Below are 136394 nucleotides of genomic sequence, written 5' to 3'. Positions count from 1 at the left end.
AGGCTGTTCATCTACAATGATCTCCAATGCTTTAAAATGGACACAAAAAAAAAAAAAAAAAACGCGTGGAAGAAAACAGAAAACAACCATCAAAATGGATAGAAGAATAACCAGAATGGCAAAGGCTCACCCATTGATCAGCTCCAGGATGATCAAAGACAGTCTGGAGTTACCTGTAAGTGCTGTGACAGAAGACGCCTGTGTGAAGCTAATTTATTTGCAAGAATCCCCAGCAAAGTCCCTCTGTTAAATAAAAGACGTGCAGAAGAGGTTACAATTTGCCAAAGAACACATCAACTGGCCTAAAGGGAAATGGAGGAATATTTTGTGGACTAATGAGAGTAAAATTGTTCTTTTTGAGTCCAAGGGCCGCAGACAGTTTGTGAGATGACCCCCAAACTCTGAACACCCCCTTTTCTACTTTTTTTTTTTTTTTACTAATAGCCCAATTTCATAGCCTTAAGAGTGTGCATATCATGAATGCTCAGTCTTGTTGGATTTGTGAGAATCTACTGAATCTACTGGTACCTTGTTTCCCATGTAACAATAAGAAATCTACTCAAAACCTGGATTAATCTTTTAAGTCACATAGCACTATTATTATTCTGAACACTACTGTACAAATGCGGACCGGGCTGTATCTGCTGTGGCGACCTCAAACGCAACGGGAGCAGCCAAATGGACAACTTGTCTTGTGATCAACCAAAAATATGGTGGCCACTTAGTTTTTTGTTGCACGAGGGAATTTTCTGAAAACAATGTGAAAATCCAAAGGAGCCTTCAAGTATGATGACTTATGCCCTTGACTGCATTTTGACCTAAAATCTTGTCATAACTTTAACCTTATTGATATCAATGTAAACTGGACTTCTAGGGGTTTAAAATGGAGTTAATTACTTTTATACGTTACATAGATCAAAAGATATGTTTTCCCTACCTTGCTATATAGTGACTAAAGATCATTGACATGGTTGTACTTGACTGCAAATTTGTACTTCTTCAATCAAATATATTGATCTATATTTTTAGTATGTTATTTTTACATGTATTAGGAACAAAACAGGAATGAAAACATTTGGAATTTGTGCTACCTCAAGACAATTTTTTTTTTTTACCATAGAATGCCTGGACTGATACAACCCCTGGCAAAAATTATGGAATCACCGGCCTTCGAGGATGTTCATTCAGTTGTTTAATTTTGTAGAAAAAAGCAGATCACAGACATGACACAAAACTAAAGTAATTTCAAATGGCAACTTTCTGGCTTTAAGAAACACTATAAGAAATCAAGAAAAAAAGATTGTGGCAGTCAGTAACGGTTACTTTTTTATACCAAGCAGAGGGAAAAAATATGGAATCACTCAATTCTGAGGAAAAAATTATGGACTCACCCTGTAAATTTTCATCCCCAAAACTAACACCTGCATCATATCAGATCTGCTCGTTAGTCTGCATCTAAAAAGGAGTGAACACACCTTGGAGAGCTGTTGCACCAAGTGGACTGACATGAATCATAGCTCCAACACGAGAGATGTCAATTGAAACAAAGGAGAGGATTATCAAACTCTTAAAAGAGAGCGCAATGTTGCAAAAGATGTTGGTTGTTCACAGTCAGCTGTGTCTAAACTCTGGACCAAATACAAACAACATGGGAAGGTTGTTAAAGGCAAACATACTGGTAGACCAAGGAAGACATCAAAGCGTCAAGACAGAAAATTTAAAGCAATATGTCTCAAAAATCGAAAAATGTACAGCCATCTCCCCAGTGCCTTTACCTGACATGCAGCCCCATATCATCAATGACTGGAAATTTACATGTTCTCTTCAGGCAGTCATCTTTATAAATCTCATTGGAAAGGCACCAAACAAAAGTTCCAGCGTCATCACCTTGCTCAATGCAGATTCGGTCACAGACGTTGACTCCAGTTTCCGCCCATTCATTCCTCATTTGTTTTGTTGTCATTACATCATCAATAAATGCACAAGTTTATGTTGATATTTTGGACAACTGAAAGGATGTTTGGGGATGATGAAATCATTTTTCAAGATGATAATGCATCTTGCCATAGAGCAAAAACTGCAAAAACATTCCTTGCAAAAAGAGACACAGGGTCAATGTCATGGCATAGCGTCAATGAGCAGATCTGATTTGATGCAGGTGTTAATTTGGGGGATGAAAATTTACAGGGTGATTCCATAATTTTTTCCTCAGAATTGAGTGATTCCATATTTTTTTCCTCTGCTTGGTCTAAAGAAGCAACCGTTACTGACTGCCACAATCTTTTTTTCTTGATTTCTTAGTGTTTCTTAAAGCCAGAAAGTTGCCATTTGAAATGACTTTAGTTTTGTGTCATGTCTGTGATCTGCTTTTTTTTCTACAAAATTAAACAACTGAATGAACATCCTCCGAGGCTGGTGATTCCATAATTTTTGCCAGGGGTTGTACTATCACCCCTTCAGTTTCCAACATCACACTCATCACACTTTTTAAAATGACCACACCATGGTACCATATGAGGCCACCTCTGATGCTCCTGTCTTACTTCACTTACACTTGTTCTCTTGCACACAGTAGGTCTGTCTGCCTTTCTCCTCTCCATCACGATATCCTGTATAAATGAGAAGTACGCCACCAAGTGGTTATGAAGTGTAATTACAACTGCTGGCAGCCATAAGCTATTTGAGGTTAAATTTACAATAGTCTGTCGTGGAAGCTGTTAGTGTCATATCGTTCTGCTGCTGCAAAAATAAATTTGCTGATTAAAAAAAGTTAAAGTTCAGAGTATAATTAGTTGTCCTGCTCTATTAATCTTATTTTGGCATTTCAGGGGAATACACTATAGTGGCTCTGAGGGGCTCTTGGAGGCAGAATATTCGACTAATGAGGTTCATCTGAGAGTGGCTCTAATTTCAAGAAGTTCAAAATTTAGTAACAACAGCATGAGGCAGTTTGTGTACGAGGTACTACGAGGATTTTAGAGGCGTGTGGTGAGGGTGAGGCCCATTATCCAAGTGCCTGGCAGCTATAAAAACTGGACAGTATTTTACCTCCGCCCTCTCGCGCACTTCGTTGTGACAAACCTACCTGCTTTGCGTGCTGGACACTATATATAAGAATTATTTTGTAGCAGATTAATCATTTTCTGTCAGTTTGGATGATGAAAACACTTCTTTATAAGCAGCTGTATGTTTGATCGATTTAACATCTTGTTATAATGGATCAAATCAGGCATGCTGTGCGCGCTGACGCAATGACTTGCACTCAAGACGAGCATTTACACAAAACGCGAGTGCAGACAGGAATGGAAGAACGCAAAATTAAAAGTTGGCTCAGTGTAAAAATGACCACAAGCCACAGAAGAAATAAAGTCAGTGAGAAGTGCAGAGATGACTGTCCAGGAACCCATGGTTCAGCTCTAGCTGGTCTATGGATGTGTTTTTTGTTGGGTTCTTTTTTTTGGCGCGGGGATCCGTTCGGTGTCCGTAAACAGCGTTCCTGCGGTCGAACCGTTTCCAGCCCTTAGGGTCTGACCTACTCCGGTCGTTGTGGTCCTGTAATCACTTTAAAACTTTTTCAGCTGTTCTCTGCGTTGCTGTAATGTCGGGTACCCGTGAGCGGCCAAAGACTGGGAGATTTTCTCATTTCGCATCACATCATCCACCTCTGTATTCTCTCCTCCGCCACCACACACAGAAACATCCGCAGCTCATCCACGGACCACGGTGTGGTTTTGTGCGAGTAAAAAAAAAACAAAAAAAAAAAAAACTTGCAGTGAAACGAAAGAAAAGGACGGTCGAGGAAAAGCAAAAAAAAAAAAAAAAAATGAGTAGTGCTACTTTCGTAAAGTAGAAAAGCACCATAAGTGATAGATTAAAACATAGATCAATCTTTGAATAGTCGCTGACACACATGCGTGGCTCAAACTTGTGACAAATACCAAAGCGAATCTGGCTGCATCTGCCGTGTCGACCCCGAACAAAAACGGGAGCAGCCGAAAGGACAACAACTAACAGAGGCCGTTTGGCCGTTAACATTGGGCCATATACCGGCCCAATTTCATGGTGTTTGGTGATTCCATTAATGAGAAAATGCATCATGAAATAAAGAGCATCATACATCGTCAACCTCGAAGCCATGAAAACTGCAAACAGAGCAACAAATTTTAATGTTACCAGTTCAATAATTGAGGTTTGGGAACCAGAAAACATTACACGCTTTTCTACGTCAGAAAAGCCAATGAGTTTATTTGGGTCAATTTCGCAATATTGGGGTAGAGGGGGACATCTAGTTGCAAATGACCTACACAGAACAGGCTCACTCCAATCACAGAGGTATATGGGTTTCCTATATTTGACTACAGGGATCAAAAGTTATTAGAAGTTGTTTTTGAAAAACATTTCTAGCGCCATCTACCATTTTTTACACTGGCCATTTTTTTGTATACAGTGAGATTTTCCTGAGCTCTACCAACCCTGTAAATTTCACATTTCAGCTCTGCCTGGTTTTTGCTGCCCATTGACATGTGCCTAGAAAATACAAAACACCCCCCCCCCCCACACACACACACACACTATTAATCTTCCCCCAGTGGACTAATTTAATTAGGCAGGTAATCATGTTTTAAAACCACATGAACTGTCTGAAAACACTTATTTGTATGAGACTCCGCCTCTGCCCCGCTTGAAATCAGTCATCAGAAATGTCAGTTGTTTGTTTGAGGATTCGGACGTTCTCAGTTAATCTCAGATTAAAGGACTCGTGATTGTTGGCTGAAAAAGCCCAAAAAAACAGACCACTTTTTATTTAAAAAGGACTGAAATATTCAGTGTTAACATGCTACACAACAGAACATCAGAATCTTCACAGCAACTCAGTAACACTGTTTAGACTCCGCCCCCACTCAGTGCCCTACGAGACTCTCCGCCCTAACCTTTAGAGTCCTTCAGTGCTCGCCGCGCTCTCAGAGCTCGTCTCGTCGCTGTGACAGCTTGGTGGCGTGTTCTTCTACAAACTTGCTGAGTCTCTCCAACGTTCTGTCTCCATCCTCCAGTTTGATGGGCTTCTGCTTGTTGTTGCTCGGGGCGAAGTATATCGTGGGGAAACCTTCCACTTTGTAGCTGTCATTGGGAATGTCATTGGCAGTGGAGTCCATCTTGGCAATCACCAGGTTCTTCTCTGCCTTGTACTTCTTGCCCAGAGCCAGATAGTCTGGCTCCAGTTTCTTACAGTGACCGCACCACGGCGCATAAAACTCAATCAGGACATCCTTCTGAGGATCCATGACGATCTCCTCAAATGTTTTCCCTACCACCACCTTCACCGGACCTTTGTTGTTCTTTGGTGTTGGCTGAGACTTTATGATGGGGCTGAGCTTCCCTGCAAACACACCACAAAGTCAGAGCCTGCCTTCACAGTGAAACAATGCACAAATGAAGATGAGTGAAAGTGGGCGGGGTCACGCTGAATTAACTGGGTGGCTGAGCAGCAATAACTACCGGAATCCTGGTATAACTTTTTCCAACATTTCATGAACAAATCAAAGCATTTGTTCACCAAGAAGCAGCTCAAGTCTGTTTGAGCTGACAGTTAGCCAAGTTAGCTGGTGTAGCTAGCAAGCTCACAAACTGAAGAATCCAGTTAGGGCTAAATATTGTCTAATAAACCTGTGTCCAACTAAATTAAAGTTTAGTAAAGTAAGTATTATTCCAAAAGTAACCAACTGTTCGAGATCTCCTGGAGAGATAGATGATAGAAGACAGATACTGTCCGAAAAAAAAAAAAAAAAAAAAAAAAAAAAAAAAAAAAGCACCACTAAACAAACCCCCACCTCAAATACAGCTTAAAGAATTCACCTCTGTACCATTAATCTGTTCAAGATTCACTTTTCCAGAAAGACTTGGGCAATGCTGTGTTTACACATACAACGGCACATCACGAATGCCATGAAGTATACATTCTTAGCCGCTGATCACAAATGTGATGATTCGGGGCAGAGGCGTCAGGTGTCCTCAGGAACTGCTGCAACCTCTTACCATGCATTATGATTAATGGCACGTGTTGCTGGAGAATTATCAGGAACCATTACGCACTGTCAAGAATAATGTTCCGCGTTGTTGTGCGCCATCACGCGTAACAGCGCATCGTTAACTTCTGAGGCAAACTGTCTCCACATACACACATTCATCCAACCATCAGCTGCTGAACAATTCAGATCACTCCAGCTTTTCCCCTCAGCCACAGCAGAAGAACTTAGTGACTGCATGCTTAGTTGGGCTCTGTGCCGTGGAGTGTTGCAGAGAGGAGGAGGAGACAGCCAGATGTGTGGCTTCACGCGGCTCTCCTCTCGCATTTTCCCAAACATCAGGCACATGCAGCAGGTGAAACACCTGCAGGAGCGCGTGGAGGAGCATTGGAATGAGACTTTTAGTCGACTTGGCGTCACTGTCCTCCTTCAGCATACTGCAGCAGGGTTTAATTGTGCGCACGTCAGAGAAGAACACTGTCACGCTCTATTAAGGATCGCCACTAATCAAGACAGAACACCACGTTCAGTTGCGACCTCCATGACACGAGGCGAAATGAGGGTGGTGCATGACATTCATGGAAGATTTGACAGCCAAAAACATGCGCCACGAAAATCACGAATATCACACACCAACACGCACTATTAAGAAACCTATTCAGATGCGTTAAGTCACGTTAAGGAATGTGCCAAGAATGCTGCAAATATGACAGTCGTAACACGTCTTGCTTATGAGTAAACGCAGCTTAAAACTACAGCAAGACACTGACACTGGGGAAACTCAAGTTTCCCAGCATGCTGTTCAAGCAACAGAGGACAGTGCTAATTGGTGTTTGGGGGGGGTGCACTGCTGTTCTTTTATTATTGCCACTTATTCTTTTGAGTTTATTTTGTTTAGCGTTTTGATTCCTGGAAAAGCCCAAAATAAATACCTATACAAAAAAGCAATCTAGATTTAAACAGTAACTTTGGGTGTAATTTAAAGGCACTACACACAAAAAAAAAACCCTCACCTTTCTTAAAGGCAAGAACAAAGTCTCGCAGAACCTCGGCATCAAAGTCGTCGGGCTCCATGGCAAACTTTTTCCCGCCATCTGACAGAATACCCACGTTGACTTCCTCTCCGCTCTCGCTCAGTCCAAGGCTCTTCAACTCGTCAGAGTAATCCTCCTCATCAGCGATGGCGAAGGTGTACTCTGGGAAATCTTTGGCCACTTCGAGCACTTTGGACCTCCAGAACTGCGTAGCTGCAAAGTAAAGTGAAAATGGGACTTTAGAAGTCGATTGTAGCTCCCATTGTCGTCTGGAGACGTAAAGCTCTTTCGGGCTCCACCTGTCTTGTAGTCAAAGCTGAAGTCGACTCCGTAGTAGACGACCACCAGCGGTCTTTGGGCGTAGCGTTTGGCGTCGTTGCTTGGCTTCCTGTGACCCACTAGAGGAAGCGTGTGCTTTCTGAAGAACTCCTGAACCTCTGACACCGATGTCGAGTCCTGTGTGTCCAATTAATGTGAACCAAGTGTCAGAGTTCAAAGCGCAAACATTTTACATTTTAATACTAAGTTTTTCTTTTATGACTCTTAAAACACAAAACAGTCAAACAGCTTCAGTTAAAGAAATGAGACACTGAACCTTCGCGCACCTTCACTGAGAGCACATGTGACACTGGTTCATAATTTGAGCGGAACTTTTCTGGTTGGACGATGACAATCTGACCGGGAGACACTTTGAGCAGTTTGGACACTTCGGCACTGAAGGAGTGGCGGAACGTGAAGTCTTCCCTCAGCACGTTACCTGCACGACAGACAGACATTCCCATACAAACGTCTGCTTGTAGGTTTGAACATAAACTCGGGCGGGTCTGCGGGTCTACTTACAGGCCTCGATGTAGAGGTCAAAGGCTGCATCCTGCTCGTCAGAGAACACGCCCACTATAACAGCATCATCGCCGTCCTTGATGAGCTCCTGCACCTGTTTGACTGTCTGGACCTGTTTGGAGGGAGGACCAGCCTGCTCACCCATGTAGTCCACAATACCTGCGGAGAAGAACCGCAGCTACAATGAACTGAAACCTTCTGGAAACGGATGAAAACCTTCTGTGTTTGATAACGTACCATACTTCTCTCTGGGTCCGTTGTAGTCAAAAACTTTGCCCTTCCTGAAGATTTTAAGTGTTGGATATCCTGTCACCCCGAACCGTGAGGCGATATCACTCTCAACGGTGGCATCCACTTTGGCCAGGGGGATGGGCGGAGAACGCTGGCTCAACTCTTTAGCCGCCTTCTCGTACTCTGGAGCCAAACGCTTACAGTGTCCACACCTGAAGGTAATTTATTTTAAATTAAAGTTGTGAAGATTTAATTAGCTTTACTTAATGTTCATCATCCAACCTGCGGTAATACCAACCATGGTGCGTAGAACTCCACCAGGATGATGTCAGCATTATCAACAGTCTCATCAAAGTTGTCTTTGGTCAGAACCAGTGTGGCCTCTGGAGGCGGCGTCCAATCGGGCTGAGAGACTTCCTTCACCCGAGCAACAATGTCTGCAACAAATCACATGACCAGCATCACCACTGCTGTAGCTACACACGCGTGCACACACACACACCACTGCAGCATATGTGCACAGAGATTTTATTACTTTATAAATCCATTTTTGCAAAATACTGTCAACAGTCTGAGTGACCACTTCATTTCCAAGAAATGTTTTAGGAAAAATTAGTTCAGGAAGTAATGTGCTCTGTGACAGACTGGCATCCTGTCCAGGGTGAACCCTCACACCCTATGACTACTGTGCCTTCCAGCACCCCATAACTGGAGTAAGCGGGTATAGAGAACGGATGGATGGAAGTAATTAATGCAAGTCAGCAGGCCAGTGGTCTCGTCCCAGTAGTTAACTAGAGATCAGAGGTCATGTTCTCAAAATAAAATTGTAAAACAAGTACGATGACCAAACTGTTCTGTTGTGTGAATCTCTAACTGCAGCAGGACACCAGTCAGGCATAAAGCCAGATATGCAACAATTAACTGGGGGGAATTGATCAAATCCCCCGCCCCCCTCCCCCAAAACTATTCACTTGATTAAAATAAATAAATTTAAGCATGATGAAAGTTGTCAAACATTTAAAATACTGCAAAATCGTTCCTACCCTTCTCTGTCCGTTTTCCGTCATAATCCAGAGGCTCTCCCTTCTTCAAGATCTTGATGGTGGGATATCCCGACACGTCAAACCTGCTTGCCAGCTCGCTGGCCACCGTTATGTCCACTTTGGCCACAGGGATCGGAGGGTCATTCTCCTTAAGAGTCTTTGCGATTTTTTCATACTCTGGAGCAAACTGTTTGCAATGACCGCACCTGTTCAGAAACAGAGACACGAGAGCATGAAAACCGGCTTTTCCTCTTACTCCTCACTCAGGAGGAGGAGGAGTAACAAGGAGAGGGGTCAGGAATGAGGGGAACAGTAGTAGCCAGTAAACCAGTAATAATCAAAATGTCTGATATTTATATTGTGTATTTATAGCTGCAAACTGTTTTTCTTTTTCACTTTTGATACTGTGCTGCTGTACAATGCTGCAGGAACCTCAATTTCCCTGAGGGAGTCTTCCCAAGGGATCAATAAAGTTCTAATCTATTGTGAGGATGAACAAACGCACCAAGGAGCATAAAACTCCACCAGAACTGTGTCCTTCCCCTCCATAAAGGTCTCGAAGTTGTTGTCTGTGAGAACGACCACGTCATTCTCCTCCTTCACCTCTGTGTCATCTTCATCTTCCTCATCGTCACTGTCCTCATCCAGCTCCTCCACCTCCTTGTCCTCAGAGTCATCTTTTAAAGAAGACGATGACAATCACATGTTTATCGGACGAGACACGTTTAACATGACATAAGAAAACTGAATTGGAAACAGATGATATACAAGATAACGCCTTTTGACTAAATCAGACAAATCCCAGGAGCTATTTATTTTCTTATTATCAGTATGCAATTTTTCAAGACTACCTAGTACAGATGGTTGCCCAGTTCCGGATCACTTTTTTTAAATTCCCGGATCACCTTTTTTAAAGTCCCGCTATACGGAGCCATAATGCCACTGAATGTCCTTTAATTGTGCATTGTTATATTGGGTATTTGGATGTTATTTAGCTGAAAAGGTCTGGGTGGAGTAGTGCTTCTACTTACAGTGTGAAGCCACATTATGTGTGGTTCAAACATTTGGCAGAAAATCACTTTTGCTGGTTCTGGATGACGACACTGTCACTTTAGGTTCATTCCTGGCATCTGGCTGGAGCCCTTCTATCAATCAATCAATCAATTTTATTTATATAGCGCCAAATCACAACAAACACTTGCCCCAAGGCGCTTTATACTGTAAGGCAAGGCCATACAATAATTACGTAAAAACCCCAACGGTCAAAACGACCCCCTGTGAGCAAGCACTTGGCGACAGTGGGAAGGAAAAACTCCCTTTTAACAGGAAGAAACCTCCAGCAGAACCAGGCTCAGGGAGGGGCAGTCTTCTGCTGGGACTGGTTGGGGCTGAGGGAGAGAACCAGGAAAAAGACATGCTGTGGAGGGGAGCAGAGATCAATCACTAATGATTAAATGCAGAGTGGTGCATACAGAGTAAAAAGAAAAAAAAATTCTAATGCAGAATGATACACACTGTGCCCGAGAATGTGTTTTGGACACAAAATGATAGAAATTATACTTATTAAATGAAAATTTACTTAGTTTCAAAGGCGCCGTTATACGTTTTTATGAGCAAAAAATGAAGTGGAGGTGAGATTTCTCCTGAATTAAAAAGTAAAAGCCCCCACATTCATGCCCATTCGTGATGTTGAAATGACCCCCAAAGTACACATGACTCACTAGCACTGACACGAGGCTGCTGCTTCAGTGATCCCCAACCGGCAAAGTTTTGCGTCGGAGATAAATGCGCGCAGCAATTAAACAGCAAGACATAACACACTGACATTTTCTACCCAAGTAACTATTTTCCCACTCTGGAACCAAAAACACTGAATGGCTAACTCACCTTTGCTACATCTTAGAGATCATTACTTTCAAACTTGCAGGAATGAGTGAGTGAGAAAACGTGCACACACCGCAGACACCGGGATGTTTTGATTCCTCTGCTGATCACAAGGATAAATAAATAAATGGACTGCATTTTTATAGCGCTTTTTCATCTGCATCAGATGCTCAAAGGGTTTTACAATAATGCCTCACATTCACTCAAATGTCAGGGTGCTGTCATAGAAGGCGCTCACTACATATCGGGAGCAACTTCCAAAATAAAATGTTTTAACACAGGAATGAGAAAACTTAGAGTTATGTCATTTTAAAGTGCGACTACAGATCTGGATGAGATGTTGAATATGTAAAGTGCCACCACAGTAACACTGTGGGTTTTTTTCTTTTCTTTGATGAACATGGAGAGAAAACCAGGTAACACAAAAAAAGTTCAAAAGTGGATAACCTGATTCAAAATTAAATACTCAGTTTTGTCAAGTTTTTCTTTGAATCAGATTCATTCAGAAACAAAGCCTAAAGGTTCAACAGGTACACATTAGAGAAAGTGCAGAGAAAATATTTTACCAAAGTCAATTCTAACTAGTAAAGCTTCGAGATATGTTTCGGTGTGGATGCAGATTTCTTTCTAAACCGAAATGTGAAAAAAAGTCATCCTAAAAGGAAATGTGAAAAAAATTCATCTTAAAAAGAACGCACCATTAATGTTTTTAAGTTAGGGGGTGGGTGGGGGGATGTCAAAGCAAAATGAAAATGCTAATATTGACTGGGTTTCTGTTTAGATGATGAGTCTTAAAGCTGTATACAGACCAGGAAAAACAAAAGTTCTCATGCTGCATTCACATGTTGGAAGTAGTGAGGTTATGTCTCACACTGTAACCGAGAGATATTTTCCCTATTTTTAGTCACACAAGAGTATTAGTCACCTCTGGTAAAAAAAACAAACAAAAAAATTAATATGGGGGGGATTGTTATGTCACACTGGTCTGTAAATTGCATTGATATGAGAAACATGGTACTACTGTTTTTTTGCAATAAGAATCAAAATTAATTTGATCATCACATTATTTGTAACCTAAACAGTGTCAGCCAGCAGAAGCTAACGGGTCAGTTATTATAAGAGGTACAAAACTCTGCTTCTTGTTACACTAAACAGATCATCAGTGATGTAAAGGTGCAATCTAAGCAATTGAAAATTTTGCAACAGAACCATAGTGTCAGTGAGCTGAAGCTAATGGGCTAATTGTTGTCACTGTAAGAGCCACAAAGAATGAGTGAACTGCTGCTTTCATCACTGAACAGACTTCTGGTCGAGCTTGTGGTCATTTGTAGACAAAACATCAGTCTTTCCATTGGTACAGAGTATTAGCTTATTCAAGCTGATTACGAGAAACAGTGGCTCAAATACTACAGCAGTGATCGGCAACTGGGCAAGTGACTGTATTAGATGAAAGCAAGAGTTAGATAGATTAATCATTGCAGCTCTTAAATTATTTGGGAATTATTTTAATAATGACTGAAGCTTTGAGCCTCTTTAAATCCAGACTATCTAATTTCAGCTTCTTAAATATGAATTTTTTTGGTTGATTATTTCCCCCCCATTAATCGATCATGAAAATAATCACTTTGCAGTGACAGTTACGGCTGCAAGTAGCATTTTCTTTCCATAACTGAATATTCGGAAAACTAATCAACTGATGAGTTAATTAGTTGTTCAGCCCATAAAATGACAAAATTGTGAAAAAAAAGTCTTCAAATGTCTTTTGTCCACAACTGAAAAATATTCAGTGTTAAACCAGAATATATTCACATTTAAGAAACTGAATTGACATAATATAAAAAAAACAAACCTTAGAAACAATTAATCGATTATCAAAATAGCTGTTAATAGTAATTGATTCATCATTAATACAGGAAAACGTTCATTTTAGACAAGGTTGACAAAGTATTAAACTTGCATACAGCAACATATAAACAATATAGCTTCGCCTGTATCGACAATGTTTCGATTATATCATGATTATCGCCTTAATTTAAAATTTGTTGTGAACAAAACTATTAGCATATGACATGCTAACTGCACTGGGGCATACCTTTGCTAATTAGCATAGCAGTTAGCTGCAGACTACAGAAAAAAAGAGAACGGAGGAAAAAAAACCCGTTCTGGTTGATTACTACAAACTTTATTGAACCGCTCAAACTCACCTTTATCATCACATTTGATGAAGGTTGTAAAATGTGCAGCCGCGAACAGGACTACGAGCAGCAGAGCGACTTTCTTCATCTTCCACGGAATGACGCAAGTCTGCGTTAATGACGCCAATTTAGTTATGTGATAAATATCATCAAGCGTCCTGCAATCTGGACTAAAAATCCCAGAAAATCCTTCAAAGTGTCGGTTTCGTTTAAACTAATGGTTGAAATCACAGGCAGCGCCGCCTCCTCCGACTGCAACTTGTCTGACTTGCCACGTTCTCATTGGACGTCGTCACCGGGAGTCCACCAATCACACCTCGACACTCAATTCCTGAACCGGAGACGTTGGACGATCCTATTGGATGCTTGTTGTCATTGTTGCTTTTGCGCTCGATATTTACCTTATAATTAACTCACATCTCCAGACTTAATGGTTACCGGCCAGTTGGACTCACCTCAGTGGTGATGAAATGTTTTGAGAAACTGGTCAGGGGTCACATGATCACATCACTGCTGCCCCACCAGTTTTAACCCCCACCAGTTTGCGTACAGAGTAAACAGATCAACAGAGGGCGCTGTAGCCACAGTCCTCCATGCTGCACTGTTCCACCTGGAGCAGCAGGGAAGGTATGACTACAGCTCTGCATTCAACACCTTCCTCCCTCACAGACTGGGGGTCCGTCCTGGGTCTCCCATACTCCACCTGCATGTGGATAAACAGCTTCCTGTTTGGACGCAGCCAGAGAGTCAGAGTAGGCCATCACACATCTACAGCCCTCAGCCTCAGCACCGGTGTCAAGCTTCAGATATCTGTCGCTGAGATAGATGATGACTGGAGTGCAGCTTTAAGCAGAAACGAGGTGTTAATCCGTGAACCGTGTCATCGGGGGGAACCGATTTTTAGCGGGACGTTCGATCTGCAACACCGGCGCCCCACAGGGCTGTGTGTTGAGCCCCCTGCTCTACGCTAGAGGTGGGCGGATCGATCCTAATATCGATACCAACCCTGGTGTTGATATTGAACGATCCTCATGTAAAAAGATCGATACTCAAGCTTTTTTTCTCTCCCGCACGCACTGACTGCTGCGCATGCAGATTCATCACAGTCTACTCTCTGTCTGTAAGAGCAGCGCTGCGCTGTGTCACACAACACGGAGCAGCGCAGCAATGTTGAATGTTTGCTGGTTTGTATTACAATTATTTATTTAAGATATGCTTATATTTATTTATTTATTTATTTATTTATTTATGCTTTTATAGTTTTAGAGTCTTGTAGTTGTATATGACCTGAATGTTGTTATATGTTGCACTGACTGGTCGAGCATTTTAATTTTGTTGTACATGACAATAAAGATTCTATTTTATTGAAATCCCTTTATTAAGGAGCTTTCATCTTTTTTATCATCTGATGTCACGTGGATTTTATAAATATTAAAATAATCACATGTGGCTGTTTTGGGACTTATTTCAGAAATTACTTGTAAAAATATAATTAGAAATTTGTGGGAATTTAAAAAGTAATATGATACACTGGTACAAATTTATTTCCTGCAACCACAAAATTGCTGGAAGCTGATGAAGTCGCATGTTTTTCTTAATATTACTGTATTTTCCAGACTATAAATCGCACTTTCTTCCTGTATCATCAGCTCTTTAATTTGGAATTTAGTGCATTGTTGTATACTTTTATTGCTGGAAATGATTCTTTATTCATTATTTGAGTCTTGTTTAGTGCTTTGATTCCTGGGAATGTCCGATGTAAATCCTATTATTAATAACAAATGTGTGATTCAATATAAATGTGGCAGAACCTCCCAAGCTATTAAAAAAAATATATAACTAAATAAAAAATAAATAAAAAGAATTGAGCTATACTCCAGAAAATACAGTAGAAACACTTTAGGTATGTGTAAAAACATTAATGCTGTAGCAATACTGTATACAGCATGTATAAGTAATTAAATTTTGTAATTTTATGCTATGAGCATTTTCGTTAGAGTTGCGTCTTTGTGGGTTATTTTTACAGCTACGGTTGCTTGGTCCTGTTATTTAATCTGGCAACAAAGGTACATAGGCCAGTGGTTTAAAGAAAAGGGGGTAAAAAATGTTACTGTGAAGAATCACACATCTTTAAATTCCCTTTTCATTGCTTCCAGCCCAAAATCCACAGTGTTAAATATTTGTGAAGTAAACTAAACCTAAGGCCTGTATGTTTAAGAATCACATCAGATTCTTGAAGGCTCAGAATCTGAGTTTTGAGGCTGGAATCATGCACTGCTGCCAAAATCAAAATCATACTTTGATTTTGACTCCTGTGATCAGATTTTTGTCTTGGCCACAGACACACGGGTTCCACATCGAGTGGAACCTGTTTCTGCACCTCGCTTTTCTTTAGCTGTGTAATTGATTATGTGAATCACTTTGAATTGTATTACTCTGATACTATCATGCAAATAAAGTTATTATTAGATCTAATTTGACCTCAGTATTTTAAACTATCACAATTTTCCATTTAAAAATCTAAAATTTGCCTGCTAACTATTGTCTTTGCATCTCATATTGTTGATATAATAAAGAAAAATGTACTTTGCAAGTAAAATTTTGATTTAATCATAATTCTTTAGAGTATCTCACAATTTTGATTTACTGTGTTTTTCAGAGTATAAGTCACGTTTGCCAAAAAAAAAAAATTTGTCTTGAAGAGAAAAACATACAAGCCACTCTGGAGTATTAATATTATCAGCTCTTTCATTTGGGATTTTTGGGCATTGTTGCAGAGTAGTGTTTTTAATGTCTTTTTTTTTTTCTTTTATTGTTGGCACTTATTTTGCTAAGTGCTGTAATTCCTGGGAAAGTCCGGCATAAACAGTTATAATTATTAACAAACACACAATCTTTTGAGGTATATGACACAGGGCCTCCAAAATGACAAAAAAAACAAAAACAAAACACAACAACAACAACAAACTCAATTTATACTCTGGAAAACGTGGTACTCACTGACATTTGTCATAATTCTGACTTTGTAGTTCACATTTTTGACCAAAAGTTAGAATGATCTAATAAAAATTCATGAAGTCAACATGGATCTCTGTAGTGGCTACAATTTTGTACTTTACATTATTGGTTGGTGAATTCTTTGTTGTAAAACAGACATAGTAAACAGAGATTTCATCAGGTTAATAACATTGCCTCAAACTGAAGATTTCACTCAATAAAAACAAACTGATTTATTTTCTTTCTATATGATTTTGGTTTTTTAGTGTTATTTAACCCTCAAGCGATTGAGTGGGGTCATTTATGACCCCGAGCATATATTTTTCTGCACAATTTTTTGAATTTTAATCGGAAAAAACTTTCCTACCATGAATTTGTCAATCTATTTGTGTTGCATTTGTTCATAGAATTTTGAAAGAATTGGCTGATCCGTCTAGCAAGTATAATCCAAAGATCTATGAGATTTTTGACATTATAGCTTCAGATGATATTGTAATTTCTCAATTCTAATCACTTTATTTTACTGTTTTGCAAGCAATGATGATGGACAAATATACTAGAGAGTGAAATACATATGAAAACCCTAAAACAATCATTTATATAGAAGTATTCCAAAATATAAAGTCAATGGGGTCATTTTAAAAAACCCACTCTGTCATATTAGTTGTTAAAATAGCTTGGTCACTTGAGTGTTAAACATTATTTATTAACATTGTTCAATTCACGAGTACTTTTAACCGTAACATTATTCTGCAAATATTCACCACAAGTTCTTGTCACTTATTTCACACAGTGATTCAAAACTACATCAAAACTAGTAAATGGTGAAAACACAAGATGCTCAGCAGATAACCTAGAACAGGGGTGGGCAACTTGTTCCAGAAAGGGCCAAGAGGGTGCAGGTTTTCTTTGCAGCCACTGCTCGTCCATCTGCTCAAAGTGATATTAATCAGTGAAATCACCTGGTGGAATCAGTGGCTGCAAAGAAAACCTGCAACCTCTTGGTCCTTTCTGGAACAAGTTGTCCACCCCTGACCTAGAACATCGTCAGAGTAACATAATGGACCCATTCTGCTTTTAATCTGCGTGCGACCTCACTACATATCTGGATCTACACGCTGAGGCTCCTCATGGACCAGAACCTCCACCACCACCTCTGTACAGGCCAGCCGGGTGGGTGCTGGAGCCTTGGTTTCATTCTTTTTTCTTTTGCTTAACCACCCATCTGTTGTTGTCGACCAACAGCTCACTGGCATCTCTAGAACCTTATTCTTGACTGAAAGAGCCGCAAGTGTCCTGACTGACAGATGTTCTTCTGTCCCAGCACCATCTTGTCCTTCAAAGTAAACTTGACCTTCTCCAGTTTTGGGAATTTCTATGGATCTTGTTCCAGTTTGTTGAGGAAGATCAGACACATTTATCCTGGATTTCCTTTGGCCTCTGTGCGAGTCCCGCTTGGACCTGGAAGTGGTAGATGAAAGTGTATTGCAGACATTTGGTGACAGTAAATCCCGAGCATTTGTACATGTTCAGGAGTTATCACATCAACATATACTATGGCTTTAACCACTGCTCGAAAAGAGACCATTGGTCACCAGCCTTGTTCCTGGAGATCAGCAATCCCATACATGTTCCATATCTCCTTGTTCAGCCCACAGCCAATTGGTCAAGTCTTGATTAGCAGCTCACACTGACTTAGTTACTTGTGACTAAAGCAAATAAAGACCAAAATTTGTAAGTTCACTGAAGGATGAGCTAAAAAGCGAGATTAACAGGTTTGTGAGGTATATTAATCCTAAAGTCAAGATTTTCAGGGACATGACGGTGGTTCTAGTTACACCCCCAAAGTGGGGGAATCATCCTGTCCAGCCATTAGAGGAGAAAACTTATAAAAAGAAGTGCAGAAAATGATCTCAAATGGCAACAAAAACCAGAAAGACATGGAAAAACAAAACAAAACAGAAAACCATAATACAAATGGATCGAAGAATATGGTAAAGACTCGGTCAATGATCGTCTCCAGGGGGATCAAAGAAGGTCTAAAGTTACTTGTGAGTACTGTAACAATTAGTAGATGACTATGTGAAGACAAACTATGGATAAGAAGCCCCAAAAAAGTCCCACAGTTGAAAAATGAGGTGAGCCAAAGAGGTTACACTTTGCCCAAGAACACATCGACTGACCTCAAGAGAAATGGAGCAACATTTTGTGGACTGATGAAAGAAAGAATGTTCTTTTCGGGGCCACAGACACTTTGTCAGATGACCCCCAAAAACTGAATTCAAGCCACAGTTCATTGTGAAGACAGTGACTCCTGGTGGAGCATCATGATACAGGGATGTGTCTCATACTGTGGTGTCGGGTCTATTTATCACATACCAGGGAACCTGGATCAGTTTGAATACATCAAAACACTTGAAGAGGTCATGTTGCCTCATGCCAAAGAGGAAACACCCTTGAAATGGGTGCTTCAGTAAGACAATGACCCCAAACACACCAGCAAGTGAGCAGCATCTTGGTTCCAGACCAATGACATTAAAGTTATGGAGTGGCCAGCCCAATCCCACGACCTTAATCCAACAGAAAACCTGTGGGGTGATATCAAAAATACTGTTTCTGAGGTAAAACCAAGAAATGCAGAGGATCTGTGAAATGTAGTCCAATCATCCTGGGCTGGAAAACCTGTTGACAGGTGCCTGAAGTTGGTCGACTCCATGAAACCCAGATGTGAAGCAGTTCTCAGAAACAGTGTTTATACAACTAAATACTAGTTCAGTCATTCACAGGAAAGATCAATCTTCAAGCATTTTTCAGTTTATACAGTAAATGTTTGAGTTTGTAAAGAAAAATGGAGACACTGCCATTTTTGGAAGAGTCTCCTTTTTCTTCACTTTCTGAAAAGTAATAACAAATTTGATAAAAAAAATTTTCATGTTTTGATTTGGAATAGAATGTGCAGTGTTCCCAGTGCATTTGCATGTACCAGAATAAAAGCTATTATAAGGATTTTGAGCTTTACTCACTTTTTTAAACACACTGGTATTTGAACACAACTGTATATCGGTGGATATACGAGGTCTGTCAATAAAGTATAGGTCCTTTTTATTTTTTTCAAAAACTATATGGATTTCATTCATATGTTTTTACGTCAGACATGCTTGAACCCTCGTGCGCATGCGTGAGTTTTTCCACGCCTGTCGGTGACGTCATTTGCCTTTGAGCACTCCTTGTGGGAGGAGTCGTCCAGCCCCTCGTCGGAATTCCTTTGTCTGAGAAGTTGCTGAGAGACTGGCGCTTTGTTTGATCCAAATTTTTTCTAAACCTGTGAGACACATCGAAGTGGACACGGTTCGAAAAATTAAGCTGGTTTTCGGTGAAAATTTTAACAGCTGATGAGAGATTTTGAGGTGATACTGTCGCTTTAAGGACTTCCCACGGTGCGAGACGTCGTGCAGCGCTCTCAGGCGCCGTCGTCAGCCTGTTTCAAGATGAAAACCTCCACATTTCAGGCTCTATTGATCCAGGACGTTGTGAGAGAACAGAGAAGTTTCAGAAGAAGTCGGTTTCAGCATTTTATCCGGATATTCCACTGTTAAAGGAGATTTTTTTAATGAAAGACGTGCGGACGGGTCCGCGCGTCGGGACACAGCCGGCGCGCTGCGGCGGCACAGGAAAAACACCTCTGTGTTGATAACCATTTGTAAAATCCAGGTGGCTTTTGATGGCTTTCAGTGGAGTGAGTATATGAGAAATTGTTTAACAGCTGGACATGTTCCAACTTGTCCTTAAGGCTTCCAACAGAGGTGTTTTTCCTGTGGCAGAGCGTCGCGGCTGCGAGCCGACGCTGCAATCCGCCCGCACATCTTTCATTAAAAAAATCTCCTTTAACAGTGGAATATCCGGATAAAATGCTGAAACCGACTTCTAAAACTTCTCTGTTCTCTCACGACGTTCTGGATCAATAGAGCCTGAAATGTGGAGGTTTTCAGCTTGAAACAGGCTGACGACGGAGCCTGAGAGCGCTGCACGACGTCTCGCACCGTGGGAAGTCCTTAAAGCGACAGTATCACCTCAAAATCTCTCATCAGCTGTTAAAATTTTCACCGAAAACCAGCTTAATTTTTCGAACCGTGTCCACTTCGATGTGTCTCACAGGTTTAGAAAAAATTTTGATCAAACAAAGCGCCAGTCTCTCAGCAACTTCTTAGACAAAGGAATTCCAACGAGGGGCTGGACGACTCCTCCCACAAGGAGTGCTCAAAGGCAAATGACGTCACCGACAGGCGTGGAAAAACTCACGCATGCGCACGAGGGTTCAAGCATGTCTGACGTAAAAACATATGAATGAAATCCATATAGTTTTTGAAAAAAATAAAAAGGACCTATACTTTGACAGCCCTCGTAACTGCTCCGGCAGTACCAAATTTAGCAGAGGTTAATCACTGGACCATTGGGGTCGAAAGTCAAAATTGAAGTTTGTACAATCTGATTTACACCGCAGTTGGTGCACATATGTAAATGGTGTCTGGAATTGCCCCAGCAATGTAAAACTGGCCAAACACTTTGATTTTCATCAACCTTGGCACACATTTGGTTGTGGGTTCCGAAATTGCCCAGCATAGTTAAATTTGCCAAAGGTCAATCATTGGAGCCAAGGTCATATCTGCCTGTCTGTCTGTTGGCCAACGCAACCGGGTCTATTTTGCTGATTTCTACCAAACTAATGTGTTGGTGAAGGTATGCCCAGACATTGCTCTTAAAAAATACATTTTTGCAAATGTCAGGGTCAAGCAATTTGATTTTCAATCTGGTTTTGACCAATTGGAACACACACCTGTGTGGAGTCCAGAACTGCATTGGCAAAGTCCGCCAGAGGTCAATCATTTGGGTGAATTTCAAGGTCACTGGGATTAAATGTCAGATTCCTGTTGCAGTAACTGTCTTCATGCCTATGGGTACTACTACTACCTAGTTTAGCTTAATTTTGGATGATGCACTGGCTCCATAGATTAACTCAAACAAAATATAAAAAACAAAAGTAAAGCTCAGCCTCACTCTATCATTCTAGGCTTCGTCTTTCACACGACCTTGGACATTGGCATTGACAGAACCATTCTAGTCTGTCTGAAAATTCTAATAAGCAGCTGTATATTTGAGTTCTCCTTCAAAAAAGTACTTGATGTTGGTTGTTTCTTTGGCACCAGAAGCAGTGGCTGCTGAGGTAGGTCATGACAATAATGTCATGACTTATGAACCTATACCTGAGCGGGTGAGGCTGAGGGAGGTGTGGCAAACTGACATCTGTGTCGATGTGCACTGCTGTCTCTTCTGTCTCTGAGGACTTTTCAAATGTCTGGAACAGAATCACAGCAGCAGATTTCTAGAAGCCACCTTCTATCAAATCTTTATATCGATGTTCAGACAGAGTCTCACCTCTGAGTCTACATTGGATGACTCCAGTCTTGGTGCGATATGAGGACTGTTGTTCCTGTAGCAATAGGCTCTGGGGGGCAGCGGGTGGCAGGAGCTGAGAACGCAGAGTCTGAACAATAGTTCATCGACTAAACTTTCAAACTCTTCCAGGTAATATGTCTAAAAAATGACAAACACAAGATGTACGAGGTCTGTTAGAAAAGTATTGGACCTTTTTATTTTTTGAAAAAAACTGATGGATTTGAATCACATGTGCTTGCATGAGCAAACCTTGAACCTTCGTGTGCATGCGTGAACTTTCCTTATAACATTGTTAGAAGGAAAGGTGATGTAACACAGTGGTAAACATACCACTGTCCCAGCTTCTTTGAAATGTGTTGCAGGCATCCATTTCAAAATGAGCAAATATTTGCACAAAAACAATAAAGTTTATCAGTTTGAACATTAAATATCTTGTCTTTGTGGTGTATTCAGATGAATATAGGTTGAAGAGGATTTGCAAATCATTGTATTCTGTTTTTTACATTTTACACAACGTCCAAACTTCATTGGAATTGGGGTTGTATAATGAGACAGCAAAATCACCTGCAGCAGATTCGGGTCTAAAATTGATTTCAAGATCATATCAAGACTTTCAAGAGATTAAAAAAGTAAACACAAATTACATTAATCAAAAATGGGAAAGGGAATCAAATAATGTAATAATGGACAGTATCTGGTTAAACATTGAGCTATCAGTGGAAAATCATTCGTTCAAATGCATGGAGAAGTTTTGGCTGGAAGAGCCTTGGTAGATACTTTATCACTCCAGCACAAAATTCACACTACTCTGGTTCCTTTAATTGCTGGAGAAATTGTGGTGCAAATGGAGTAAAACTGTACCATTTGTTGTGGTCATTACATTTTTGGGGGGAATTTGGTTCAAGCTGAATTGAAAGCAATGTTAAATTTTCAGACCACCTTAGGCTGGGAGGAATTATTTGGTTTTCTATATTCTGTAGACACAGATGAAGACACAAAACGTTTGTTTGCAATGTTGAGTTTAGCGGTGTGGAAATGTATTACCAGGAAATGGATGAAGTCTTCATCTCCAAATCTGGAAGATTGGTACAATCTTGTGTATACAATATTTGTTATGGAACGCATTACATTTCATAAGAGACTTCAAAAGGACAAGTCTGACAGAATCTGGGAGAAATGGAGAACATATACGAGGTCTGTCCATAAAGTATAGGTCCTTTTTATTTTTTCAAAAACTATATGGATTTCATTCATATGTTTTTACGTCAGACATGCTTGAACCCTCGTGCGCATGCGTGAGTTTTTCCATGCCTGTCGGTGACGTCATTCGCCTGTGAGCACTCCTTGTGGGAGGAGTCGTCCAGCCCCTCGTCGGAATTCCTTTGTCTGAGAAGTTGCTGAGAGACTGGCGCTTTGTTTGATCAAAATTTTTTCTAAACCTGTGAGACACATCAAAGTGGACACGGTTCGAAAAATTAAGCTGGTTTTCAGTGAAAATTTTAATGGCTGATGAGAGATTTTGAGGTGACACTGTCGCTTTAAGGACTTCCCACGGTGCGAGACGTCGTGCAGCGCTCTCAGGCGGCGTCATCAGCCTGTTTCAAGCTGAAAACCTCCACATTTCAGGCTCTATTGATCCAGGACGTCGTGAGAGAACAGAGAAGTTTCAGAAGAAGACGGTTTCAGCATTTTATCCGGATATTCCACTGTTAAAGGAGATTTTTTTAATGAAAGACGTGCGGACGGATTGCAGCGTCGGCTCGCAGCCGCCGCGACGCTCCGCCACAGGAAAAACACCACTGTTGAAAGCCTTAAGGACAAGTTGGAACATGTCCAGCTGTTAAACAATTTCTCATATACTCACTCCACTGAAAGCCATCAAAAGCCGCCTGGATTTTACAAATGGTTATCAACACGGAGGTGTTTTTCCTGTGCCGCCGCTCCGCGCCGGCTGCGTCCCGACGCACGGACCCGTCCGCACGTTTTTCATTAAAAAAATCTCCTTTAACAGTGGAATATCCGGATAAAATGCTGAAACCGACTTCTTCTGAACGTCCCTGTTCTCTCACGACGTCCTGGATTAATAGAGCCTGAAATGTGGAGGTTTTCAGCTTGAAACAGGCTGATGACGCCGCCTGAGAGCGCAGCGCGACGTCTCGCACCGTGGGAAGTCCTTAAAGCGACAGTGTCACCTCAAAATCTCTCATCAGCCGTTAAAATTTTCACTGAAAACCAGCTTAATTTTTCGAACCGTGTCCACTTCGATGTGTCTCACAGGTTTAGAAAAAATTTTGATCAAACAAGCGCCAGTCTCTCAGCAACTTCTCAGACAAAGGAATTCCGACGAGGGGCTGGACGACTCCTCCCACAAGGAGTGCTCACAGGCGAATGACGTCACCGACAGGCGTGGAAAAACTCACGCATGCGCACGAGGGTTCATGCATGTCTGACGTAAAAACATATGAATGAAATCCATATAGTTTTTGAAAAAAATAAAAAGGACCTATACTTTATGGACAGCCCTCGTATTTTGTCTCGACGGCTGGAATTTGTATAACCCTCTGTATTACTGGTTAAAGCAACACTGAATGGTAATTGAATTACAGTAGTTTTCAGAATAATAGTAGTGCTATGTGACTAAAAAGATTAATCCAGGTTTTGAGTATATTTCTTATTTTTACATGGGAAACAAGGTACCAGTAGATTCAATAGATACTCACAAATCCAACAAGACCAAGCATTCATGATATACACACTCTTAAGGCTATGAAATTGGGCTATTAGTAAAAAAAAAAAAAGTAGAAAAGGGGGTGTTCACAATAAAAGCAGCATCTGCTGTTGACGCTACAAACTCAAAACTATTATGTTCAAACTGCTTTTTTAGCAATCCTGTGAATAACTAAACTAGTATTTAGTTGTATAACCACAGGTTTTCATGATTTCTTCACATCTGCATTAATTTTGTTGGTTTGGAACCAAGATTTTGGTGGTTTACTAGTGTGCTTGGGGTCATTGTCTTGTTGAAACACCCATTTCAAGGGCATGCCCTCTTCAGCATACGGCAACATGACCTCTTCAAGTATTCTGACATATCCAAACTGATCCATGATACCTGGTATGCGATATATAGGCCCAATACCATAGTAGGAGAAACATGCCCATATCATGATGCTTGCACCACCATGAACTTCACTGTGAACTGTGGCTTGAATTCAGAGTTTGGGGGTCATCTCACAAACTGTCTGTGGCCCTTGGACCCCAAAAGAACAATTTTACTCTCATCAGTCCACAAAATATTCCTCCATTTCTCTTTAGGCCAGTTGATGTGTTCTTTGGCAAATTGTAACCTCTTCTGCACATATCTTTTATTTAACAGAGGGACTTTGCGGGGAATTCTTGCAAATAAATTAGCTTCACACAGGCGTCTTCTGTCACAGCACTTACAGGTAACTCCAGACTGTCTTTGATCATCCTGGAGCTGATCAATGGGTGAGCCTTTGCCATTCTGGTTATTCTTCTATCCATTTTGATGGTTGTTTTCCATTTTCTTCCACGTGTCTCTGTTTTTTGTCCATTTTAAAGCATCAGAGATCATTGTAGATGAACAGACTATAATTTTTTGCACCTGCGTATAAGTTTTCCCCTCTCCAATCAACTTTTTAATCAAACTAAGCTGTTCTTCTGAACAATGTCTTGAACATCCCATTTTCCTCAGGCTTTCAAAGAGAAAAGCATGTTCAACAGGTGCTGGCTTCATCCTTAAATAGGGGACACCTGATTCACACCTGTTTGTTCCACAAAATTGACGAACTCACTGACTGAATGCCACACTACTATTATTGTGAACACCTCTTGTGTGTTGGGGGGTTTGGCTGGACATTTGGGTGCTGTTTTCTTTTCTTTGCTCTCCAGGTGGTATGCAAACTGTTTTTTTCTGTGGAGAAGGTGCTGGCGGAAGAGTCCTTCACCCTCATCAGAACTATTGGCTGCACCTGTGGAGGATGTTCACGTGCAGACATAAAGACTTTCAGCTGAAGCAGATAATGAGATGGCGTTCTGCATTTAAGCCATGAGTGATTTGAGCAGAATTGCCGGGAACCCGACCTTGTGACGTTTGGTTGTGAGACGCTGAGGACCGCGCCAGGGTTTGACACATCGTGCCTGTGAAGGAGGACGGGTGAGGGACACATGCTGTCAGCACACATCAGAGGTGATTATCGTCTGAATAATTGTTAATAGTAATTTGGCATTTTGTTACGCAGTATATTTGAACATTGATGAGAATTGTGCAGTTTGCTTCTCACTGCCGTGGCGTACGGAATGATGATCCTCCACCTGTTGTGAGAAGCTGCTCATTTACATAAGGCTTAAATTCAGACCTGAATGTGTTGCTGATAGTGTGTGCCTCTGAAGGATATTTGTTGTAGCTGTTGACTTACCTCACCTTTTCCGTCCTTCACAGAGTCAGTTTGTCGTATTCACCTGGGGGGTGTTCGGCGGTGAATCTGAGTCCAGAAGTGTCGGGCTTTGATCCATTTGGGCGCTGGAGAGCGCGCCGCCCTTCACCTTGCCAAGACAGCTGACTATTTATGTTGTACACAGATTATTGCACATGAGGGGGAATAAATTTGTTTCTTGGAACCGCTTTCTGGTTATTTAGCCCTGGGCCATTGTCAGATGCTGGTTCGGTTCTCTGACCCGCGTCAGCACATAACAAACACCCCCTTTTCTACTTTTTTACTAATAGCCCAATTTCATAGCCTTAAGAGTGTGCATATCATGAATGCTCGGTCTTGTTGGATTTGTGAGAATCTACTGAATCTACTGGTACCTTTTTTCCCATGTAACAATAAGAAATATACTCAAAACATGGATTAATCTTTTTAGTCACATAGCACTACTATTATTCTGAACACTACTGTATGTACACCTCTTGTTCTTTAATTTCTTCTGTTTGTTTTGTGTTTTTATGTTTTTTTTCTTTTTGTATGCATAATGGAAAATTTCTGTGAAAAAAATTCAATATAAAAAAAAAAAAACTGGCTGAAATTCAACAGTGCCTGGCACACAGATGGGATTTCAATCATTTGGCAGTTTATGTCTGACTTTTAGACTCTCCGTTTGTGTCTGAGGCTTCAGCCTAGGTCACTCCACTGCATGGAAAGAAATTCCAATTCTGTTAAAAGTCTGGGGAATGTTTTAAGCTTGATATACTAACCTCATTCAGGAACCCTTTTAAAGTTTTCAGTTAATATTTCCAAACTATCCCTGATTCTTGTATTTTAATCTGCAACAGGACACATTCCCTATAAGCTGTCCATTACAATGGTGACGCCAAGTGTTTGGGAAATTAATCACAATTTGGCCCCGATAAGTGAAGTCCACTCATGCTGTCGTGGAATTTCACCGGGAGGACAAACCAATTAATTACTGGAAACGGTTTTATGTGGCATCAGTTTCTCACTTGAAAACAATCTTTGTTGATTGGAGACAAAGAGACAAAAATATAAAGATTGTTCAGACATATGTAAAGGATTGATGTGGGTTATATCCAGAGAAGGATGCTGAGGATGGAGCTGACAGACAGGAGGAGAAGAGGGGGGACAAAGAAGAGGTTTGTGGATGTGGAGAGGGAATATATAGTACAGGTATGTGGTGAGACAGAGGAAGATGCAGAGGACAGGATGAGATGGAGGATCAGCTGTGATGAGACCTAACGGAAGCAACAAGAAGAAGAAGAAAGACAACTTTACTAGTCTAAAAATTTAATTTGTACAAAATAAAAAATATCTGAACTGTTATAAATTTACATTAATATGTACTTAAAAAAAAGCAGTGGGGTTGGTTTGCCTGTACTCAAGGTTCTTGAAATGGAGCACTATCTCCACCTGGTGGACATTTACTATTAATGCACGTGCAATAGATTTTGCCAAGACATTTAAAGATTGCGCAGCAGTTTTTTAATTTATTTTTTTATTTTAACCTTTGTTTCCATGTGGTTTTCAGACCATGTTGGTGTCTTCAGGCCTGTGAACACAGAAAGCCTCCATCTGATGTAACCAGTTAAGTCTGCTAAAGTGAAGACATCCCTTCTGCTGTGAGATCTTTGAGTGATTTGGACCCATGACATCACCACACCCATCACCTGAAAGGAAATGTAAGGGGTTGTTGAAGCTCATCATTCTAGCTTCTGTTACTAAACATACAGCAGAAGCTTCTTTCACACAAACGTATCTTCAGATACCATCTGAATCTATTAAAAAAACAAAGACGGTACCATAGACGTCCACACCGTAGTGGAGGACAGATGAGTGGCTCCCTTGTAGATTAAATCCTTCCCTGAAATGAGGAGGATCTTGAGAGACTTGAAACCCCAGAGGTGACAGAGCACAGTCTGCAGGGAGTGAGGCAGGGAGCTGAAAACCCAGGAGGTCTGGCAGAAGATCAGGTTTCCCACACTGGACAATGCCATCAGCAGGATTAATCCTGAAATCTTGGACAGCAGAGGGAACAGATCATTTTTCACACACGTTTGGTTGAGTGGTTTGTTGGCAGGATGATGTTATGGTCACACTTTGGCAGCACTGTCTAATGGAACGCTATTGAACACTTGATGATGTTGAGCTCGGTCACAGGTGTAATCATCATACACAAATTTTTAACATCACGATTGCACGGTTCAATGATTAAGACACAGCAGCCTGGAAACGTACCATCACAATCCATTATGTGTTTGCAAATATGTTCAGTAATGCACACTCTGCAAGCTCTACCATCAGTTACACATATACTGCTGACCAATATATGCTTTAGATCATCCATCTAGGGCTTGTGGTATTGAGATCACACACACACAAAAATGTTTCTGGACGATGTTTACCTTGACCTTTGGCCAAACTACTCCAAAATCTAATACCTCTCGATATCTATCCAAGTATAGTCCTCTCAAGTCTGAAGGAAACCCATCCTGCTGGTTTTGAGTCATCTGTCCACAGAAACACAGGACAGTGAAAAGAGCACCCCTGCTTCAGCGCACAGGGTAACAAGCTATAAGTCAGCTATAAGGTACAGAAGCAAATAGCGTCTAAAACCAAGGTCCCTTCAGCTTCTGGTGTAACGTGTTAGCAGCTGACATAGCGAGTTAGGTTAGTCCCTAAAACATCTTGTCTAGATTAGTGGGATTCTGAAGGCAGATGCAGATGAACCGGTGCAGAAAATAAGCTGGGTCAGGAGGGAGTTAATGCTGGTTTGTGATGTTACCATTGGCCAAAAGAGGCTGCAGAGTGAACGAGTGAAGACTGCAGCAGGAGCAGCCAAAGTCCTGCTCGCCTTCATCACTGTCAAAGTCTTCATGCGAGGAGGAAGAGGAGAACGCCAGTCAGCGTGCGGACATACTGAAAACATAAAACAGCAGTTTACCATCATGTTCTCTCTCAGGGGACAATCTCAAAAGGTTTCTCAAGATCAAAGTTGGGTCATGTCGATTTGCATGGAATCTTTTAACAATATTTCTATCTTCTTTAAAAGTAGATGACTCCAAGAACTCCAAAACATAGTGATCAGCACACAAGGCTCCAGCCTTATGCCAAGAATGTGACAGGTAACATCAAAATACAAAATCCAGTATGGCTGACGTTTGGGGCAAAGAAAAAACATATGATTTAAATCACAGGGAGAGGAGTTACATCTGTCACACAGATCAGAAACATTGGGATAAATTGTGGATAATTTCGACTTTGATAAATGTAGCATGTGTACTACTTTAAATTGAAAAGAACAAGATTATGTATCTGCGAAATCTAAGACCTTTCTTATGGGGCATACGTTCAAAGAGGTCCTCTCAAGGATGTTTCGGGCCTGATTGGGGAACTCTGGGAAAAACAGTAGAGCACCATGTCTAATTGAAAATAAATAAATAAATGAGATGAGGACAGGCATATATGTGAGACATACTCAGTAAAATTAAGTAATGTATTATCCCTAAGAAAAGATTATTGATAAATTTAATGCCCTTCTTAACCCATAGATTGAAATGCAGCATCAAGAAGGAAGGAGGAAGAGGAGATATTACATAAAGGGCCAGAGCTGACGCAGAAACACTTTTGAAGTGAAGTCACATCATGTTTTAAGTGAGTTAAGTCAAACAGGATATCTGTGTACCAAGACGGGACAACTGGGAGAGATGAAAGCATAGGCTGGGAGGAGAGAGGTACACAAACACGACTGAGCTTCTAACTGACACCAAGTTGTCTGAGGATCTTTAAGCCAGTAAATTTATTTTGAAGTGTAGCTTGCTCAGTAATAAAACATCAATTTAGGGTAAAGACAGACCCCCCACTGAGCCAACATTTGTGTAATAATTTTGCATATTCTTGGAGTTTTACCTCCCCATAAATGAGGAAATCATTTGATCGATGGATTCAAAAAAAGGTTTTGGGTAAGAACTAAGGAATACACTTGAAATAGGTAAAAAAATATTCTTTTTCACTATTATAATCCTACCTAAAGAGATAATATCAGAGCTGTAACATCTGCGGATAAAGACGTCCCTCAGAAAGAATCATCTCCAGCTGATCCCAGAGGCCTCCTTTGTTTGAAAAGTAACATGAGCACGCACACACACACACACACACACACACACCTGTTCCCAGGACACCGTTCCTGCCCTCAGGGCAGCGGAAAGTTAAAAGTGACACATTATTGTCTGAGTACTGAGGATGAGCTGCTGTAATAACTCAAACAGGACATGTCAACATTAAGTGTCTGTCTTCCACCCTGTCAGATCTCTGACTTTCTCCTGCCTTCACTCGTCTCTTCCTGTGTGTGTCTCTCACTTGTTCCTGAGTAGCCAGTAACCTGACGTCCACGTGTGCATGGTAGCTCTGATTCTGCAGAAGCTCTGCAGCCTCCATCACAGCGCTGCAGTGACGGACGCGCAGGACGGAGTGCAGCACGATCACCGTCTGCAGGACGACCTGCACAAAAACACACAGCAGGTACGTCTTCTGCGTGGCTTATTCTCAACAGTTCAGGTTAGTTCACCCTTTCAGAGAGGTCGCCGTAATCTTTGTGTTTGCACATGAGGGTGAGTACAGGCGTGTGTGTATGTATGTGTGCAGGCTGTATTCTCACAACACAAACGTTTGGCCCGGAGGCCTGATAAGGACCGTGAAACAGCAGTTTATGGCCCAAGTCCTATTGTGGATAATTAAATACAGCCAATGTGCTAATTTTATGATATGAAAACAATATACAGAACATTACAGTAAATCATCATCTTCCCCGTTGAACTCTGATACTCATTTTCCAGACCAGTGATTCCCAAAGTGTGGGCCATGATGGTACAGCAGGTCAGAAGCAAGAGGTCCTTAAAATAAATTTTAAATGTATTTTTAATTTTCAATTTTGTACAAAGTTTCATTTTGCCCAAATTTTATTATTTTTATTATTTTTAAAATGTAATCAGATTTTGTGTAGGATTGGAATAACTGTTTCTAGTTAATTAAAAACAATAAATCATCAGAATCCGGTGTCTAATATTTAGCGTAGCTTTCAGTTAGAAAGCACGTGCTGGGCAGCCAGCCAATCAGAAAGCAGCCAGAGGTGTGGTTTTGTAGTTTTTCGTGGTTTTTGATACTCTTCCGAAGGGCAGGTTTCAGCGTCCAACAATATGGAAACTTTTTTCAAACTTTCTGAAGTTGATACATCCATAGCCAAACATCTGGCTCCATACAAATGCCAGTTTTACTCTTTATTTTACTTTGTCTTTTATTTTTATTTATTTTATTTTTTTGTGTGTGTTTTTTTTTTTTTTTTTTGCCTGTTGCAATTTATGCAAAGTTATTTTTTAATTTATTTATTTACGATTGGGGGCAACTTTGTGCCCATTTTTTAAAATTATGTACAGAACTTTGGTCGGACTGCTGTCGCTTTAACGTGCTTTAGAAATAAAGGTTGACTTCAGATCATTTAACCAGTTGTGAATATCTTAACTTATTTAATTCTTTTACAGTTTAAGTGCTCCGTCCCCTGAAGCCAGTGGACCTTGAGTTTGTGACCGGTCTTGTAGATGTTTTCTGGTGCACCTGTTTTTCAGTATTGGTTCACAGGCTGAAGATGCTGACTGAAACAGAATCTAAATCGGACAGTTACTGATGACTTATTTCTCCTCGTCGCCTAATTTTCCACAATAAACAACAACAACTCTCTTTGTATTGCCTCATTTGAATGAATTTCCCCCACCTTAGTCTCTGGCACAAAATATCAACAGACAAGGCAGATTTAAATGTCCTCGAGTTCACGCTGCTCGTTGTTCACATCAAGCATTTTTGTGAATTCAAATCGCTGCTGCATGTGTATTGTGAGAACCAGATGGATCAACATGGAGGGTTGTTTTTTGTATTTACCTCCAGCCAGTTGGAAGGTCTCCGGCAGTATCCCATCAGCCCTTGCTCCCCGACAGAGTACATCTGGAGGAAGAGGTGGAGCACAGACAAGAGGAGGAAGAGGAGCTGCAGAGGAGGAAGAGCAAACAAGAAGTCTTAAAGGGTGAAGTAAGATAAGTGAATATCTTATTACACTTACTGATAAAATGTCAACTTTGTGTTTTTTCCTCATTACTACAAAACTATAATGCAGAACAGCAGTAATATTACCACAAGTACTTGTATTGAGTTTTTTATTTTAATAACGAGGCAACAGTGGAACAAACTATTGCGAGAATTAGCTCATTAATTAGTGTCACTTTAATTCTTTTTTACGGTGGCTGATAGAGACCAAAATGAGCAAACGCAGGAAACACGTAAAAACGTGGTAAATGGACTGTACATCCCCTGGCAAAATTATGGAATCACCGGCCTCGGAGGATGTTCATTCAGTTGTTTAATTTTGTAGAAAAAAAGCAGATCACAGACATGACACAAAACTAAAGTCATTTCAAATGGCAACTTTCTGGCTTTAAGAAACACTATAAGAAATTAGGAAAAAAAATTGTGGCAGTCAGTAACGGTTACTTTTTTGAACCAAACAGAGGGGAAAAAAAATGGAATCATCAATTCTGAGGGCAAAATTATGGAATCATGAAAAACAAAAAAACGCTCCAACACATCACTAGTATTTTGTTGCACCACCTCTGGCTTTTATAACAGCTTTGCAGTCTCTGAGGCATGGACTTAATGAGTGACAAACAGTACTCTTCATCAATCTGGCTCAACTTTCTCTGATTGCTGTTGTCAGATCAGCTTTGCAGGTTGGAGCCTTGTCATGGACCATTTTCTTCAACTTCCACCAAAGATTTTTCAATTGGATTAAGATCCGGACTATTTGCAGGCCATGACATTGGACCCTATGTGTCTTTTTGCAAGGAATGTTTTCACAGTTTCTGCTCTATGGCAAGATGCATTATCATCTTGAAAATGATTTCATCATCCCCAAACATCCTTTCAATTGATGGGATAAGTGTCCAAAATATCAACGTAAACTTGTGCATTTATGATGATGTAATGACAGCCATCTCCTCAGTGCCTTTACCTGACATGCAGCCCCATATCATCAATGACTGTGGAAATTTACATGTTCTCTTCAGGCAGTCATCTTTATAAATCTCATTGGAACGGCCCCAAACAAAGTTCCAGCATCATCACCTTGCCCAATGCAGATTCGAGATTCATCACTGATATGACTTTCATCCAGTCATCCACAGTCCACGATTGCTTTTCCTTAGCCCATGTAACCTTGTTTTTTTTCTGTTTAGGTGTTATGATGGCTTTCGTTTAGCTTTTCTGTATGTAAATCCTATTTCCTTTAGGCAGTTTCTTACAGTTCGGTCACAGACGTTGACTCAGTTTCCTCCCATTCGTTCCTCATTTGTTTTTGTTGTGCATTTTCGATTTTTGAGACATATTGCTTTAAGTTTTCTGTCTTGATGCTTTGATGTCTTCCTTGGTCTACCAGTATGTTTGCCTTTAACAACCTTCCCATGTTGTTTGTATTTGGTCCAGAGTTTAGACACAGCTGGACTGTGAACAACCAACATCTTTTGCAACATTGCATGATGATTTACCCTCTTTTAAGAGTTTGATAATCCTCTCCTTTGTTTCAATTGACATCTCTCGTGTTGGAGCCATGATTCATGTCAGTCCACTTGGTGCAACAGCTCTCCAAAGTGTGATCACTCCTTTTTAGAGGCAGACTAATGAGCAGATCTGATTTGATGCAGGTGTTAGTTTTGGGGATGAAAATTTACAGAGTGATTCCATAATTTTTTCCTCAGAATTGAGTGATTCCATATTTTTTTTCCTTCTGCTTGGTCTGCCACAATTTTTTTTTCTTGATTTCTTATAGTGTTTCTTAAAGCCAGAAAGTTGCCATTTGAAATGACTTTAGTTTTGTGTCATGTCTGTGATCTGCTTTTTTTCTACAAAATTAAACAACTGAATGACCATCCTCCGAGGCCGGTGATTCCATAATTTTTGCCAGGGGTTGTATTTCTACATGTGACGCAGACGGAGCACTTTACAACCCAGGCCTCACATCCAACCACGCTAATGTCAGCATGCTGCCATGTAGTACGCTCATTTTAAAGGTTTAAGGACCTAAATGAATCAGTTTAAGCAGCGGTATAGGTACATGGTTTTTTCTAGGTATAAGGAGGAGGAAGGGTGTTGAGGGTTAGGGTGTTTTGTTGATCATTGTTTAGTTGTGTGCACTTTGTTTTTTCTATCTTGTAAATATGTAGTATAAAATCACACGCATTGCATATGTATGTAGGTATGTGTATATATGTATATACACTCAACAAAAATATAAACGCACCACTTTTGGTTTTGCTCCCATTTTGTATGAGATGAACTCAAAGATCTAAAACTTTTTCCACATACACATATCACCATTTCCCTCAAATATTGTTCACAAACCAGTCGAAATCTGTGATAGTGAGCAACTTCTCCTTTGCTGAGATAATCCATCCCACCTCACAGGTGTGCCATACCAAGATGCTGATTAGACACCATGATTAGTGCACAGGTGTGCCTTAGACTGCCCACAATAAAAGGCCACTCTGAAAGGTGCAGTTTTATCGCACAATGCCACAGATGTCGCAAGATTTGAAGGAGCGTGCAATTGGCATGCTGACAGCAGGAATGTCAACAGAGCTGTTGCTCGTGTATTGAATGTTCATTTCTCTACCATAAGCTGTCTCCAAAGGCGTTTCAGAGAATTTGGCAGTACATCCAACCAGCCTCACAACCGCAGACCACGTGTAACCACACCAGCCCAGGACCTCCACATCCAGCATGTTCACCTCCAAGATCGTCTGAGACCAGCCACTCGGACAACTGCTGAAACAATCGGTTTGCATAACCAAAGAATTTCTGCACAAACTGTCAGAAATCGTCTCAGGGAAGCTCATCTGCATGCTCGTCGTCCTCATTGGGGTCTCGACCTGACTCCAGTTCGTCGTCGTAACTGACTTGAGTGGGCAAATGCTCACATTCGCTGGCGTTTGGCACGTTGGAGAGGTGTTCTCTTCACGGATGAATCCCGGTTCACACTGTCCAGGGCAGATGGCAGACAGCGTTGTGGCGTTGTGTGGGTGAGCGGTTTCTGATGTCAATGTTGTGGATCGAGTGGCCCATGGTGGCGGTGGGGTATGGTATGGGCAGGCGTCTGTTATGGACGAAGAACACAGGTGCATTTTATTGATGGCATTTGAATGCACAGAGATACCGTGACGAGATCCTGAGGCCCATTGTTGTGCCATACATCCAAGAACATCACCTCATGTTGCAGCAGGATAATGCACGGCCCCATGTTGCAAGGATCTGTACACAATTCTTGGAAGCTGAAAATGTCCCAGTTCTTGCAAAGCCGGCATACTCACCGGACATGTCACCCATTGAGCATGTTTGGGATGCTCTGGACCAGCATATACGACAGCGTGTACCAGTTCCTGCCAATATACAGCAACTTCGCACAGCCATTGAAGAGGAGTGGACCAACATTCCACAGGCCACAATTAACAACCTGATCAACTCTATGCGAAGGAGATGTGTTGCACTGCATGAGGCAAATGGTGGTCACACCAGATACTGACTGGTATCCCCCCCAATAAAACAAAACTGCACCTTTCAGAGTGGCCTTTTATTGTGGACAGTCTAAGGCACACCTGTGCACTAATCATGGTGTCTAATCAGCATCTTGATATGGCACACCTGTGAGGTGGGCTGGATTATCTCAGCAAAGGAGAAGTGCTCACTATCACAGATTTAGACTGGTTTGTGAACAATATTTGAGGGAAATGGTGATATTGTGTATGTGGAAAAGTTTTAGATCTTGAGTTCATCTCATACAAAATGGGAGCAAACCAAAAGTGTTGCATTTATATTTTTGCTGAGTGTATGTATGTATCTACACTAGAGATGTTTATGATGACGGGACTTGAGTTTGTGTTGTGTAAATGTGTTTGTAGCATGGCCCAAGCAGAGGGTCACCCCTTAGAGTCTGGTCTGTGAGGTTTCTTCCTCAATACATCGGAGGGAGTTTTTCCTTACCACTGTCGCCTGTGTGCTTGCTCTGGGGGTTGGTAATGAGTATATATGTTTGTATGTATATAAGGGGTGGGCGTTATAAGCTTTGCTTCTGCTCACCCTCTTTTGGTCACACTGCCATTGTGGAATTGTCTTGTGTATCAGTTTTTTGTTACTGTTTTTGTTTGTGTGCCAAATAAATTCATTCATTCATAAATCCCAATCTCAAGGGCCCAGTGGCCTTTAGTGATTATCCAGCCTGAGGGGGACTTGAACAGAGGATCCTCTAGTCTCAAGCCCACCACTTTAACCACTAGACCTCTGATTATCAACCTGGGGTCTGAGCCCCCCTTTGGGGGCCACCAAAGATCACAGTGGGTGCACAAGTTTTTTTTTAGAATAGAATAAAATCAACTTTATTGTCTGTCCCACAAAGTTCACAGAAATTCTTCTTCAAATGCCTCATAAAACACATTAAATACTCACACAAAAGCTGTTAAACAAAAAAAGCACAATTGACAGCACAAACATCTATCTGGTCTTATTGAGGGTTGCTACGCAGAGGGGATGAAAGATTTATTGTACATATTTTGGGGGGCCAGAGGGACTTTATATCGCTTGCCTGATGGCAGTAACTGGAAGGAGTGGTGCAGGAGGCGTGAGGGATCCTCAGTGATCAGGGTGGCACTGAGGACCCCACCCTGAAAGAGCTATCAATCTGTCAGCCCTTTCCGTGTCCAGGCCGTGTGAGGTTTCCCGTGTTGAGTCAAATTAAGCTGCTCTGAGAGATATATACTTTATTGATCTCACAGTGGAGAAATTATGTGTACACTCCAGTTACCTCAGACAGAAATTAGTCCACAGTTATTACTTGTTTACCGTAATAATGGCACACATCAGAATTAAAGACAGCACATACACATTTGACATTGTTTATGTGCACTAAGTTTAAAGAAGTCCGTTAGCCGAATTGGGGCAAGTGGGTGAAGTCCAGGCAGCAACACTGAGATGCGCCACCATCAGCTTGGGGAGGGAAGTGGGCTTGCAGCTAAAACTGCTCCGCCCCGCCAAAGGAGAGGAGTGACGTTAGCGGTGCCGGAAAGGGTGGGTGTTGATGGGGGAAGGGGGGGGGGGGGTTGGGGGGGAATGGAACATGCTTCAGTCCTGTGAAAAGCAGTTTATTGTCTTTCTGAGATGAGATAAAAAACAGCCAATGTTCCCCAGGCCGAAGCAAATCCCTGGGGAAAAACAGGTCGGGCATTTGACCTTCAGGCCTTGATAAACCTGTAATGTTATGGTTTGAGCAGTGAAAAACACTTTTTAACAGTTCCACTTGCACAACCAAATCCCAATTATGAATTAAGAATATCACTGGCCTCTGAAATCTTCAACTTCAACTGCAAGGCATGCATCTGCTCCAAGATGTCATCAATTTGCGTCGTTCAAGAGTCATCGCAGTCTGAGGAATGCACTGCCTTGCCAACCTCGTTATCTGCTTTTTTTTCTACAAAATTAAACAACTGAATGAACATCCTCCGAGGCTGGTGATTCCATTTTTGCCAGGGGTTGTACTATCACCCCTTCAGTTTCCAACATCACACTCATCACACTTTTTAAAATGACCACACCATGGTACCATATGAGGCCACCTCTGATGCTCCTGTCTTACTTCACTTACACTTGTTCTCTTGCACACAGTAGGTCTGTCTGCCTTTCTCCTCTCCATCACGATATCCTGTATAAATGAGAAGTACGCCACCAAGTGGTTATGAAGTGTAATTACAACTGCTGGCAGCCATAAGCTATTTGAGGTTAAATTTACAATAGTCTGTCGTGGAAGCTGTTAGTGTCATATCGTTCTGCTGCTGCAAAATAAATTTGCTGATTAAAAAAAGTTAAAGTTCAGAGTATAATTAGTTGTCCTGCTCTATTAATCTTATTTTGGCATTTCAGGGGAATACACTATAGTGGCTCTGAGGGGCTCTTGGAGGCAGAATATTCGACTAATGAGGTTCATCTGAGAGTGGCTCTAATTTCAAAATTTAGTAACAACAGCATGAGGCAGTTTGTGTACGAGGTACTACGAGGATTTTAGAGGCGTGTGGTGAGGGTGAGGCCCATTATCCAAGTGCCTGGCAGCTATAAAAACTGGACAGTATTTTACCTCCGCCCTCTCGCGCACTTCGTTGTGACAAACCTACCTGCTTTGCGTGCTGGACACTATATATAAGAATTATTTTGTAGCAGATTAATCATTTTCTGTCAGTTTGGATGATGAAAACACTTCTTTATAAGCAGCTGTATGTTTGATCGATTTAACATCTTGTTATAATGGATCAAATCAGGCATGCTGTGCGCGCTGACGCAATGACTTGCACTCAAGACGAGCATTTACACAAAACGCGAGTGCAGACAGGAATGGAAGAACGCAAAATTAAAAGTTGGCTCAGTGTAAAAATGACCACAAGCCACAGAAGAAATAAAGTCAGTGAGAAGTGCAGAGATGACTGTCCAGGAACCCATGGTTCAGCTCTAGCTGGTCTATGGATGTGTTTTTTGTTGGGTTCTTTTTTTTGGCGGGGGGATCCGTTCGGTGTCCGTAAACAGCGTTCCTGCGGTCGAACCGTTTCCAGCCCTTAGGGTCTGACCTACTCCGGTCGTTGTGGTCCTGTAATCACTAAAACTTTTTCAGCTGTTCTCTGCGTTGCTGTAATGTCGGGTACCCGTGAGCGGCCAAAGACTGGGAGATTTTCTCATTTCGCATCACATCATCCACCTCTGTATTCTCTCCTCCGCCACCACACACAGAAACATCCGCAGCTCATCCACGGACCACGGTGTGGTTTTGTGCGAGTAAAAAAAAAAAAAAAAAAAAAAACTTGCAGTGAAACGAAAGAAAAGGCCGGTCGAGGAAAAGCAAAAAAAAAAAAAAAAATGAGTAGTGCTACTTTCGTAAAGTAGAAAAGCACCATAAGTGAGATTAAAACATAGATCAATCTTTGAATAGTCGCTGACACACATGCGTGGCTCAAACTTGTGACAAATACCAAAGCGAATCTGGCTGCATCTGCCGTGTCGACCCCGAACAAAAACGGGAGCAGCCGAAAGGACAACAACTAACAGAGGCCGTTTGGCCGTTAACATTGGGCCATATACCGGCCCAATTTCATGGTGTTTGGTGATTCCATTAATGAGAAAATGCATCATGAAATAAAGAGCATCATACATCGTCAACCTCGAAGCCATGAAAACTGCAAACAGAGCAACAAATTTTAATGTTACCAGTTCAATAATTGAGGTTTGGGAACCAGAAAACATTACACGCTTTTCTACGTCAGAAAAGCCAATGAGTTTATTTGGGTCAATTTCGCAATATTGGGGTAGAGGGGGACATCTAGTTGCAAATGACCTACACAGAACAGGCTCACTCCAATCACAGAGGTATATGGGTTTCCTATATTTGACTACAGGGATCAAAAGTTATTAGAAGTTGTTTTTGAAAAACATTTCTAGCGCCATCTACCATTTTTTACACTGGCCATTTTTTGTATACAGTGAGATTTTCCTGAGCTCTACCAACCCTGTAAATTTCACATTTCAGCTCTGCCTGGTTTTTGCTGCCCATTGACATGTGCTGAAAATACAAAACACCCCCCCCCCCCCACACACACACACACTATTAATCTTCCCCCAGTGGACTAATTTAATTAGGCAGGTAATCATGTTTTAAAACCACATGAACTGTCTGAAAACACTTATTTGTATGAGACTCCGCCTCTGCCCCGCTTGAAATCAGTCATCAGAAATGTCAGTTGTTTGTTTGAGGATTCGGACGTTCTCAGTTAATCTCAGATTAAAGGACTCGTGATTGTTGGCTGAAAAAGCCCAAAAAAACAGACCACTTTTTATTTAAAAAGGACTGAAATATTCAGTGTTACACTGCTACACAACAGAACATCAGAATCTTCACAGCAACTCAGTAACACTGTTTAGACTCCGCCCCCACTCAGTGCCTACGAGACTCTCCGCCCTAACCTTTAGAGTCCTTCAGTGCTCGCCGCGCTCTCAGAGCTCGTCTCGTCGCTGTGACAGCTTGGTGGCGTGTTCTTCTACAAACTGCTGAGTCTCTCCAACGTTCTGTCTCCATCCTCCAGTTTGATGGGCTTCTGCTTGTTGTTGCTCGGGGCGAAGTATATCGTGGGGAAACCTTCCACTTTGTAGCTGTCATTGGGAATGTCATTGGCAGTGGAGTCCATCTGGCAATCACCAGGTTCTTCTCTGCCTTGTACTTCTTGCCCAGAGCCAGATAGTCTGGCTCCAGTTTCTTACAGTGACCGCACCACGGCGCATAAAACTCATCAGGACATCCTTCTGAGGATCCATGACGATCTCCTCAAATGTTTTCCCTACCACCACCTTCACCGGACCTTTGTTGTTTCTTTGGTGTTGGCTGAGACTTATGATGGGGCTGAGCGTCCCTGCAAACACACCACAAAGTCAGAGCCTGCCTTCACAGTGAACAATGCACAAATGAAGATGAGTGAAAGTGGGCGGGGTCACGCTGAATTAACTGGGTGGCTGAGCAGCAATAACTACCGGAATCCTGGTATAACTTTTTCCAACATTTCATGAACAATCAAAGCATTGTTCACCAAGAAGCAGCTCAAGTCTGTTTGAGCTGACAGTTAGCCAAGTTAGCTGGTGTAGCTAGCAAGCTCACAAACTGAAGAATCCAGTTCAGGGCTAAATATTGTCTAATAAACCTGTCGTCCAACTAAATTAAAGGTTAGTAAAGTAAGTATTATTCCAAAAGTAACCAACTGTTCGAGATCTCCTGGAGAGATAGATGATAGAAGACAGATACTGTTCCGAAAAAAAAAAAAAAAAAAAAAAAAAAAAAAAAAGCACCACTAAACAAACCCCACCTCAAATACAGCTTAAAGAATTCACCTCTGTACCATTAATCTGTTCAAGATTCACTTTTCCAGAAAGACTTGGGCAATGCTGTGTTTACACATACAACGGCACATCACGAATGCCATGAAGTATACATTCTTAGCCGCTGATCACAAATGTGATGATTCGGGGCAGAGGCGTCAGGTGTCCTCAGGAACTGCTGCAACCTCTTACCATGCATTATGATTAATGGCACGTGTTGCTGGAGAATTATCAGGAACCATTACGCACTGTCAAGAAAATGTTCCGCGTTGTTGTGCGCCATCACGCGTAACAGCGCATCGTTAACTTCTGAGGCAAACTGTCTCCACATACACACATTCATCCAACCATCAGCTGCTGAACAATTCAGATCACTCCAGCTTTTCCCCTCAGCCACAGCAGAAGAACTTAGTGACTGCATGCTTAGTTGGGCTCTGTGCCGTGGAGTGTTGCAGAGAGGAGGAGGAGACAGCCAGATGTGTGGCTTCACGCGGCTCTCCTCCTCGCATTTTCCCAACATCAGGCACATGCAGCAGGTGAAAACACCTGCAGGAGCGCGTGGAGGAGCATTGGAATGAGACTTTTAGTCGACTTGGCGTCACTGTCCTCCTTCAGCATACTGCAGCAGGGTTTTAATTGTGCGCACGTCAGAGAAGAACACTGTCACGCTCTATTAAGGATCGCCACTAATCAAGACAGAACACCACGTTCAGTTGCGACCATTCCATGACACGAGGCGAAATGAGGGTGGTGCATGACATTCATGGAAGATTGACAGCCAAAAACATGCGCCACGAAAATCACGAATATCACACACCAACACGCACTATAAGAAACCTATTCAGATGCGTTAAGTCACGTTAAGGAATGTGCCAAGAATGCCGCAAATATGACAGTCGTAACACGTCTTGCTTATGAGTAACGCAGCTTAAAACTACAGCAAGACACTGACACTGGGGAAACTCAAGTTTCCCAGCATGCTGTTCAAGCAACAGAGGACCAGTGCTAATTGGTGTTTGGGGGGGGTGCACTGCTGTTCTTTTATTATTGCCACTATTCTTTTGAGTTTATTTTGTTTAGCGTTTGATTCCTGAAAAGCCCAAAATAACTACCCTATACAAAAAAGCAATCAGATTTAAACAGTAACTTTGGGTGTACTTTAAAGGCACTACACACACAAAAAAACCCTCACCTTCTTAAAGGCAAGAACAAAGTCTCGCAGAACCTCGGCATCAAGTCGTCGGGCTCCATGGCAAACTTTTTCCGCCATCTGACAGAATACCCACGTTGACTTCCTCTCCGCTCTCGCTCAGTCCAAGCTCTTCAACCTCGTCAGAGTAATCCTCCTCATCCGCGATGGCGAAGGTGTACTCTGGGAAATCTTTGGCCACTTCGAGCACTTTGGACCTCCAGAACTGCGTAGCTGCAAAGTAAAGTGAAAATGGGACTTAGAAGTCGATTGTAGCTCCATTGTCGTCTGGAGACGTAAAGCTCTTTCGGCTCCACCTGTCTTGTAGTCAAAGCTGAAGTCGACTCCGTAGTAGACCGACCACCAGCGTCTTTGGGCGTAGCGTTTGGCGTCGTTGCTTGGCTTCCTGTGACCCACTAGAGGAAGCGTGTGCTTTCTGAAGAACTCCTGAACCTCTGACACCGATGTCGAGTCCTGTGTGTCCAATTAATGTGAACCAAGTGTCAGAGTTCAAAGCGCAAACATTTTACATTTTAATACTAAGTTTTTCTTTATGACTCTTAAAACACAAAACAGTCAAACAGCTTCAGTTAAAGAAATGAGACACTGTAACCTTCGCGCACCTTCACTGAGAGCACATGTGACACTGGTTCATAATTTGAGCGGAACTTTTCTGGTTGGAACGATGACAATCTGACCGGGAGAACACTTTGAGCAGTTTGGACACTTCGGCACTGAAGGAGTGGCGGAACGTGAAGTCTTCCCTCAGCACGTTACCTGCACGACAGACAGACATTCCCATACAAACGTCTGCTTGAGGTTTGAACATAAACTCGGGCGGGTCTGCGGGTCTACTTACAGGCCTCGATGTAGAGGTCAAAGGCTGCATCCTGCTCGGTCAGAGAACACCGCCCACTATAACAGCATCATCGCCGTCCTTGATGAGCTCCTGCACCTGTTTGACTGTCTGGACCTGTTTGGAGGGAGGACCAGCCTGCTCACCCATGTAGTCCACAATACCTGCGGAGAAGAACCGCAGCTACAATGAACTGAAACACTTCTGGAAACGGATGAAAACCTTCTGTGTTTGATAACGTACCATACTTCTCTCTGGGGTCCGTTGTAGTCAAAAACTTTGCCCTTCCTGAAGATTTTAAGTGTGGATATCCTGTCACCCCCGAACCGTGAGGCGATATCACTCTCAACGGTGGCATCCACTTGGCCAGGGGGATGGGCGGAGAACGCTGGCTCAACCTCTTTAGCCGCCTTCCTCGTACTCTGGAGCCAAACGCTTACAGTGTCCACACCTGAAGGTAATTTATTTTAAATTAAAGTTGTGAAGATTTAATTAGCTTTACTTAATGTTCATCATCCAACCTGCGGTAATACCAACCATGGTGCGTAGAACTCCACCAGGATGATGTCAGCATTATCAACAGTCTCATCAAAGTTGTCTTTGGTCAGAACCAGTGTGGCCTCTGGAGGCGGCGTCCAATCGGGCTGAGAGACTTCCTTCACCCGAGCAACAATGTCTGCAACAAATCACATGACCAGCATCACCCACTGCTGTAGCTACACACGCGTGCCACACACACACACCACTGCAGCATATGTGCACAGAGATTTTATTACTTTATAAATCCATTTTTGCAAAATACTGTCAACAGTCTGAGTGACCACTTCATTTCCAAGAAATGTTTTAGGAAAAATTAGTTCAGGAAGTAATGTGCTCTGTGACAGACTGGCATCCTGTCCAGGGTGAACCCTCACACCCTATGACTACTGTGCCTTCCAGCACCCCATAACTGGAGTAAGCGGGTATAGAGAACGGATGGATGGAAGTAATTAATGCAAGTCAGCAGGCCAGTGGTCTCGTCCCAGTAGTTAACTAGAGATCAGAGGTCATGTTCTCAAAATAAAATTGTAAAACAGTACGATGACCAAACTGTTCTGTTGTGTGAATCTCTAACTGCAGCAGGACACCAGTCAGGCATAAAGCCAGATATGCAACAATTAACTGGGGGGAATTGATCAAATCCCCCGCCCCCCTCCCCCCAAAACTATTCACTTGATTAAAATAAATAATTTAAGCATGATGAAAGTTGTCAAACATTTAAAATACTGCAAATCGTTCCTACCCTTCTCTGTCCGTTTTCCGTCATAATCCAGAGGCTCTCCCTTCTTCAAGATCTTGATGGTGGGATATCCCGACACGTCAAACCTGCTTGCCAGCTCGCTGGCCACCGTTATGTCCACTTTGGCCACAGGGATCGGAGGGTCATTCTCCTTAAGAGTCTTTGCGATTTTTTCATACTCTGGAGCAAACTGTTTGCAATGACCGCACCTGTCAGAAACAGAGACACGAGAGCATGAAAACCGGCTTTTCCTCTTACTCCTCACTCAGGAGGAGGAGGAGTAACAAGGAGAGGGGTCAGGAATGAGGGGACAGTAGTAGCCAGTAAACCAGTATAATCAAAATGTCTGATATTTATATTGTGTATTTATAGCTGCAAACTGTTTTTCTTTTTCACTTTTGATACTGTGCTGCTGTACAATGCTGCAGGAACCTCAATTTCCCGAGGGAGTCTTCCCAAGGGATCAATAAGTTCTAATCTATTGTGAGGATGAACAACGCACCAAGGAGCATAAAACTCCACCAGAACTGTGTCCTTCCCCTCCATAAAGGTCTCGAAGTTGTTGTCTGTGAGACACGACCACGTCATTCTCCTCCTCTACCTCTGTGTCATCTTCATCTTCCTCATCGTCACTGTCCTCATCAAGCTCCTCCACCTCCTTGTCCTCAGAGTCATCTTTTAAAGAAGACGATGACAATCACATGTTTATCGGACGAGACACGTTTAACATGACATAAGAAACTGAATTGGAAACAGATGATATACAAGATAACGCCTTTTGACTAAATCAGACAAATCCCAGGAGCTATTTATTTTCTTATTATCAGTATGCAATTTTTCAAGACTACCCTAGTACAGATGGTTGCCCAGTTCCGGATCACTTTTTTAAATTCCCGGATCACCTTTTTTAAAGTCCCGCTATACGGAGCCATAATGCCACTGAATGTCCTTAATTGTGCATTGTTATATTGGGTATTTGGATGTTATTTAGCTGAAAAGGTCTGGGTGGAGTAGTGCTTCTACCTTACAGTGTGAAGCCACATTATGTGTGGTTCAACATTTGCAGAAAATCACTTTTGCTGGTTCTGGATGACGACACTGTCACTTTAGGTTCATTCCTGGCATCTGGCTGGAGCCCCTTCTATCAATCAATCAATCAATTTTATTTATATAGCGCCAAATCACAACAAACACTTGCCCCAAGGCGCTTTATACTGTAAGGCAAGGCCATACAATAATTACGTAAAAACCCCAACGGTCAAAACGACCCCCTGTGAGCAAGCACTTGGCGACAGTGGGAAGGAAAAACTCCCTTTTAACAGGAAGAAACCTCCAGCAGAACCAGGCTCAGGGAGGGGCAGTCTTCTGCTGGGACTGGTTGGGGCTGAGGGAGAGAACCAGGAAAAAGACATGCTGTGGAGGGGAGCAGAGATCAATCACTAATGATTAAATGCAGAGTGGTGCATACAGAGTAAAAAGAAAAAAAAATTCTAATGCAGAATGATACACACTGTGCCCGAGAATGTGTTTTGGACACAAAATGATAGAAATTATACTTATTAAATGAAAATTTTACTTAGTTTCAAAGGCGCCGTTATACGTTTTTATGAGCAAAAAATGAAGTGGAGGTGAGATTTCTCCTGAATTAAAAAGTTAAAAGCCCCCACATTCATGCCCATTCGTGATGTTGAAATGACCCCCCAAAGTACACATGACCACTAGCCTGACACGAGGCTGCTGCTTCAGTGATCCCCAACCGGCAAAGTTTTGCGTCGGAGATAAATGCGCGCAGCAATTAAACAGCAAGACATAACACACTGACATTTTCTACCCAAGTAACTATTTTCCCACTCTGGAACCAAAAACACTGAATGGCTAACTCACCTTTGCTACATCTTAGAGATCATTACTTTCAAACTTGCAGGAATGAGTGAGTGAGAAACGTGCACACCACCGCAGACACCGGGATGTTTTGATTCCTCTGCTGATCACAAGGATAAATAAATAAATGGGACTGCATTTTTATAGCGCTTTTTTCATCTGCATCAGATGCTCAAAGGGTTTTACAATAATGCCTCACATTCACTCAAATGTCAGGGTGCTGTCATAGAAGGCGCTCACTACATATCGGGAGCAACTTCCAAAATAAAATGTTTTAACACAGGAATGAGAAAACTTAGAGTTATGTCATTTTAAAGTGCGACTACAGATCTGGATGAGATGTTGAATATGTAAAGTGCCACCACAGTAACACTGTGGGTTTTTTTCTTTCTTTGATGAACATGGAGAGAAAACCAGGTAACACAAAAAAGTTCAAAAGTGGATAACCTGATTCAAAATTAAATACTCAGTTTTTGTCAAGTTTTTCTTTGAATCAGATTCATTCAGAAACAAAGCCTAAAGGTTCAACAGGTACACATTAGAGAAAGTGCAGAGAAAATATTTTTACCAAAGTCAATTCTAACTAGTAAAGCTTCGAGATATGTTTCGGTGTGGATGCAGATTTCTTTCTAAACCGAAATGTGAAAAAAAGTCTCCTAAAAGGAAATGTGAAAAAAATTCATCTTAAAAAGAACGCACCATTAATGTTTTTAAGTTAGGGGGTGGGTGGGGGGATGTCAAAGCAAAATGAAAATGCTAATATTGACTGGGTTTCTGTTTAGATGATGAGTCTTAAAGCTGTATACAGACCAGGAAAAACAAAGTTCTCATGCTGCATTCACATGTGGAAGTAGTGAGGTTATGTCTCACACTGTAACCGAGAGATATTTTCCCTATTTTTAGTCACACAAGAGTATTAGTCACCTCTGGTAAAAAAAACAAACAAAAAATTAATATGGGGGGGATTGTTATGTCACACTGGTCTGTAAATTGCATTGATATGAGAAACATGGTACTACTGTTTTTTTGCAATAAGAATCAAAATTAATTTGATCATCACATTATTTGTAACCTAAACAGTGTCAGCCAGCAGAAGCTAACGGGTCATTATTATAAGAGGTACAAAACTCTGCTTCTTGTTACACTAAACAGATCATCAGTGATGTAAAGGTGCAATTCTAAGCAATTGAAAATTTGCAACAGAACCATAGTGTCAGTGAGCTGAAGCTAATGGGCTAATTGTTGTCACTGTAAGAGCCACAAAGAATGAGTGAACTGCTGCTTCATCACTGAACAGACTTCTGGTCGAGCTTGTGGTCATTTGTAGACAAAACATCAGTCTTTCCATTGGTACAGAGTATTAGCTTATTCAAGCTGATTACGAGAAACAGTGGCTCAAATACTACAGCAGTGATCGGCAACTGGGCAAGTGACTGTATTAGATGAAAGCAAGAGTTAGATAGATTAATCATTGCAGCTCTTAAATTATTTGGGAATTATTTTAATAATGACTGAAGCTTTGAGCCTCTTTAAATCCAGACTATCTAATTTCAGCTTCTTAAATATGAATTTTTTTGGTTGATTATTTCCCCCCCATTAATCGATCATGAAAATATCACTTTGCAGTGACAGTTACGGCTGCAAGTAGCATTTTCTTTCCATAACTGAATATTCGGAAAACTAATCAACTGATGAGTTAATTAGTTGTTCAGCCCATAAATGACAAAATTGTGAAAAAAAAGTCTTCAAATGTCTTTGTCCACAACTGAAAAATATTCAGTGTTAAACCAGAATATATTCACATTTAAGAAACTGAATTGACATAATATAAAAAAAACAAACCTTAGAAACAATTAATCGATTATCAAAATAGCTGTTAATAGTAATTGATTCATCATTAATACAGGAAAACGTTCATTTTAGACAAGGTTGACAAAGTATTAAACTTGCATACAGCAACATATAAACAATATAGCTTCGCCTGTATCGACAATGTTTCGATTATATCATGATTATCGCCTTAATTTAAAATTTGTTGTGAACAAAACTATTAGCATATGACATGCTAACTGCACTGGGGCATACCTTTGCTAATTAGCATAGCAGTTAGCTGCAGACTACAGAAAAAAAGAGAACGGAGGAAAAAAACCCGCTCTGGTTGATTACTACAAACTTTATTGAACCGCTCAAACTCACCTTTATCATCACATTTGATGAAGGTTGTAAAATGTGCAGCCGCGAACAGGACTACGAGCAGCAGAGCGACTTTCTTCATCTTCCACGGAATGACGCAAGTCTGCGTTAATGACGCCAATTTAGTTATGTGATAAATATCATCAAGCGTCCTGCAATCTGGACTAAAAATCCCAGAAAATCCTTCAAAGTGTCGGTTTCGTTTTAAACTAATGGTTGAAATCACAGGCAGCGCCGCCTCCTCCGACTGCAACTTGTCTGACTTGCCACGTTCTCATTGGACGTCGTCACCGGGAAGTCCACCAATCACACCTCGACACTCAATTCCTGAACCGGAGACGTTGGACGATCCTATTGGATGCTTGTTGTCATTGTTGCTTTTGCGCTCGATATTTACCTTATAATTAACTCACATCTCCAGACTTAATGGTTACCGGCCAGTTGGACTCACCTCAGTGGTGATGAAATGTTTTGAGAAACTGGTCAGGGGTCACATGATCACATCACTGCTGCCCCACCAGTTTTAACCCCCACCAGTTTGCGTACAGAGTAAACAGATCAACAGAGGGCGCTGTAGCCACAGTCCTCCATGCTGCACTGTTCCACCTGGAGCAGCAGGGAAGGTATGACTACAGCTCTGCATTCAACACCTTCCTCCCTCACAGACTGGGGGTCCGTCCTGGGTCTCCCATACTCCACCTGCATGTGGATAAACAGCTTCCTGTTTGGACGCAGCCAGAGAGTCAGAGTAGGCCATCACACATCTACAGCCCTCAGCCTCAGCACCGGTGTCAAGCTTCAGATATCTGTCGCTGAGATAGATGATGACTGGAGTGCAGCTTTAAGCAGAAACGAGGTGTTAATCCGTGAACCGTGTCATCGGGGGGAACCGATTTTTAGCGGGACGTTAGATCTGCAACACCGGCACCCCACAGGGCTGTGTGTTGAGCCCCCTGCTCTACGCTAGAGGTGGGCGGATCGATCCTAATATCGATACCAACCCTGGTGTTGATATTGAACGATCCTCATGTAAAAGATCGATACTCAAGCTTTTTTTTCTCTCCCGCACGCACTGACTGCTGCGCATGCAGATTCATCACAGTCTACTCTCTGTCTGTAAGAGCAGCGCTGCGCTGTGTCACACAACACGGAGCAGCGCAGCAATGTTGAATGTTTGCTGGTTTGTATTACAATTATTTATTTAAGATATGCTTATATTTATTTATTTATTTATTTATTTATTTATGCTTTTATAGTTTTAGAGTCTTGTAGTTGTATATGACCTGAATGTTGTTATATGTTGCACTGACTGGTCGAGCATTTTTAATTTTGTTGTACATGACAATAAAGATTCTATTTTATTGAAATCCCTTTATTAAGGAGCTTTCATCTTTTTTATCATCTGATGTCACGTGGATTTTATAAATATTAAAATAATCACATGTGGCTGTTTTGGGACTTATTTCAGAAATTACTTGTAAAAATATAATTAGAAATTTGTGGGAATTTAAAAAGTAATATGATACACTGGTACAAATTTATTTCCTGCAACCACAAAATTGCTGGAAGCTGATGAAGTCGCATGTTTTTCTTAATATTACTGTATTTTCCAGACTATAAATCGCACTTTCTTCCTGTATCATCAGCTCTTTAATTTGGAATTTAGTGCATTGTTGTATACTTTTATTGCTGGAAATGATTCTTTATTCATTATTTGAGTCTTGTTTAGTGCTTTGATTCCTGGGAATGTCCGATGTAAATCCTATTATTAATAACAAATGTGTGATTCAATATAAATGTGGCAGAACCTCCCAAGCTATTAAAAAAATATATAACTAAATAAAAAATAAATAAAAAGAATTGAGCTATACTCCAGAAAATACAGTAGAAACACTTTAGGTATGTGTAAAAACATTAATGCTGTAGCAATACTGTATACAGCATGTATAAGTAATTAAATTTTGTAATTTTATGCTATGAGCATTTTCGTTAGAGTTGCGTCTTTGTGGGTTATTTTTACAGCTACGGTTGCTTGGTCCTGTTATTTAATCTGGCAACAAAGGTACATAGGCCAGTGGTTTAAAGAAAAGGGGGTAAAAAATGTTACTGTGAAGAATCACACATCTTTAAATTCCCTTTTCATTGCTTCCAGCCCAAAATCCACAGTGTTAAATATTTGTGAAGTAAACTAAACCTAAGGCCTGTATGTTTAAGAATCACATCAGATTCTTGAAGGCTCAGAATCTGAGTTTTGAGGCTGGAATCATGCACTGCTGCCAAAATCAAAATCATACTTGATTTTGACTCCTGTGATCAGATTTTTGTCTTGGCCACAGACACACGGGTTCCACATCGAGTGGAACCTGTTTCTGCACCTCGCTTTTCTTTAGCTGTGTAATTGATTATGTGAATCACTTTGAATTGTATTACTCTGATACTATCATGCAAATAAAGTTATTATTAGATCTAATTTGACCTCAGTATTTTAAACTATCACAATTTTCCATTTAAAAATCTAAAATTTGCCTGCTAACTATTGTCTTTGCATCTCATATTGTTGATATAATAAAGAAAAATGTACTTTGCAAGTAAAATTTTGATTTAATCATAATTCTTTAGAGTATCTCACAATTTTGATTTACTGTGTTTTTCAGAGTATAAGTCACGTTTGCCAAAAAAAAAAAAAATTTGTCTTGAAGAGAAAAACATACAAGCCACTCTGGAGTATTAATATTATCAGCTCTTTCATTTGGGATTTTTGGGCATTGTTGCAGAGTAGTGTTTTTAATGTCTTTTTTTTTTTTCTTTTATTGTTGGCACTTATTTTGCTAAGTGCTGTAATTCCTGGGAAAGTCCGGCATAAACAGTTATAATTATTAACAAACACACAATCTTTTGAGGTATATGACACAGGGCCTCCAAAATGACAAAAAAACAAAAACAAAACACAACAACAACAACAAACTCAATTTATACTCTGGAAAACGTGGTACTCACTGACATTTGTCATAATTCTGACTTTGTAGTTCACATTTTGACCAAAAGTTAGAATGATCTAATAAAAATTCATGAAGTCAACATGGATCTCTGTAGTGGCTACAATTTTGTACTTTACATTATTGGTTGGTGAATTCTTTGTTGTAAAACAGACATAGTAAACAGAGATTTCATCAGGTTAATAACATTGCCTCAAACTGAAGATTTCACTCAATAAAAACAAACTGATTTATTTTCTTTCTATATGATTTTGGTTTTTTTAGTGTTATTTAACCCTCAAGCGATTGAGTGGGGTCATTTATGACCCGAGCATATATTTTTCTGCACAATTTTTGAATTTAATCGGAAAAAACTTTCCTACCATGAATTTGTCAATCTATTTGTGTTGCATTTGTTCATAGAATTTTGAAAGAATTGGCTGATCCGTCTAGCAAGTATAATCCAAAGATCTATGAGATTTTTGACATTATAGCTTCAGATGATATTGTAATTTCTCAATTCTAATCACTTTATTTACTGTTTTGCAAGCAATGATGATGGACAAATATACTAGAGAGTGAAATACATATGAAAACCCTAAAACAATCATTTATATAGAAGTATTCCAAAATATAAAGTCAATGGGGTCATTTTAAAAAACCCACTCTGTCATATTAGTTGTTAAAATAGCTTGGTCACTTGAGTGTTAAACATTATTTATTAACATTGTTCAATTCACGAGTACTTTTAACCGTAACAATATTCTGCAAATATTCACCACAAGTTCTTGTCACTTATTTCACACAGTGATTCAAAACTACATCAAAACTAGTAAATGGTGAAAACACAAGATGCTCAGCAGATAACCTAGAACAGGGGTGGGCAACTTGTTCCAGAAAGGGCCAAGAGGGTGCAGGTTTTCTTTGCAGCCACTGCTCATCCATCTGCTCAAAGTGATATTAATCAGTGAAATCACCTGGTGGAATCAGTGGCTGCAAAGAAAACCTGCAACCTCTTGGTCCTTTCTGGAACAAGTTGTCCACCCCTGACCTAGAACATCGTCAGAGTAACATAATGGACCCATTCTGCTTTTAATCTGCGTGCGACCTCACTACATATCTGGATCTACACGCTGAGGCTCCTCATGGACCAGAACCTCCACCACCACCTCTGTACAGGCCAGCCGGGTGGGTGCTGGAGCCTTGGTTTCATTCTTTTTTCTTTGCTTAACCACCCATCTGTTGTTGTCGACCAACAGCTCACTGGCATCTCTAGAACCTTATTCTTGACTGAAAGAGCCGCAAGTGTCCTGACTGACAGATGTTCTTCTGTCCCAGCACCATCTTGTCCTTCAAAGTAAACTTGACCTTCTCCAGTTTTGGGAATTTCTATGGATCTTGTTCCAGTTTGTTGAGGAAGATCAGACACATTTATCCTGGATTTTCCTTTGGCCTCTGTGCGAGTCCCGCTTGGACCTGGAAGTGGTAGATGAAAGTGTATTGCAGACATTTGGTGACAGTAAATCCCGAGCATTTGTACATGTTCAGGAGTTATCACATCAACATATACTATGGCTTTAACCACTGCTCGAAAAGAGACCATTGGTCACCAGCCTTGTTCCTGGAGATCAGCAATCCCATACATGTTCCATATCTCCTTGTTCAGCCCACAGCCAATTGGTCAAGTCTTGATTAGCAGCTCACACTGATTTAGTTACTTGTGACTAAAGCAAATAAAGACCAAAATTTGTAAGTTCACTGAAGGATGAGCTAAAAAGCGAGATTAACAGGTTTGTGAGGTATATTAATCCTAAAGTCAAGATTTTCAGGGACATGACGGTGGTTCTAGTTACACCCCCAAAGTGGGGGAATCATCCTGTCCAGCCATTAGAGGAGAAAACTTATAAAAAGAAGTGCAGAAAATGATCTCAAATGGCAACAAAAACCAGAAAGACATGGAAAAACAAAACAAAACAGAAAACCATAATACAAATGGATCGAAGAATATGGTAAAGACTCGGTCAATGATCGTCTCCAGGGGGATCAAAGAAGGTCTAAAGTTACTTGTGAGTACTGTAACAATTAGTAGATGACTATGTGAAGACAAACTATGGATAAGAAGCCCCAAAAAGTCCCACAGTTGAAAAATGAGGTGAGCCAAAGAGGTTACACTTTGCCCAAGAACACATCGACTGACCTCAAGAGAAATGGAGCAACATTTTGTGGACTGATGAAAGAAAGAATGTTCTTTTCGGGGCCACAGACACTTTGTCAGATGACCCCCAAAAACTGAATTCAAGCCACAGTTCATTGTGAAGACAGTGACTCCTGGTGGAGCATCATGATACAGGGATGTGTCTCATACTGTGGTGTCGGGTCTATTTATCACATACCAGGGAACCTGGATCAGTTTGAATACATCAAAACACTTGAAGAGGTCATGTTGCCTCATGCCAAAGAGGAAACACCCTTGAAATGGGTGCTTCAGTAAGACAATGACCCCAAACACACCAGCAAGTGAGCAGCATCTTGGTTCCAGACCAATGACATTAAAGTTATGGAGTGGCCAGCCCAATCCCACGACCTTAATCCAACAGAAAACCTGTGGGGTGATATCAAAAATACTGTTTCTGAGGTAAAACCAAGAAATGCAGAGGATCTGTGAAATGTAGTCCAATCATCCTGGGCTGGAAAACCTGTTGACAGGTGCCTGAAGTTGGTCGACTCCATGAAACCCAGATGTGAAGCAGTTCTCAGAAACAGTGTTTATACAACTAAATACTAGTTCAGTCATTCACAGGAAAGATCAATCTTCAAGCATTTTTCAGTTTATACAGTAAATGTTTGAGTTTGTAAAGAAAAATGGAGACACTGCCATTTTTGGAAGAGTCTCCTTTTTCTTCACTTTCTGAAAAGTAATAACAAATTTGATAAAAAAATTTTCATGTTTTGATTTGGAATAGAATGTGCAGTGTTCCCAGTGCATTTGCATGTACCAGAATAAAAGCTATTATAAGGATTTTGAGCTTTACTCACTTTTTTAAACACACTGGTATTTGAACACAACTGTATATCGGTGGATATACGAGGTCTGTCAATAAAGTATAGGTCCTTTTTATTTTTTTCAAAAACTATATGGATTTCATTCATATGTTTTTACGTCAGACATGCTTGAACCCTCGTGCGCATGCGTGAGTTTTTCCACGCCTGTCGGTGACGTCATTTGCCTTTGAGCACTCCTTGTGGGAGGAGTCGTCCAGCCCCTCGTCGGAATTCCTTTGTCTGAGAAGTTGCTGAGAGACTGGCGCTTTGTTTGATCAAAATTTTTTCTAAACCTGTGAGACACATCGAAGTGGACACGGTTCGAAAAATTAAGCTGGTTTTCGGTGAAAATTTTAACAGCTGATGAGAGATTTTGAGGTGATACTGTCGCTTTAAGGACTTCCCACGGTGCGAGACGTCGTGCAGCGCTCTCAGGCGCCGTCGTCAGCCTGTTTTAAGATGAAAACCTCCACATTTCAGGCTCTATTGATCCAGGACGTTGTGAGAGAACAGAGAAGTTTCAGAAGAAGTCGGTTTCAGCATTTTATCCGGATATTCCACTGTTAAAGGAGATTTTTTTAATGAAAAACGTGCGGACGGGTCCGCGCGTCGGGACACAGCCGGCGCGCTGCGGCGGCACAGGAAAAACACCTCTGTGTTGATAACCATTTGTAAAATCCAGGTGGCTTTTGATGGCTTTCAGTGGAGTGAGTATATGAGAAATTGTTTAACAGCTGGACATGTTCCAACTTGTCCTTAAGGCTTCCAACAGAGGTGTTTTTCCTGTGGCAGAGCGTCGCGGCTGCGAGCCGACGCTGCAATCCGCCCGCACATCTTTCATTAAAAAAATCTCCTTTAACAGTGGAATATCCGGATAAAATGCTGAAACCGACTTCTAAAACTTCTCTGTTCTCTCACGACGTTCTGGATCAATAGAGCCTGAAATGTGGAGGTTTTCAGCTTGAAACAGGCTGACGACGGAGCCTGAGAGCGCTGCACGACGTCTCACACCGTGGGAAGTCCTTAAAGCGACAGTATCACCTCAAAATCTCTCATCAGCTGTTAAAATTTTCACCGAAAACCAGCTTAATTTTTCGAACCGTGTCCACTTCGATGTGTCTCACAGGTTTAGAAAAAATTTTGATCAAACAAAGCGCCAGTCTCTCAGCAACTTCTCAGACAAAGGAATTCCGACGAGGGGCTGGACGACTCCTCCCACAAGGAGTGCTCAAAGGCAAATGACGTCACCGACAGGCGTGGAAAAACTCACGCATGCGCGCGAGGGTTCAAGCATGTCTGACGTAAAAACATATGAATGAAATCCATATAGTTTTGGAAAAAAATAAAAAGGACCTATACTTTGACAGCCCTCGTAACTGCTCCGGCAGTACCAAATTTAGCAGAGGTTAATCACTGGACCATTGGGGTCGAAAGTCAAAATTGAAGTTTGTACAATCTGATTTACACCGCAGTTGGTGCACATATGTAAATGGTGTCTGGAATTGCCCCAGCAATGTAAAACTGGCCAAACACTTTGATTTTCATCAACCTTGGCACACATTTGGTTGTGGGTTCCGAAATTGCCCAGCATAGTTAAATTTGCCAAAGGTCAATCATTGGAGCCAAGGTCATATCTGCCTGTCTGTCTGTTGGCCAACGCAACCGGGTCTATTTTGCTGATTTCTACCAAACTAATGTGTTGGTGAAGGTATGCCCAGACATTGCTCTTAAAAAATACATTTTTGCAAACGTCAGGGTCAAGCAATTTGATTTTCAATCTGGTTTTGACCAATTGGAACACACACCTGTGTGGAGTCCAGAACTGCATTGGCAAAGTCCGCCAGAGGTCAATCATTTGGGTGAATTTCAAGGTCACTGGGATTAAATGTCAGATTCCTGTTGCAGTAACTGTCTTCATGCCTATGGGTACTACTACTACCTAGTTTAGCTTAATTTTGGATGATCCACTGGCTCCATAGATTAACTCAAACAAAATATAAAAAACAAAAGTAAAGCTCAGCCTCACTCTATCATTCTAGGCTTCGTCTTTCACACGACCTTGGACATTGGCATTGACAGAACCATTCTAGTCTGTCTGAAAATTCTAATAAGCAGCTGTATATTTGAGTTCTCCTTCAAAAAAGTACTTGATGTTGGTTGTTTCTTTGGCACCAGAAGCAGTGGCTGCTGAGGTAGGTCATGACAATAATGTCATGACTTATGAACCTATACCTGAGCGGGTGAGGCTGAGGGAGGTGTGGCAAACTGACATCTGTGTCGATGTGCACTGCTGTCTCTTCTGTCTCTGAGGACTTTTCAAATGTCTGGAACAGAATCACAGCAGCAGATTTCTAGAAGCCACCTTCTATCAAATCTTTATATCGATGTTCAGACAGAGTCTCACCTCTGAGTCTACATTGGATGACTCCAGTCTTGGAGCGATATGAGGACTGTTGTTCCTGTAGCAATAGGCTCTGGGGGGCAGCGGGTGGCAGGAGCTGAGAACGCAGAGTCTGAACAATAGTTCATCGACTAAACTTTCAAACTCTTCCAGGTAATATGTCTAAAAAATGACAAACACAAGATGTACGAGGTCTGTTAGAAAAGTATTGGACCTTTTTATTTTTTGAAAAAAACTGATGGATTTGAATCACATGTGCTTGCATGAGCAAACCTTGAACCTTCGTGTGCATGCGTGAACTTTCCTTATGACATTGTTAGAAGGAAAGGTGATGTAACACAGTGGTAAACATACCACTGTCCCAGCTTCTTTGAAATGTGTTGCAGGCATCCATTTCAAAATGAGCAAATATTTGCACAAAAACAATAAAGTTTATCAGTTTGAACATTAAATATCTTGTCTTTGTGGTGTATTCAGATGAATATAGGTTGAAGAGGATTTGCAAATCATTGTATTCTGTTTTTTACATTTTACACAACGTCCAAACTTCATTGGAATTGGGGTTGTATAATGAGACAGCAAAATCACCTGCAGCAGATTCGGGTCTAAAATTGATTTCAAGATCATATCAAGACTTTCAAGAGATTAAAAAAGTAAACACAAATTACATTAATCAAAAATGGGAAAGGGAATCAAATAATGTAATAATGGACAGTATCTGGTTAAAACATTGAGCTATCAGTGGAAAATCATTCGTTCAAATGCATGGAGAAGTTTTGGCTGGAAGAGCCTTGGTAGATACTTTATCACTCCAGCACAAAATTCACACTACTCTGGTTCCTTTAATTGCTGGAGAAATTGTGGTGCAAATGGAGTAAAACTGTACCATTTGTTGTGGTCATGCCCATCATTACATTTTTGGGGGGAATTTGGTTCAAGCTGAATTGAAAGCAATGTTAAATTTTCAGACCACCTTAGGCTGGGAGGAATTATTTGGTTTTCTATATTCTGTAGACACAGATGAAGACACAAAACGTTTGTTTGCAATGTTGAGTTTAGCGGTGTGGAAATGTATTACCAGGAAATGGATGAAGTCTTCATCTCCAAATCTGGAAGATTGGTACAATCTTGTGTATACAATATTTGTTATGGAACGCATTACATTTCATAAGAGACTTCAAAAGGACAAGTCTGACAGAATCTGGGAGAAATGGAGAACATATACGAGGTCTGTCCATAAAGTATAGGTCCTTTTTATTTTTTCAAAAACTATATGGATTTCATTCATATGTTTTTACGTCAGACATGCTTGAACCCTCGTGCGCATGCGTGAGTTTTTCCATGCCTGTCGGTGATGTCATTCGCCTGTGAGCACTCCTTGTGGGAGGAGTCGTCCAGCCCCTCGTCGGAATTCCTTTGTCTGAGAAGTTGCTGAGAGACTGGCGCTTTGTTTGATCAAAATTTTTTCTAAACCTGTGAGACACATCAAAGTGGACACGGTTCGAAAAATTAAGCTGGTTTTCAGTGAAAATTTTAATGGCTGATGAGAGATTTTGAGGTGACACTGTCGCTTTAAGGACTTCCCACGGTGCGAGACGTCGTGCAGCGCTCTCAGGCGGCGTCATCAGCCTGTTTCAAGCTGAAAACCTCCACATTTCAGGCTCTATTGATCCAGGACGTCGTGAGAGAACAGAGAAGTTTCAGAAGAAGACGGTTTCAGCATTTTATCCGGATAATCCACTGTTAAAGGAGATTTTTTTAATGAAAGACGTGCGGACGGATTGCAGCGTCGGCTCGCAGCCGCCGTGACGCTCCGCCACAGGAAAAACACCACTGTTGAAAGCCTTAAGGACAAGTTGGAACATGTCCAGCTGTTAAACAATTTCTCATATACTCACTCCACTGAAAGCCATCAAAAGCCGCCTGGATTTTACAAATGGCTATCAACACGGAGGTGTTTTTCCTGTGCCGCCGCTCCGCGCCGGCTGCGTCCCGACGCGCGGACCCGTCCGCACGTTTTTCATTAAAAAAATCTCCTTTAACAGTGGAATATCCGGATAAAATGCTGAAACCGACTTCTTCTGAAACGTCCCTGTTCTCTCACGACGTCCTGGATTAATAGAGCCTGAAATGTGGAGGTTTTCAGCTTGAAACAGGCTGATGACGCCGCCTGAGAGCGCAGCGCGACGTCTCGCACCGTGGGAAGTCCTTAAAGCGACAGTGTCACCTCAAAATCTCTCATCAGCCGTTAAAATTTTCACTGAAAACCAGCTTAATTTTTCGAACCGTGTCCACTTCGATGTGTCTCACAGGTTTAGAAAAAATTTTGATCAAACAAAGCGCCAGTCTCTCAGCAACTTCTCAGACAAAGGAATTCCGACGAGGGGCTGGACGACTCCTCCCACAAGGAGTGCTCACAGGCGAATGACGTCACCGACAGGCGTGGAAAAACTCACGCATGCGCACGAGGGTTCATGCATGTCTGACGTAAAAACATATGAATGAAATCCATATAGTTTTTGAAAAAATAAAAGGACCTATACTTTATGGACAGCCCTCGTATTTTGTCTCGACGGCTGGAATTTGTATAACCCTCTGTATTACTGGTTAAAGCAACACTGAATGGTAATTGAATTACAGTAGTTTTCAGAATAATAGTAGTGCTATGTGACTAAAAAGATTAATCCAGGTTTTGAGTATATTTCTTATTTTTACATGGGAAACAAGGTACCAGTAGATTCAATAGATACTCACAAATCCAACAAGACCAAGCATTCATGATATACACACTCTTAAGGCTATGAAATTGGGCTATTAGTAAAAAAAAAAAAGTAGAAAAGGGGGTGTTCACAATAAAAGCAGCATCTGCTGTTGACGCTACAAACTCAAAACTATTATGTTCAAACTGCTTTTTTAGCAATCCTGTGAATAACTAAACTAGTATTTAGTTGTATAACCACAGGTTTTCATGATTTCTTCACATCTGCATTAATTTTGTTGGTTTGGAACCAAGATTTTGGTGGTTTACTAGTGTGCTTGGGGTCATTGTCTTGTTGAAACACCCATTTCAAGGGCATGCCCTCTTCAGCATAAGGCAACATGACCTCTTCAAGTATTCTGACATATCCAAACTGATCCATGATACCTGGTATGCGATATATAGGCCCAATACCATAGTAGGAGAAACATGCCCATATCATGATGCTTGCACCACCATGAACTTCACTGTGAACTGTGGCTTGAATTCAGAGTTTGGGGGTCATCTCACAAACTGTCTGTGGCCCTTGGACCCCAAAAGAACAATTTTACTCTCATCAGTCCACAAAATATTCCTCCATTTCTCTTTAGGCCAGTTGATGTGTTCTTTGGCAAATTGTAACCTCTTCTGCACATATCTTTTATTTAACAGAGGGACTTTGCGGGGAATTCTTGCAAATAAATTAGCTTCACACAGGCGTCTTCTGTCACAGCACTTACAGGTAACTCCAGACTGTCTTGATCATCCTGGAGCTGATCAATGGGTGAGCCTTTGCCATTCTGGTTATTCTTCTATCCATTTTGATGGTTGTTTTCCATTTTCTTCCACGTGTCTCTGTTTTTTGTCCATTTTAAAGCATCAGAGATCATTGTAGATGAACGGACTATAATTTTTTGCACCTGCGTATAAGTTTTCCCCTCTCCAATCAACTTTTTAATCAAACTAAGCTGTTCTTCTGAACAATGTCTTGAACATCCCATTTTCCTCAGGCTTTCAAAGAGAAAAGCATGTTCAACAGGTGCTGGCTTCATCCTTAAATAGGGGACACCTGATTCACACCTGTTTGTTCCACAAAATTGACGAACTCACTGACTGAATGCCACACTACTATTATTGTGAACACCTCTTGTGTGTTGGGGGGTTTGGCTGGACATTTGGGTGCTGTTTTCTTTTCTTTGCTCTCCAGGTGGTATGCAAACTGTTTTTTTCTGTGGAGAAGGTGCTGGCGGAAGAGTCCTTCACCCTCATCAGAACTATTGGCTGCACCTGTGGAGGATGTTCACGTGCAGACATAAAGACTTTCAGCTGAAGCAGATAATGAGATGGCGTTCTGCATTTAAGCCATGAGTGATTTGAGCAGAATTGCCGGGAACCCGACCTTGTGACGTTCGGTTGTGAGACGCTGAGGACCGCGCCAGGGTTTGACACATCGTGCCTGTGAAGGAGGACGGGTGAGGGACACATGCTGTCAGCACACATCAGAGGTGATTATCGTCTGAATAATTGTTAATAGTAATTTGGCATTTTGTTACGCAGTATATTTGAACATTGATGAGAATTGTGCAGTTTGCTTCTCACTGCCGTGGCGTACGGAATGATGATCCTCCACCTGTTGTGAGAAGCTGCTCATTTACATAAGGCTTAAATTCAGACCTGAATGTGTTGCTGATAGTGTGTGCCTCTGAAGGATATTTGTTGTAGCTGTTGACTTACCTCACCTTTTCCGTCCTTCACAGAGTCAGTTTGTCGTATTCACCTGGGGGGTGTTCGGCGGTGAATCTGAGTCCAGAAGTGTCGGGCTTTGATCCATTTGGGCGCTGGAGAGCGCGCCGCCCTTCACCTTGCCAAGACAGCTGACTATTTATGTTGTACACGGATTATTGCACATGAGGGGGAATAAATTTGTTTCTTGGAACCGCTTTCTGGTTATTTAGCCCTGGGCCATTGTCAGATGCTGGTTCGGTTCTCTGACCCGCGTCAGCACATAACAAACACCCCCTTTTCTACTTTTTTACTAATAGCCCAATTTCATAGCCTTAAGAGTGTGCATATCATGAATGCTCAGTCTTGTTGGATTTGTGAGAATCTACTGAATCTACTGGTACCTTGTTTCCCATGTAACAATAAGAAATATACTCAAAACATGGATTAATCTTTTTAGTCACATAGCACTACTATTATTCTGAACACTACTGTATGTACACCTCTTGTTCTTTAATTTCTTGTTTGTTTTGTATTTTTATGTTTTTTTTCTTTTTGTATGCATAATGGAAAATTTCTGTGAAAAAAATTCAATATAAATAAAAAAAAAAACTGGCTGAAATTCAACAGTGCCTGGCACACAGATGGGATTTCAATCATTTGGCAGTTTATGTCTGACTTTTAGACTCTCCGTTTGTGTCTGAGGCTTCAGCCTAGGTCACTCCACTGCATGGAAAGAAATTCCAATTCTGTTAAAAGTCTGGGGAATGTTTTAAGCTTGATATACTAACCTCATTCAGGAACCCTTTTAAAGTTTTTCAGTTTAATATTTCCAAACTATCCCTGATTCTTGTATTTTAATCTGCAACAGGACACATTCCCTATAAGCTGTCCATTACAATGGTGACGCCAAGTGTTTGGGAAATTAATCACAATTTGGCCCCGATAAGTGAAGTCCACTCATGCTGTCGTGGAATTTCACCGGGAGGACAAACCAATTAATTACTGGAAACGGTTTTATGTGGCATCAGTTTCTCACTTGAAAACAATCTTTGTTGATTGGAGACAAAGAGACAAAAATATAAAGATTGTTCAGACATATGTAAAGGATTGATGTGGGTTATATCCAGAGAAGGATGCTGAGGATGGAGCTGACAGACAGGAGGAGAAGAGGGGGGACAAAGAAGAGGTTTGTGGATGTGGAGAGGGAATATATAGTACAGGTATGTGGTGAGACAGAGGAAGATGCAGAGGACAGGATGAGATGGAGGATCAGCTGTGATGAGACCTAACGGAAGCAACAAGAAGAAGAAGAAAGACAACTTTACTAGTCTAAAAATTTAATTTGTACAAAATAAAAAATATCTGAACTGTTTTAAATTTACATTAATATGTACTTAAAAAAAGCAGTGGGGTTGGTTTGCCTGTACTCAAGGTTCTTGAAATGGAGCACTATCTCCACCTGGTGGACATTTACTATTAATGCACGTGTAATAGATTTTGCCAAGACATTTAAAGATTGCGCAGCAGTTTTTTAATTTATTTTTTTATTTTAACCTTTGTTTCCATGTGGTTTTCAGACCATGTTGGTGTCTTCAGGCCTGTGAACACAGAAAGCCTCCATCTGATGTAACCAGTTAAGTCTGCTAAAGTGAAGACATCCCTTCTGCTGTGAGATCTTTGAGTGATTTGGACCCATGACATCACCACACCCATCACCTGAAAGGAAATGTAAGGGGTTGTTGAAGCTCATCATTCTAGCTTCTGTTACTAAACATACAGCAGAAGCTTCTTTCACACAAACGTATCTTCAGATACCATCTGAATCTATTAAAAAAACAAAGACGGTACCATAGACGTCCACACCGTAGTGGAGGACAGATGAGTGGCTCCCTTGTAGATTAAATCCTTCCCTGAAATGAGGAGGATCTTGAGAGACTTGAAACCCCAGAGGTGACAGAGCACAGTCTGCAGGGAGTGAGGCAGGGAGCTGAAAACCCAGGAGGTCTGGCAGAAGATCAGGTTTCCCACACTGGACAATGCCATCAGCAGGATTAATCCTGAAATCTTGGACAGCAGAGGGAACAGATAATTTTTCACACACGTTTGGTTGAGTGGTTTGTTGGCAGGATGATGTTATGGTCACACTTTGGCAGCACTGTCTAATGGAATGGTATTGAACACTTGATGATGTTGAGCTCGGTCACAGGTGTAATCATCATACACAAATTTTTAACATCACGATTGCACGGTTCAATGATTAAGACACAGCAGCCTGGAAACGTACCATCACAATCCATTATGTGTTTGCAAATATGTTCAGTAATGCACACTCTGCAAGCTCTACCATCAGTTACACATATACTGCTGACCAATATATGCTTTAGATCATCCATCTAGGGCTTGTGGTATTGAGATACACACACACAAAAATGTTTCTGGACGATGTTTACCTTGACCTTTGGCCAAACTACTCCAAAATCTAATTACCTCTCGATATCTATCCAAGTAATAGTCCTCTCAAGTCTGAAGGAAACCCATCCTGCTGGTTTTGAGTCATCTTGTCCACAGAAACACAGACAGTGAAAAGAGCACCCTGCTTCAGCGCACAGGGTAACAAGCTAGGTTAAGTCAGCTATAAGGTAACAGAAGCAAATAGCGTCTAAAACCAAGGTCCCTTCAGCTTCTGGTTAACGTGTTAGCAGCTGACATAGCGAGTTAGGTTAGTCCTCAAAACATCTTGTCTAGATTAGTGGGATTCTGAAGGCAGATGCAGATGAACCGGTGCAGAAAATAAGCTGGGTCAGGAGGGAGTTAATGCTGGTTTGTGATGTTACCATTGGCCAAAAGAGGCTGCAGAGTGAACGAGTGAAGACTGCAGCAGGAGCAGCCAAAGTCCTGCTCGCCTTCATCACTGTCAAAGTCTTCATGGCGAGGAGGAAGAGGAGAACGCCAGTCAGCGTGCGGACATACTGAAAACATAAAACAGCAGTTTACCATCATGTTCTCTCTCAGGGGACAATCTCAAAAAGGTTTTCTCAAGATCAAAGTTGGGTCATGTCGATTTGCATGGAATCTTTTAACAATATTTCATCTTCTTTAAAAGTAGATGACTCCAAGAACTCCAAAAATAGTGATCAGCACACAAGGCTCCAGCCTTATGCCAAGAATGTGACAGGTAACATCAAAATACAAAATCCAGTATGGCTGACGTTTGGGGCAAAGAAAAAACATATGATTTAAATCACAGGGAGAGGAGTTACATCTGTCACACAGATCAGAAACATTGGGATAAATTGTGGATAATTTCGACTTTGATAAATGTAGCATGTGTACTACTTTAAATTGAAAGAACAAGATTATGTATCTGCGAAATCTAAGACCTTTCTTATGGGGCATACGTTCAAAGAGGTCCTCTCAAGGATGTTTCGGGCCTGATTGGGGAACTCTGGGAAAAACAGTAGATGCACAATGTCTAATTTGAAAAATAAATAAATAAATAAATGAGATGAGGACAGGCATATATGTGAGACATATCAGTAAAATTAAGTAATGTATTATCCCTAAGAAAAGATTATTGATAAATTTAATGCCCTTCTTAACCCATAGATGAAATGCAGCATCAAAGAAGGAAGGAGGAAAGAGGAGATTATTACATAAAGGGCCAAGAGCTGAAGCAGAAACACTTTTGAAGTGAAGTCAAATCATGTTTTAAGTGAGTTAAGTACAACAGGATTATCTGTGTACCAAGACAGGGACACTGGGAGAGATGAAAAGAATAAGGCTGGGAGAGAGGTACACAAACACGACTGAGCTTCTAACTGACACCAAGTTGTATGAGGATCTTTAAGCCAGTAAATTTATTTTTGAATGTTAGCTGCTCAGTAATAAAACATCAATTTAGGTAAAGACAGACCCCCCACTGAGCCAACATTTGTGTAATAATTTTGCATATTCTTGGAGTTTTACCTCCCCATATAAATGAGGAAATCATTTGATCGATGGATTCAAAAAAAGGTTTTGGGTAAGAACTAAGGAATACACTGAAATAGGTAAAAATATTCTTTTTCACTATTATAATCCTACCTAAAAGAGATAATATCAGAGCTGTACATCTGCGGATAAAGACGTCCCTCAGAAAGAATCATCTCCAGCTGATCCCAGAGGCCTCCTTTGTTTGAAAAGTAACATGAGCACGCACACACACACACACACACACACACACACCTGTTCCCAGGACACCGTTCCTGCCCTCAGGGCAGCGGAAAGTTAAAAGTGACACATTATTGTCTGAGTACTGAGGATGAGCTGCTGTAATAACTCAAACAGGACATGTCAACATTAAGTGTCTGTCTTCCACCCTGTCAGATCTCTGACTTTCTCCTGCCTTCACTCGTCTCTTCCTGTGTGTGTCTCTCACTTGTTCCTGAGTAGCCAGTAACCTGACGTCCACGTGTGCACGGTAGCTCTGATTGTGCAGAAGCTCTGCAGCCTCCATCACAGCGCTGCAGTGACGGACGCGCAGGACGGAGTGCAGCACGATCACCGTCTGCAGGACGACCTGCACAAAAACACACAGCAGGTACGTCTTCTGCGTGGCTTATTCTCAACAGTTCAGGTTAGTTCACCCTTTCAGAGAGGTCGCCGTAATCTTTGTGTTTGCACATGAGGGTGAGTACAGGCGTGTGTGTATGTATGTGTGCAGGCTCTATTCTCACAACACAAACGTTTGGCCCGGAGGCCTGATAAGGACCGTGAAACAGCAGTTTATGGCCCAAGTCCTATTGTGGATAATTAAATACAGCCAATGTGCTAATTTTATGATATGAAACAATATACAGAACATTACAGTAAATCATCATCTTCCCCGTTGAACTCTGATACTCATTTTCCAGACCAGTGATTCCCAAAGTGTGGGCCATGATGGTACAGCAGGTCAGAAGCAAGAGGTCCTTAAAAATAAATTTTAAATGTATTTTTAATTTTCAATTTTGTAACAAAGTTTCATTTTGCCCAAATTTTTATTATTTTTATTATTTTTAAAATGTAATCAGATTTTGTGTAGGATTGGAAATAACTGTTCTAGTTAATTAAAAACAATAAATCATCAGAATCGGTGTCTAATATTTAGCGTAGCTTTCAGTTAGAAAGCACGTGCTGGGCAGCCAGCCAATCAGAAAGCAGCCAGAGTTGTTGGTTTTGTAGTTTTTCGTTGGTTTGATACTCTTCCGACAGGGCAGGTTTCAGCGTCCAACAAATCTGGAAACTTTTCAAACTTTCTGAAGTTGATACAATCCATAGCCAAACATCTGGCTCCATACAAATGCCAGTTTTACTCTTTATTTTACTTTGTCTTTTATTTTTATTTATTTTATTTTTTTTGTGTGTGTTTTTTTTTTTTTTTTGCCTGTTGCAATTTATGCAAAGTTATTTTTTAATTTATTTATTTACGATTGGGGGCAACTTTGTGCCCATTTTTTAAAATTATGTACAGAACTTTGGTCGACTGCTGTCGCTTTAAACGTGCTTTAGAAATAAAGGTTGACTTCAGATCATTTAACCAGTTGTGAATATCTTAACTTATTTAATTCTTTTACAGTTTAAGTGCTCCGTCCCCTGAAGCCAGTGGACCTTGAGTTTGTGACCGGTCTTGTAGATGTTTTCTGGTGCACCTGTTTTTCAGTATTGGTTCACAGGCTGAAGATGCTGACTGAAACAGAATCTAAATCGGACAGTTTACTGATGACTTATTCTCCTCGTCGCCTAATTTTCCACAATAAACAACAACAACTCTCTTTGTATTGCCTCATTTGAATGAATTTCCCCCACCTTAGTCTCTGGCACAAAAATATCAAACAGACAAGGCAGATTTAAATGTCCTCGAGTTCACGCTGCTCGTTGTTCACATCAAGCATTTTTGTGAATTCAAATCGCTGCTGCATGTGTATTTGTGAGAACCAGATGGATCACATGGAGGGTTTTTTTTTTGTATTTACCTCCAGCCAGTTGGAAGGTCTCCGGCAGTATCCCATCAGCCCTTGCTCCCCGACAGAGTACATCTGGAGGAAGAGGTGGAGCACAGACAAGAGGAGGAAGAGGAGCTGCAGAGGAGGAAGAGCAAACAAGAAGTCTTAAAGGGTGAAGTAAGATAAGTGAATATCTTATTACACTTTACTGATAAAATGTCAACTTTGTGTTTTTTCCTCATTACTACAAAACTAATAATGCAGAACAGCAGTAATATTACCACAAGTACTTGTATTGAGTTTTTTATTTTAATAACGAGGCAACAGTGGAACAAACTATTGCGAGAATTAGCTCATTAAATTAGTGTCACTTTAATTCTTTTTTACGGTGGCTGATAGAGACCAAAATGAGCAAACGCAGGAAACACGTAAAAACGTGGTAAATGGACTGTACATCCCCTGGCAAAAATTATGGAATCACCGGCCTCGGAGGATGTTCATTCAGTTGTTTAATTTTGTAGAAAAAAAGCAGATCACAGACATGACACAAAACTAAAGTCATTTCAAATGGCAACTTTCTGGCTTTAAGAAACACTATAAGAAATTAGGAAAAAAAATTGTGGCAGTCAGTAACGGTTACTTTTTTAGACCAAACAGAGGGGAAAAAAAATGGAATCACTCAATTCTGAGGCAAAAATTATGGAATCATGAAAAACAAAAAAACGCTCCAACACATCACTAGTATTTTGTTGCACCACCTCTGGCTTTTATAACAGCTTGCAGTCTCTGAGGCATGGACTTAATGAGTGACAAACAGTACTCTTCATCAATCTGGCTCCAACTTTCTCTGATTGCTGTTGTCAGATCAGCTTTGCAGGTTGGAGCCTTGTCATGGACCATTTTCTTCAACTTCCACCAAAGATTTTCAATTGGATTAAGATCCGGACTATTTGCAGGCCATGACATTGACCCTATGTGTCTTTTTGCAAGGAATGTTTTCACAGTTTCTGCTCTATGGCAAGATGCATTATCATCTTGAAAAATGATTTCATCATCCCCAAACATCCTTTCAATTGATGGGATAAGTGTCCAAAATATCAACGTAAACTTGTGCATTTATTGATGATGTAATGACAGCCATCTCCTCAGTGCCTTTACCTGACATGCAGCCCCATATCATCAATGACTGTGGAAATTTACATGTTCTCTTCAGGCAGTCATCTTTATAAATCTCATTGGAACGGCACCAAACAAAAGTTCCAGCATCATCACCTTGCCCAATGCAGATTCGAGATTCATCACTGAATATGACTTTCATCCAGTCATCCACAGTCCACGATTGCTTTTCCTTAGCCCATTGTAACCTTGTTTTTTTCTGTTTAGGTGTTAATGATGGCTTTCGTTTAGCTTTTCTGTATGTAAATCCTATTTCCTTTAGGCAGTTTCTTACAGTTCGGTCACAGACGTTGACTCCAGTTTCCTCCCATTCGTTCCTCATTTGTTTTGTTGTGCATTTTCGATTTTTGAGACATATTGCTTTAAGTTTTCTGTCTTGATGCTTTGATGTCTTCCTTGGTCTACCAGTATGTTTGCCTTTAACAACCTTCCCATGTTGTTTGTATTTGGTCCAGAGTTTAGACACAGCTGACTGTGAACAACCAACATCTTTTGCAACATTGCATGATGATTTACCCTCTTTTAAGAGTTTGATAATCCTCTCCTTTGTTTCAATTGACATCTCTCGTGTTGGAGCCATGATTCATGTCAGTCCACTTGGTGCAACAGCTCTCCAAAGTGTGATCACTCCTTTTTAGAGGCAGACTAATGAGCAGATCTGATTTGATGCAGGTGTTAGTTTTGGGGATGAAAATTTACAGTGATTCCATAATTTTTTCCTCAGAATTGAGTGATTCCATATTTTTTTTCCTTCTGCTTGGTCTGCCACAATTTTTTTTTCTTGATTTCTTATAGTGTTTCTTAAAGCCAGAAAGTTGCCATTTGAAATGACTTTAGTTTTGTGTCATGTCTGTGATCTGCTTTTTTTCTACAAAATTAAACAACTGAATGACCATCCTCCGAGGCCGGTGATTCCATAATTTTTGCCAGGGGTTGTATTTCTACATGTGACGCAGACGGAGCACTTTACAACCCAGGCCTCACATCCAACCACGCTAATGTCAGCATGCTGCCATGTAGTACGCTCATTTTAAGGTTTAAGGACCTAAATGAATCAGTTTAAGCAGCGGTATAGGTACATGGTTTTTTCTAGGTATAAGGAGGAGGAAGGGTGTTGAGGGTTAGGGTGTTTTGTTGATCATTGTTTAGTTGTGTGCACTTTGTTTTTCTATCTTGTAAATATGTAGTATAAAATCACACGCATTGCATATGTATGTAGGTATGTGTATATATGTATATACACTCAACAAAAATATAAACGCAACACTTTTGGTTTTGCTCCCATTTTGTATGAGATGAACTCAAAGATCTAAAACTTTTTCCACATACACAATATCACCATTTCCCTCAAATATTGTTCACAAACCAGTCGAAATCTGTGATAGTGAGCACTTCTCCTTTGCTGAGATAATCCATCCCACCTCACAGGTGTGCCATACCAAGATGCTGATTAGACACCATGATTAGTGCACAGGTGTGCCTTAGACTGCCCACAATAAAAGGCCACTCTGAAAGGTGCAGTTTTATCGCACAATGCCACAGATGTCGCAAGATTTGAAGGAGCGTGCAATTGGCATGCTGACAGCAGGAATGTCAACCAGAGCTGTTGCTCGTGTATTGAATGTTCATTTCTCTACCATAAGCTGTCTCCAAAGGCGTTTCAGAGAATTTGGCAGTACATCCAACCAGCCTCACAACCGCAGACCACGTGTAACCACACCAGCCCAGGACCTCCACATCCAGCATGTTCACCTCCAAGATCGTCTGAGACCAGCCACTCGGACAACTGCTGAAACAATCGGTTTGCATAACCAAAGAATTTCTGCACAAACTGTCAGAAATCGTCTCAGGGAAGCTCATCTGCATGCTCGTCGTCCTCATTGGGGTCTCGACCTGACTCCAGTTCGTCGTCGTAACTGACTTGAGTGGGCAAATGCTCACATTCGCTGGCGTTTGGCACGTTGGAGAGGTGTTCTCTTCACGGATGAATCCCGGTTCACACTGTCCAGGGCAGATGGCAGACAGCGTGGTGGCGTTGTGTGGGTGAGCGGTTTTCTGATGTCAATGTTGTGGATCGAGTGGCCCATGGTGGCGGTGGGGTTATGGTATGGGCAGGCGTCTGTTATGGACGAAGAACACAGGTGCATTTTATTGATGGCATTTTGAATGCACAGAGATACCGTGACGAGATCCTGAGGCCCATTGTTGTGCCATACATCCAAGAACATCACCTCATGTTGCAGCAGGATAATGCACGGCCCCATGTTGCAAGGATCTGTACACAATTCTTGGAAGCTGAAAATGTCCCAGTTCTTGCAAAGCCGGCATACTCACCGGACATGTCACCCATTGAGCATGTTTGGGATGCTCTGGACCAGCATATACGACAGCGTGTACCAGTTCCTGCCAATATACAGCAACTTCGCACAGCCATTGAAGAGGAGTGGACCAACATTCCACAGGCCACAATTAACAACCTGATCAACTCTATGCGAAGGAGATGTGTTGCACTGCATGAGGCAAATGGTGGTCACACCAGATACTGACTGGTATCCCCCCCAATAAAACAAAACTGCACCTTTCAGAGTGGCCTTTTATTGTGGACAGTCTAAGGCACACCTGTGCACTAATCATGGTGTCTAATCAGCATCTTGATATGGCACACCTGTGAGGTGGGATGGATTATCTCAGCAAAGGAGAAGTGCTCACTATCACAGATTTAGACTGGTTTGTGAACAATATTTGAGGGAAATGGTGATATTGTGTATGTGGAAAAAGTTTTAGATCTTTGAGTTCATCTCATACAAAATGGGAGCAAAACCAAAAGTGTTGCATTTATATTTTTGCTGAGTGTATGTATGTATCTACACTAGAGATGTTTATGATGACGGGACTTGAGTTTGTGTTGTGTTAAATGTGTTTGTAGCATGGCCCAAGCAGAGGGTCACCCCTTAGAGTCTGGTCTGCTTGAGGTTTCTTCCTCAATACATCGGAGGGAGTTTTTCCTTACCACTGTCGCCTGTGTGCTTGCTCTGGGGGTTGGTAATGAGTATATATGTATGTTTGTATGTATATAAGGGGTGGGCGTTTATAAGCTTTGCTTCTGCTCACCCTCTTTTGGTCACACATGCCATTGTGGAATTGTCTTGTGTATCAGTTTTTTGTTACTGTTTTTGTTTGTGTGCCAAATAAATTCATTCATTCATTCATAAATCCCAATCTCAAGGGCCCAGTGGCCTTTAGTGATTATCCAGCCTGAGGGGGACTTGAACAGAGGATCCTCTAGTCTCAAGCCCACCACTTTAACCACTAGACCTCTGATTATCAACCTGGGGTCTGAGCCCCCCTTTGGGGGCCACCAAAGATCACAGTGGGTGCACAAGTTTTTTTTTAGAATAGAATAAAATCAACTTTATTGTCTGTCCCACAAAGTTCACAGAAATTCTTCTTCAAATGCCTCATAAAACACATTAAATACTCACACAAAAGCTGTTAAACACAAAAAAAGCACAATTGACAGCACAAACATCTATCTGGTCTTATTGAGGGTTGCTACAGCAGAGGGGATGAAAGATTTATTGTACATATTTTGGGGGGCCAGAGGGACTTTATATCGCTTGCCTGATGGCAGTAACTGGAAGGAGTGGTGCAGGAGGCGTGAGGGATCCTCAGTGATCAGGGTGGCACTGAGGACCCCACCCTGAAAGAGCTATCAATCTGTCAGCCCTTTCCGTGTCCAGGCCGTGTGAGGTTTCCCGTGTTGAGTCAAATTAAGCTGCTCTGAGATATATATACTTTATTGATCTCACAGTGGAGAAATTATGTGTACACTCCAGTTACCTCAGACAGAAATTAGTCCACAGTTATTACTTGTTTACCGTAATAATGGCACACATCAGAATTAAAGACAGCACATACACATTTGACATTGTTTATGTGCACTAAGTTTAAAGAAGTCCGTTAGCCGAATTGGGGCAAGTGGGTGAAGTCCAGGCAGCAACACTGAGATGCGCCACCATCAGCTTGGGGAGGGAAGTGGGCTTGCAGCTAAAACTGCTCCGCCCCCGCCAAAGGGAGAAGGAGTGACGTTAGCGGTGCCGGAAAGGGTGGGTGTTGATGGGGGAAGGAGGGGGTGGGGGTTGGGGGGAATGGAACATGCTTCAGTCCTGTGAAAAGCAGTTTATTGTCTTTCTGAGATGAGATAAAAAACAGCCAATGTTCCCCAGGCCGAAGCAAATCCCTCTGGAGGAAAAACAGTCGGGCAATTTGACCTTCAGGCCTTGATAAACCTGTAATGTTATGGTTTGAGCAGTGAAAAACACTTTTTAACAGTTCCACTTGCACAACCAAATCCCAATTATGAATTAAGAATATTCACTGGCCTCTGAAATCTTCAACTTCAACTGCAAGGCATGCATCTGCTCCAAGATGTCATCCAATTTGCGTCTGAGTTCAAGAGTCATCGCAGTCTGAGAATGCACTGCCTTGCCAACCTCGTTAATCATGACGGACAAGCGAGGGGCCGTGGTTCTTGATGCCGGCGTCTTGCCAATTTTCCGGTAGATCAGGGCAGCACATAAGCCAAAAAGTACCAGCCCTGTTACCATAAGACCAAAAATGAATAAATCCTTGACGTCCTCAATGGAGAAAGGCACCAAGCATGCCACACGCCAAGAACCCCAGGAGTCGAGAACACAGCCCACAGGATACGATCCATCTGGGCAGATAGGATCCCCCGGTCCTGACCTTCTTGTAGAAAAAATGGTGTCAATAGCGTTCAGAGACCAGCTGATCAATTCCATGGTTAAGCCAATAGTAGTCCAATAGATCCAGAATCCAATATAATTTGAGGAATTCACAGTCTGGTGAAGTAGGGACTTGAAGGTTAAAGGCAAAGAACAGAGATAAGGGAAAGTGGAGGAGATGCGACCGCCCTCGTCGGAGTCCCAAGCTGAATGAGGTTATCAAAATTAAAAACTCATTTACTTGACAATCAAAACTAATTAAAAAGATCATTTTCTTCAGTGGGCGGCCAAGTGGATTAGAGGTTAGCACTGTTGGCTCATAGCAAGAAGGTTCGGTTTGCATGTTGGTGTGGTTCACACTTCCAAAGACATACAGGTTCGATGAACTGAGAACTATAATTTGACAGTAAGAGGCCGTGTGAATGTTTGTCTAAATATACGCTCCAGGGACCACTGTGAGGGGCCCAAGACCACCCTGTGACCCTTAACTGGAATAACCAGGAAGAGAAAATGAATTGGAATGAATCACTTTTTTAGGGGGGGTGCTCAGCCTTTCTTAGGTACAAACAGAGGGTGGTCTAAAGGAAAATGTTTGGGTTCGACTGCTCCAGTCTATCACCTATCTCCATCACATACAAATACAAAAAACAAAAAACAGCAGGGAGCTGCATCCAAATAAAGAAAAAACAAAACACAAATAACCTACAGCACATGTAATGATTTAATCTGATAACATGTCTGCTGCAAATTCACACAACACACATGAAAACACAACAGAAGTACTAAGAGCACAAGACGTGGTTTCTGCCCAGAGGGGAAAAAAAAAAGTGCTCACTACATCACGGTGCGCTGTTAACTTTGGACTATAACACACACCTGGGGCCTGTACTACGAAGCGGGGTTACTGGCTTATCAGGGTAACTTCGGGAGTAAGTTGATGACATGTGGAGTAACTTCCCGGTTAACCCGTACTACGAAAGGTGGATAGGTTTCGATCGAGGTATACTGCCATGGCAATTTATGCTGTGTGCCAAACCTGCTCTGAGCAGGTTATGTTCTCGGTTAGCTTGAGGTTTTCGCTTAACCACTCCCTTTATAAGTACCGTCCATCCACCTTCAATCACTCCAAAGACAATGCCGGCCTACCTGGATGATCCGTGTGATAGTGGGGCACAAATTGTGAGGGGCACTCTTCGCAGGGTGAGGGTTTTTAAAGACCGCCAGAATCCGCTGACATACCCGGACGATATTCTCTATGAGAGATATAGATTCTCAGCCGAGGGAATTCGTTATCTTTGTCAGCTGATCGGGCCAGAAGTCTGTAACATCACCCATCGTACACTGTAAAAAAAGACTGTTTTTACAGGAAAACACTGGCAGCTGTGGTTACCAGGAAATTCCTGTAAAAAATACAGCAGTTAAATGCACAAAAAAAGAGAGCTCTTGTTTGTAGATTTAACAGTTCTTTTAATGTGAGTCAGCCGTGGTTCATTCACTGTAAATCCATCTACATATTATGTCTGTAATGTTATCTACTGTGCTGCTGTATGGTTTACAGGAATTCCCTGGTAACCACAGCTGCCAGTGTTTTCCTGTACAAAAAAGTCATTTTTTACAGTGTAACAATGCCCCGACAATCGAGCAGATAATGTGCCTTGTGCCTATTTTGCCAGTGGACAATTTATGTATTCCATCGGTGATGCTGAACATCTGAGCAAGAATACTGTATGTCGTATGATTCGCAAGGTAGTACTTGCTCTATCTAAACTGTTGGATGCATTTGTCGTTTTCCCTGGCCATTTATCCGCAATGCAAATCAAAGAAGGGTTTCATGCAATCGCGGGTAATTACTTATATCAAAATAGGTCTAATGCATGTCCATTAATTAGGCGAAGTGGGGCTTATCAAGCTATGAATATAAAAGGATGTTTTTATATTTCATCTTCACCTGCTGCCAGGTGCGTTTGTCACTGCTATTACATCTGAAATATTGACAGGATTAGGAATAGCAATCATACAGTCAAGATAGACTATTTAGGAAACATTAAATTAACCTAACATTTATTAGTAGGCCTATGCCCACTTCTGAATCATGTTGCATCTGGGCGTAATTAATGAAAGAAGGTCATTTTTTTAAACATATTAGACATTCCATAGGTTAATCATCTGTAACAGATTTGGGGAACAATTGAATTGTACGTACGCATTTACCCGATCAGCAATACGTTGCCAACAAGCCTGTCTTGCTTTATTGGCAGACGATGTGTTCGATTTTCCCCTTAACATTAAATTCCTCGTAGCTCCGCATAATAATCGCGCATTCTTCTTCGGTAAAGTAAGGTGACCGCGCCATCACTGAAAAATGGTGACGTGTGCTGCAACCTGCCCCTTTTATGTGAACGCGCACAAACTCCAATTAGGTTAACACAGGTTCAACAAATCAACATCTTATTCAGCATCGTAGTACCGATTAACAACACTTGAGGAAACCAGGTTTTGTCAACCCCGGTTTAAGAGGTTGAGCCTGGGTTACATCTGAGTAAGTTAACCCCGCTTCGTAGTACAGGCCCCTGGCCTCACATCCAACCACACTAACGTCAGCATGCTGCCATGTAATACGCTCATTTTAAGGTTTAAGGACCTAAATTAATCAGTTTAAGCAGCGGTATAGGTACATGGTTTTTTCTAGGTATAAGGAGGAGGAAGGGTGTTGAGGGTTAGGGTGTTTTGTTGATCATTGTTTAGTTGTGTGCGCTTTGTTTTTCTGTCTTGTGGTGGAAACCACTGTTGAGGAAACCAGGTTTTGTCAACCCCGGTTTAGGAGGTTGACCCTGGGTTACATCTGAGTAAGTTAACCCCACTTTGTAGTACAGGCCCCTGTTTGACAGAGCTGACTAAGTTTATTTATTTACCTTCATGCTGATTTAACTCTTAAGATAGAGATATGTTTTTGCACTTTATTTTATTTGTAAATGCACTGAGGATGGTAGGTTTTGTTTGTATTTGTAAGTATTTTCTGCATGTGCTAGCCTTGCCTTAATTTGCAAGTGTACTTTTTCAGAACAGTGAGTATTTCACCTAGTAAGTCCCTTCGGCTGCTCCCTTGTTTGCACTTGGGGTCGCCACAGCAAATCCAAGGTGGATCTGCATGTTGAATTGGCACAAGTTTTACCTGACAGATCATAATGATGTAGTCCCACACAGTCGGAGTGTGATAGATCCTAGTGGTCTGCACCTCAGCAGACGGCAGCAGGATACCGACGGCGTTCTGTTCAGTCTGCAGGGTTATGCTGGTGAAGAGGTTGGGCGCGGGACTGTACAAGGTGATCTGGACCATTAGGGCCACCGTCTGTCTGTTCAGCCAGCCGCCTGAATGCAGCAGCTTCAGTCTGGATGCAGCTTCAGACCTGCAGAGTCAACGAGTCAAAACACATCCAATCCAGTTATTTTAGTTTTACTGTTGTTCATTTAAAAACAAAAATGAAAAACAAATCAATATATTATTTTCACCATGAAACAGAACAAATAACATTGTAAAATCCATCCATCCATTTTCTGTACCCGCTTACTCCAATTAAGGGTCATGGGGGGCTGGAGCCTATCCCAGCAGTCATAGGGTATGAGGCACGATACACCCTAGACTAGAAGCCAGTCTGTCACAGAGTCACATATAGACTAACAAACACATTCACACCTACATGCACACCTGCAGTCAGTTTAAAGCTTCCAATTGGGAATTAATGGCTGTAAATTTTTCTTTATCTATTATATGTTTGGATCATGCAATTTTATTTCATGTATTTAGTAAATACTATTTGTGAGTTTGATTGAAGCTTAAAATGCATATTTTTGGTATCTCAACTACCATCTCTGTTTGATCTCTGGACTTTGCACTACTGCACTTTCCACTTTTACTATTACCTCAGACACTACACTGTAAATACTTGTGCACTTTTCTGTCCTTATTGTCGAAATGTCTTGTCCTGTCATCACCGAGGGAAGGTGAGAAACGAAATTTCGATTCCTTGTATGTCTAGTACAGGGGTGGCAAAGTTCGGTCCTCGAGAGCCACCTTCCTGACACTCTTAGTTGTCTCCCTGCTCCAACACACCTGTGTTGGGAAAGTGTAGTGACACGGACCCACAACAGGGGACGTAAATGAACGGACAATGGAAGGAGTCAAATTATAACACTTTACTGGTGTGAATGTCACAACCAAACACAGCAGAATCAGAATGTGCAACAGTCAATTAATAAAGGTGTCGTGTGGGCAGACTCGACGATAGGAGACGCCCGTGTGGAAACGAACCGGAACCACACGATTTCCACCGCCACCTGAACCTGAGGAATACTGGAGCCGCCAAGTTCCGGAGTCCCCAGGTGGCCACTTTCCCGGAGTGTCGGATCTGGTACTGCTGGCAGAAAGCAAAAGACAGTCAAAGGGTGGGTGTGTGAACACCCAGTAACAATGGTGGGAATGCCACCTCCACCTCTCACTCAATACGTGTTAAGCAGTGATCCTTCAGAGGAAAAGAGTGCCGTCTGCACTCACTCAGCCTCCACAAACTAAGGACCGGTACTCCTGCAAACACTCACAATAGATAGATTAGTAATTTACCACACAGGCTGAGGATATTACCTCCAGATGAAGATCATATCTCGGCAGTTTGGTGGAGGTGTCTTCCTGCTTTTATACCAGATGTGTTGATTAGTGACAGCTGTCACGGATGATGGGTGACAGCTGTCACCACGGCTTGTTCCTGAGGCGGCAGCGCCCTCTCGTGCCTGAAGCCCGCACTTCAGGCAGGGCGCCTTCTGGTGGTGGGCCAGCAGTACCTCCTCTTCTGGCAGCCCACACAACAGGACCCCCCCCTCAACGGGCGCCTCCTGGCGCCCGACCAGGCTTATCCGGGTGGCGACGATAGAAATCGGCCAGGAGGGCCGGGTCCAGGATGAAGCTCCTCTTCACCCAGGAGCGTTCTTCGGGTCCGTACCTCTCCCAGTCCACCAAATACTGGAAACCCCGGCCCATTCGACGGACGTCCAAAAGCCGGCGAACTGTCCAAGCCGGCTCCCCGTCGATAATACGGGCAGGAGGCGGCGCTGGACCGGGTGCACAGAGGGGTGAGGTGTGATGCGGTTTTACCCTGGAGACAAGAAAGACCGGATGGATCCGCAGTGAGGCCGGGAGTTGGAGCCTCACTGTGGTAGGACTGAGGACCTTGAGGATGGGGAAGGGTCCAATGAAGCGGTCCTTCAATTTGGGGGACTCGACCTGGAGAGGAATGTCCTTGGTGGAAAGCCACACCTCCTGCCCGGGCTGGTAAGTAGGGGCCGGGAACCGTCGACGGTCTGCATGGGCTTTAGCCCTCGTCCGGGCCCTCAACAAGGCCGAACGGGCGGTGCGCCACACCCGACGGCATCTCCGCAGGTGGGCCTGGACCGAGGGCACACCGACCTCTCCCTTCACCAAAGGAAACAAAGGGGGCTGGTACCCCAGACACACCTCGAATGGGGAGAGGCCGGTGGCAGAGGACACCTGGCTGTTATGAGCGTACTCGATCCAGGCCAGATGTTCACTCCAAGCCGTCGGGTGTGCGGAGGTCGTGCACCTGAGGGCCTGCTCCAACTCCTGGTTGGCCCGTTCGACCTGTCCGTTAGACTGCGGGTGATACCCAGACGAGAGGCTTACAGTGGCCCCCAGTTCCCGGCAGAAACTTCTCCACACCTGCGAGGAGAACTGGGGACCGCGATCCGAAACAATGTCCGTTGGTATCCCATGCAGCCGGACAACATGGTGGACGAGGAGATCCGCCGTCTCCTGGGCCGACGGGAGCTTCGGGAGGGCCACGAAGTGGGCCGCCTTGGAGAAACGGTCCACTATCGTGAGTATGGTGGTGTGTCCCCGGGACGGCGGGAGGCCCGTGACAAAATCCAGACCGATGTGGGACCAGGGGCGGTGAGGCACAGGAAGTGGCTGTAGAAGTCCCTGTGCCTTCTGGTGGTCAGCCTTGCCCCTGGCGCAGGTGGTGCAGGCCTGGATGTAAGCCCGGACATCAGTCTCCAGGGACGCCCACCAGAAGCGCTGCCGGACTACAGCCATGGTCCTACGCACCCCTGGGTGGCAGGAGAGTTTGGACCCGTGACAGAAGTCCAGGACGGCAGCCCTGGCCTCTGGTGGGACGTATAGTCTGTTCTTCGGTCCTGTTCCGGGATCCGGGCTCCGTGCCAGGGCCTCCCGGACGGTCTTCTCCACGTCCCAGGTCAGAGCAGCCACGATAGTGGATTCCGGGAGAATGGGTTCCGGTGAATCCGACAGCTCGGTCTTGACTTCCTGTTCATGACTATACCCCTTAATGAACCTCCTGTAGAAATTTGCGAAGCCGAGGAACTGTTGCAGCTTCCTACGGCTTGTCGGTTGGGGCCAGTCTCTCACCGCTGCGACCTTGGCCGGATCCGGGGCGACGGAGTTGGAGGAGATGATAAACCCCAGGAAGGACAAAGAAGTGCGGTGAAACTCACACTTCTCGCCCTTCACAAACAGCCGGTTCTTCAACAACCGCTGCAGGACCTGACGTACATGCCGTACATGGGTCTCAGGGTCTGGAGAAAAGATGAGTATATCATCCAGATATACGAAGACGAATCGGTGCAGGAAGTCCCGCAAGACGTCATTAACCAAAGCTTGGAACGTCGCGGGGGCGTTAGTGAGGCCGAACAGCATGACCAGGTACTCAAAATGACCTAACGGGGTGTTAAATGCCGTCTTCCATTCGTCTCCCTTCCGGATCCGAACTAGGTGGTATGCGTTCCTAAGATCCAACTTTGTGAAGATTTTGGCTCCATGCAGGGGGGTGAACACTGAATCCAACAAAGGCAACGGGTATCGGTTGCGAACCGCGATCTCGTTCAGCCCCCGATAATCAATGCATGGACGAAGACCGCCATCTTTTTTTCCCACAAAAAAGAAACCCGCTCCCATCGGAGAGGTGGAGTTACGGATCAGCCCGGCAGCTAAGGAGTCCCGGATGTAGGTCTCCATCGATTCGCGCTCAGGTCGGGAGAGGTTGTACAGCCTGCTGGACGGGAACTCCACGCCTGGCAACAAATCGATGGCACAATCATATGGACGGTGCGGGGGAAGAGTGAGTGCCCGATCCTTGCTAAAAACATCAGCAAGATCGTGGTACTCAACCGGCACCGCCGACAGATTGGGGGGTACTTGGACCTGCTCCTTCGCCTGGGAACCGGGAGGAACCGAGGATCCCAAACACCTCCGATGGCAGGTTTCGCTCCACTGTACCACCACCCCGGACGGCCAATCAATCCGGGGATTGTGTTTCAACATCCAGGGGAACCCCAGAATCACACGGGAGGTAGAAGGAGTCACAAAAAACTCAATCTCCTCCCTATGATTCCCTGACACTACCAGAGTTACTGGTGGTGTCTTGTGTGTGAGTAAAGGGAGTAGGGTGCCATCTAGTGCTCGCACCTGCAATGGTGTAGGTAGCACCACCAGAGGGAGCCCTACCTCCCTGGCCCATCTGCTGTCTAACAGATTCCCTTCTGACCCTGTGTCTACCAGTGCTGGGGCCTGAAGGGTTAAATCCCCACTAAGGATTGTAACTGGGAGTCGTGCGGCAATATGTGTGTGTCCCACGTGAAGTTTTTGGCCCACCCTAAGCCCAGTCTCTAGGGGCGGGCGTTGGTGTTTAACCGTTCGGGGCAATCGCTCAATTGATGCTCCATTGAGCCACAAACAATACACGCCCCGCGTGGAAACCTCCTCTGTCTATTAGGTGGTCTAAATGTGGCCCTGCTCGTGTCCATAGCTTCGTCAGCAGGCGGAGCTGTCGCCCCACGGGACGTAGAGGCCAGGGAGCGTGGGAAGGGCGGACCTTTCTCGGACCCGGAAGGAAGAGGGATGGCGCGCGCCCGGCCACGTCCTTCGTCTCGTTCAGGACGGCGTTCCTCCAACCGATTGTCTAACCGTATAACGAGATCAGTAAGCCCATCTAAGTCCCGCGGTTCATCCTTGGCCACTAGGTGCTCCTTTAGGACTGACGACAGTCCGTTTACAAAGGCGGCGCGGAGCGCAGCGTTATTCCAGCCGGACCTCGCAGCCGCGATGCGGAAGTCGACTGCATAAGCGGCTGCGCTCCGGCGTCCCTGTCTCATCGACAGCAGCACGGTTGCAGCGGTCTCTCCCCTGTTAGGGTGATCAAACACAGTTCTGAACTCCCTCACAAACCCAGTGTATGTGTGAAGGAGCCGTGAATTTTGCTCCCAAAGCGCCGTAGCCCAAGCGCGTGCCTCTCCCCGAAGCAAAGTGATCACATAAGCTATTTTGCTTGCGTCTGACGCATACATGACGGGACGTTGTGCGAAGACGAGCGAACACTGCATAAGAAAGTCCGCGCACGTCTCCACACAACCTCCGTACGGCTCAGGAGGGCTTATGTATGCTTCAGGGGATGGTGGGAGGGGTTGTTGGACCACCACTGGAACATTAATATCTAGCACAGGATCGACAGGAGGAGGAGCTGCAGCAGCGCCCTGAGCGCTCGCCGCCACTTGCGCGGAGAGAGCCTCCACCCTGCGGTTCAGGAGGATGTTTTGCTCGGCTATTTGATCCATTCGAGCCGTAAAGGCGGTGAGAATATGCTGTAGCTCACCAATCACGCCTCCTGCAGATGCCTGCGCTCCCTGCTCTCCCATTGGTTGTTCAACAGCCTGGTGACGCCCCTCGGAGTCCATGACGCTGGCCGAGATATCCTGTTGTGAAAGTGTAGTGACACGGACCCACAACAGGGGGCGTAAATGAACGGACAATGGAAGGAGTCAAATTATAACACTTTACTGGTGTGAATGTCACAACCAAACACAGCAGAATCAGAATGTGCAACAGTCAATTAATAAAGGTGTCGTGTGGGCAGGCTCGACGATAGGAGACGCCCGTCTGGAAACGAACCGGAACCACATGATTTCCACCGCCACCTGAACCCGAGGAATACTGGAGCCGCCAAGTTCCGGAGTCCCCAGGTGGCCACTTTCCCGGAGTGTCGGATCTGCTACTGCTGGCAGAAAGCAAAAGACAGTCAAAGGGTGGGTGTGTGAACACCCAGTAACAATGGTGGGAATGCCACCTCCACCTCTCACTCAATACGTGTTAAGCAGTGATCCTTCAGAGGAAAAGAGTGCCGTCTGCACTCACTCAGCCTCCACAAACTAAGGACCGGTACTCCTGCAAACACTCACAATAGATAGATTAGTAATTTACCACACAGGCTGAGGATATTACCTCCAGATGAAGATGATATCTCGGCAGTTTGGTGGAGGTGTCTTCCTGCTTTTATACCAGATGTGTTGATTAGTGACAGCTGTCACGGATGATGGGTGACAGCTGTCACTGTTGTGTGTTGGGGGGGGCGTGGCTGGCTGTTTTGGTGTTCTTTTCTTTTCTTTGCTCTCCAGGTGGCATGAGGGCTGATTTGTCTGTGGAGAAAGTGCTGGCTGAAGAGTCCTCACCCTTATTAGCGTCATGTGGAACACCTGTGGCAGGGGCTCACGTGCGGCCTTGAAGACTTGCAGCTGAAGCAGATAATTGGATGGCGTTCTGCATATAAGTCATATGTGATTTGAGCAGAACTGCCGGGAACTCGACCTTGTGACGTTCGTTTGTGAGACGCTGAGGACCGCGCCTGGGTTTGACATATCGAGCCCGTGAAGCAGGGAAGGGTGAGGACACATGCTGTCAGCACACGCTAAAGCTAATTAAGTAATTGTTGATAGTATCTTGGTGTTTTGTTACACAGTAAACTGAGATTGTGAAGAGAATTGTGTAGCTTGCTTCTCACTGCGGTGGCTTGTTGGATAAGTGATCCTCCACTTGTTGTGAGAGGCTGCTCATTTGTATAAAGTTAAAGAGAAACATTGACCTGAGTGTGTTGCTGATAGCGTGTGTTATGCGAAAGATAGAGTTATATCTGCTGACTCACCTCACCTTCTCTTTGCTCCACAGAGAATCGGTTCGTCGTGTCCACCTGGGGGGTGTTTGGCGGTGGTAGTGAGTCCAGGAGCGCCGGGCTTTAATCCTTGCGGGCGCTGGAGAACGTGCCACTTATCACTCCACCAGAGGGACGCTTTTTATGTTTTACATTTGTAAGCACAGGTGAAAAATAAATTGTTTCTGTTGGGAACCGCCTTCTGGTTATTTTTACCGCTGGGTTCTGTCAGACGCAGGTCCGCTCCTCAACCCGCGTCGACACATAACAGTAGTTCCCGGCCATTCCATAATGGACCCAGTGGCAGAGGCGGTTCCTTTTGCCGAAAAGGAGCAAGAACACTTGGAGAAAATATGGGAGCAATTACAGCATCTCGCAAATCGAATTGAACAAACAGACGCCCGTGTTATGGAGCTTGCAGCGCAAGCCGTTCCTCTTTCTGCAGCTCCGGCTGTGGCATCATCGATACCGGGGCAGATAACTCCGTCACCCAGGGATTCGGTGTTCGAACCGGTTATTTGTCATCCGGAGCCTTATGCGGGAGACGCCGAAGCTTGTGCTTCGTTTCTGATGCAATGTTCTCTGGTCTTTACTCAGCGACCGGCTTCCTTCTCTTCCGATGGAAGTCGTGTTTCCTATGTAACAAATCTGCTCCGAGGCGACGCCTTAGCTTGGGTCACTGCGTTGTGGAGTAACAACTTGCCATTGTTAGGGATTTCTCCCGGGAGTTCCGATTGGTTTTTGACCATCCGGTGAAAACGAATACCGGTGCTCAACGGTTGCTGTATCTCAGGCAGGGGAGGCAGAGTGCGGCGGAGTATTCCGTGGACTTTTGGATTTTTTCTGCTCAATCCGGTTGGAATGCCGTAGCTTTACGGGGCGTGTTTGTAGACGGGTTAAATGAGGCACTAAAAGACGAGCTGGCGGTCCGTGATGAGCCAAACGATTTAGATGAGCTAATATCGTTGGTGATTCGTCTGGATGATCGGATGAGGGAGCGTGGACGCGAGAGAGGACGCCCATCAGAGCGGGTTTCTTTGTCTCGGGGCTTTCCCCGACACAGGTCTGGGCCGCCTCTTCTTCGCCCCACTGAGGCTCCTCCGACGGGACCTCCAGCTCCTCCTGTTGACGAGCCCATGCAGCTCGGACGAGTAGAGATGTCTGTATTGCCCCGACACGTAAGCGTCAAGAGAAATAACGGCGACGTAACTCCAAGTGTTCTGGGACAGGCAAAATAACACATAAAAAAAAAAAAAAAAAATTCCAGCACAAATAAATGTTTTGTTTTCTTTGATTAGGGGTTTATAAGTGTTTGGGGAGTTAGGGGCGTATCTGGTGGAGTGATTGATGGGCTCACTTAATTGTCAATTTTGTATGTGGTTTTAGGTATTTTCTGTTTGGGTTGTTGGGTCGTTTTATTGTGTTGTTTTATTTCTCTACATCCCTAACCCCAACCTCACTTGCCCCAAGACCATTTGTCTTGTGGGTTGTGGGGTGGTGCAGGTTGGTCACGCTGAGCATTCTCAGAAGACCTCTGCATCTAGGGGGGGGGGGGTGTTAGAGGCGTTTCTTTGGTTTGGTTAGGGCCCGGTTCCACTCCAGCCTCGGTGAGCCTTTGTACCGTTCATCATTGGCGTTGCCGGGGTGTGGTGCAGCGGAGACTTACCTCAGTCGGAGGGGTGGGCCGATCTGTTGCCGTTCGCCATTTCGGTAGTTCCACCCCTCCCAAGAGGCTGGGGTATGGTCGAGTTGTGGCACTGGACGCATTTCCAGTTCTCTGCTGCGCCTTGGGGTTGGAGCTGGGTTAGTTTTTTCCTGTTCCCTTCTCCGGCTTACTATTTTGAGCCGTTTGCCAAGATTGAGCCGCCGGGGGGCTCTGGGAGGGACCTGGGGTCTTTCGGGGTGCTGGGGAGGGTAACAGGATTTATGGTCGTTTATATCCCACCGGGGTTGTTTTTGGTTGTCCTCCGGGGGTTGATTTTTGATTTCGTTTTGTTTTCCTTCCGGGTTCCACCTCCGGGGTTGATGGGACGGTCCTCTGGGGGGGAGTTGGCTTGGGACCAACCAGCCATGTGTGACCGAGTCTGGGGTTCCGGGGTTGTGGGGTGGGTACCTCCTGGGGTTGATGGTACGGTCCCCTGGGGGGGCGCCGTGTTACTCCATGTACACCTGGGGACCTTTGTTGGGCTTATGGTTTTGGCTGTTCCTCCTGGAACTGGCCATGTGGGCCTTCTGGGGGGGGTTGGGCTGCCGGTCATTCTGGGGGGGTTGTTTGTTATTTTTCTTTTATGCATTTACGTTTGTATTGTGTTTGTGGGACTGTGTTGGGGTTTTGCGTTTGGGAGTTTTCTTTTCTTCCCGGGGTTTGATGGGACGGTCCCCTGGGGAGGTTGTTGGGTGGGTTTTTGTGTTTTTGTTTTTTTTTTCCTGTGTGAGTGACCTTGTTTCTGGGGGTTGTTTTGGGGGCTTTTGTTGATGCCAGCCGGCCTTCCTGCTGTGGTGCCTGTCCTGCTTTCTGACGTGGACCCTGGAGGGAGGTGCTGTTCTCGGGCCTGGTTGGTTCGGTCGCCGGGGGGCTTCCCGTTGATGGGGGGGTACTGTTGTGTGTTGGGGGGGCGTGGCTGGCTGTTTTGGTGTTCTTTTCTTTTCTTTGCTCTCCAGGTGGCATGAGGGCTGATTTGTCTGTGGAGAAAGTGCTGGCTGAAGAGTCCTCACCCTTATTAGCGTCATGTGGAACACCTGTGGCAGGGGCTCACGTGCGGCCTTGAAGACTTGCAGCTGAAGCAGATAATTGGATGGCGTTCTGCATATAAGTCATGTGTGATTTGAGCAGAACTGCCGGGAACTCGACCTTGTGACGTTCGTTTGTGAGACGCTGAGGACCGCGCCTGGGTTTGACATATCGAGCCCGTGAAGCAGGGAAGGGTGAGGACACATGCTGTCAGCACACGCTAAAGGTAATTAAGTGATTAAGTAATTGTTGATAGTATCTTGGTGTTTTGTTACACAGTAAACTGAGATTGTGAAGAGAATTGTGTAGCTTGCTTCTCACTGCGGTGGCTTGTTGGATAAGTGATCCTCCACTTGTTGTGAGAGGCTGCTCATTTGTATAAAGTTAAAGAGAAACATTGACCTGAGTGTGTTGCTGATAGCGTGTGTTATGCGAAAGATAGAGTTATATCTGCTGACTCACCTCACCTTCTCTTTGCTCCACAGAGAATCGGTTCGTCGTGTCCACCTGGGGGGTGTTTGGCGGTGGTAGTGAGTCCAGGAGCGCCGGGCTTTAATCCTTGCGGGCGCTGGAGAACGTGCCACTTATCACTCCACCAGAGGGACGCTTTTTATGTTTTACATTTATAAGCACAGGTGAAAAATAAATTGTTTCTGTTGGGAACCGCCTTCTGGTTATTTTTACCGCTGGGTTCTGTCAGACGCAGGTCCGCTCCTCAACCCGCGTCGACACATAACATGTCACCACGGCTTGTTCCTGAGGCGGCAGCGCCCTCTCGTGGCTGAAGCCCGCACTTCAGGCAGGGCGCCTTCTGGTGGTGGGCCAGCAGTACCTCCTCTTCTGGCAGCCCACACAACACTCAAACCGCTTTACAATAATGCCTCACATTCACCCAGATGTCAGGGTGCTGCCATACAAGGTGCTCACTGCACACCGGGAGCAATAGAGGATTAAGGGCCCTGTCCCACTGGCGTTTAGGAGGATTTGCGCATGAAATGAGGAGATAAAAGCTGAGCGTCTGCAACAAAGGTGGGCGGAAATAACAAATGTCCCGGGGTGGATCAGCGAATACATGAGGAAGAAAAGCGGATATAACAGGGAACAGAAGCGAAGACGACCGCGGAAGCGCCCCCATGAGGGGCACAGCGGCTGTGATGCACTCGCTTCATCCATGCCCACTCTGTCTGCATGCGCGACATACCATTTGCGACCGTGATGTGGCCGTGCTGGGCACGCGTCATATCTGTTTTGCACGCTGTCCCGGTCTGCCGCCAAGCTGCGCCAACCTGTCGGTTGCGGATATCAACGGATGACAGGGGATATGCAGCACGTTGGTTGTGTATGTCCTGCGTATGTCTTCAGTGTGTGTTCAGGCAGTGATGCGGATCTCATCCGCAGCAGGATTTTTGAGCCGCTCAAAAATCCTGGCTGCGGACATGAGTGATCACGGACATGTTCGGATGGCAGCCGACTCATACAGGAATGTTACGCAGTTATTGCGGTTGTTTGGCGGATGTGGGCCACTTTTGTGCGCATTCCATCCGCAAATCCTCCTAAACGCCAGTGGGACAGGGCCCTAAGGACCTTGCCCAAGGGCCCTTAGTGATTTTCTGGTCAGACTGGGATTTGAACCAAGGATCTTCTTGTCTCTAGCCCAACGCCTTAACCACTAGACCATCACCTCCAACATGCCCATTGAAGTCTGCTCCTATCACCACTCTTTCATTGAGTTCACTCTCCACCACCTCATCTAACTCAGTCCAGAAATCTTCTTTCTCCTTCATCTCACAACCTACCTGTAGGGTATATGCACTGATGATATTCATCATCACTCCTTCAATTTCCAACTTCACACTCATCTCTGTCAGATACTCGCTTAACCTCCAACACACTCTTAACACACTCTTCCTTTAAAATGACCCCAACACCATTTCTTTTCCTGTCCTCACCATGATACAACAACGTGAACCCACTGCCGATGCTCCTGCTCTTACTTCCCTTCCACTTGGTCTCCTGCACACACAATATGTCTACCTTTCTCCTCTCCATCATATCAGCCAGCTCTCTCCCTTTACCAGCCATATTGCCAACATTCAAAGTCCCGACTGTTACTTCCACCCTTGTAGTTTTCCTCTTCTCCCACTGTCTGTGGACACGTTCTCCTCGCGTTGTTCTATAAGATTTTACTGTGTGTTATTGACAGGTGAGAATCACAAACATTTTTACATCAACAATTATGTTGCATTTCTGTCACATCCACAACAACAGACACACAAATATAAAATATGTTTTGCCATAATAATGTATATAACTTTGATTTTTGAAAAACAAAACAGAATTTATTTTCCTGTAGTTTCCTTTTATATTTAAAATTTTGTGCCTGCTGATGAAAACTCTATCGCCCCCTAAGGGTCATGATTGAATTCCTACTGTAATCTAAGTGATGAAAATTTTTACAAGTTCTGCATGACAACATAATGGAAGTGGTGCTGCAAGATGATGTGTACACAGTTTTAACTTAAAACAAAAGTATTCCAAGAAACATACGCACACAATGTGACTCTTAAGTGGCTCCACAAAACTGTTATAATTCTGCTTTCACTATTACATAATACTTTTACAGTTTATTATCTATATATTAAAAGGCAAGTGGCCTCTGTGTACATGTGTATAACTTCAACCACGGACAAACTGGGAGAGCTGACATTTGCCGTTTTGTGTGCTTATTTATTTTGGGTCAAGGTTGAATGCTGTGAAAACAGAAAGTTGATAGGACAAATATTTTTTGAGAAATTATGGATATTACATAACAACAGTGAACTGTTATGTGTCGGACGCAGCCCGGAGAACCGACCAGCGTTTGAAGGACCCAGTATGGAATAAGCAGAGCACGGTACAAAGGATAACTGAATTTAATACATAACAGTGACGTGATAAAAAAACACAACAAAAGAGTGCGCGGTCTGGCGTGGTGGTGACACGGTGCGCTCCTAGCAGCACAAACGGTCCGGAGCCAGAAACTGTTCGGACCCAAGGACCCCGCCGACACCCCCCAGGTGGCCGCGACAAACCGAGTCTGTGAAAGAAGAAATCATTATGTGAGTCCACACTCAACACACAGAGAGACTGCTCAAAGGTGTACAAACAGCAAACACTTCCTGGCTTAATTGCAAATCAGCTTCCCACCCTGCAGGCATGGAACACCCTGTTCACAAAACTCCACTGCAGTGGAAGCTGATTAAACGACTAACATACAGCTCAATATAATAAGGTGTGAGGGACACCACATTTACTGACTGTATAAAAGTTAGTCACAAAACCTAACGTACCTCAGGAAGTGTGCTGACGAGCGTGAGACCTCACCCCCTCCTCTTTCACAGACCATGCATCAAACCTGGACGTTCTCTGCATCCACTGATGATGAGATGGCTCTAGAGACGACGATCTCACCCGTCTGGTCACAAGGTTGAGTCTCTGGCAAATACACACTGTGTACTCCAGACTTAAATGCTACCATGTTCCAATCCGTGTAGATGCACCACAGCTGTGAGTCCTGAACGAGCTGCACCTGATCAGCCTCAGGTGATCAGGGTGAGGTCCTGGTAACTCAGCCACACAGCCACTCAGTCCCAAATGCGCACCACCTGGAAGGAAAACCAAAAGACAGAAACAGAAGACAAACAAAAGCCAGCCAGGCACGCCAGCCACAACAGTGAACAATGGACGTGATAATTACATTCTGGACTCACCTACCATTCCAGCAAGGGGGTCGGCCTTACATACTAAATGAGCAGCAATATGGATTTAGGAAAAATCATACGACCTCAGTGCGGTAACTGATTTTGTGGAACATATCATAAATGCAAATGAAAACAAACAATACACCGTAGGGGTTTTTTCTGACTTACAAAAAGCATTTGATACTATAGATCATATCTTATTATTGGATAAATTATGGAAGTATGGCATCAGAGGATTAGCACATGATTGGATAGCCAGCTACTTATACAGTAAGTATCAATATGTTCATTTGGATGGGATAAATTTGGAATTTTTGAGGTTTACTTGTGGAGTGCCCCAGGGCTCAGTCCTTGGGCCTTTGCTGTTTCTTTGATATATTAATGACATATGTTTAGTTTCCAAGTTTGTGAGTTGTATTTTATTTGCTGATGACATGACTGTGTTTTGTAGTGGGGATCATTTGAGACAGGTTCAGGACACATTGGAGAGGGAACTACAAATGTTTAAGAAATGGTTTGATTCTAACAAACTGTCACTTCACTTCACATGTTTCTAAGATTTGTGGGGCCAAGTACAATAACCAGTTTTATCTGAATTTAAAAGCAGGAAATTAGAGGTCATCCATGTCTTTATGTCTGTAAGACAATCCTGCAGTTTAGCTAATTGGTGTGTGTCCTCTGGCTTCATGGATAGATAAAGCTGGGTATCTGTTGTGTGCTGGGGTGTTTGGCTGGCTTGGTTTTTGTTTTCTGTTTCTCCCACCAGGTGGTATGCATTCAGGACTGAGTGGCTGAGCATTAGGACCTCACCCTGAACACCTGAGGCTTGTTATCACGTGCAGGTCATCAGGGCTCACAGCTGTGGTGTATTCTGTCTTGATCAGAGATTGTTGCACTTAAACCTTGAATGCACAGTGTGTGATTGCCAGAGACTCGACCTTGTGAGCAGACGTGTGAGATCGACGTCAGGAGAACAATCTCACCATTACGGACGCAGAGACCGCTCCAGGTTTGACGCCACAGTCTGTGAAGGAGGATTGGGTGAGGTCTCACTGTCTTCAGCACACTTCCTGAGGTAATTTGGTTTTGGTGACTTTTATGAAGTAATGACAGTGGATTTGGTGTCCCTCACACCTTGTGTTATTGAGCTGTCACATTATGTTAATTGTCTAATCAGCTTCTGCTGCAGTGGAGTTTTGAACTGAGTTGTTCCGTGCCTGCAGGGTGAGAAGCTGATATATATTTAAGCCAGGAAGTGTTTGCTGATTGTGTGCACCCTTTTGAGCTGTGTCTCTCTGGGTGGAGAGTGTTGGACTCACCTCATGTTTTCTTTCTTCACAAACTCGGTTTGTCGTGGCCACCTGGGGGGGTGTTGGCGGGGTCCCTGGGTCTGAACTGCTGTGGCTCCGGACCGTTTGCGCTGCTGAGAGCGCGCCGTGTTTTCACCTCACCAGACCGCGGACATTTTTGGTTGTTCATCACTGCACTTATTATAATTATTCAATTCTGTTATCTTTTGAACCGTGCTCTGCTTATTTCGTGCTGGGTCGGTGCTCCGACCGCGTCCGACACATAACAGTATCATCTGCATAACAATGAAAATTTAAGCAATGCTGTCTAATAATACTGCCTAAGGGAAGCATGTATAAAGTGGATAAAATCGGTCCTAGCACAGAACCTTGTGGCACTCCATAATTAACCTTAGTCTGTGAAGAAGATTCCCCATTTACATGAACAAATTGTAATCTATTAGATAAATATGATTCAAACCACCGCAGCACAGTGCCTTTAATACCTATGGCATGCTCTAATCTCTGTAATAAAATTTTATGGTCAACAGTATCAAAAGCAGCACTGAGGTCTAACAGAACAAGCACAGAGATGAGTCCACTGTCTGAGGCCATAAGAAGATCATTTGTAACCTTCACTAATGCTGTTTCTGTACTATGATGAATTCTAAACCCTGACTGAAACTCTTCAAATAGACCATTCCAAATGAAAATAAATTGAAATAAAAAAAAAAAATAAAAAAAACCTGATTACTTGCTATAGTATTTTAAATTAGGTTTATTGATTTTTGTCTTGTTTTTGGTGCACTGCTGCTTGCTTGTTTTTGAAATCTTAGTTCAGGGATCAGTTTATGCTTCGTATTAGGTATATGTATAATTTTATATACATATGTAGACGTTTTATTTTTGGTTAAAGGGGTGGGCGTTTACAAGGTTTTGCTTCTGCCTACACTCTTTTCGGGCACATGGGTGCATTGTGGGATTATTTTTCTTTCTTTCTTTGTATGTTTTTTTTTATTATTTTGGATCTGTGTGTGCTGAATAAATTCATTCATTCATTCATTCATTCATTCAAAAGCGATGTGGCCTCTGTGTACATGTACACTCTGGACTCACACATCATTCCAAATCATTATAGAAACTTTGCATATTTTATTACCACCCTTGAAAAATGTCAGCTACCTATTTTTTAAATACTACTCAATCTAGAGCCCGTGGATCCCAACGGACAACGTGCTAGTTATTATTATTATTATTGTTATTATTATTATTAAAATTTGGTCAGAAGAGACAGATGGACCCAAATCCTAATGGACTCAAGCTCTGAGATTCCCATTTGGGATTTAGGTGTGTGTTCATGTTTCTCACTTTGTGTGGCCGAGACCGATTCTAACAGTCGATCCTGAGGCGCAGCTAAGATCACCACAAGTCTGACGAGGCGCTGCCATGGTAACCGGGCCATCAGAGTCTGGGTAAGTAGGCACTCTAATCCCAGACCAGACTGAAAGAAGACTTTCTGAAGAAGGTGCAGCTGTCAAACCAAACTGACACAACAACAACAACAAGAACACATAACAACATAAGACACAAAACATACACACTAACATTTACACTGTGGCAGGTTTATTTCTCTCTGAAGCCACTGACTGATGTTGGTGAAACAGCTCCCTCTACAGGCAACATCTTTGAACTGCGCTTACAAATTATAGCACGTAAAAGAGCAAACTCCAGGAGACAAAATTTCTGCAGTTATTTTTTCTAGTTTGTAAATAACTGTAATTTCAAAATATTACCACATTTGTTCATCTGAATTAAATACGAGTGGACCACTGTGGACGAAAGGTAAGTGTTTGTAGGAAGGTTGAGAGGTTAAAGGTCAGCCGAGTGGTGGAACAGTCACCTGGCCCTGAAATGCGCCGGGCCTGTCCGTCTTTGACAGGACGGGCTCTCCAATCAGGACCTGCGATTGTCCAATGGTGTCAAACTAATGAAAGAAGAGAAAATTAGAACTATAAGCTTTGATTTTGGACCAAAACCACAAAAGCTCTCTCTTTCTCACACACACACACACACACACACACACACACACACACACACACACACACACACACACACACACACACACACACACACACACACACACACACACACACACACACACATTCCTTTTAGCACTTCAAACAAATTTCCATCTTATGAGTTTGATTTTCATATTTATAAAGGCACAGAATGACTAACAGGTTGAGCAGGCCCGGATCCAGACCGGTTTGGACCGATGCAATTAGTTTAGTGGACTGTAGTTGCAACTACAATCCACTAAAATGTTTTTATTGATTTTATTGATTTATCAATTGAAAAAAAAAATCATATATAGACTCAGGTATAATTGAAAGATTTTGGTAATAAATTTGATCCTGTTTACAGTCAACTTTTGTTATAGTGTTGTTTTTTAGGACATCATAGTTATACAAATAAGAAGTGTTCACTATGGTCCATGAAGTATAATCAGTGGTGGGCACAGATAACCAAAAAATTTACTTCGATAACAGATAATCAGATAACTGAAAAGTTATCTTTGATAAAGATAAACCACCCAAAAATGTATCGGAAGTTACAGATAACCGATAACAGATAAATTCCAGTGTTGTCTCTGGTACATTTGTAACTACTAACATGCTTAATTTGAGTTTTAACACCACAATCGCTTTTGGAAACATAAAAAGCGACAAAAGACCCAAACAATGAGTCAGCATTTCTATGTTTGAACATGCTGCTTCACTCTGGATCCAGCCCTGTTGAGGTCAGAGGAAATTAGATTATTTTTCTCCACTTTGCATTCAGAATTTGTGGATATGACCCTTTCAGTTTTTTTTTTGTTTTTTTTAGGAGCTTCAGTGTACCTTTGCCGAGTCGGAGCTGTAGAGTAAATTCAGCAGGCTGCTTTGCGTCCACTTCCACCAGTCCTCATACTTTTCTGTGGACATAAATGAATTTTTCTGGCTCCTGTGAAACACAAAACATATTTCCGGATTATAAAATCGTATGATTTTTGTTTTGTTTTTAGCTTTAAGCATACATGTGTTGTGACAAATTCATAATGTGAAATTAGCAGTTATGGATGAAGGATCAAGTAGATGCCTGAGAGGCAGTGTGCAAAGATGTACAGAATTTATCTATTGGTTATTTCATTTTCAAAGCAGACCGACACAAAAACCTTGTAAATAAGACAAAAAAATATCCATACTTACAGTACTAACTTTAAAAAATGTGTGCAACTATAGTCAAATTACTTTATAGAAAGTAGTAAAATATGTAATGGAAACCGGGGCACGATGAATCACAGGCACAGTGAAAAAGTATCCCCGATTCACTGTGCCCCGGGTGCATGTGACACACGAGTCATGTTATCAAATAGCTGATAGTCTGGAGAAGACATAACACATGCTCATCAGATGGACGGGGTAGTCTTCTAGTAGTCTTGTGAGAAATAAATACAAAGACACTGACATCTACAAAATTTACTTTTGACAGGAAAAACTGACTTCACTTGTCACTTAGGTTTACCTTTAATGTATCCAAAAACAAAACACTAATTTATAAGGGGGATGTCTTTATGCATAAAAATATGGCATAACTGCTGCAAATATATATGTAGTTTTGTAGGTATAGCTACTGATTCACTGTGCCCCGTGATTCACCGTGCCCCCGTTTCCCCTATTTGTGCCGAATTTGGTGCTTGTTTCACCATTTGAAAGATTCCTCTGTAAATATTCTGTTATCTGCTTCACTAACAGGTTCCTCATTGTGTCCCACAGCAGCCTGTACTCAAAGTTCTTGAAATGGAGCAATATCTCCACCTGGTGGACATTTACCATTAATGCAGTTACAATAACAGAATTTAACAAAGCGCTCTAGTAGAAAATAAGAGTCATAATACGAGGGAGTGTTAATTCTGTATTATTTCTTTTATATTCTTTTTGTTTTTTTGTCATAAGTTTGCCTTTGGGAGGTGGTTGTCTTAAAAAAAGTTATTTTTTTGTGTGTGTATTTTTATTTGTGGGTAACAGCTTCAACACTGGAGGTTCCGTCCTCTCAGGAGGGCGACTTCAACCGTCGGACAGTTAACCAAAAACAAAACCAGCAGAAGTCAGCGTGAGCACATTCAGGCCTGTGGGTTGGCAGTTTGAAACCCTGGTTACAGCGTGTGTGTTACCTCAGAAAGTGTTTCCTGACACCTTTACTGTGGTGGTAACGGTCTGTGAAGGAGCTGCTGCAGGTCACACACAGCATCAGGAGGAACATGGAGACACACATCGTCAAATCTCTGTCCCACAAACACACAGAGACAAGTCTTTAAATTTAACTCACAAACACACACACACACACACACACACACACACACACACACACACACACACACACACACACACACACACACACACACACACACACACACACACACCTGAGTGTTCTGCCAATAAGCGCCTCTTTTTGTTTCTTTCTGCGTGTTTTCTTCAGCTCTGCTGGAGCTGGTGGCTGCACGTGATGCAGGAAACGAGAGCGCTGTCGAGCTCGAAGCAGCTGCCAGAGGAAAAAATAAAAAATAAACCCACAAATGACTGAGAAAGGAGGAGCGCAGAAAGCAGTACGACAGTCACCCCTTCAAAGTCTGAGCATCTTTGCTCCTTTTCTGGACCGTTACCACCATCTGGGCTCCAGAGGGTCATAGGCTCCATCTCAAACTCTGTGATACTGTAAAAATCAGATCTGTTTCTGTACCAGAGAGAGACTATCGCTGCCAAAGCAACAATCTGGAAAAATAAATGCACAAAAATCAGTACATCCAGTGGAAAGTTAATCATTTTAACATGCGGATTCATTTCTGATGTAAGTTTACCATGACTGGATGGATGAAGAAGATGCACGACAGCAGGGAGAAGAAGAGCGAGTGAATCCACATGAGAGCTTTGCCACGGCTGAACCTACAGGACGGAAAACAGTGACAGCAAAATCAGTCGTCCTTATCTGATGTATATACAGTGAGGAAAATAAGTATTTGAACACCCTGCGGTTTTGCAAGTTCTCCCACTTAGAAATCATGGAGGGGTCTGAAATTTTCATCTTAGGTGCATGTCCACTGTGAGAGACATAATCTAAAAAAAAAAAATCCGGAAATCACAATGTATGATTTTTTAATAATTTATTTGTATGTTACTGCTGTAAATAAGTATTTGAACACCTACGAACCAGCAAGAATTCTGGCTCACACAGACCTGTTAATTTTTCTTTAAGAAGCCCTCTTATTCTGCACTCTTTACCTGTATTAATTGCACCTGTTTGAACTTGTTACTTGTATAAAAGACACCTGTTCACACACTCAATCAATCAGACTCCAACATGTCCACCATAGCCAAGACCAATTTAAAATTCTTCTTCTTACTTATAAGGTTTTGAATAATCAGGACCCATCTTATCTTAGGGACCTCATAGTACCATATCACCCCAATAGAGCGCTTCGCTCTCAGACTGCAGGCTTACTTGTAGTTCCTAGGGTTTGTAAGAGTAGAATGGGAGGCAGAGCCTTCAGCTTTCAGGCTCCTCTCCTGTGGAACCAGCTCCCAATTCGGATCAGGGAGACAGACACCCTCTCTACTTTTAAGATTAGGCTTAAAACTTTCCTTTTTGCTAAAGCTTATAGTTAGGGCTGGATCAAGTGACCGTGAACCATCCCTTAGTTATGCTGCTATAGACTTAGACTGCTGGGGGGTTCCCATGATGCACTGAGTGTTTCTTTCTCTTTTTGCTCTGTATGCACCACTCTGCATTTAATCATTAGTGATTGATCTCTGCTCCCCTCCACAGCATGTCTTTTTCCTGGTTCTCTCCCTCAGCCCCAACCAGTCCCAGCAGAAGACTGCCCCTCCCTGAGCCTGGTTCTGCTGGAGGTTTCTTCCTGTTAAAAGGGAGATTTTCCTTCCCACTGTTGCCAAGTGCTTGCTCACAGGGGGTCGTTTTGACCGTTGGGGTTTTTCTGTAATTATTGTATGGCTTTTGCCTTACAATATAAAGCGCCTTGGGGCAACTGTTTGTTGTGATTTGGCGCTATATAAATAAAATTGATTTGATTTTGATTTAAATAATTTGTTTTTGTCGTGCACATCTTTATATGGAGCGCTACCGTGTGAAGTTTCACTGAATTCAACCGGCCTGTTTAGTAGGAGTTTAGTGTACAGGACTCGCAGACAGACGCTGTGATTCCTACATACGTCCCACAATTCTGTTTGCAGGTTTGTAGGCAGAGGAGCCAGGTTCGAGGTGACACAGAATGAACTTTATGAGGTTGACAGTTCCTCAGGACCAAACCCAAAATCTGTCATAATCACTAACACAAAAGGTGAGGTCACCAGCACTGAGGACATACAATAACAGCGCCAAAAATGCATCAAGTTTGATGCCAAAAGTTGCCCGGTGAACTGACATGTGGGCAAGTGGATGAGCAAGTGTACAAGAGTTTTCTGCTGTTTGAAGATTCTGGTCACTTCCTGTGTACCTGAGAGTGGGACGCCGCCTCTACCGGCCTGGTGACGTCTGACATGGTGTCAAATGCAAATTATCACCATTAATGGATGCAGAGATGTTTGCAGCAGCAATACAATAAAAACCCAGGGAGTGTTTTACCAGCACACTAATAAACCTGACAGCCTCATAAAAGCCTCGTACCTCATCCCCAGTGACGCAGACTGGACCAGGCAGGAGACGGACAGCAGCAGACACAGCAGCCAGGCCAGCCGGCGACACCATTGGAATCGAACGCTGCTCCCAGGCACGCTCTGGTACAAACCGCTGTGACCAGACCGTGCTGCCTGGTGATGGCCACCTTCCTCAACCTCTGCCACCTTCTGGAGAACGAACTCTCCATCTCTGCTGCCACACAAAAGATGTTTCTGGTCTCCCTGAATTCTGCTGCTCTCCATCCTCAGGAATGAAGGATTAGTTTCCTGTTTCAAACAGGGTTTTCCTACTAGACTGTCCTCCTTCCTCATAACGCCAGTGTTTGTGTCTTTATTTGCCACATCCTCACTGGAAACTGGGGGCAGATCTGCAGCCTACAATCAAAAACTAAATTTAATTGTTTGGGACATGAACAGCAACATGCTATGACAAGAAAAACAGAAGTGGAAAACAGTGCCACCTGGTTTTTCCTTTTCCAAGCTTCTGCCGCCCACTGACGAAGGTCACTGGAGGCAACACGTGGCTCAGATACGCCGCCATTCACTGAAAGATCGCCTGTGAAGAAATGTGAGTGTCATCACAACCTGGACTCTCAACCCCATGTTTAAATTTGATCTACGGCTGCAACTAAAACTTTTTTCATGACTGGTTAATTTGCATTTGATTTGTTCCATAAAATATCAAAAAATGGTAAAAAAAAAAAGGCAATTAATCTTTCTCACAGCCAAAGACGATGCACTCAGTTTGTCATATCCAGTTTACTACCAGAGAGGAGGAAAGAAACCAGAAAATATTCACATTTGAGAACATTTGGACATTAAAAAAATAAGGACTCAAGTGCACTTTTTATTATTAGAGTTTATTTAGTTTAGTATTTTGATTGCTGGGAAAGTCCTATATGAATGGTCATTATAATTGTCATTATTAATTACAAATGTGTGATTTTTTTTTTTTGAATAGTGTCATTGTGTGTGTGTGTGGGGGGGGGGGGGGGGGGGGGGGTACAGCAAAATTGGCGGTGGCCCAGCAGAGCTACAGTACCCCACAAAAAAAGAAAAACAACACATCTTATACACCACAACAAAAACTAAGTTGGTGTTTCTGTTTTGGACAACCCCAAATTTTTCACCATATTTTATGAAAGCTGCATAACCCATTAACAAAACCAAGAGACACAACTGAAATATTAATAATAATAAAAAATTTAAACTTGGAGGAGAAATCTTAATCCAAAACGTCACCTTCCAAACAGCCATTTTCAGTTTTCCTGCTCCTGATGATTCCTGATCCCATCAGCTCGACTTCACTGAACCGAAACAGGAGCGATAACACTGTCACCGCCGGCAACACTGCCATCACACTGAATGCTCCCGTCATGACCGAAACGGCTGATATGTCGATAATTCCAAAAGCAAAAGGCAACTATGAAAAAAACATCCAATAAAAGTGTTGATGGGCAGTTTGAGAACGCTCACACACCTGCAGCGGGCGGAGGATTCATCCACTCACTTGCTCGTCCATCTGGGATATGATCAGTGTGTTGACACCAGCGTACCCAGACAGCAGCAGCAGACAAACACCAAGTCTTTGAGTGTGTGTGAACGCGGTGGGATGGGGGCAGGTATACACAGAAATCCAGAGGTGAAAGTCAGGCAAGTAGTCACAAAGTCTGAGATACAAAATCTGCAGGAAAATGCGCAGAAACAGCACAATTAAAAGATGTTTGGTGGTGTTGGAGAGTTCGTGGTGTATGCATGCAAAGCATTCTACCTCAGTAAAACCCAGGTCCTGACTGCAGACTCTGAGCACTCTCTCCACCCGTCCGTCACTCTGACTAACATCCAGCCAACATTCGCCGAGGAAACGCCAAGAACGACCCTTGACATTTTCACAGGTCACCTGTAATTAAAGCAGGAAATCTAATCAAGTTCGGTGATTGCAGAGATGGCACACGTGCTAAAAAGATGATTCTTACCTCAGATACCTCCACTTGTTTCAGGTACCAGTTTGAGGAGGGTCCAGAGTTGTCATGCCAGATGTGAACCCCCCACACTGAGCCCAGACAGTGTGCTGCACTGCAGTGCCACAAAAACAACAGGGAACAGAAATGAACACAACACCGGTACAGCGAGACATTAACAGAGTAATATTTGGGGATTTGCATTTTACCTGAGAATGAATGTGTCCCGAAAGTTCCTCCTGAACAGGCTGTATCCTGGGACGTGTAGTTCTTTAGTCTGTGAGAACCTGGCATCCCCATACAGCACTATATAAACCTGGTAAATGGGTAAAGCAGAATGTCATAATCAAAGCATTGCAAAATAGTGAGGGAAGCCACCAAGACAACTGTGAAGGCGTTCCAGGCGTCTGTAATTGGAGAAACTTTGCAAAGGGCAACTTTTGTCAATTGCATCACCAGTTATAAAGCTTCACGATGAAGTGGTATAGTGGAGGATTTTCTTAAAAAGAACATGCAAAATTTCAGCTGGAGTTTTCCACAGGGCACGCGGCGTGGGAAACCTGAGCCTAGATCTGACCTGGATTCCTGTCTTACAATCCTTCTCTACTGGGATGTTGCACCATTCCCACCTTCCCCACTCACATCCACAGAAGCCTATCATTTTTTTTCAGAGCTGTAATGTGTGTCTTGGTGGCTTCCCTCACCTGTCTCATTTCAGCATGGTTGAAAACTGCCTACCTGAAACAGATTTACCGCACAGCACCATACTGTTTGTATTTCTTCATGATTGATACAAATGAAATCTAAGATGTATTCAGTGACTTGGAAATGTTCATGTATCCATCTCCTGACTTGTAGCACTGCGATTTTATGGCGCTTTAATTATTTGTACTTATGTGCACTGTACTATTGTCCTTGTTGTCTTTGTGGCCCTTACAGTCTGTTTTTGTTGTATGTGGTAGCTTCCTGTGCTTCGCCCCAAGACAAATTTCCCAGAGAGGGACCATAAAGTTTATCTTACCTTATTATCATTAAAACTGGCTGTAAAAGTGATGATTTAATCCTTATATTTAGAATATATGCCCCTGGTCCCAACTGTCACAGGCATCTATGACTATAAACTAAACTAAACTATGACAATGCACTTTATGTTGGTATCACTCTAGGCTCCCTAAACCAACTTCAACTGGTCCAGAATGCTGCTGCTCACCTGTTGACCAACACCAGGAAGCACAGCCACATCACTCTTGTACTTTACTCCCTGCACTGGCTTCCAGTCTGTTTAAGAGTTGATTTTAAACTGTTAATGTTTGTTTTTAAAGCTGTAAATGGCATTCCACCTTCTTATTTATGTGACCTGTTAAAAACACACAACCCTGTCAGAGCACTTCGGTCTGCTGACCAAAACTTTCTGGAGGTTCCCAGGTCCAGGTTCAAACAATGGGGTGATCGTTCTTTTGCAGTAGCAGGTCCTAAGTTGTGGAATGCATTACCTCCTGAACTGAGGTCAATTAATAGCCTGCCTCTGTTTAAAGCTAAGTTAAAAACGTACTTGTTCAGGGCAGCTTTTTGCACATAATTGCTTTGACACTTTTTTGTCTATTTTTATTCTATTTGGATGCTCTTATTATACTTTTGTGTGTGTTTTTCATACTGTTCTTTTTATTTTATCTTTAGCTGGTGCCTTTGGAAAGCACTTTGGTTCAGTGAAAACTGTTGTAAAGTGCTATAGAAATAAAACTTGATTGATTGATTGATTGATTGATTGATTGATTGATTGATTGATTGATTGATTGATTGATAAACAGGCATGCACATAACTGGTACTCATGGTGGTTGTGCATGCTAATACTAAATGATATGCAGCAGAAAACACAATGGAATCACTTCATAAGAGGAAAGCAATGACAGATTGTAAGAAAAGTGTTTCCCTCTGCTGTGCATCAATGATTTTTTTTTTTTTTTTTTTTTTTTTTGCACATAAAAGCACGATGTGTACCAGTTATGTGCACCCCTGACTATAAAAGTAACAGAATGTTCGTTATCCTGTCGCAAGGGTCTTGAATGGCATATCTCCACCTGGTGGACATTGACCATTAATGCAGGTAAAACAGAATTTCACCAAGAGCTCTAGTGGGTCTATGTATATAAACAAATGCAATGAAATGAAATTAGCCATAAAAAAACATAAAATATTATGGGTTCATATTGTCTGGAGTGAAACAGAAGTTAAAGTAAATATAAGGATCACTAAAATAATTTTTTTTTAAATTTGCATTTTGATTTGGGGTTGTAAAAATGGTCCCTGCCATCAAAACAACAACAAATCGACAGCTAACAGAGACGGTGGGATGTGTGGAAGAGAACAGGAACAGGTGGTGACAAAATCATGTAATTAGGAATCGGGAATGGACAGAGCGGGAGAAGAGGAAGGAGAGAGCATGAAGAGGATTAAACGACAGTGCTGCTTGTATTACAGCATGTTGAGTGAGAAAAGTGTCCCATTTGGAGCTGTGCTGAGCATCTGGGCTGAATGAACAGCTCAGATGAACACATTTTCACCTTTGCACTCATCCTGGCTGCAGAGCACAGACCCGTGTGGACGGTTACAGCGTACAAATATTTGTCTGATGGACAGTTGTCGGGAAGGTAATGGACTCTCTGACTCTTCTTGGAGACAATGTCTGCTCTCCGACACAGCACCAGGACTGGGATGTGCAGGCCGACACACAGCAGCACCACGGCCAGCGCCGTAAAATCAGCAGACAAACTGAGGAGATGAAGAAGGTGGACGTTAGCGCAAAGTGAAAGAAAAAGTCTGTTTCTCTCCAAAGCTGCTTAGATCATCATGATTTAAATTCTTTATTTCATGATTACTGCCTCAGTGAACTGACTGAGAAAGCCCGAGTCTGGTTGGTTGTGGACAAAAGGTCTCAAAAAAGAACTGAGACACACAGTGCAGAGATGGTTCTCAGGTTAGAGAAAGGCTGAACGCACTGTGGCCGACATTCTGAGTTGCTGCAAAAATGCTCTTTATTTATTTTAAATGTTAGAAGAGGTTTTTAAGAACCTGCCTTACGGCATCACAAAGCTCGACTGACAGATTACTGTGCCTTGGCTGAGGCATTTTAGTGCCCTCTAGCTGTCAAATGTGAAAGAAAAGTATATTTATGCAGTGGGCACAAGCAAAAGAGTGCAAGGGAGCAGAATCAGACCTCAGGTTATTAAACCAAAGCCTCACAAAACATATTTCTGTGTTTCATAAAGACTAGGAGACATCAGCACTTATCAGTATTTTTCTGTTTTTGTCATTTCAGGATGAGGAGACAAAAGCCAAAGTGTCAACATGACCCATCTGTTAGTGGAAATGAATCCTTATAAAATATTTTTCAGACCCGGGTCCACATCTGAAACCAGCAGACACCAGAGGAAGGTCAATGCCCTTAGTGGAAGTCATGTCACTAAAGACAGAAGCCAACACATTTCATTCTTTCAATAAATACACATTTTATGACATCGCCGTCAGGTCGTCTGGAGACAGAAGATAATACATCTGAAAATGAAATATTTCAAAAAAGAAAGACTCTGGGTCCAGATCCAGCTCAGTATGACCTCAGACGGTCTTCAGTGAATCCACAAACATTTTATGAAAATTTTCAGGTCAACTGGAGGATTTTTTTTTTTTTTTCATGGAACTGCGCCCCCCTGTGGAGAAGGATGCTGGGAATAAAGAACGATGATAATGATAAAAGAACAAAGTGAAGGTTTAGGAGGCTCCAACAGTTCTTGTTAAACTTGAATCAGCTCACCTGAAGAATGAGGCCACGTCAAGAAACTCTTGGCTGCTCTGGATCTGCTGCTGTGCTACCGTTAGCGGCCTCAAATGGTCACAACTGGTACAAGAAATAAAAATCACAAGTGCCTGTTTGCATGCACTCTTTCCCAACTTATTTTCTAGCAGTATTTGTGTACTTTTAGGCATTGTGTGTGTTGACCAACTTTTTCTCACACAGTCATATTGTGATTATTACCTCATGTTTATGGACAGAAAAAATACATAAATAAAATAAAAATTCCCCACAAACATTAGCCACTAACCTTTAGGATTACTTCATGATGTTTAGATCAGAGCTACAGTGATTCCATCTCAGATCCCAACTCCAAGGATGTGATGCTCAACATTTAACCCTACTCTGATTATTGTCAGCCTGCACGAACTTGATGTAAGCAAGGGCGCAATTTAGAACTAGAAATTGGGGGGACAAAGTGCGAGGCTCGCAGGGCCGAAGCCCATAGGCCGGGGGTCTGGGGCCACTTTAGGCCCCCAGAAGCCAACGGTTTCTAGATAAGCTCAGATGCATTCTGAGCATCCAGAACAGTAATTTTAATGTTTTGAGAAGACCATAAAGTGGACACCATTTGACTTATGCAATTTGAAACTGTGGATATAAGTAAGCCAGCATTGATTTTATTAACATCCTGGTGTAAATAAGGTATCACCACATGTGTAGAACTCAAAAAGAATGATAGGTTAAGTTTTCATTAAAAAAAAAACAACAACAACTGCAATGTGGTCAAATGTGTTCATAAATATGAAAGAACAGGCTCTTAATAATTATTAACTATCGCATACTGTATTTTTTTTCTCAAGATTTGTTTTTGCATAAGTTTGAAAAAACAACAGATCATAAGTTTAGGATAAATTACTTATCATGGATTTAATTTTTGAAGTGGCACTAATGACAACACTCATACTGAACATAATTTCGCTTGCATAGACTGATTTTGGAGATCAAGCAATAATTGCAGATGGGCTTTCTGAGGTCCCAGATAGCGTTTCTGATTTCCTTTTCTAACTTTCAGAATTTAGTACATTAGCATATGGTCCACTGATACTTATGTGTAGACACTAGTCCCTATAGGCAACTATTTTTGGTTTCAAATCTGGACAAATGCAGTCCCAGAAAATTTCGAATGTGACAAACAAGAAACAGGTGTTGTAAACAAGTCAATGCTGCTAAAAATACAAACTTGCAGAAACAAAGATACTATTCTGACATGGTTTTACACATAAGACTGGCATAGCATGTTTCAAGTACACACATATATGTCAGAAGGTGGGGGGGGACATACCATAGTCTGTCCCGCCTGGTTGAAAAGGTGGGGGGGACATGTCCCCCCTATCCCCCACCAAATTGCGCCCATGGATGTAAGTCAGTGTAATGTCCACCAAAGTCCAACACCGTACCTGCAGGTGATTGTTTTCTTTGTGTCCGTTTGCTTCGTTCTGCAGCCGTGGTGTGTCCAGACCCCCTGCTGGTTGTCCCAGGATAAGCACAGGCTGGTGTCCAGTGTGAGCGTGTAGGGGACCGGGCTGCCCATGGAGTTGGACCTGAGCGGCTTCTCAAACTCAGCATTCAGAAGGGCCAGATAACCAACTCCTGGAGCTGGAATGACAGTGTTTTTTAATTATTGGCAAGTCCATTTTTTAAACATTCTAACAAAAAAAGAGAAGCAAAAATAATAATAAGTTTGACTTTATAATGACTGAAACATTTTTTTGACAACTTTGTAAATGAAACCTGTTTCATAGGTTGGTGAAAACTTAGATTGTTTGCTTAATATAACCAGAAAATTCATAGTTATGCTGATGATGTACACGTCTACATTTCTGGAGCAACGTTTAAAATACTCACAGGATGCCTGTCTGGAAAAAAATTAATTAATTAAGATCAGTTTGTTAAAAGTAAATGAACACAAGCCTGATTTATTTATTTTACCACTAAGGTAGTTGGAGGGCAGAGTGATACGCGCGGTGTTGCTCTTCCAGCGGTGAATCCTGCACACGTGGTGCATGCTGGGAGTCGGCCTCTTAAACATCCTGACACAGAGATTCGGGAGTTTAAATCACGTTATCTCTCTCCTGGATAAACTCATCACAAACCTTATGTCACTGCAGGTTTACCTAAACAGCAGCATGATGGGAAATGGCCTGTTGGCTGATGGTGCAAACGCCACACTCAGCTGGATAGCCTGATGCAAGTGCTCATGGGTAATGTTGAAGCTGTGGTAGTTGACCTGGTGGTGCAGGAGGACGCATTCATGTGCAGAATTCACCTGCAGCACAAATGATAAATGATATGTTAAAGTCACGGATTCAAAAATCTCAGTAGTGATCACATTACTGCTGCTGAAATAATCCATTAGTCAATCAAAAAAATGTTTGCAATTATTTTGATGATTAATTAATCACTCATTAAGTCATTTACAAAGAAAAAAAATGCCAAATTCTGACTTCTTTAAAGGTGTCAGTTGTGAGACCTGTGTATGCTGGACTGACATCAAGGACATGTTGACTCGTGAGTGGTTGGACAAACTGCTAAATTTGAGGAAAACTGGATTTTAATGGTTAATAAAAACTTCTGCATATCTTAGCATTTTAAAAACACTTTTTCTGAGCATGGGTCTGCTTGCTCATGAGGTGAATAAAGTCACAAACCCTGCTCATGGAGATCACCTGCCCTGCATGTTCTGCACGTGTACCTGCACAGCTGATTAAAGTCTGCTGTTTCCTAGCTGTTGATTGGCTGAGCACACCTGACTTAGTTAAGCAGCAGTTGGAAAACACACAGGCGAGGTGATCTCCAGGAACAGGGTTCGTGACCTCTGTTCTTGATCTGACCACACAGAGATGTTATCTAAAATTATGTCCCAAATCTCTCACAGCTTATAAACTAAACCAACTGTAAAAATAAATGACAGAATTGTTGATAATGGAAATAATAATTTGTTGTAACTCTACATGTTACACGCACAGAATGAGAACTGATGAACACTTTCTTTTTTCATGTAAAGATATATATTCAAGACATTCATGTCCAACAGTGCAAACATCGACATACATTCCTTGGTGCTGGCTGCAGCTCGATGTCAACCGGCTGAAGAAGGGAACGGAAAACCATCTTCCTCCTCGTGCTGCATTTGTACAAACTCAGGTCAACCACGGGTCCAGTCAGCTGTGCAGCAGATGGGCTCCAGGCGTACGGGTTCACAGCGAGTTCCATCAGCAGCGTGAGGACGCACGGGCCTCCGTCTTTCCTCCCTGTAGCTCCTCTGCTTCCATCAAACAGCAGACGGATCAGGGAGGTGGGGATGCGGACGCTGGCTGAACCGCTCCTGATGACTGAGGAGGTTTGGTTTTGATGTGTGACATAGATGGACATGAGGCCGGTATTTACTCTGACCGCCTCACTCTGTCGGAACAACAAGTACTTCTGTAAACAAAGAGAGAAATAAATGAAGGTACAAATATGAACCAAGAGCCTGCATCCTGATTAACTAAAACATCCCAAGAAGTTGATTAGCCTGATTAGAAACAAGACCAACTTCATCCAGATAAATGATCAAATCTGGACGTTATTCTGAAACGACTAAGTTGTCCATAAGAACAGGGACACAACTCTAAGATGATTTTTTGCTGCTAGCCAATCTTCTTTTTGCCAAAAGCTAACTTGTCAAATGAATAAACAGCTGAGACCTTTCCACATATTTGACCAGCTTTTGTCATCATCTAGTGGGAGATATGAGCATTTCAGGGCTTCTGGACATTTCCTACTGGAAACCCAAAATACAGCAAAAAAAAAAAAGCATTTATGAATGTCAGAAATACATGATACATGATTTTATTTTTTGGCAGGCATATTTCAATTTTGAGAGTTTTATGGTTCTTGAGTTTTAGGATGCAGAAGGTTTTGTTGTACAGACAGAAGTAAGGATGGATGGATTTCCTATATATTTGTATTGTCAATTGTGTCGGTAGCATGGCCCAAGCAGAGGGTCACCCCTTTGAGTCTGATCTGCTTGAGGTTTCTTCCTCAAATCATCAGAGGGAGTTTTTCCTTACCACTGTCACCTGTGTGCTTGCTCTGGGGGTTGGTAACGTTAGACCTTACTTGTGTGACGCGCCTTGAGGCAACTTTGTTGTGATTTGGTGCTATATAAATGAAATAAATTAAATTAAATGGATGGATAAATGTAAATGGACTGCGTTTATATAGCACTTTTCCATCTGCATCAAACGCTCAAAGCGTTTTACACACTAATGCTTCACATTCACCCCGATGTCAGGCTGCTGCCATACAAGGTGCTCACTACACACCGGGAGCAACTAGGGGATTAAGGACCTTGCCCAAGGGCCCTTAGTGATTTTCCAGTCAGGTTGGGATTGAACCAAGGATCCTCTGGTCTCAAGCCCAACAGTTAACCACTAGACCATCAACTCCCCTTTGATGGATGGATGGATGGATGGATGGATGGATGGATGGATGGATGGATGGATGGATGGATGGATGGATGGATGGATGGACAGACAGCAATTTCTCCTGACAAGCACAATTTACAGTTGTGAAATATCCACTTTCATTTGTAGATTCTACATTATGGTCAACAAGAGCCACAGTGTTGAAAACGGTTCTTCCAGCTTCCCTTAAAAATTGCAGTCATGAGACTGTTATTTATCTAAAACACAAAAACAATTGTTATTAGATGGAAATGTGAGGTGGTTCAAGCATCTGGTGAGGATGCTCCCTGGTCGTCTCCCTAGGGAGGTCTTCCATGTACGTCCAACTGGGAAGAGGCCCCAGTGATGACCCAGGACACACTGGAGGGATTATATTTCCCAGCTGGCCTGGGAATGTGGATGAGCTGCTTGGTCTACTGTCACCACAACTGAAACCCAGATTATTGTCAGAAAAGGAATGAATGAATGAATGAATAAATGCAAGGAAAATGTGAAGGAAATTTTAGTCATGGACCTGCAGAGACTTCTTTGATATCAGTGGATTGAGAAACTGAAATATTCACTGAGTGACTCCACGCACCAGGATCAGGAGGTCTGTGGTGGTCTGCTGAATATCAGCTATGAGTTTCCTCGCTGATTCCATTTCCTGCTTGAGTTGAACACCAGTGGATTCTACTGAGCCAGCGTTATTTCCATTATCTTCCCCAACACCAGGGTTTGTCACAGTGACGTCAGACCTGTTGAACATTACACCTGCGAAGTCTCGAGTGGCCTGAAGACTGTAGGACAGCACAGTGACCAGTGTACTGAGTGTTTTCTGGTCAATATGGTACCGATGTGGAGGACTGGACTCAGAAATCTTGTCCACGATGGCCTGAGCATGAGCTCTCACTCGTCCCACGCTCATTAATGTGACCTAAAAAGATCATAATGTCAATATGTAAGCAAGTGTGCAAAACAATTATTAACTTACAAAACTCAATGGGCACATCAGTTAAATTTCTGCAATGTCCCCAAGTTTAATTTTGTCAGTTTTATGAAAATCTATATCTGCCTGACATCTATAGAAGCTCTTTTTTATATTAAATAAGGTATTTGTTGGCTTTAAAAGGAAGTGTCCATCCACTTACCTGACGTGTAACTTGTAAAAGTTCTTTCAGTATGGAGACATTATCTGTCATCAATGCCTATGAGCAAAAAAAAAAACACAATCAAAAAGCGGTAAAAGGTAAAAAGTGGAAAAACATGTTGAAATCCAAATGTGTGAGTAATAAAGACAGAGAAATATTTAAAGGTTCTTTCAATACTATTTTAAGGGATGACAAATAATCTTGCACAGAGTTTCTCATTAACTGTTTTTTTCATACAGACATTTTTCACAGCAGTACTTAAAAAGACTTGCACATCAATTGTTGCTCCATCACTAAAAAATTGCAGAATTAAATAAACCACAAATCAACCACAAATGGCTGATTTCAATTTGGGATGGACTGCCATTGGTCCACATAAATTTAAGATGAGATGTCATTGGCCTGTACAAATTTGGATTGGACTACCACTGCCCCGTATAAATTTTGGATGGGCTGCCATTGGTCCATATAAATTTTGGATGGGCTGCCAGTGGAATGTACAAATTTGGGCTGGACTGCCATTGGTCCATATAAATTTGGGCTGGACTGCCATTGGTCCATATAAATTTAGGCTGGACTGCCATTGGTCCATATACATAAATTTGGGCTGGACTGCCATTGGCCCACATAAATTTGGGCTGGACTGCCATTGGTCCATATACATACATTTGGGCTGGACTGCCATTGGCCCACATAAATTTGGGCTGGACTGCCATTGGTCCATATACATACATTTGGGCTGGACTGCCATTGGCCCACATAAATTTAGGCTGGACTGCCATTGGTCCATATACATAAATTTGGGCTGGACTGCCATTGGCCCACATAAATTTGGGCTGGACTGCCATTGGTCCATATACATACATTTGGGCTGGACTGCCATTGGCCCACATAAATTTAGGCTGGACTGCCATTGGTCCATATACATACATTTGGGCTGGACTGCCATTGGCCCACATAAATTTGGGCTGGACTGCCATTGGTCCATATAAATTTGGGCTGGACTGCCATTGGTCCATATAAATTTGGGCTGGACTGCCATCGGTCCATGTAAATTTGGGCTGGACTGCCATTGGTCCATATAAATTTGGGCTGGACTGCCAGTGGAATGTATAAATATGGGCTGGATTGCCATTGGCCCACATAAATTTGGGCTGGACTGCCATTGGTCCATATAAATTTGGGCTGGACTGCCATTGGTCCATATACGTAAATTTGGGCTGGACTGCCATTGGTCCATATAAATTTGGGCTGGACTGCCATTGGTCCATGTAAATTTGGGCTGGACTGCCATTGGTCCATATAAATTTGGGCTGGACTGCCATTGGTCCATGTAAATTTGGGCTGGACTGCCATTGGTCCATATAAATTTTGGATGGGCTGCCATTGGTCCATATAAATTTGGGCTGGACTGCCATTGGTCCATGTAAATTTGGGCTGGACTGCCATTGGTCCTTATAAATTTGGGCTGGACTGCCATTGGTCCATATAAATTTGGGCTGGACTGCCATTGGTCCATGTAAATTTGGGCTGGACTGCCATTGGTCCATATAAATTTGGGCTGGACTGCCATTGGCCCACATAAATTTGGGCTGGACTGCCATTGGTCCATATAAATTTGGGCTGGACTGCCATTGGTCCATATAAATTTTGGATGGGCTGCAATTGACCCGTACATATTTTGGATGGACTATCATTGGCCTGTATAAATATGGGCTGGACTGCGAGTGGCCCATTTACATTTTGGCTGGACTCCCTTTGGCCCATATACATTTTGGATGGACTGTAACTGACCTGTACAAATTAGGACTGGACTATGATTGGCTTGTATAAATTTTGGCTTGGCTGCCATTAGACTATATAAATTTGAGCGAAAATGTGACTATCAGGTTGCGTGAACAGAGACGTCTGGACACAACTGCAGGACTGAAACTCACAGCTCTGAATTTTAAGATCGTTTACTGGTTGGTAATGCAGGGTCCGGTACACAAAAAGGCAGTCCAATAACAGCAAACAAATCAGAAACATCAGGTGATAAGTCGTGTTCAAAAAACAGGCAGGTGGTCAAAAAAGACACGTGGCTAGCAGGACTTGGAACAAACAGGTGCAGAGCTGGAAGCGAAGGCATAGAGTGCAACAATCTGGAGGAGAACTAGTGCAACCAGTGAAGCTTAAATACACCCTGGTGATGAGCTACAGATTAGAAACAGGTGTGTAGAAAACTGCAGAACAGGGTGTGGCCCAGACAGTGTGCACCGCCCACCACCAAGCACAGACAAGAGAGATAGGGAAAGACAAAGCCCAAGTAGGAAAATCCCAGCAAGAGAAACAACACACAGAAAAAAACAAATCAAGCTAAACTAAGCAGAACAAGCATGATACAAAAAGTCCAGATTATGACAGTAACTGTTCAATATATGATGCAGTATCCCCCATATTTATGAGAAACTCAGATTTCAGGTGAGTGCACTTAGTGTACAGTGAAAATTAAATGAGATAAAAACAATTAAAAACACTGATATCTGGTTGGTAATCCTTTTTTTTGTGTGTACCTGCTCGAGGCCATCAAGCTCACACATGGTGTGTATGAGTGTGTTGCGTGTGTGTTTCTGTGCATCGACATTAGCCTCCGTGTCCAGGCTACGTCTGTTCAGGATGTCGGCGAGGAGACTGACGTAGTTATAAATCTCCACACTGTTACCGAGCTGGACCAGAGCTGACAGGTTCCTCAGACCAGAGTTTGTACTAAAAATATATAAATAATAATACAAGATTATGTTCAAGACCTGCAATGTAAAAATAATGCTGTATAACTGATCAAATTGTCGATATTAAACTCTGAATCAGAAATACTCAGCACAGAGCTGAACAACAGGGTTGACAAGTCCAGAAGACTGGAAGAGTCCAACTTTAATGAATCCCTGAAACATGACAGGAACACTAATGATCCTCACAGCTCCAGATCAGGGTCCTCAGTGGAACTCCCTCTGAGGAAACGTGGTTGGACTCGAACAGTCACAGGACAGGGTTTAGTGGTCGACCCAAAGGTGCTGCTCCTGATCTGTGTGTATATAGTTACTTTGGGAACAAGGACAATAATGATGTGGACTTTAAAGTATTCAGTACGAGGATGTGATTTTTATTTTTTTATTTTTTTACCTTTATAGTCATTAGTGGGATCTCCAGCAGGCAGGTGGAAGTAGTACTGGAAATCTCTGCCCTGGTACAGGATCCTGGGGGGTTGGTCTCCTTTACTGAAGCTGTACTCGTACAATAAATCCTTGAAGTGTGAAGGTGATAAAAGGAGAAAAACAAGCATGATAAAGTTTTGTGGTGCCTGTTTCTGTGAATGTTGTTACCATTGAAGGAGTACTGAGAACGTTCTCCCATGTCTGTCTGTGTGTCTGCTCAGGCTGCATCACATCGAGTTTAACCAGCGTTATCTTGTAAATACAACATCTTGTTGGCCGGGTCTTTCTGGAAGGTCAGCCACACTGTTTAATCTTAACCACTGAAGATTGTCAACATTTTGGCCTCTTCATTTCTTTAAAGATCCAGAGGTCTTATAGTCTTTGTAAAGACACATGTGCTTCTTGGATTGTTACGAGGATTAGCCAAAACAAACAAACCAAATTTTACTAAATGGATGAACCTGATGTGAGAGAGAAACTATTACATTCGTGGCTGGAGACGTGAAATATAAAATCTTTTTTTTAAGTGATTTTGACAGACTGCATATTAATGCAACAGATTTCCAACAAATGTAGAGACAATTTTGAGCTTGTCCTGGAGCACAATCAATGTTTGCAGAGTAAAACACACTTTGCCAGGTCAACATTCACTGCCACTACAAACAGTCATTTCTGCCACGGTAAAGTTTACTTAACTCTTTTTGAATCGGGTCTGAATGTACTCCCGGCACAAACTATTTAACTCAGACAAAAGAATCAGGATATTTTTAAATAAATTGTTGGATATACCACTTTAACGAATGAATTTAATTTTGTGAAGCACATTAAAATGTAGAGCCTGGTCTCACATATGTACCATTACATTCATTCATTCAAATCAAATCAAATCAACTTTATTTATAAAGCACTTTAAAAAAAAACAGCTGCAGCTGAAACAAAGTGCTGTACACAAGGGGACATATAAAAGGTAACAAACCACAAAGTACAAAAAACAACAACAACAAAAAAAGCCCCCCCCCCCCCCCCCCCCCCCCCCCCCCCCCCCCCCCCCAAAAAATTAACTAAAACAAGTAAAATCAGTTAAAACAACCAAAACAGATCAAGATCTCATTCCGGGTTAAAAGCCAGTGCATAAAAGTGGGTTTTAAGATTAGTTTTAAAAACAAAAAGTGAAGAGGCCTGCCTGATGTGGAGCAGTAACTCGTTCCACATCTTTGGAGCCACAACAGAAAAAGCTCGGTCCCCTCTGAGCATACGTTTGCACCTCGGCACCTCCAGGAGGAGCTGATCAGCTGACCGGAGGTGGCGAGCAGGGGCGTAACAATGAAGCAGCTCAGAGAGGTAGGGCGGGGCAAGGCCATTTAAAGATTTAAAAACAAATAAAAGAATCTTAAAATGAATTCTAAAATGCATAGGCAGCCAGTGGAGGGAGGCCAGGACAGGTGTAATGTGCTCCCTCTTACGTGCACCAGTTAGCAGACGGCAGCAGCATTCTGAACTAGCTGGAGACGTGCAAGGGAGGACTGGCTAATTCCATAATAAAGTGCATTACAGTAATCCAGTCGGGAGGTAATAAAAGCATGGATTGCTGTTTCAAAGTGCTGATGTGCAAGAAAAGGCTTAACCTTAGCAAGCTGCCTTAAGTGAAAGAAACTTGATCTGACTACTGCACTGATTTGGTGGTCCAGTTTAAAATCGTTGTCCATCTTAAAACCCAAGTTTGTGACAGTAGATTTCGAAAAGGCTGACAAAGGCCCCAGATCGACAGGTGAGGAAGAACAGGAGCTGCTAGGGCCAAAAACAATCACCTCCGTTTTCTTTTCATTAAAATTAAGAAAATTCAATGCCATCCAGGCTTTAACATCCTCAAGACAGGACAAAAGGGGCTGAAGAGAAGAGGCATCATTTTTCTTTAGGGGGACATATAACTGCCTGTCATCAGCATAACAGTGGAAACTGATGCCATGCTTTCTGAGAATGGAGCCCAGGGGAAGCAAATATAGGGAGAAGAGTAGGGGTCCAAGAATTGAACCCTGTGGGACCCCATATAAAAGTGGAGCGGAGGAGGACTCACAAACCCCGAGGCCAACGCACATAGTCCTACCAGTTAAGTAGGACCTGAACCAGTCCAGGGCACTACCACCAATGCCTACAAGCTGCTGCAAACGATTTATCAGTATGTTGTGGTCAATTGTATCAAAAGCAGCAGTCAGGTCAAGCAGGACAAGAATGACATGGTTACCACTATCATTTGCCATTAAAATGTCATTAAAAACCTTTAAAAGGGCAGTTTCTGTGCTATGCAACATTTTAAAACCAGACTGAAAAACCTCTGAAATGTTATGTTCATCAAGGTAAGTTAAAAGTTGTGCATAGACAATTTTCTCCAGGATCTTGGAGACAAATGGCAACTTGGAGATAGGCCTAAAGTTTGATAGTTCAGTGTTGTCAAGGCCAGGCTTCTTCAACAAAGGCTGAACGACTGCGTGTTTAAAACTAACAGGGACAACACCGGAGGAAAGGCTGCTGTTTATAATGGTCAGAACAGACTGCCCTAAGGTAGGAAAAGTTCTTAAAAAAGTTGGGGGGACCACATCACGAGGAGAACCCGATGGTTTCAAATGAGCCACCACATCCTCTAAGTGTGACAGAGTCGCAGGTTCAAATCTGTTAAAAACTGCAGGGCAGGGAGCAGAGACAGAGTGGTCAAAGGTGGGTGGAGAAATGAGAGCTCTTGCAGAACCAACCTTGTCAATAAAAAAATGTAGAAAACTGTTACATAAGTCAGTGGATGTTTCCAGACAAACAGGCTGTGGTACATTCAGGACAGAGTCAATTGTTCTGAACAATACACAGGGGTTCTTGTAATTTTCCGTTACAATGTGTGACAAATACTCTCTTTTGGACTCTTTGACAGTGCTTTGATAGTGGCCCCAACGGTTCTTTAAAGTTAGAAATGAAACCTGCAGCTTGTCCTTCTTCCACCTCCGTTCAGCTCTGCAACATACCCATCTGGCAGCACGGGTTCACTCATTAAGCCAGGGTTCAGATCTAGACTTAGACCGCCTGGGTTTTAGAGGAGCCACAGAGTCCATTATAGAAAGGCAGGAGGAGTTAAACCGACAGCACAGCTCCTCCGTATCAGCCGCGGGTGAAACGGGGAGCACAGAAGCAGCAGAGAAGGAAGCAGAAAAACGTTCGGCAGTGAGGGGGTTAAAAGCCCGACGGAGTCTGACATGCGCAGCACTTCTCAGGTACACAAGAGAGTTCAACACTAAAAAAGACTGGTGCATGATCAGAAAAAACAAAGTCACTGATTTCTAAGTTTGACACATTTATTCATCTTCTACCACTTAGTCCAATCAAGGGTCGCGGGGGGCTGGAGCCTATCCCAGCAGTCATACAGCGTGAGGCGGGGTACACCCAGGACAGGACGCCAGTCTGTCACAGGGCCACAAATAGACAAACAAACACAGACACACACACACCTATGGACAATTTTAAAGATTCCAATCCACTTAACTGCATGTCTTTGGATGTGAGAGGAAATCGAAGCACCCGGAGGAAACCCACGCAAACATGGGGATAACATGCAAACTCCACACAGAAAGGCCACGGGAATTGAACCCACGACCTTCTCGCTGTGAGGCAACAGTGCCAACCACTAAGCCACCGTGCTGCCCCGTACCATTACATTTTGACAATAATATACTGCAGTACAGTTTTTACCAAAGGCAGATGACCTGCTAATAACAAACTTATCATGATGATATGCAAATGGCAGAAGATGGTTATGTTGTGTATTATTGATAACATTAACAGATGTTTAGATGGATAAAGTACTCGTTTTGCGGTGACTGAGTAGAAAAACACACCTAATATATTTAAATGTAAACAAAAACAAATGTGTGCAAAATGTAAGTTTTCTAGAAAGGATGAGGCCAGAATTTATCCAATCCAATCCAGTTTATTTATAGAGCACATTTTAAAAACAACAAAGTTGACCAAAGCGCTGTACAATGTAATAAAATAATTATCAATAAATAAATAAATAGATTGGCAACAATAAAAGTTTTAAAAACAATAAAATCATCAACCCTCTAGTCAAAAGCCAAAGAAAACAAGTATGTTTTAAGATGAGATTTAAAAACTAGAGGTGACTCCGCCTGCCTGATACAGAGAGGCAGGTCATTCCACAATCTGGGACCAACAACAGAAAAAGCTCTATCACCTCTACGTTTGAGCTTTGTCTGAAGCTTGTAATTAGTTGTAGCTAATTTAGAATTAAGGGTGACATTTGAGTAAAGCACTTAAGTTTTAAGAAAAAGAAAATTGCATTAAAACCATACATACTGGTAAAAAAAATGACGATAATTTGGGTTTTTAAAGTAACGGTAAATTTCCATGACCCAGAGTTGAACTCTTCAGACCTGGGGATTTTCCAAGAAGTGGTCTCATCACACCTGGGGTACTTCTTGAAGTGATCTTATCATACATGGGGTACTACTTGAAAAATGAAATCATTAACAGCTGTTTTTATTGGTGTAAGATTTGCTATATTTAGAAAGGCCGCCCACTTGGGGTAGAGAACTTTCCCTGTTCAAAATATTTAAGACAACTGCAAACCAGTGTAAATCAAAGCTGTTCCGGCATTTCTGAAGACTGTGCATTTTGCTTCCTTTTTTGCCAGCAAGATACAAACTGTTGCTTGGGGACTTTTTGGGATTTTTCTCTGACTTTAGTGGATGCCGTTAAAAGGATATTTTTAAACAATTGAACACAGCTAAAACACTTAGATTCTCAGGTGATCGAGGACTCTGTCCTGAGTCTCCACAACGATACAGCACATAAAGGGGTAGAACCACAACATCATAATAATAAAACGTTCACTATAACAATACGCAAAAAAACAAAATTAAAGAGCTCATAATACAGAGATGGAGCTTATACTCTGGTGTGACTTATATGGGTTTTTTTCCTCTTAAATAGGCATTTTTTTGGACAGGTGCGACTTATACTCTGGAAAATATGGCACTTTCTGTACAACACACAGTATTTAGCACAGAAATGCTGCTGAATGTGGCACCAAAGGTGTGATAAAATAACATGGTTGATGTTGGATTCACCTCTTTTCCTGATGCACAAAAGATGCTGAAGTACGTGTGTAACTCCGCCCCTCTGACAGGCTGCACCTGACATGTTACACCTGTCGGAGCAGGGTTGGTTCTCAAGAAGAGCTGAGTGCGGCCCAGAAGACTATCATGTGATTCTGAGTTTAACAGAGAAAACACATAAAATATTCACTTCAACAGCTAAATACACCTCATATATTCTGCTTCACGCTGGTCGAAACAATAAAAGGAAGAATGACATCATCACACACGTGACTAATCAATACCTGGGACTAATGCAGCCGCTGTACTGCTGGAAAAATGACAAGACTTGTGATAGAAATAAGGTTTATGCAAATCAGTTTGTGGGATAAAGTGTCTATTTGTCTCAATTGTGTCTATTTTCACTTCATATTAAAAAGCTGTCCTTAATAGCTGAACAAAAATGTGGGTGTTACTATGATGAAACTTACTGGCAGAAACCTCCAACATGTATCTGCTGTCGGGTCTGAGACTGAAGGGTCTGAAGCAGAGCAGAGGGGAGGAGACTCCTGGAAATAATGACAGAGATAAATACAGGCTGAGGAAGATGACAATGGAATCATGTGACTGGTGTACCGCTGTAAGTGTAGGACTCAAAGACGCCTCTGTCCACTGGATCTCGAGGTAAATCCAGTACAGTTGGCTGCTGTGTGACCACAGAGGGCCTCGACTCCATCAAATTACTGCCCTTGTCTCTTTCTGGTTCTGGATCAAAGACCGACCGTCCTCCTGGACCAAAGGTCTCAGTGTCTTCACCTGTGAAGACACAGGATGTGATGTAGAAACCTCTCAGACGAGGACTAACTCGAGCTCACTCGTGCTGCGTGTACCTGTGGGGCGTCCTGCTGAAAGCCCCGGGTTTCCCTCCTGGGGACCGGGAACTGGAACTTCGTAATCCAAACCTAAGAAGGCATTTGCTTTAGTTCACAGTAACATCACACAACTAATATCTGCACAGACTGACACAAATAAACATTACATAATAATTACAAAACTAACAAAATGAAATTTAGTTCAGTTGTTTTTCCCGCAGTGGAACAAATTTCACCAACAAAATTTAAAGTGCTTTGGAGGATCAATGTAGTTTGTGAGTAAAGAACAAAATGTGTTTCATAACTCAACAGAAGTAGGACCAAGAAAAAAACAACTTTGAGCTTCAATAACTTCCTGATTTATCCAAGATACTTTAACAACAGTGATTTGGGAAAAACATGGCTCAGGTGTTTTTAGGGTGTAGAACCTCTTAATTTTTGACAACTGCAAGTTGTGCTTGTCAAGAGAAATAGCTGTCCTTCTTTCCATGCGTCCGTCCATACAGCAAAACCTTACGCATTGTGAAACTCAAGAACTGTAAAACTCTCAAAATCAAATTATACAATAATACTAGGAAGTCAATGATCTGCCTGTCGGTGGGGAGGAGCATGCATTTTGGACATTTATAAATGCTTTTTTTTTTTTTTTTTTACTGTATTTTGTGTTTCAAGTAAGAAATGTACAGGAGCCCTAAAATGCTCACATCACCCACTAGATGGCAACAAAAGCTATTCAAATGTGGGGCAAATAAGATGGACTGAGAGCCAAAAATCAACCTACAGTTGTGTCCTTTGCCCTTATGGACAAGTTGTTCATAAAAGTAACAAAAACCACCTTGTTGTTGAACTATAGTTATTATGAAGTGCCCTTATTGTGTGGAAAAAAAGCTAAATTAGAGCTTATTATTGCTAGTAATGCATTTATGCTGAAGGGATTCTATGGCAAATCCAGAGATTTTTTTGTTTGTTTTTATTTAACGTTATGTCAAAGATCTGCATTTCTTTGGCTTTGTGGCACTAACACCGGCACATGTAACATAACAGCACCACTTGAGAGTGAATTGCCATCGATTATGTCACCACAGAAAGTGTGTCATGGCATCTTATTACTATATTTTAACCCACATGGGTCAAAATCCTAAACTGCTTCCACATAAGGTGAATTTTGATCGTATTTGAGATACACAATTGGGAATACTTTACTTGAATACTAAGGAACAAAATTATAATAGTGCAGAAGAATATACTTTTAATGACTTTTATTAAAAAAAAACAACTGTATCTTAAAGATGTCATCCCTTTTTACTGTTGTAAAAAGGGATGACATCTTTAAGATACAGTTTTACTTTTAAAAAAGTAGGTCAAAAAGTGCAGTTTGTCTATGAGCTTCAAATTTTACTTTGATTAGGGAACTCAGACATGCATGTGCGCGCATGTGCACACTCACACACACACACACACACACACACACACACACACACACACACACACACACACACACACACACACAGTGTTGAAAGACGACAATATTCATTACGCAAAATTCTAACAGTAGAATTTGTCTAAATGTTTTCTCACCTTGTTCTTCCAGGTCAACACGCTCTGAGAGAGGAAACAAGAAATCTGAGTCACCAGAAGAGTTCAAGTCCGTGGTCAGCTCATTGACATCCGTTTGGCTGAAGTGATCAGAATACAGAACACCATCATCATCCAGGGATGGTGGCGTGTGTTCTGAGGTTCGATACGGAGGCTCTGGAGGTTCAGATTCTCCTGGTGGATGGTAATAAGGCTCCTCCCCTAGAGATTAAATATGATAAACATGTAATAAACATAGACTGTACGGTAATAAACGATCCACATGATGAACCGGTGTGAGACTGGGTTGGCTTTAGCTGGCTTCTTGAATGATTGACAGCTGTTTTAGTATGTTTCTACACACACTGAATATTGTAAGTAGGGGTATCATGGATCACAGAAATCATGGTATCTTATTTTTTTTTTTTTTTTGCTTGTTTTAAGCCATGGATGGGATGATATTTTTTGGATCAACAAAAAAGTAAGAAAAAACAAAAGAAAAAGACATGTTTTTAATTTCTTTTCAAAAATAAGTTAATCCATCCATTTTCTATATCTGCTTACTCCAAATAAGAGTCACCTGGGGGCTGGAGCCAATCACAGCAGTCATAGTGCGTGAGGCGGGGTACACCCTAGTCTGTCGCAGCACCATATATAGACAGAAAAACATGCCACACTCACACACACTTCTATGGTCAATCTATGGTTTCCAGTCCATGTCTTGTTTTTGTTTGTTGTTTCATATTTCCTGCATGTCTTTGGATGTGGGAGGAAGCCAGAGCACCCGGAGGAAAACCGTGCAAACACGGGGAGAACATGCAAACTCCACACAGAAAGACTACAGGTGGGTGAAAATGAGGAAATAAGAAACTTTGTCTGCGGCCCTAAATGAAAACAAGATGTTCAGTGTTTTACAGAATATTACAAAACAATTACTGTATTAAATTGCAATGTGAACAGTCTCAGTGAATACAAAATATTGCCTTTTTCAAAATCATGACAAGTACAAAAAATAAATAAAAAATAAAAGAGAAAAGGAGCAAAACTGATATGACTTTATAATTTCAACTTCTTTTTTCCAGAAGAGATGATTGTTTGATGAGAAGGCAACAATAATAATTCTATTTATTTATTCATCCTCCCCACAAACACATTCTCAGAAACAGCTGGGAGTACTCATTACTTTCTGGAGCTGTGGACTTTCAGCCACCTCAGCTGTGCATGAGCCTCAAGTGTGACACAGTTCAGTGGGCTCACGGCTGCACAGGAAAGAGATGAAAGACACTGTCTTCAAACCTTTTAATGTGAACAGAGTTTTTTTTTTTTTTTTTTTTGCAGAAGTAGTGTGCTGAGCTTGTTTTCTTTAGTGTAGCATGAGGTTAAAGGCTGTACCTGCCTCAAAATGAATGCAATTACCACATTAAAAACCAGTCACCATGACATAAAAACAGACTTATGTGAACTCTGCGATTGTTCTGAACGGTGGGGGCGTGAATCATATAGATCACAGATCAATCGTAGATCACAGATAGATCACAGATCAATCGCGTTCACCACTCATATGCATGATTTGATATATTTGATTTCAGGACAACATACTATTTGACCAACATTTTGAAGTCATTTCACATTACAAATTTTCGAAACAGTAGCTGTGCACTCGTACCGGATCCTTCTGTTCTCATGCTGACTGGAGAAGACTCATGTGTTGTGATGGGCTCAGGTTCCATCAAATCTGTATGAGATGAAAAATATGTCTTGAGAGAGAGTGTCTCAAGTAAGCTTTAATATTTAGTGTTGTGTCACTGATCCACTTCACTCTGGGTTTTGATCTTTGTCTTACTTGTTAAATTTCAAAAATTCACCTGCAGCCGTGTTTCCATCAGGTTGACTTAAAGTTTACTTACTAGCCATAGTTTCAGAGTAATTCTCCATTTTGTGGCTGTAAACTGAAGAATTTGTGGCTGCTGGATGCAGAGTTGATGTCCCCAAACGATGACGGGAAGAAGCAAAACCCTCGAGGACAGACGCTGAAGTACCGAGTTCTACTGTGGAACAAAACGGGACTACAGAACAGAACCAAATATGCTTAGAACTTGGGAATTGCCATTGAGGACATGAACCTGATGTGCAACATCAAATATTCATAACAGATCAACACATCTTTGCCTTACTGTCTCTGACTGGCTTTGATGAGGTATTGACCAGGTACAGACTCCAGGTGAACTGGATTTGTTTTGGGGAAACCTTGCAGTCATCACACGAGGCGCTCACAGAGAAACCCTGATCCCAGTTCACTTTGTCACCCTCGCACTCAGGACAATCAACTGACACCTTCCTGGAAGGAAACAGTGGTATGAAGACAAACAATACTTGGTTTATGAAGCTACAGTCATTCCACCATAGTTCTTTTCTAACATAAAGCAACGTCTACCGAAGCTTTTGGCAGTTTATCGGCAGTGAACATGCAAAGTAGAAGAAAGTCCTATGTAGCCTCCGAGGTCCATTGGTGCCGGTGTCGCAGACCAAACGGTTCTCCCTAAAAATTGGTCCCCCGATTATCGCCTCGTGTCTGCTTAAAATGGCCTTGTTTCTACTTAAAACTGACTTTAAAATGATTTACTGTTTTACTTTGTCATCTGATGCTTAATAATCACATTATTCCTTTTGATTGCTTTGGGTGTAGAGAATCAGACTCAGTCAGTCTCAGACATGCTGCTGTCGCACTCTGATTGCTCCCCCCATCTTTTATTATGAAATAATGCTGAATATATGTGAAAATTATTGTTTTACAAAAGCTTCAGATATCTGTTGCTAAGGTAGATGATGACTGGAGTGCAGTTTTAAGCAGAAACAAGGCGATAATCGGTGAATTGCTGCTGACGCTCCGAACTAACGCATGCACAGTGAACACACAGTGAAGGCAGAGGGGACCGATTTTTAGGGGGGATCTTTTGGTCAGTGACACCGGCGCTTATCTACGGGTTCTAAAGCGTTAAGCAGATGAGGGTCTACGACTCCCCCTGGACGGAACACCAGTCAAACTCACTTCACTTCCTGGCCAAGCAGGGTACTCATTTTTACAGATGGATGGACTGGGATAACGCAGATTGTGTCCCAAGGATAGAGACAGTTAGCATGCGTAGGAAACAAACCCAGGTCTGCATATTGGTGGCCCAGTTATCCACGGCTCTACAACATGCAAAAATGTATTTCTAAAATTCCAAAACTGATTAATGTTGAAAATTCTGAAAATAAGTGAAAATTTGATTCATGTTGACCAGTGCAGAGGTACGCCAGACTCCACAGGAGCTAGGTGGATGTCAGTCGGGCAATGCTGATGTTTGTTGTGGTCTCGGAAAATTTTTTAACATGCTTGAAATCTTTGATGTTCATGCTAAAATGGTAACAAGAGTTGAGTTGCGTCAACAATCAGCTGTGACAAACTACCCTATTGCTCCGCAAAGTGCATAACCAATCCGCCCTCCGACTGCAAAACTTGAACTATGTCCAATAACAAGTCAGTGGATAGTTGTCAAATGTCAAGCTCTGCCAGAACGATGTCACCCTCCACTGAGCTATCAAACTGTGTTGAAGACAGGAATTTTAGACCACTGGGGCAAGCCTTCTCCGGCATTTCATAGAGATTTTGAGAATCTGCTACAGTATGTCGGCTAGCGTCAGCCACTTTATGTCATTGCGTGAATTGACCCTTATCCATCTGGAAATTAACTACGAGTCGTTCCATGTCTTTCAATCCAGACATGATCCAAACATTTAATTGCATTTACTGAGGTAAATGTGTGCACGTTTACCACTGAACAGAAGTTTTCGTCTGTTCACTGGTCGCAAGAAGCAATTTATTCTGAGTTTTTTGTGCCTGGTACATGAACATTAATTAGCCCGTTAGCTTCTGCACACTAACACAGTGAGTGCCTTATAAATAAATAATACGCTGTTTAAGTTCATTTTGCTTCATGATGCATGAAGCAGTAGTACCATGTTCCACACCTAAATAGAACTTACTGTCCTTTTTTACTAAGTCTCACCTAGTCACACTTGATGTTACTGACAGGAAGCTCTTTGCTGAGGCCGAGCTCTGACCACTGTGGACAGTGAGCGTGAACTGGAACTGGTCAAAACCTTGGTTTAAGGAAGCAGCAGGAAAACTAAAAGCAGGGACAGAACTGGGGATATGGCGGTCAAAACAGGAGCTAACAATGGAGCTGAGGGGTTTGCAAGACCAGCTGTACCTACGAAGACAAAGACCAAAACAGGAGTTATACTTTAGAAGTAAAATACATGCTATTCTTATTTACTGGGCGTAAACTGTTAATTCAATGCAACAATGGCAAAGTTCCAGACAGATTCAATAAAGTTATTTTGGCACATAGTATTGAAATTCTAAGCTGTCCTTAAAATAATTTTGATGAAACAAGTGCAACTGTTATGGGACACTTTTCAAACAAAAGAAAAACAAATAATTGTACAATGTTTGTAGCAGTTACCTGGATTTGAGTCATTACTTAAAATACACAAAACATAATTCAAACACATTATACTCGTAATTACATTTATTTTGCCTCCAGGTCCCAAAAACTTGTATTTGGTTAGTTAAAAATAAAATATTAAGTTAATCTAACTAAATAAACATGGTGACCCTGAACCATCCCTTAGTTATGTTGCTATAGACCATGATGCACTGAGTGTTTCTTTCTCTTTTGCTCTGTATGCACCACTCTGCATTTAATCATTAGTGATCGATCTCTGCTCCCCTCCACAGCATGTCTTTTTCCTGATTCTCTCCCTTCAGCCCCAACCAGTCCCAGCAGAAGACTGCCCCTCCCTGAGCCTGGTTCTGCTGGAGGTTTCTTCCTGTTAAAAGGGAGTTTTTCCTTCCCACTGTTGCCAAGTGCTTGCTCATAGGGGGTTGTTTTGACTGTTGGGGTTTTTCTGTAATTATTGTATGGCTTTGCCTTACAATATAAAGCGCCTTGGGGCAACTGTTTGTTGTGATTTGGCGCTATATAAATAAAATTGATTTGGTTTGATTTGATTTGATGCATACCCTGATTGCATGTTTTTATTTATTTTTATTAATTTTTTACTATATATGAGCTCAGATTTTGCCTTCTTCCTAACTTCATCATGAAGACAATTACTGTTTTTGGGCTATGTTTTGCTTGACCCATCTGTTCCACAAAATGAATCACCTGGAGTCACAAAACAAATAAAATTTCCCAACAAGTTTGGTGAAAATCCATTTAGCTGTAGTTTAGTTACTTTGTTCACACACAGAAGGGATTACAAGCAGACTATGGTGTCTCAGGCTGGAGTTACAGTTACTAGACTTTCCTCTTCAAATTTAATTACATTTTACATTATTTATTTCTTGAGCTTTAATTTAAGTTAATGCTCACATATTCTCGATAATTTGTAGAAAAACTATCACAATGATTTTTCAGTCTTCAGATCCTAACGCAACACTCAGAAATCACTGTTTGTTTGTTCTTTAATGTAAAACAACAAATACCCCCTTTTTGACTGTACAACTTCAAGAGAAAATTTGCACTTTTAGCAAAAAGTTGAAAACTGTCACTTGTGAACACATGCAAGTATTGTATTGTCCCCTTCTAACTCTGTACCTGACTGGCTGCATGGGGAAGTCGGGGTCATAAGATCTCTGCCCGTCCAGAGTTATCGTGGTGATGTTCTTGCTGTTAATGAAGACGTTTGTGCCGCCTTGGATGGAAGCCACGGGGGGTCTCTGTATCACCTGCACCTTCACACTGTAGCTGCTGTGTACCACGCTGCCGACAACCTCAACCTGTAGATCAGAGTCAAATCACAGCTGCTGAGTTTTGAAAATGAAACAGGCCACAGAGTTTTGGTCAGATACCGACCCTGGCTACAGCGGTGTAGGTGCCGTAGTGCAGGAAATGGCTGGGCAGTGTGACACTGTGTCGATGGGTGTCTATGAGGGGCAAAGGGACCAAGTGCCCTCCAGAGTCATACAACTTCCAGGTGTAGTGAAGACCATCTGACCCGTCACAGTCAAGTTCAGCCTCATAAGTAACTCCCAGACGGATAACCTCATGTCGCTGTACCTAGAAAACGAAACAGCATGACTGAAAAGTGAGAAGACTGAGTATATTTAATTTACTTGTGATCATGAATTTACTGCTGCAGCTTGTGCAGCGTACCCGCAGTTTGAGAGGCCCCATGTTTTTGACCGGTGGAGGGTGGCACGGCCTGTCCACCACAAAGATGTGACTCCTCAGCAAGGCAGAACTGACGAGATTGAACACAGTCACTTCCAGCCTGAACTCTCCCATCCTGCAGACAGAAAACACACAATAAATCCAAGCACACATGAACCTCAGAGGCCTGGGATCAGGGGAGTCATATAGTTTGAAATAAAGGTTCAAGTTCGCCAAAATGCATATGACGACATTTCAGCTTCATGTTCTCCATGAAAGGTTGCATTTAAAACACTTTTTCCATTTTAAATATTGATTCATTTTAAATGCCAATTATTCTTTCTATTCCACACACACTTCAACATGTTCATCAGGTTTTGTCAAAAGCTTTTCTTTAGTAACACTACATATCTTGCAAAGTTCCAAAAATGCTTTAGAAGAGTGTTTATCTGCACTTTTATTCAGATCACCTCCAAAAGTTGAGGGAACGCATTCCTGGATATGTCCAAACTTTACACCTTGTTTATGAAAATTGCTTGTATTTACAAACCACATACTGTATTTTTTTAAAGTTTGATATTTTCTGATTTCATCCTCATTCCTGTTTCCACCCCAAAATGTAATTGTTTCCATTACAGGTCAGACTAAACCTTAACAAGCTTCGTTAAAAAAAAACAGCTCATTCACTTTTTACGACATCTGAAACCAAACAAATACTGGCACTTCAAGGTCACTTGACAGGTACTTCTAGTAATATATAAAAGGAGACTTTCTCCCTGAACCTCTTGTGAAGATGAGCAGGAGATGGAAGTCAGGATCATTAATTAGACCAACATTATCTTTGTGTGAATCATGTGCCATAAATATAAAACAGTGAGTACATGTTGGTATTTACGGTGAAACTCACCTGTGGTAAACGTGCTGCTCTGTGCTCTGTCCCAGCCTGGATGTACCATCTCCAAAACTCCACTTGAAGACAACGTCGGTCCCTGCAGTGACCCGGCACCTCACAATAACCGTTTGGTTCTGCAGGACAGAGGCCCAGTGGACCAGCTTGTTGACACGAACTGCTCTCTGGACTACCAACAAGAAGACCCCTGAGGTGACGGCGGTCCGGCCATCAGACACAACCACCACCACTTCATATCTACATCAAAGAGACGGGAGATCAAACAGAAATGCAGTTCTGATGTTCAGTGAGAATAGAGTCTAGTTAGCTCTGAGTGCCCCTCTAGCTGATCGTTTTAATATTTAAACCATCTACAGTTGAATTTACTTTGTATTTTTAACAGCAATCAGCCTCTCAAACCTGCCAGCTGTATGGTATCGCTTCATGATGGTCTTCGAGGTGGTTATGGTCGATTTGGAGTCTCCAAAGTGCCAAATGAACTCCACCGGGTCGGGAACATCGGTTACTGCCAGGAACATTACATCTGTGTTTGTGGAATAAGTTTGTTTTTCCGCACAGATCCTCACTGCTCGGCGAGAAAATACACAGTTGGTGTTAACAACAAGATGTATTTTTTGTCTGTCTGTCTTTTAATGGGATTTACAAAACATTTCAGCCATTAAAACTATCCACCAGCAGAGGGCGATCACTCATTATAGAGTCACTTGTATATGGTGCTGCTTGGTCAGATAAAAACAGTTGTGCATATGCACATTGAATTTTTGGCATTAAATCATAGTTTTAATTATCAAAACTATTAATTGCACTTTGTAACATGCAGCCTGGCTCATCAACAGTGAGACTGTAATTTTACAGACTGGCTCATGGAGACATGTTCTAACAGCTGACCTGTGTAATGATCGGGACATCCGGCGGGATTCTCAGAAACTGTCACAACAGAAGTCTTCCCAGCATGCACTCTGTTTGTAGAAGAAACAACACAAATGTGCGGAAACAGACCTTAAGTTCTGCAGAGACACAGATTTCCCCATCCATCTCTAGCAGGAACATTAACATTACAACACAATACAAATGATCAGAGGCAGAATTTACGGAATTTACATGAAGGAGAAGATCTGAATAGGGAAGATATGAATTCAGAAAATGAGTGAAACTGATGAATCATGCTCTCAAACAGAAAGACGCAATTGAGCCAAAAAGAGTGAATAAAAGCTTCACACTACTTGGCACTCCACTTGTTTGGATTGTGTGAGACATCAAGAACAGAATTGAGCAGAACAGCAAGACTAAGTTAGGTAAAGACTATTATGTTTTACAAGAGTTTTCAAACATTTAAATACATTTATTGAGATAAATGTGTGCACATTTACCAAAGAACAGATGTTTTTGTCTGTTCACGAGACACAAGAAGCAATTTATGGTACTCTGAGTTTTTTGTGGCTGGTACAATAACATTAACTCATCAGCTTCTACTTACTAACACTGTGATTGCCTTATAAATAAGCAATGCACTGATTAAATTGATTTTGCTTATTATAAATGTGACCTGTAGACTGGTATGACTTATATATGCTTTTTTCCCTCTTCATGATGGAAATACTCCCATGTAACTTTATTCCAGAAAATATTTACTTAATTTAAATGTGAAGTACAATAAAAGTTGTTACTACTACTACTACTACTACTACTACTACTACTACTATTACTACTACTACTACTGCTACATGCACTGGTAAGTGTAGGGCTTGTACGACAAAATGTAGCCTAGATGAGTGGATGAGCAAGTTAGTTTGCCCATCCCAGCTAGCTTGTGTAGACAATAACTTCAAAAAAATAAATACTATCATTTTGTAACTCACCAACTTAAAATAGCATGTAACAAGGACAAATTAATTCAACTATCATGAAATGTCATGCACCATATCAATCAAAAAAGAACTTTTATCTTTCACATATGTACATAATATCCCATAGATGTACCTGCCACCTGCTGGATGCATCATGAGCTAACAACTTAAGCTAGCAGGGCCAAAAATGATCCCTATGACATCACTAAATACAAGTTAAAAAAAAAACAGAAACAGGTAGAAAGCTTGAATTGGGATGAGACCAAAAAAAATTTGCCTGCACTGCAAATTACTCATAGCAAACTTTTTGAAACCTTTGATACATCCATGTTTTGCACATCATTCTGCAGGCCACATGAAAAAGAAGACATCACACGCTGCCACCTGCTGAACACTGGCACCTGCTGGACGGTTCAGGAATGTGCATCCATATCAAATTAAGAATGTCATATTTAAAGGATAAAATTAGTGTAGTTCTGTATGTGCAAAAACACATAGATTACTTGCATCACTGTTCCACGCAGTATGCAAATTCTAAATATTCCAGAATTGGACCTGGACCATATGAGAATTCTGCTACTGTGCAAGACTTCTGGAAGTGAACAGCAGCCTAATAATATTTAGCACATGTTACCACAATACATTAACTGCTCAAAAAAACAAGCTTCATAAGTTTGTTTTGAGGGTAGCTACATGCTAACTAGCCAATCTGACTCCCTCAGCTGCCGCAATATGACTGTAGCTAACAATGAAGACTAATTTTGTACTGACAGACACCAAATGAGATGACGTTAGACACAGTGGCACAATAAAAAAGAGCAACAGGATGTCTCACATTTCACTTTTATCTTTAAATGGACAAATGTGCTAAAATGGCTAAAATACTCGGCTAACACAAACACAAGTGCGGTTGCCATAGTAACATCTAGCACTCAATCAGCGTTCCTAAAAAAAAAAAACAAAATCAAGAAGAATAACAGTATTTCACACCACTTCAGAGGTCTTAACATGGAACAGACCTGCTTCTTGTGGCACTGATAATTTAATAAAAACTGCACTGAACTTGGGATTGGCTGCAATAAATTTTGTGTCAGGGAGACCGGGGACAAGTGCAACACATTTTGCTTCATGTCTGTAGATGTTTTCACCTTATATCAGCATTGGTCTAGATAGATCATCACCACCAAAGAACTCATGGTGGAGCTATACATCCTTTTTTCTGCCTCACTTACATTGATAAACACTTGTTAGCATCCGTCATATCATTATCTATGGGAAAAGAGGCACACAGAAAATATATTTTGCTTTGATAATATGAACACAGAATGATACATACCTGATCAGAGGTCATCTAGAAAGTATTCACAGCACTTCACTTTTTCTACATTTTGTTATGTTACAGCATTATTCCAAAACTGAGTAAATAATTTTCCCCTCAAAATTCTACCCACAATGACAATGCAAAAAAAAAGATTTTTTGTTGTTGAGATTTTTGCTCATTTATTAAAAGTTTAAAAAAAAAACTAAGAAATCACATGTATATAAGTATTCACAGCCTTTGCGATGAAGTTTAAAATTGCAGTGTTAAAAGTGCACTGTTTGCACTGATTATCCTTGAGATATTTGTACAGCTTAAAAAAAATCTAATCCATTTCATCCATTTTGGAATAAGGCTATAACACACACACATATATATAAAAATTTCAGCTTTCCCTCTTTAACATATGAGTCTTTTCAGCATTTTTTTTTTTTTTTTGCAAAGTTTTTTTTTGCTGACCTCTACAAAAAAAAAGTCAAGAAGTAGAACTGGTTAACTTTTGTTGGTGATTGGAATTCAGTTTTGGATTCTGGACCATTCTGCGTAAATTTCTTCTGCCTAGCAACATAGGTCATTATTCAGAAAAAAAAACACTCTATGAATATTGGTGGCGTAATTAAGCTTATCAACAAGAAGAACACTTTATTTGGTGTAAATTGAGATTCGGGTGTGGATTCTGGATTTTTTTTTTTTTTTTTACTTTAAATGGAGCATTATTCCATATTTTAATAAAATTCTCAAAAACTGATGAAACCTGTCAGTCATATGCCATAATAGAAAATCAATAAATTAAATTGTGTTGACATTCACATCTATCCCATATCCCAAAATCCCATTCCATTTTCGCCTGTGGCTTTTTTTTTTTTTTTTTTTTCCCTGTTGTGACTCAGGTGTGACTTTGAGTGCTCTTCTAGTTTAAAATGCTGTATTCAAGCCCATGACATTAAGACAATAAACTTACAGTAACGTCTTCTTTCTTCGTGTTTAAAATATTGATGTCACAGTTTTGTTTGTTTCTCCTTACCCTTCATCTAGGCAGCGAGCTGCGCAGAGGAGCGGTTCGTGCGCACCCGCCGGTGCGTAAAAGCTGAAAGCTGCGTTCTCGCTGGCGTTGGCGCATCCTGTTGTTGCCGATGGAACCGTGGGGTTACAACCTGGTAACACTGTGGACCACGCTGAATCCAGAACTAAAGTGTACAGCGCGAAAATCACGCAAAGAAACGCGCAAACCATGTCAGGTTCGGTGAAAGCGGTGCAAAGCGAAATGGGAGTTTGGTTTGGAAAGAAAACGGTTCGAGTTCCGGCGGAGGAGGTGCGGTGGTGACTCACACGTCCCCTGAATAAAAGGTGTGATAAGAGTGACTGTGTGCAGATGGAAAGAATAAGTGTGAAGGAGGAAGAAAAAGAGCCGTTAAACCGCTAAAACAATGCGGTGCGCAAAACTCTTTGTGCTGAAGCTGACTTTTGTGTGCTGTTTGACACTTTAACAAAAAGGAGCTGGTGTTCTTTTATATGTCACTTTGACTTTTTCAAATAAACAACAATAATAATAATAATAATAATAATAATAATAAAAACAACACGACCAGAATAAAAAGCTGCCTGTCACATAAAAATACAAAAACTTGGTGATTTTTTTTTTTTTTTTTACCATATTCATGCAACAGAAAAACTTCATTATTGATTTAATCACTTCTTAGGTCGGCTTTAAGCCGGTTTGACCTCTCTAGTGTTAATAAAATAACCTCAACATTCTACAAAAGATTATTTTTTTTCCTCACAGCTCAGAAGACAACTTGAGAAACGTCATGCGACACAGTTTTATTTTATTTGCTTGAAAATTGCGAAATGGTATTTTTATGATCTAAAAATAAAATAAAATAAAACAAAGTTGGTGTCATCTGTAAGAGAGTGCAAGATCTAATCATCTTTGGTATTTTGTGCGCCAGAAACATGAAACAATGTCAACGTGACAATAGTTATTTTGCTTATGAATCTGTAATTTATTTATGTATATTTTACAATTAATTGTTTCACCTTTAAAACATCAGAAATTTATTTTCATTTTTTTTTCTTTTCAGATTTTGATTAACCCTCCTTCTAAATGACAGAGCTGTTCAATTTTTTACAAACCATTTTACATCAAATTTAGGCAGTTTAAAGCCACTTTATTAAATCAATTTGTGATGAAAGATACTTCTGAAAGAAAGACATTTTCTTTAGCAGCCTGGAAGACCTGAGAACTGAACGTTTCAGGTCTTTTGTCCCAGCAGCAGTCAGATTTTTTAATCAACACTTTCCGTTGTTGGTCTGACCCATTACTGTATACCATGTTTTTAATGTATATTTATTTATTCCATTTTTTTTGTCTGTATTGCTCTATGTATAAGCTTCCCGTTGGGGATCAATAGAATTTGTATTGTCTAAACTACTATTTGCATCTGTTCAAAGCCAGTCCAAACAGCTGATTTGTAAGTCATTTTACAGGACATGAAACAAGTCGATGATTTGTACAAGAAAGACCAAACTATCTCTATATTGTATATTTGTAACTAATCTCTAATGCTCACCTGCTGCTGTAGATCAAATTTAAACATGCTCTCCTCAACAGAAAAAGAAGATCATTCCTTTGTTCCTCAAAAAGGGAATTATTTTTAATTGTGTTCTTATATTTTTAGTTTCTGCATTGGTGATCTCAGACAGAAAATAAAAATGAATTCATAAAAAATACAAACAGAACAGCACTGATCGTTCACTTGCAGTTAGTGTGTGTATATATATATATATATATATATATATATATATATATATATATATCCCTATCTCCACCAGTCCACCTTAAAAATCTCCTCGGCTCAGTTTGACATCCCCTTTAAGAGGAGTCCGCGCTCCTCTTTGTGACCGACAGGAGGCGCTGTGAGACCATCAGGCCGAGCAGAACCTGCGGGGTTCGAGCGCGCTTCTTTTAGATTTTTACACGAAACATACGAGCATTTATTTTGCGTTTTCGTTCCACTCTCTGGAAGCAAAAGTATAAATAAAATAAAAAAAAAGTCGCATGTTAACACCGAAACCGTTTTCATTTCGTTTTAAAACGGAATCGGTTGTAACGACGAACGTTTTTGCGCTTCGTGTGACGCACGCACACATGTCGAATTTGCGTCATTTCCAGCTGTTTGATGAACACACACTTCGGTGTTGTGGGCGCGCACGGTGACGCGCAGCGCTCCTGTCGGTCCGGTTCGTATAAAATCCACAGAACCGCAACGAGGTGCGCGATTCGTTTGATTTTCAATGCGCTCGTGAAATGACGCCACAGACAGAGAAAGTGAACGAAACTAAAGCAAAATAACGAGTCCGAATTCGGTTTAAGAACGTTATTGGAGGATAAATCGGTTTGATCCAAAAAGCTGCGCGTCAGACAAAAAGGTTCAAATTCATTCAAATGCGAATGATTTTTTTTTTCCCAAACAGAAACCTGCAAAAAATAGTGAAACATTTCTTTAGTTAATCTTTTTATTTTTATTTTCGTTGTGCAAGAATAAACTAGACAGTCTTCAATCCAACCACAGTCTCAGGTTTTTATTTATTTATTTTTAAAAAGCCTCGTTCTTCACAAGTTTTTTACAGTTTTTGTCCTTGAGTTTCACGTTTGTACACATTTCCCCTTGAATGTGAGAGTATTTTTTTTAAGTTAAGTAGCACTGTGAATATAGTCTCACTTAACGTTTCAGTTTAAAAATATTTAAAAATATTTTATAAACGCTCAAGCTTTTTCAGAATTTGTCTGATTATTGGTGATTAGAGAAACAGTTTTTCAATTTTCCTGCTTTTCCTCTCAGTGTGATTTTAAATATATTTTAAAGTCTTTATTTATTTATTTGACAAGAGTCCAATGTCCAACAAGAGTTAGACATTGGACGATGGTCCACAAACTGAAAACATTTATTTATTTACACTTCTTTAAAATCTGCCACAATTTCTTGAATTCATTTTCTGAGCCGCTTATTTCTGTTTGAATTAATTCAATATTTATTTCCTATTTTAAAACTGCAGCACATTTCCTTTGATCGTTTTACTTGATGTCTTCGTCGGTGCTCTGATTTAACAGGTTTTATCATGTAAATTAGGAAATTTATAATAATTCATTGCATTTTTTTTTTTAAAACCCTCTTTTGGGGATATTGTTTAAATGATTTTATATTTAGTTATTCTTTTTTAAGTCTATTTTTTTTTAGCTGTTTAGACATGACCCAATTTGCATATCAGGTGACCCCACGTGGTGTCACGACCCCAAGCCTGGGAACCGAGAGAGAGAGAGAGAGATGAAAAATATAAATGAGGTAACTCATTTCTTTTCATTGCCGCATGATGAATTTGTTCTTTACTGCAAACTTCTTTTCCCCCCAAATATATCTGTATTTATTATGGATGTAAATGTTATTTGTATGAGTGATTTGGGGGATCCTCAATTATGTAATTTGTTTTATTAAATACAAAAAAAATCAAATTAATCAAAGTGCCTCATCTGTTAACAGATCCAGACTTATTGTTCAAATTTATTTATGCAGTAATTTATTTATGTATTTATTTATTTATTTTTTGTATTCAACTTTAGTTTTTTTGGGGGGGGGGGGGGGGGGGGTGGAGCAGGGGCCTTGAGCTACAATCAACATAAATATGTGTTGTTTTGATGTTTTCGATGAATAACCCTATAAATAAATGAGATAATTGATCATTAATGTTGGATTAATTCATAAAACACAGTAAAACATTCAGTAACACATCCCGAAGCCCTTTAAATGCAGTAACACATTGTTTTCTGTCCTGCATTATCACTTTTATTCATACTTATTATAAATAATACAAATTCCTGTATTTTCACAAGCTGAACAAAACTGTTTGCAATTTGCCAAGACTAACTTCTGACAATTATTTTACTTATTTTATATTTGTCACCATAACTTTTGTGTGAAGAATAGAATAGAATAGAATAGAATAGAATAGAATAGAATAGAATAGAATAGAATAGAATAGAATAGAGCATGTGATGCAATGTATAGAAATAACTTGTTTTGTTCTTTTTTTAATCAAGAAGGCACAGTTTTCCAACTTTGGTGTCATGGCCTCATTTCACCTCATATGCAAATGAACTCTTGGCAAAAGAAATATAGATTTCTAAGAGACAATAGACACAAAATTAATCTTGGTTGGTTAGACGGGGTGAATGTAGATAAAACGGCTCTTGAGCAAAAGGTTTAGAGACCTCCGGAACTATGACCCCGGGACCAGCGATCTTAGAACCACGACACAAAATCTGTGAAAAATCTCCAGTTTTTTTTTTTTGAAATATCATTTCTAACACTGGACGGCGTGTACTCTTCAGCCCATGTTAAAGTCCGCTGCAGAAAACATGCCTTGCTTTGTAGTGGTTCTGACAATGTAGTGGCGCCGAGATCGGGTCAGTACCGCTGTTACTGAGGTCTTTTGGTTCTGAGGTCTAAGACACCTCACTGCAAAGTGGTCTTTCATAAATCAGGAGGGATACTATAAGAAAAAAAAAGAGCCAGCTGTTAAAAACTTAGCCAGAACAATAACACACATCAAGTGACAAATGAAAGAGAGAATTTATTTATTTATTTGTTTATTTTAATGGCTGTTTAACTGTTTTATGGTGGGGGGGGGGGGGGGGGGGGGGGTGCAGTGTGTCTGGGCCCTGACACACACACACACACACACACACACACACAGATCATGGAGTACTTTCATGAAACTGAAATCCACTTCTTTGGGCCGTGATCCTGCCAAACTTGCTTTTTCCTCTTTGTCACCTGAACTTTTCCAAAAGTTTGACTCTTTTGCTCAACACATCGAATTGCAAATTCCAAAACCCACAAATTTCTCTGGATGGACACTCAAACAGTGCACAGCTCAGAAAAAAAAGGCATTTGTGATGTAAAAGTATCATTTCTTTTGGCTTCTTCACTTGGGGTCACCACAGCAGATCCGTTATGGATCCGCCTGTTGTAAAGTTACAAAATAAACAAAAACATGAAAGAAAGAGATAAAAGGAAACATTTTAGAGGCAGAGTCGGACCATCAACAAAATTCAAAGATGACCTCTGCACAACATAAAATCTGTTCAGCAGTGTTTAACTCTCCAGTTCCTCTGATTTA

The 136394-nt window shown here is 41.9% G+C and overlaps 4 protein-coding genes and 1 pseudogene across 4 annotated transcripts; all 5 read right to left on the bottom strand.

The window, feature by feature from the left end:
* Positions 1 to 4768: 4768 nt before the first annotated feature.
* On the bottom strand, positions 4769 to 13545 carry LOC117502304 (protein disulfide-isomerase A4-like). The gene is made up of 10 exons (XM_034161381.1): positions 13260 to 13545; positions 9677 to 9848; positions 9172 to 9377; positions 8427 to 8565; positions 8135 to 8340; positions 7898 to 8056; positions 7663 to 7814; positions 7357 to 7513; positions 7037 to 7270; positions 4769 to 5377 (listed from the first exon to the last, which is right to left on the bottom strand). The coding sequence occupies exons 1-10, from the start codon at positions 13336 to 13338 to the stop codon at positions 4962 to 4964; spliced, it is 1920 nt and encodes a 639-aa protein (XP_034017272.1). The 5' UTR covers positions 13339 to 13545; the 3' UTR covers positions 4769 to 4961.
* An 8099-nt stretch (positions 13546 to 21644) lies between these two features.
* On the bottom strand, positions 21645 to 37952 carry LOC117520959 (polycystic kidney disease 1 like 1-like). The gene is made up of 7 exons (XM_034182299.1): positions 37905 to 37952; positions 32108 to 32212; positions 30493 to 30676; positions 28962 to 29095; positions 27979 to 28194; positions 27685 to 27846; positions 21645 to 21839 (listed from the first exon to the last, which is right to left on the bottom strand). Exons 1-7 carry the CDS (start codon positions 37950 to 37952, stop codon positions 21645 to 21647), a joined length of 1044 nt encoding a protein of 347 aa, XP_034038190.1.
* Positions 37953 to 40245: 2293 nt separating this feature from the next.
* Positions 40246 to 48798, bottom strand: LOC117502217 (annotated as a pseudogene).
* Positions 48799 to 49120: 322 nt separating this feature from the next.
* Positions 49121 to 64541, bottom strand: LOC117520951 (polycystic kidney disease 1 like 1-like). Its single transcript, XM_034182289.1, has 6 exons — positions 64277 to 64541; positions 63291 to 63506; positions 62997 to 63158; positions 56984 to 57142; positions 56812 to 56903; positions 49121 to 49283 (listed from the first exon to the last, which is right to left on the bottom strand). Exons 1-6 carry the CDS (start codon positions 64367 to 64369, stop codon positions 49121 to 49123), a joined length of 885 nt encoding a protein of 294 aa, XP_034038180.1. The 5' UTR covers positions 64370 to 64541.
* Positions 64542 to 64698: 157 nt separating this feature from the next.
* LOC117520911 (polycystic kidney disease 1 like 1-like) lies at positions 64699 to 131248 on the bottom strand. Its single transcript, XM_034182256.1, has 43 exons — positions 131242 to 131248; positions 127452 to 127617; positions 127050 to 127289; positions 126146 to 126278; positions 125846 to 126049; positions 125588 to 125769; positions 123992 to 124195; positions 122117 to 122280; positions 121850 to 122008; positions 121609 to 121677; positions 119946 to 120164; positions 118386 to 118457; positions 118132 to 118311; positions 117987 to 118064; positions 117529 to 117671; positions 112371 to 112491; positions 112166 to 112289; positions 111764 to 111956; positions 109212 to 109268; positions 108662 to 108997; positions 106685 to 107056; positions 105748 to 105899; positions 105563 to 105663; positions 105031 to 105229; positions 103592 to 103675; positions 102345 to 102552; positions 99992 to 100098; positions 99798 to 99897; positions 99593 to 99721; positions 99332 to 99505; positions 99050 to 99244; positions 97811 to 98196; positions 95988 to 96072; positions 95870 to 95901; positions 95553 to 95750; positions 95304 to 95414; positions 93991 to 94159; positions 92972 to 93074; positions 92459 to 92690; positions 76499 to 76733; positions 67436 to 67540; positions 65860 to 66000; positions 64699 to 64704 (listed from the first exon to the last, which is right to left on the bottom strand). Exons 1-43 carry the CDS (start codon positions 131246 to 131248, stop codon positions 64699 to 64701), a joined length of 6675 nt encoding a protein of 2224 aa, XP_034038147.1.
* Between the last annotated feature and the right edge of the window lie 5146 nt (positions 131249 to 136394).

This window comes from Thalassophryne amazonica, chromosome 1 (genome assembly GCF_902500255.1).
Source record: "Thalassophryne amazonica chromosome 1, fThaAma1.1, whole genome shotgun sequence".
Classification (NCBI taxonomy): Eukaryota; Metazoa; Chordata; class Actinopteri; order Batrachoidiformes; family Batrachoididae; genus Thalassophryne; species Thalassophryne amazonica.
This window is presented reverse-complemented; position numbering and strand designations above follow the sequence as displayed.

What these genes read in the sequence shown, in the direction of transcription:
- LOC117502304 (XM_034161381.1), bottom strand. Translation starts at nt 13,338, where the DNA reads ATGAAGAAAGTCGCTCTGCTGCTCGTAGTCCTGTTCGCGGCTGCACAT. An exon ending in CGGACCCAGAGAGAAGTATG is followed by an intron (nt 8,057 to 8,134) that starts GTACGTTATCAA and finishes TCTTCTCCGCAG; the next exon opens with GTATTGTGGACTACATGGGT. An exon ending in TGTTCTTGCCTTTAAGAAAG is followed by an intron (nt 5,378 to 7,036) that starts GTGAGGGTTTTT and finishes GTGTGTTTGCAG; the next exon opens with GGAAGCTCAGCCCCATCATA.
- LOC117520959 (XM_034182299.1), bottom strand. Translation starts at nt 37,952, where the DNA reads ATGGAGAGGAGAAAGGCAGACAGACCTACTGTGTGCAAGAGAACAAGT. An exon ending in CTACGGTGTGGACGTCTATG is followed by an intron (nt 27,847 to 27,978) that starts GTACCGTCTTTG and finishes ATTTCCTTTCAG; the next exon opens with GTGATGGGTGTGGTGATGTC. An exon ending in AAAACCACATGGAAACAAAG is followed by an intron (nt 21,840 to 27,684) that starts GTTAAAATAAAA and finishes GTCATTTTTTAG; the next exon opens with ACATATTACCTGGAAGAGTT.
- LOC117520951 (XM_034182289.1), bottom strand. Translation starts at nt 64,369, where the DNA reads ATGAAGACTTTGACAGTGATGAAGGCGAGCAGGACTTTGGCTGCTCCT. An exon ending in AAAACCACATGGAAACAAAG is followed by an intron (nt 57,143 to 62,996) that starts GTTAAAATAAAA and finishes GTCATTTTTTAG; the next exon opens with ACATATTACCTGGAAGAGTT. An exon ending in CATCCAATGTAGACTCAGAG is followed by an intron (nt 56,904 to 56,983) that starts GTGAGACTCTGT and finishes ATTCTGTTCCAG; the next exon opens with ACATTTGAAAAGTCCTCAGA.
- LOC117520911 (XM_034182256.1), bottom strand. An exon ending in AAGAAAACAATCACCTGCAG is followed by an intron (nt 103,676 to 105,030) that starts GTACGGTGTTGG and finishes TTCTTGTACCAG; the next exon opens with TTGTGACCATTTGAGGCCGC. An exon ending in GCAGCGATAGTCTCTCTCTG is followed by an intron (nt 95,751 to 95,869) that starts GTACAGAAACAG and finishes CAGACTTTGAAG; the next exon opens with GGGTGACTGTCGTACTGCTT.